The sequence below is a fragment of the Dendrobates tinctorius genome, unplaced genomic scaffold, assembly GCF_039654945.1.
Source record: "Dendrobates tinctorius isolate UK_male_01 unplaced genomic scaffold, ASM3965494v1 ptg000004l, whole genome shotgun sequence".
In the NCBI taxonomy this organism is placed as follows: domain Eukaryota; kingdom Metazoa; phylum Chordata; class Amphibia; order Anura; family Dendrobatidae; genus Dendrobates; species Dendrobates tinctorius.
This window is the reverse complement of record NW_027361672.1, coordinates 43,468,220-43,612,398: the sequence shown is the minus strand read 5'-3', so window position 1 is coordinate 43,612,398 and position 144,179 is coordinate 43,468,220. Positions and strand designations below refer to the sequence as shown.

The following is a 144,179-nucleotide window of genomic DNA, read 5'->3' as shown; positions in this document are numbered from 1 at the left end:
CAAACGTGGGGAGTCAGGGGGTATCAAAAGTACTGTTTATGTGACACTAAATTGAATGATATCTTTACATCATATCACAAAAAATGGGTGACAGATTCCTTTTAACTGATGACAGACCTGAGTGGGGACTATATTTGTGGATTGAGTTGAAGCTTTAATTGGGAACATTTTACACAACGTTTGTGATCACATTTATCCGAAGCTCTACTCTGAGCACAAATTTGGGGTTTCCATCTAAGTCTCCGAGCTACGTGACAGAGGAAACCCCTGAGGGATCCATTCACTTAAATGAGGCAGCAGAGTTACTCTGGTCTCCGTCTGGCCTCTATTCAGCATCATCCTTCCCTTCAGAGTTGTACAAAACTATGGTGGACGGCTTTTTTATGCCTGACAAAAAAGATGGACACCACTTGATCACAGGTCCTACAGTTGTGGCCAAAAGTATTGACACCCCTGCAATTCTGTAAGATAATACTTAGTTTCTTCCTGAAAATGATTGCAAACACAAATTCTTTGGTATTATTATCTTCATTTAATTTGTCTTAAGTGAAAAAACACAAAAAGAATTGTCCTAAAGCCAAATTGGATATAATTCCACACCAAACACAAAAAAGAGGGTGGACAAAAGTATTGGCACTGTTCGAAAAATCACGTGATGCTTCTCTAATTTGTGTAATTAACAGCACCTGTAACTTACCTGTGGCACCTAACAGGTGTTGGCAATAACTAAATCACACTTGCAGCCAGTTGACATGGATTAAAGTTGACTCAACCTCTGTCCTGTGTCCTTGTGTGTACCACATTGAGCATGGAGAAAAGAAAGAAGACCAAAGAACTGTCTGAGGACTTGCGAAACCAAATTGTGAGGAAGCATGAGCAATCTCAAGGCTACAAGTCCATCTCCAAAGACCTGAATGTTCCTGTGTCTACCGTGCGCAGTGTCATCAAGAAGTTTAAAGCCCATGGCACTGTGGCTAACCTCCCTAGATGTGGACGGAAAAGAAAAATTGACAAGAGATTTCAATGCAAGATTGTGCGGATGTTAGATAAAGAACCTCGACTAACATCCAAACAAGTTCAAGCTGCCCTGCAGTCTGAGGGTACAACAGTGTCAACCCGTACTATCCGTCGGTGTCTGAATGAAAAGGACCTGTATGGTAGAAGACCCAGGTAGACCCCACTTCTTACCCCGAGACATAAAAAAGCCAGGCTGGAGTTTGCCAAAACTTACCTGAAAAAGCCTAAAACGTTTTGGAAGAATGTTCTCTGGTCAGATGAGACAAAAGTAGAGCTTTCTTGGGTAAAGGCATCAACATAGAGTTTACAGGAGAAAAAAAGAGGCATTCAAAGAAAAGAACATGGTCCCTACAGTCAAACATTGCGGAGGTTCCCTGATGTTTTGGGGTTGCTTTGCTGCCTCTGGCACTGGACTGTTTAACCGTGTGCATGGCATTATGAAGTCAGAAGACTACCAACAAATTTTGCAGCATAATGTAGGGCCCAGTGTCAGAAAGCTGGGTCTCCCTCAGAGGTCATGGGTCTTCCAGCAAGACAATGACCCAAAACACACTTCAAAAAGCACTAGAAAATGGTTTGAGAGAAAGCACTGGAGACTTCTAAGGTGGCCAGCAATGAGTCCAGACCTGAATCCCATAGAACACCTGTGGAGAGATCTAAAAATGGCAGTTTGGAGAAGGCACCCTTCAAATATCAGGGACCTGGAGCAGTTTGCCAAAGAAGAATTGTCTAAAATTCCAGCAGAGCATTGTAAGAAACTCATTGATGGTTACCGGAATCGGTTGGTCGTAGTTATTTTGGCTAAAGGTTGTGCAACCAAGTATTAGGCTGAGGGTGCCAATACTTTTGTCTGGCCCATTTTTGGATTTTTGTGTGAAATGATCAATGTTTTGCTTTTTGCTTCATTCTCTTTTGTGTTTTTTCATTTAAGACAAATTAAATGAAGATAATAATGCCAAAGAATTTGTGATTGCAATCATTTTCAGGAAGAAACTGAGTATTATCTGACAGAATTGCAGGGGTGTCAATACTTTTGGCCACAACTATATGTCTTTCACAGTGCCTTCATCTGCCTCATTATAGGGAATCTTCCACCAGTGGTTCTGTCTGAGTCATGTATTCAGAAATTTACATGGAAACCCCAATGCAAGCGATTAGCTTAGAGAGCAGGATAAATGTGCGCCAAGCCTTACTTCGCTCTTTGGGAGGCAGAATGAACAAATCCACAGCCGGTGAAGAATTGATGTTATTTATTTTTTACGCCATTCCTCATGCGGTATAAGTGATTAGGTGACTTTTTTCTTCGGGTCGGTGCGATTACAGTGATACCAGATTTATATCCTTGTTTTATGTTTAGCTTCTGTCAAACACAAAAAGACACCCTTTTTGCGAATTTTGCGTCGCCACTCGCCATATTTTGAGAGCTATAATTTTTCCATATTTCGGCCCACAGAGTCATGTGAGGGCTTGTTTTTTGCAGGACAAGCTGACTTTTTTATTGGTACCATTTTGGGGCAAATTACATTTTTTGATCGCTTTCTATATCGATTTTTGTGAACAAAAACCAGCAATTCAGAATTTTCTTTTCTCCGTTCTGTGTGTGGTAAAATTGGTAAGACAGTTTTATTCTTTGGGTCAGTACGATTACAGCAATGCCACATTTATATTTTTTTTTTATGTTTTGGCGGTTTTACACAATAAAAACTTTTATAGAAAAAAATAGTTATTTTTGCATTGCTTTATTATGAGAGCTCTAGCTTTTTTATTTTTCCTCTGATGGAGCTGTTTGGCAGCTTGTTTTTTGCTGATCAAGATGGCGTTTTCATTGATACTATTTTTATTTTCATTCGTCTCTTTGACCGCTTTTTATTCCACTTTTTCCAAGCAGTATGATGATAAAGCATAATTTTTTGTATGTTTTTTTATGGCATTCACTGAAGGGGTTAACTAGTGTGATACTTTTATAGATCGGATTGTTCCAGACGTGGCAATACCAAACATGTACTTTTTTGTTTATTTTTTTTTTTTTTGCAGAAAATGTGTATTTATTAGTGGATTTTTTTAAATTATGGTTATTATTGTACTAGTCCATGAGCCAAGAGCCTATTTTGACGATATCGGTACCACCCGGAGTGACTAATTCTCTTTGGTGTTTTTAGGTAGATGCATGTCTGTAGTTTATGTTTTGATATGATAGCCCTTGCACATCAGTAGCTTAACCCCTTCAGGCCTATTTGTACCCAAATGCCTAGGCCATTTTTTGTAAATCTGACCTGTCACTTCATGCGGTAATAACTTTGGGACGCTATCACCTACCCACGCCATTCTGAGAATGTTTTCTCGTGACATATTGTACTTCATGGTAGTGCTAATTGTCAGTCAATAGATTTTACCTTTCTGCATAAAAAATTACAAAATACACTAAAATTTGGGAAAAATTCGCTATTTTTGAACTTTGAAATACTCTACTTTTTACAAAAATGCTGATACCCCCCATAACAGTTATTAGTTTACATTCTCCACATGTCTACTTCACATTGGAATCATTTTGGAAATGAAATTTTATATTTTTCGGATGTGATAAGGCTCATAGTTTTATACGCAATTTTTAAAGTTTACGACTAAATTTCCAAAACCCATTTTTCCAAGGACCAAGTCAGTTCGGACGTCACTTTATGGGTCTTGTATAACAGAACCCACCCATACATTACCCCATTTTGCAAACTACACCCCTCAAGGTGTCCAAAACGGATTTTCAAAACTTTGTTAACCCCTTAGGTGTTGCACAGGAATTCAAGCAAAATGACAGTGAAATATCAAAATTTCAATTTTTTGGCAGATATTCCATTGTAATCCAATTTTACCTGCAACCCAGCAAGGGTTAACAGCAAACCCAAACCCAAAATTGGTTACCCCAATTCCGCAGTTTATAGAAACACCCCACATGTACACGTAAACTAAATTATGGGCACGCAAGAGGGCTCAGCACAGAAGGAGAGCTAGGCGGTTTTTGGGATAATAGATTACACTGGAAGAAATCCAGTGGGCCATGTCGTATTGGAGAGACCCTGAGGTACCCCCAGAGTGGAAACCCCCAAAAGGTTACCGCATTTTGGAAACTATACCCCCTAAGGAATGTTTTAGGGGGTATAGTAACCACTTTGACCCAACAAGCGCGCCATTGGAGTTTCATGCACTTGGTTGAGGAAATTGAAAAGTACGTTTTTTACCGAAAAATGTCGCTTTAGGCCCACATTTTTCATTTTGAAAAGGGGGACCAGGAAAAAGTACACCCCACTTTTTATTCCCCATTGTCTCCCGAACACGGCAATACCACAAGTGTTGTCTAAAACCACAGTATTGGCGCACGGCAGGCTTCGTAAGCGAAGCTGCGGCAAAATTCACTGTAAGAAATCTATGGGGCCATGTCACATTTGGAGACACCCTGAGGTCCCGCACAGTGGAAACCCGAAAAAAGTGACCCCATTTTTGAAACTACACCCCCTAAGGAATGTTTTAGGAAGTACAGTAACCACTTTGCACCGGTAACCGGCTCCCGACCCGCGGCGATCGCCCGGCATATGATTCGGGTACGATTCGCCGTACCGCTACGGCGGCCGGTGCGAAGGGGTTAATGGTATTTTTCACCTTTTGAATAGATCCTACCTATATTTCCAAAAAATAATGATTAAAGGTCGATTTAGGGGAAATGCCAAAATGTCAATACAATGCATGTAGTATTTGTAACAAAATTTAATCCAAGTTATGTAAATACACACTGAACATGTCATGGGCTTGTCCATACTAATGTGTGTGTGTGTGTGTGTAGTGTGTGTGTGTGTGTGTGTGCCAAAGGTTTTAATGTTTTTCTTTGTGTTTGCAGGTCTTTACTGACATATCTAATGGCATGATGGAAGTACCAGCGAGGAAGAAATCACGGATCGACTGTATCATACACTGCTCTAATGATGACAGTGATGATCTGGCGTCCCTACAGGATTTGGACTCCTGGAAAACATTGCTTAGGGCTGCAGAGATCAGACAGCATGAATCCGTCCTGGAAGCAGCTAAGGGCCTTGAAGAACGAGAAATACCACACATACAATATCACCGTAAATGTCGTAGTCTATTTACAATGAAGAAGTCAATGGATTCTATTCTTGCCAAGGGTGTCACTGTCGAAACAGCAAGCGAAATCCCCAGGAGGAGGCTACCGAGGGGTACCCCCAGTGATAGCAGGGTGTATGCCAAAGTATGTATGTTCTGCGAGAAGTCAAGCAAGTATCTCAAAGGAGAAAAAACAAGGGAGCCAATCGTCCAGTGTGTTGAACTACGAGCAGATGAGACGATCCGCAGAGCAGCGATAAGGAAAGGCACACAGAGAATCCTTGGTTTACTTAGCAGAGACCTTGTTGCTTCAGAGGGGCACTACCACAAGTCGTGCTACAAATTATTCACAAAAGATGATTCCCAAGTGGCCTGTAGGTATGGTGCAGCAGAAAATCAGGAAGAAAGCAAGGAAGTACGCTACGGAGAGGCAGAGAGAGAAGCCCTTGAGGAACTCTTCTTGTATATAAGGACTGAATTGTTCCCAAACCCAGAAGTACTGCCTATGATAAACCTCACATCTAGGCTTCAGAGATGCATGATGTCCCGTGGTATCATCAAACTGAAACCATCGACAAAGAAACATGTTCGCCGAAAACTTGAAACAGAGTTTGGTGAATCACTCCGCTTTCTCTCCGATGAGAAAGGTAAGCTTCTAGTCTATCCATATAGCCTATCAATGGACGACCTTGCCCGGCAAGCACACAGCATGACAAAAGATCTGCAAGAAGCAAGAGCCGCTAACTCTGGAGATGTCGTAACCAAAGCAGCAATGCAGCTGAGGAATGAGATCAAGTAGCAAGATGTGAGTCAGCCATGGCCTCCCGATACAGATCAGAATGTCGTTCCTGCATTAGTCACTCAATTCCTGCAAACCCTGCTTACAGGAGATTGTGAGTGCCAAACTCCTTCTGAAAGAGCTCAACGTCTTGCCACATCCTTCGGCAGTGACTTGGTTTTTGCTGTTACCAATGGAAAGACAAAGCCACCCAAGCACGTACTGCTGTCCTTTGCAATTAAGTCTTTGACCGGCAATACAGAACTGGTTCGAACTCTGAATCGTCTTGGCCACTGTGTGTCATATTCAGCGGCTGGGGAGATCGATACAGCCCTTTGTATCCAGAAGTTGGAATGTTCAACGGATGACATCCCAATGCCAGCAAATATCTACCCTGGTGTGTTCACAACCTTGGCCTGGGATAACATTGACAGACTTGAGGAGACACTAAGTGGAGCAGGTACATCTCATAGAGTCAGTGGCATCGCTGTTCAGTCCAATGTTGCATGCTCTGTGACAAAAGTCCTGCCAGATGTAACCAAGTCGAAGAAAAGAAGCATAATTCCGACAGAATTAATGCTACCAATATACAATGTTGGGCGGCGGGGAGGGCCACCCAGGATTGAGACTGCGAATGTTAACACTACCGAGGAGGTCCAGGATTCAAAAACCAAGAACCATTCCAAGAGCCAGCTTCTGGCTAGAATGTCAGACCATGAGGATCAGACCATTAGCAGTTGGACTGGGTTCAACATCCAAATCCGCAGCGACATTGTAGTGGCCCAGGACACTGTAAGCTACCTGCCCACTATCAATGCTCCTGCAACAGCCATGTCCACTGTGAATGAAGTCTTGGAGCAAACACATGCCATCATGCAGACCCTGAAGGTTAACAGAATTGTGTGCGTGTTTGATCAAGCACTCTATGCCAAAGCTGCCAAGGTTATCTGGAAACAGGAGAAGTTCAAGAACATTATAATTAGAATGGGTGTCTTCCACACAATCTGTAATCTCCTCTCCATCATAGGTAAGAGATTTCAGGATGCAGGCCTTAGAGATCTGTGTGTTGAATCCGGTGTCATCGCTGAAGGATCAGTGTCTGGAGTGATGGACGGCCGGAGGTACAACAGAGCAGTGAGACTACACAAGCTGGTCTATGAAGCACTTATGAGGCTTGCATGGAAAAACTTCCTTCCATAGCTAGAAGAAAACCATGCAAGCAACCTTCACCATCTGGATGAAACACTGAAGAACATCACAAACTTTCGCATCAGTGTGTCGCAGGGATCCTTCGAAAAGTTCTTGGATAATGAATCTTGCACACTTACCCTGAAGCTCTTTCAAGTTTATCTTGAGACCTTCAGAAATGAACAACTCTCAGCATTCTGGATGTCATACTTGGACATTGGTTGAGACCATGCTGGCCCTGGTTCGAGCTTCAAGAGAAGGCAACTGGATGCTTCACCTAGGAGCAATCCGACAGATGATACCGTGGTGTTTTGCCTATGACAAGGTCAACTATGCCCGATACCTAACCTATTACTATGCTACAATGTCTCGGCTGCCCATAGACCACCCAGAGGTCCATGAATACTTCATGAAAGGTGGCTTTTTGGTCCAGATCGGTAGCAAGAATCCTTTTGGACGGATTCCTGTGGACCAGACCATCGAAGAAACAATCAACAAAGACACCCAGACACCAGGGGGCACAAAAGGCTTCAGCCTCAAAGTTGGAGCTGTCGCCAGATTCTACCTGACATCGGAGTACCGCAGCATGTACTTGAGGCAGCTGAGGGCCCTAGTAGGCCAACAATATACTGACTTCAGTCATTCAGACCTACAGGTGTCCAGGATTAGAAGAGATGAAGCCGATGTCCGATCTTTTGTTGAACTGCTGGAGACTGGTTGGTTGAACCCCTTCAACAAAGAGCATAATGGTGAACTTATCAGTTTATCAACAGCGACTGCAGCACCACCAGATGTAGCCAAAGACCTTCTAGGGGCATACAGTATAGGAGAGGATGCATATCACACATTCAAGGATGAGCGTTTGGGTACCGATACGCCAACTACACTGTTTCATGACAAGATGACGAAGAACAATCTTAAAACATTCTCTAACATCAGAATGAAGACACACAGACAAGGCCTTGGCAAGGAGGTAATTTTGAAGGCTGACAGGAACCTATTTGGCCAGATGATACTTGTAGCTGAGAACAGAAAGCTACAAATGAGTGATGTCTTGACTCATCCCCTGGGGCCATTGCCATGGGCACTTGCCAACAGTGATGGGTCTATCCGCAAGACCAACAAGGCTGCCCTAGCAAGGGAGTTGGAGAGGAATGCTCCTCCTGCAGAGGTGATCCCTGAGCCCTCTGCAACCATCATTGATGGGATGAGCCTGGTTCAGAAACTGAAGGGAAACAATGCAACATTTGCCCAGCTAGCAGGCACAGCAATGAGTCGCGCTATCCATGAGGGTGCTAAGAGCAAGCGCATTGATATTGTCTTTGACGTCTACAAGGAGACATCCATCAAAGATACAGAAAGAGTCTACAGATATGAAGGCACAGGGATCCATTTCAAGAACATTCAACATGGGCACAACATCCAGCAGTGGAGAAAGCTACTAAGTAATTCCTCCAACAAGGCAAGTCTCATAAAGTTTCTGGTAGAAGAATGGAAGGCGAAACACCACAGGGAGAAGCTTGAGGAGAAGGAGATGTATGTCACATGTGAGCAGCTCTGCTTTAAGATCACCAAAGAACAGTGGGAAGAGGCTGCTGACCTTAAGTCAAGTCAAGAAGAAGCAGACACACACCTCCTTCTCCATGCTCTTCATGCAGCAGAATCTGGTTACAAGTCTGTCATCATCACTTCAGAGGATACTGATGTCATGGTCCTGTGTCTGGGCATGTGCCACAAAATCCCATCCCACCTGTTCCAGAAATGCGGTACACAGAACCGGACAAGATTCCTGGATATCACCACTCTGAGCAGAACATTGGGAGGCAGCGTGTGTGATTCATTGATTGGTATGCATGCATTTACAGGCTGTGACACAGTCAGTGCATTTGCTGGCCGTGGGAAGATGACGACACTCAAGCAGTTGAAGATGAACAAGACATACCAGGATGCCTTTCAGGAAGTTGGTCGTTCATGGGAAGTGTCTCCCTAACTCTTTGAGAAGTTACAGGAAATCACCTGCCACATGTACCTGCCAACTACCCAAACAACTGAGGTAAACAGGCTCCGGTATCAGCTGTTCTGTGCCAGACGTGGAGTGGTAGAGTCAAGTCAACTCCCTCCTTGCCAAGACTGCCTTTTCATGCATGCACTGCGTGCAAACTACCAGGCTGCGATCTGGAGGAGAAGTCTGCAGAGCCAGCCATTTGTTGCAAACCCAACAGACTGCGGTTGGATGATAGATAATGACGGAAAGCTTGTTGTCTGATGTTGAAGATATTATGGAGTAACGTTATATAATTATACATACACACACAATATATATATATATATATATATATATATATATATATATATATATATACACACACACACCTACACACACACACACATTAGTATGGACAAGCCCATGACATGTTCAGTGTGTATTTACATAACTTGGATTAAATTTTGTTACAAATACTACATGCATTGTATTGACATTTTGGCATTTCCCCTAAATCGACCTTTAATCATTATTTTTTGGAAATATAGGTAGGATCTATTCAAAAGGTGAAAAATACCATTAACCCCTTCGCACCGGCCGCCGTAGCGGTACGGCGAATCGAACCCGGATCATATGCCGGGCGATCGCCGCGGGTCGGGAGCCGGTTACCGGTGCAAAGTGGTTACTGTACCTCCTAAAACATTCCTTAGGGGGTGTAGTTTCAAAAATGGGGTCACTTTTTTGGGGATTCCACTGTGCGGGACCTCAGGGTGTCTCCAAATGTGACATGGCCCCATAGATTTCTTACAGTGAATTTTGCCGCAGCTTCGCTTACAAAGCCTGCCGGTGCCAATACTGTGGTTTTAGACAACAATTGTGGTATTGCCGTGTTCGGGAGACAATGGGGAATAAAAAGTGGGGTGTACTTTTTCCTGGTCCCCCTTTTCAAAATGAAAAATGTGGGCCTAAAGCGTCATTTTTCGGTAAAAAACGTACTTTTCAATTTCCTCAACCAAGTGCATGAAACTCCAATGGAGCGCTTGTTGGGTCAAAGTGGTTACTATACCCCCTAAAACATTCCTTAGGGGGTGTAGTTTCCAAAATGCGGTAACTTTTGGGGGTTTCCACTCTGGGGGTACCTCAGGGTCTCTCCAATACGACATGGCCCACTGGATTTCTTCCAGTGTAATCTATTATCCCAAAAACCGCCTAGCGCTCCTTCTGTGCTAAGCCCTCTTGCGCGCCCATAATTTAGTTTACGTGTACATGTGGGGTGTTTCTATAAACTGCGGAATTGGGGTAACTAATTTTGGGTTTGGGTTTGCTGTTAACCCTTGCTGGGTTGCAGGTAAAATTGGATTACAATGGAATATCTGCCAAAAAATTGAAATTTTGATATTTCACTGTCATTTTGCTTGAATTCCTGTGCAACACCTAAGGGATTAACAAAGTTTTGAAAATCCGTTTTGGACACCTTGAGGGGTGTAGTTTGCAAAATGGGGTAATGTATGGGTGGGTTATGTTATACAAGACCCATAAAGTGACGTCCGAACTGACTTGGTCCTTGGAAAAATGGGTTTTGGAAATTTAGTCGTAAACTTTAAAAATTGCGTATAAAACTATGAGCCTTATCACATCCGAAAAATATAAAATTTCATTTCCAAAATGATGCCAATGTGAAGTAGACATGTGGAGAATGTAAACTAATAACTGTTATGGGGGGTATCAGCGTTTTTGTAAAAAGTAGAGAATTTCAAAGTTCAAAAATAGCGAATTTTTCCCAAATTTTCGTGTATTTTGTAATTTTTTTATGCAGAAAGGTAAAATCTATTGACTCACAATTAGCACTACCATGAAGTACAATATGTCATGAGAAAACATTCTCAGAATGGCGTGGGTAGGTGATAGCGTCCCAAAGTTATTACCGCATGAAGTGACAGGTCAGATTTACAAAAAATGGCCTAGGTATTTGGGTACAAATAGGCCTGAAGGGGTTAAGCTACTGATGTGCAAGGGCTATCATATCAAAACATAAACTACAGACATGCATCTACCTAAAAACACCAAAGAGAATTAGTCACTCCGGGTAGTACCGATATCTGGCCCGGCTCATGGACTATACAGGAAAGATGTAAATCTTTGTACCGTGTTAGCCAGTAGATAGAAAAATATTCAGAATTGAGAGTCCTCAGTAGTTGATACCTTTTAACGGCTAACTGAAAAGATGGTAACACATTGCAAGCTTTCGAGACTACTCAGGTCTCTTCATTAGGCATCGACTAATACAAAATCTGAAGAATCACATATTTATACACAACACAGCACAGAAAAAATTTAATAGATAAGACAAGTGACATGAAGCATAACTATCATTGTGGGAGAGGGAGAAACATAAATATTGGACCAGTTCATAGATAAGGAGTCTGGATGTTTTATTGTCCTCTGACTGGGTGATGCCCCCACAAGGTCTTAGGAGCAAATTCCTTAATTGATGTAAAAAGACATAAATCCTTGCGACACATTCATTCCAGCATTGAAAGTATCAAAGGTCATCATGAGCTTGAACTCCCAGACTCTTCTCTCTCTCTCTGGGATGTGAAGTTACTTTTCAATACCAATAACTTCATATCCATGGTGTTATGATCAGGCATACAAAAATGTTTTGCCACAGGTAGATCCATTCTTTTTTCTCTTATTGTGTGACAATGAGAATTCATCCTTGTTCTCAGTTTTTGCCCTGCCTCCCCCACATACAGACCCCCAGTTGGACATTTAGTACAAATAATCAAGTACACCACATTAGATGTAATGCAGGTGAAAGTACCTGGGATCTTGTAGTCCTGATGTGAGTTGGGGATCTTTATCTTGTCCGTGGTCATTATAAATGGACAGGTTTTACATTTTTTCTGGTTGCAAGGTAAGGTTCCTGCAGCTGTTGGAGAGGACAGGGAGCTTCTGACAATGATGCTTCTTAGATTTGGGGGCTGCCTAAAGCACAGTAGTGGGGGGTCTGGAAAAATGGATTGTAATCAGGCATCTTTTTGTAGTAAAGGTTGTAATTTCCGTGCAGCTCCCCTTAGTACTTCCAGATTTGGGTTGTAGGTGACCACTAGAGGCACCCGGTTATTTTCTTCTTTAGTTTTGTAATGTAGCAGGTGATTCCTTGATATTCTGGTGGCCCTTGTAATTTGGTTTTCACTTGTTCTTGGATGGTAGTCCTGATTCAAAAAGGTCTTTTTGAGGCGACCAAGGTGTTTGTCTCTATCCATGGGGTTGGAACATATACGATTGTATCCAAAATCATAGACACTAACAGGAGACAAGCATCCAACATCAGTGCCCATGATAGAAAGGCCATATAGTCTTTCAAATGGGGGTGAGTTGAACTTATGTTTTTTCTATTTTTTTTTTCCATTTCACTGAATCTATTAGTACCCTTAGAGAACTTGAACCTGCAATCATCTGATCGCTTGTGCTATACACAGCAATAACACAAATCACGGTGTCCTTTGAAGCCCAGCTTTAGACCGATTTCACACGTCCTGATATTTCCGGTATATGCTTGTGTGTCCATTTGTCACAACATCCGTGTGCTATCCGTGTGTCTGTGTGTACCATCCGTGTGTGATCCGTGTGCTGTCCGTGTGGATACATACCAGAGCCTAGTATTCGAGTATTGAAACAATTTGTTTCAATTTTAACCTTATGACTTTAAAAACGCACACGGATGGCACATGAACGCCACCCGTGTTCAGTACGTGTTTACATGGACCCATTGACTTGTATGGGGCCGTGTGATCCGTGCAGATGCACAAAAAAGGACATGTCAACGTATAGTGCACAGGGACACACAGTACATGAGAAAACATAGATACAGTATGTGCACAGACCCACTCATTTGAATGGGTCTACGTGTGTCAGTGTCTCCGGTACGTGAGAGAACTGTCACCACACATACTGGAGACACTGATGTGTGAAAGAGGTCTTAGGCTAGATTTCAAGGGAGCACTGTAATAACAGGCATGGAGGTCTACAACAGACTCCCAGCTATCATAGCAACCCATCAGCACCTCACAATTGCATCACAGGGGCACCGATGGGAGCATAGAATGACGTGCCACCATGCAGAGGTGCTGTTAATGCCACTGTCAGAATTTGACAGTGGCACTTAACAGGTTAACATTCGCAGGCAGAGCTCTTCTCCCCCGGAAACTGTTAGGCTATGTTCTCACAATGAGTTTTTGGTGCGTTTTTGACACTTTGTTCTTTTTCTGCATAAAAAATGCAGTGTCTTACAAATCCAGCAAAGTTGATGGGATTTACAGAAATCTCTTGCCCACTGCTTCTTTGTTTTACTGGCCTGTGGTGCTTGTTTCAAATCCACAGCATGTCAATTTCTCTTGCGGGTACGCTGAGTTATCTGAGCAGATTTTCCCCATAGGCCGGGGTCACACGCGTGTGCAATGCGAGAAACTCGCACGAGTCTCTCGCATCAATACCCGACACTGCCGCAATAGTAACACATGCAGCCGCACACTCCGGTCCAAGTGCCGCCGGCAGTGTCAGGTATTGATGCGAGATACTCATGCAAGTTTCTCGCATTGCACGCGTAAGTGTGACCCCGGCCATAGAATTGCATTAGATGCGGAAAATCTGTAGGTAAAAAACGCACATGCCTTTTTAGTATGTTTCCAAGGTGGAACTTATCAAGAACACATGTATTGGCACCTAAGCATGTCAATACATTTTTGACAAAGCCAAATACCAAAAAGTATAAAAAAAATGACAGACAGGAAATGCAGAGTCAAAACTGTAATGAAAACAAGTTAAAAAAAACTCACAAAAAAACAATGAAGAAACACAAGTAACCTAATTTTAATGATAGGTGTAGAAATTCTGCAGCGTCCAAAGCTCACCAAAAGCTCATCCTGGGAATGACTTGGCTGTAACACAAAGCCATTACATACCAAACATGGGGTGAGCTCAATTTGTGAGCCTGCTCCATACACCTGCTACCGACCTGCAATGTATACAGTGGCTTACAAAAGTATTTGCCCCCTTGATTTTTGACCTATTTTGTTACATTATAACTTGTTTAAATATTTTTGTAATCAGATTTGTGTGTGATGCATGAGCAATAAATAGTCTAATTGGTAGTGAGGAAAATACAGGCAGAAATTAAGTCTATGGGATCAAATAACTAAAAATTGGCATGTGCATATACATTCACCCCTTTTGCGGTGAAGCCCTTAAAATTGTATTGCAAGCAATTAGAGTACCTTCATAAGTCACATGCTTAATGAAAACAAGTCCATCTGTGTGCAATCTGAGTGTTACATGTTCTGTCAGTATATACACACCTTTTCTGAGTTTGCCAAAAGACATGTGTGAAACTCCTCAAATGTATGGGGAAAGGTACTGTGGTCAGATGAGAACAGAATTGAACTTTTTGGCCACCAAGGTAAATGCTATGTTTGGCACAAAACCAACACAGCTCATCACTTCAAGAACACCATCCCCACAGTGAAACATGGTGGTGACAGCATCATGCTGTGGGGATTTTTTTTCTGTGTAGGGACAGCGAAAAAGGTCTGAGTCAAAAGGAAGATGGATGGTGTGAAACACAGGGATATTCTTGAGCAAAACCTGTTTCAGTCTGTCAGTGATTTGAGTCTGGGACAGAGGTTTCCCTTCAAAACAAGAAAATGACCCAAAGCATACTGCTAAAGCAACACTCCAGTGTTTTAAGGGGAAACGTGTTAATGTTTTGGAGTGGCCTAATCAAAAACCAGACTTTAATCCATTTGAGAATATGTGGTCAGACTTGAAGATTGCTGTTCACCAGAGGAAACCATCGAACTTGAAGTAGCTGGAGCAGATTTGCCTTGATGAATGGGTAAAAATCCCAGTGGCAAGATGTGGAAAGCTCAGAGACTTATCCAAAGCAACTTACAGCAGTAATTGCCACAAAAGGAGGCTCTACAAAGTACTGACTTTAGGGGGGTGAATAGTTATGCACACTGAAGTTTTCACTTTTGCCCGATTTTTTGTTTTCTTCACACAAAAATGAAAAACAAATGTTTATAGTTGTAGGCATGTTCTTCACATGAACTGTTGCAAACTATCCAAAAAAACAATAAAATTCCAATGCAGATGATTGATTTAGTATTAGAATCAATTAAATTTATACATTTCATGTAAAAAAATTAATTTTTCTAGCATTTGATTTATTTAAAAAATATATATATTTTAATAGCTGTGTGTTTTATGCAATAACTTTTATCGGTGCTAATGTTATCATTATGACAGGCCTGCCACCCAGTGGACAGAAAGAGGTAGCAAAGTAATTATATGATAATTTTGATTGATGAAAAATATGCAGACAAATACTGCCACAGTCAGAGATGAGCAGATCAATCCTCAGTGGATCGAGTTTGAGGCCATGTTCACACTAGGAGTGGGCCAATCAGTGGAAAAGTATAATAGAAACACGTCACCACTTCTGTATTTATCATCCACTCCTAGTTTTGGCTTACAAAATACTGATGTAAATTACTGACCAAATACTGAACATGTGAGTACAAAACAGTACCCGAACCCCATTCAGATGATAGGGGGGTCCGAACATCCATTGTTTTCCACGCTGTCATCTGCATGACAGCGCAGCAAACACTGGCTCTTACGGGAGGTAAGATCATTACCTTTGCCCAACTGATCCAGACCATCATGAGCTGAAGGAGCTGCGATGTCAGGTGACGCAGCAGCTGCAGCAGTTGTCGGGGTTCTGGGTCTCGGCTCAGGCGCAGCCTCAACCAGAACCCAAAATTTCTCTTTTTTAAGGAAGCTTGTAAATTATACTTCAGGCTCCGCCCTTGTTCATCAGTGATTGAGGAACAGCGTATGATTCCCTTCTTAAGGATGATCCTCAATCCTGGACCTTCTCACTGCCGACTGATTCACCATCTTTGCGGTTGGTGGACGAGTTTTCAGCGGCATTAGCACTGGTATATGGGGATCCTGATGGCGTCTCCCTGGCGGAATCCCGACTCTGTAAAATCAAGCAGGTGGGCTCGTCGGCTAAAGAGTACTGCTCAGAGTTCAGGAGGTGGGTCACTGACACACAGTGGAATGACCCTATCCGTAGGAGCCATTTGTATCAGGGTATGTCTCCAAGGCTACAGGAAATTCTTGTCCAGTTCGCTGCTCCCAGGTCATTGGAGGGCACCATGTTCCTTGCTATCAGGGTGGATAGATGCCTCAGGGAGAGGCATACACCAAATCTGCCCCTGTTGTCCTTGCTAGGGAGGAGGACACACCGGTGCTGACGGACGAACCCATGCAGGTGGGGGGAGTTTCTTCTCAAACGGGGTTGCCTGCGGTTTGCCGTGGTGTGGGGGCATGTTTTTACTGTGGGCAGACCGGTCATTTTATCAATGTCTGCCTAGCTTGCACCAAAGTATCTGCACGTTCTAAAAAGCCACGTCCCCCTGGTCGTTTGGAGGGAGGCGACCACGTGTGTATATTTCCTCCATCTTCTCATCTCAGGGCATCATACCTGCTGAAGTGGTGGTTGGCGGAGTGACTGAGACTATACCAGTGCTTGTGGACAGTGGAACGGGAGTCAATTTGGTGGATGCTCACTTTGTCCAGACCCATGGCCTGAGGAGTAGGATGCTAGCGAGACTCCTAAGTGTCCAGTACATTGACTCTGTCCCACTCAGCCAGGGAAGGGTGACCCAAGTCATAGATGATTTACACCTGCGTATAGGGACTCGTCATGAAATGTCCCTATCATGCTATGTCATTGAGGGAATACCAACTCCCATTGTTTTAGGCCTCGCTTGGTTAAAGAAACACAACCCGGTCATAGATTGGCAATCCAAGGAAGTAGTCAGCTGGGACCAGTCGTTTAAGGACTGCTGCCCGGGAGCTACAATATCTGCCATCCTTCTACATCCTATCACTTCTTCTCTGGTGGGGGCAGCAAAGGTGCTGCCAGGGAGTAAGGGCAAGACTTAACCCTCACCACAAGCTAACCCTGAATGTCAGAGTCCTCTTTGGAGGAGGGGTCAGGGGAGGGTGGTGGTTCCCTCTGTGCATAGTGGGGGTGTGAGTGTGGTGGATGCCTCTGTTGTCGGTACCTAAAATAGTTCACCATCTTGTGGAAAACGTATGCGTGGCAATAAACATTCAGGTCCGGACCTGTGTGTGAAGAAGTACGTGTGGGTGTTCCCCAAAAGCATCAGATGGAAGGGTGTTTCTGGGACCTGGAATTCTAGGGTGATCGGGTCATATTGGGTGTCGGCCATTCTCGGCCCGGGGACTTTTCAGCTGGAGCTACCCCTAGTAATGCACGCACACAACTCATTCCACAGGTCGGTGCTCTGGAGATTTGTGGCACCTCCTGAGTTTACGTTATTGTCATCTCCATCATGCTGCATTCGCCGTAAACCTGAGGATCAGGTGATGGCAGAGGTGAAATCTGGAGGTTCGAGGCATCCTCACCATATGTTGTTTTCTGGTGAGGTCCGGAGTTGATGGTCGAGAGGCCCCTCTTTGAAAGGAGGGTACTGTTATGATCCTTTTTTGGATTTGTGGCAGCTCTGGTTACTCTCAGTTACAATTTTTTTCCTTTTGGACCATCGGGGGTTAATGTCAGTTTTTTTCCCTGCTGGCAATCTGGTGTAATTGCATTGCTGCTGGGTCAGCTGATGTGGGTGGTGACCACTCCCACCATCCTTTAAAAGGTCACCTGATGAATCAGCTGAATGTTGGTGATACAGGTCCTTTCTGGAGACCAGCCAAGCAGAAGAAGTTCTCTGGTGTCAGCCACGTATGGCATTTGAAGTCCAGTTGCTGTTATTATCTGCGGTGGAGCTTAGCAGCGGTGTACATAAGCTAAGTCTGGTGTTTTGTTACCTTGTCCCTTTGGAGTCTGTCTCTTCCCCCTGTGTTTATTATCTACAGAGGTGAGGCTAGTGCTCCTTGCCGGCCAGTGCACTAGCCTGGGAAGTTAGGTGACAAATAGGAGCGAGGTATCCTGATGGAGGTGGGGGGAAGGACTCGCATAGGGCGTTAGGTGAGTGCAGGAACAGGCTCAGGTTGGAGCTCAGGTGGTGAACATCCCTTATTTCCTATCGCTATGGCCTTCCTCTCACCTTTATCACCCCGTTGTATGTGAGTTGTGCCGTTAGTTGACCGACCACCCGTTGGGTCATGTCACTCCGTGACAAGGGGCTTATCTACAGCATTATTGAATTCTGTAGATAAGCCCTGAAAGGCAGTGGCTGCATCTTATAGCAGCCAAAACAAGAGACAGGTTCCCTTTAAGGTGAGTACCTTTTTTTAAATAAAAAAGTAAAATGGTGTGTATTTTTTTATTTCAAATAAAGGACTTTATTCTGGCTGTGTGTTTATTTACAATCTGATGCCTTCCCATTACTAATCCATGGGCTTGAAGTCAGAGACCATAAAACAGCTAACATCAACCCCACAAATATTAACCCCACTTGCAATCACCACAGGCCAAGTGGGAAGAGCCAAGTAAAGCAACATAATCGGCGCATCTAATAGATGCGCCTTTTTGGGAACAGCTGTGGGCTGCTATTTTTAGACTGGAGTGCCAATATCAATGGCCTCCTACAAGTCTGAGAATACCAGCCCCAGCTGTCTGCTTTAGCTTGGCTGGTTGTCAAAAATAGGGGGTCTCATGCCATTTTTTAAAATTATTTATTTAAATAAAAAAAATGATGTGGGGTCCCCTCTTTTCTTGATAACCGTCCATGATAAAGACAGCTGAGGGTTGTAGCCCGCATGTGTCAGTTTTGCCATGCATCTATCAAAAATAGAAGAGAGCCCACACGCTGGTTGATGAATACTCCCATCTATTATCAGAAACAGCCGGTGTAGGATGATGTGAGTAGTACTATCCCATCAGCTGACGCCTGTGACCGGAGGTAAATGTTTTAACGCCGGTCACAGCTGCTGGCTCACACTGTCATATGACAGAGAGGGAGCAGAAGCGCTCTGACCGGTGGTAATAATCTTACCGCCAATCAGACCCACCGATGTTTTTTGCACTGTCATGCAGATGACAGTGTGGAAAACACTCAATGTTCGGGGTGCCGTACCTGAACAGTAACACGAACTTCCTGGAGAAGTCCGTATTTGAGGTCCGTGCCTTTCCTGCAGTGTGTAAGCTTTCATGGTCAGATGGGTCCTCACTCTCACTTTCTCCAGTAGAGAGCAAGCTCTTATGGTTAATGATATTTAACCTTTAAGTGAAAATGGACGTACTAGTACATCCACCCTGAAGTTCACATGTTGCACCGCCAACATCTATCAATAACAGTGGTGACTGATACTTGCTCCTATCGATCATTTAGATGCAGTGGCATAGTAAAGGAACAGACACCAATACACAATAGTTCAACTCCTATTGGCCCAAAGCAACGCAATGGCAGAGTACCGACGCAGTTGGGGGCCTGCTAGAAGTCCCTCTGGCTGCCATAAGATTTACGGTCTATATTATAATATAGTGTATATTATAGTAATATACTGCAGTATATAGAACAAGCGATCAAAGGATCACATGTTTAAATACTAGAAATAAAGTAAATAAATTAAAAACACACACAAATTTTAATCTCTACCCTTTAAGGCTAGTTTCACACTTGCTTTTTTTTCCAGCGCGTTTTTCCCGCAAAAAAACGCATTGAAAAAACGCATACATAAGCATACAACTGCTGCGTTTTTTTCAAGCATTTTTATGAGCATGCATGAAAAAAACGCAGCGTTTTTATGCGTTTGTATGCGTTTTTAGCGCGTTTTTACCGCGTTTGCGTTTTTTTCCAACATTTTTAGGTGGCCCCTCACACTACCCAAACCATGACTTTACTAACCCTAACCCTGACCCTAACCCTAACCCTAACCCTGACCCTAACCCTTAACCAAATCATACTTAACCCTAACCCAAACCCTAAACCCTAACTAACCCTAACCCTAACCCTGACCCTAACCCTAACCCTGACCCTAACCCTGACCCTAACCCTAACCCTAACCCTAACCCTAACCCTGACCCTAACCCTAACCCTAACCCTGACCCTAACCCTTAACAAAACCATACTTAACCCTAACCCTGACCCTAACCCTAACCCTAACCCTAATCCTGACCCTAACCCTGACCCTAACCCTAACCCTAACCCTGACCCTAACCCTTAACCAAACCATACTTAACCCTAATCCTGACCCTAACCCTGACCCTAATCCTTAACAAAACCATACTTAACCCTAACCCTGACCCTAACCCTAACCCTGACCCTAACCCTAACCCTAACCCTGACCCTAACCCTAACCCTAACCCTGACCCTAACCCTTAACAAAACCATACTTAACCCTAATCCTGACCCTAACCCTGACCCTAATCCTTAACAAAACCATACTTAACCCTAACCCTGACCCTAACCCTAACCCTGACCCTAACCCTAACCCTAACCCTGACCCTAACCCTAACCCTAACCCTGACCCTGACCCTAACCCTTAACAAAACCATACTTAACCCTAATCCTGACCCTAACCCTGACCCTAACCCTTAACCAAACCATACTAAACCCTAACCCTGACCCAAAACCCAACCCTAACCCTGACCCTGACCCTAACCCTAACCCTAAACCCCCTTAACTAACCCTAACTCTAACTCAAACCCCTAAATTCCATGGTTAAAAAAAAAAAACGCATATGCAAAAAAACGCTTACATGAGCATGCCAGTGCGCACATATGCGCATCCATAGGCTATAATGGCCATTTTTAGCGCAAAACGTGCGCATATGTGCGCATGCGCTTTTTTGCAGGGCCAAAAAATGCAACATGATGCGTCTGGAAAATCCAATCGCACACCCCAAAAAAACGCAGCGCATGAAAATCGCATACATGCGCTTACAAGCGCGCAGGTATGCGCACCCATGTTAAATATAGGGGAAAAAACGCATGCGCAGGTTAGCGTTTTTTTCCAGCGCTAAAAAACGCAAATGTGAAACCAGCCTTACCTAGTTAAAAATAAATAAAACCAAAAAGCAAAGACTATCAAAATATAACATTAATTTACCCATATAATAAACGCCATAAAGATGAAAAATAATAAAAACATCAGAATTGTGTTCTTTTTTTTGTTTCCACACCTATCTAAAAATATACAGTACAAACTGTTCAAAATGTTGCATGTACTCCAGATTGGTATCAATAAAACTGTAAGGTCACCTCAATAAAACGCATTCTGACTCTTGGAAAATGGAGACACAAGTCAAAAACATTTATTTATTTTTATAAATTTCCATTCTTATTCACATAAATTGAAAACATTTTTTACCATATATACTCAATTATAAGCCGACCCGAGTATAAGCTGAGGCACCTAATTTTGCCACGAAAAACTGGGTAAGCTTATTGACTCGAGTATAAGCCGGGTATGCATTGTCCCCTCATCCCTGTCCTGCTATGCGTAGCTCGCCATCCCTATCCTTGTAAGCATGGCTTCCCCTGTCAATGTCCTGGTATGCATGGCTCCCCCCTCCTGTCCTGATATGCATGGCTCTCCCCTCCTGTCCTTGTATGCATGGCTCCTGTTACAAAAAAAACATCCTACTCACCTCCCTGGCGCTCTGCATCTCGTTGGTTCTGGCATCCAGCAGCTCTTCCTCTGATGAGCGATCAAGTGGCCCCCCGTTCATTAAGGTATTTAATATGCACGCATCTCTGCGCCTATGCGGGTGGAGAGACATGCATGTTCATTACCTTAATGAGCGGGGCCACGTGATCTCTCGGCACAGGAAGAGCTGCTGGAAGCTGGAATCAATTAGATGCAGAGCGCCAGGTAGGTGAATAGGATGTCTTCTGGAAGCCGGCGGCCGTGGGTGTCACTGTGCGTGCTATAAGAGAAATGAATTTTAATTTCTCTTTAGCTGCGGGCACAGTTACAGTCGCAGCCGCCGACTCCTGCCTCTGTCACCCGCTGCTCCGCTGGGACAAATGACTGGTGTATAAGCTGAAGGTGGCGTTTTCAGCACAAAAAAAATGTGCTGAAAAACTTGGCTTATACACGAGTATATACGGTATGCCACTTGGTATTGTCATAATCCAACTAACCTGCAGAATGTTCAGTTCATTTTTACCAGACAATGAACATCATAAAAACAAAACTCCCAAAACAATGGCAGTTATTTTTTTTCACCATTTGATCCAACAATTTTTTTTTCTGCTTGCCAGTACATTATATGGTAAAAAGAATGATGTAATTCAAAACTAGCGAACATAGAAAAATTCAGAAAAACATACCATAGAAAAATAGCCTTACCAAAACCATGTCAAATGACAAATGCACTAGCAGGATGCAGCAGACCCCCACTGGTAAAGGTAGGGGCAGCACAGGTGCAAGCTACTGATACAAACATCCACCCACTCACCTGGCAAATTATGGAGGGGTTGGCTGCCTAGTAGCAAAAATGCACACAAATAGGGCTTGCATAGAATGCCAGTAACACAGGTAAGTGTGATGCAAAGTGTCTGGATAAAAGCCTATTGATCACGCCCATAGTATTAGCAGGCGGGCTGCCCAGCACTATGTGTGCACCACACAATTACAGGAGCCCCAGTACACCAAGCCAACATAAACTAGCATCCTGCAAGTGCATTTGTCATTTGACAAGGTTTTGGTGAGGCTATTTTTCTATTGTATGTTTTTCTGTAATTCAAAACTACAACCCATCTCACTAAGAATAAACCTTCATATCTTATGCTGATAGAAAGATAAAAAGTTATTGTTCCTAGAAGAAGGCGAGGAAAAAAATAAAAAAGCAAAAAGGTTAAAAAAAAAAATCGCCCAGCACTTAAGGGGTTAATAGAAGTAGGTTTTCTAGCCATGTTGCCATAAAAGAACAAAACAGCCCATATTTGTCAAACTACATGCTGTAACAACTATTTCAACTTCCTTACTCATGCACTTAGTCCAGAACGCCAATGCAGTTCAGTAACAGGATGAATGTCCAAGGAGATGAAAATCCAATAATCCAGCAGACAGAGGATACAATGGGTCCATATGCTTCCCCTCCTCTCTGACGTACTGTCTTCACACGATTATCACCACACAAAGTCTGACTTGAACAGCTCCTGTTCTCCCCAGCCCCTCCTTATATTCAGGGGTAGTCAGACAGGTTGGGGCGGTTTTCAGACCTCCCAGACTGGACAAAGGTGCCTTGGGGATTAAGGCACTACAGGGGATTCAGCAAGAGGCATAGATACAGTCAGGCTGCAGACAGTAAGTGAGCTAATTCAATTATCAGACTTTTGGAAGGTAATTGAGACTCTAGACAATATGGGGAATACAAAGAATGATACAGGGTAACAAGAGAACACTATGGAAATATAAATATACACAAAATGATACCCACATAACATATCACACCATCACAACCTCTCCCCCCTCATAATAAGTGAGCATGCCATGAGGTCTACACAGACCTCTGGCCTGCTCACTTTAGTCCACATTGCTCAATCGATTATAGTTCCTTGTACAGTGGCAGGGGTAGGTCAGCCTGGGGAGCCTATGGTTCTTCTTGTTGAGACAGTCCATCGGCTTTCTGGTGTTGGCTTCCCCGCTTGTATTGGATGAAGAAGCTGTAGGGTTGTAAGGACAAGCTCCACCGCAGCAATCTTCCATTGTCCCCCGATAAGCGGTTCAGCCATGTGAGGGGGTTGTGTTCTGTAACAATTGTAAAGTCTCTGCCATACAAGTATGGCTGCAATTTTTTTAGCGTCCATACGATGGCAAGGCACTCTTTTTCCATAGTGGCATAGGCAACTTCCCGATCCAGTAGTTTCCGACTGACAAAAGCAACAGGATGTTCTTCTCCGGCAGCATTCACTTGGCCCCAATCTGTGGATGCATCTGTCTGCACGAGGAGCCTGCGCTTATAATCAGAGGCAGCCAAGACAGGAGCAGTGATGAGGGCAGTCTTTAATGCTGAAAAGGCATCCTTGCATGCAGTTGTCCATGTCACATTCCTAGGCATGTTCTTGCGGGTCAGGTCGGTTAGGGGCTTGGTCAAGGTGCTGAAATTAGAAACAAATTTTTGATAGTAACCAGCAGTTCCTAAAAATGCAAGTACCTGCTTTTTAGTCTGGGGTCTACACCAGTTGCTAATGGCTTCCACCTTGGCAGGCTCAGGCCTTAGGGTCCCACCCCCTACTCTATGCCCGAGGTACTGCACCTCAGCCATCCCTATTTGGCACTTATCAGGGCGATTGGTCAGTCCTGCAGTAAGGATACAGTCTAGCACTATGCCCAAGTGTTTAATATGTTCCCCCCAGGTTGTGCTAAAAATGGCAATGTCATCCAAGTAAGCACAGGCAAAGTCCTGACATTGTTCTAACAGTCGATCTACCAGTCTCTGGAAAGTAGCAGGGGCAGTTTTCATCCCAAAGGGCATTCCCAGGAACTCAAAAAGCCCAAATGGAGTAATGAAGGCCGAGCGCTCCCGAGCATCCTCCGTTAGGGGTATCTGCCAGTACCCCTTGCTCAAGTCTAACGTGGTCACAAATTGGGCACTGGCCAGACGATCCAATAGATCATCAATCCTGGGCATGGGGTAAGCATCACTCTTGGTGGCATCATTTAATCGTCTGTAATCAAAGCAGAATCGTGTTGTACCATCCGTCTGGGGGACCAGGACGACAGGAGAGGCCTAAGAACTGTGAGATGGCTGAACAACTCCCAGTTGTTTCATCTCCTCCAGTTCGTTCTTTTTCATGCCTTGAACAGCCTCTGGAACCCGGTAGGCAGCCTGCTGGATGGCGCGTTGTCCGGGGGTTTCCACATGGTGGCTGGTGAGAGTAGTCTTCCCCGGCTTTGAGGAGAAAGCAGCAGCTCTCGGCCTTAGTATGGCGAAAATATTGTCCTTTTGTATATTCAATAAATGGGAACCCAGGGGCACTTGGCAAGACATTGTTCTATAAGGAACGCCTGTATAACATCTTCCACAGTAAAGGTGTTTTCTGCTTCCAGCCATCTCCGACATGCTTGGGTCATCTTATGTACATACATCCTAAACGATACCCCTGTGGTGCCTGGGAGGTCTCGGAACTTGGCCCTATATGAGTCTGGGGTGATAGCATGGTAATCCAGAATAGTCCGCTTTACAGTGTTATAATTCTGATTCCGCTGTGAGTCAATGGTACGGTAAGCCTCCGCCATGCTTCCGTTCAGGAGTCCCACTAACAAACACATCCAGCCAGAGAGGGGCACCTCCATCACAGCACACTGCTGCTCAAAGTCCTTGAAGAACCCCTCCACATCTCCAGAAGCCTCATCAAATGGCTTAGACTCTGTCCGGGTGATCCGTACAGGCTCCTGGATCGTTGGGTTTACACTCCACATTGCAATACTCCCTCTTTCAAGCTCCATTGCCTCTTGTCTCCGCTGTGCCCAGCAGGCAGCCTCTTCCTTGTACTCCTGAGAGGCGCCATCTCTTCTTCATACCACACCAACCACTGGCTTTTTGGGGTGGGGATCCCTGTCTCCAGTGCTTGTCCTTCAGATATCTGGGAGGAGGTGGGCGGGCTAGCACCCACCAGTAGGTCAATTAAGGCTTCTTTAGTCAGTCCCTCGTAGTTCCGGCCCAGGACTCTGGCTCTCTCCTGTAAACTGGATACAGTCCAATTTCTGTAGTCACTCTGTGTGTGGTTTTCCATTGTGTTAGACTCTGTTGATCCTACTGCTGCCACCAGTTGTTACGGGGTCTTTCTCTGATACTACACAATCAACAGAGCGAGGGAAGTGTGAACAATCCCAAGACCTTTATTATAGGCAAAACTAAAAGGTCCATAAACAATCCACCACACTGAGGATACAACAGTCCAGAACACGAATGCAGTTCAGTAACAGGATGAATATCCAAGGAGATGAGAGTCCAATAATCCAGCAGACAGAGGATACAATGGGTCCATATGCTTCCCCTCCTCTCTGATGTGCTGTCTTCACACTATCATCACCACACAAGGTCTGACTTGTACAGCTCCAGTCCTCCCCAGCCCCCTCCTTATGTCCAGGGGTAGTCAGACAGGTTGGGGTGGTTTTCAGGCCTCCCAGACCTGACAAAGTTGCCTTGGGGATTAAGGCACTACAGGGGTTTCAGCAAGAGTCATAGATACAGTCAGGCTGCAGACAGTAAGTAAGCTAATTCAATTATCAGACTTTTGGAAGGTAATTGAGAATCTAGACAATATGAGGAATACACAGAACGATGCAGGGCAACAAGAGAACACAATGGAAATCCGTAAAATATAAATATACACAAAATGCTACCCACATAACATATCACACCATCACAAGGTCTATCAAGTATTCATACTCCTGTATGACCATCTCTGTTTCCTTCTCCCAGGGTCAGAGACTATTTACAAATACTCTCCTTGCCTGAGCATGGGTGAGGCTAGCTGAGATGTTCACATCGTGTACGGAAATTTGTTAGACCTATAGTTCAAAACAGAGTGAAGTTTAGGAGAAAATGAAGCAAGGTAAGGTAATACAGCATATTACATAAATTCATATCTTTGCAAAGACTGGTCAATCATTACATTTATAAAAAGAGTAGTTACTCTTTAAGAAGTACTAAAGGTACAGAACTGGGAGCTAAAGTTCTCACATCATAGCACCATGTGTAAAGTTAAGGAATATTGTACAGTAGACATGAGTAGACTTGTGTCTGTTACAGTACATTGGCATATACAGAGACAGGCATCAGAAGATGCAGAAGGCCAGGGAAGTGGGTTAATTCACAATGAAAAGAGGCAAGATTTTCTTTGCATCATTGCAGAAAAATGGCTTTATCAGTATAGCTGGGTTTTATAGTTAAACATGCCTTTAAATGAGCAGTGCAGTGGCTCAGTGGTTAGCACTGTAACCTTGCAGTCCTGGAGTCCTGGACTCAAATCCCACCAAGGACATAATGTAAGGAGTTTGTTCTATGTTCTCCCTGTGTTTGTGTGGGTTTCCTCCCCTCCCATATTCTAAAGATATACTGATAGTAAATCAAGATTATGATCCCCAATGGGGACAAGAATGGTGCTAAATAAGTGAATAAAAAATAAGTCCCACTATTTAAAAAAGAATTATAATAAGGTCATCTTTTGCTGTTTCTTACTACAGCCTCATTTTAATGGCAACAGCAAATGAGAGATTTTAACTTTTCGTTATTATTATTATTATTATTATTGTAATACTCAAAATAAAAAACAAATGCAGTGAAAAAAAAGAGTTTTGAGTTCCAAGAGATCCAAGGCACAAGATATAACTTTTAGGTCATATTTGGCCTTTTTAAGCCAGAAATACAAGAGTAAAAATATAGCTAGATGTATTTTTACTATTGTATTTCTGGATTGAAAAGGGCCAAATATGGCCCAAACTTTGCCTTGTCTACCTTGTCCTTTTATTTTTCTTATGTAACTTTTGTTTTTCATAAGCTAGTTTATTTATTAATTGAAATCAGCATATAGTTACATCATTTCTAAATACAACCAAAGAGGTAGTTTTCATTATAGTGGTACAAACCATAATGATATTGTCAAAAGGTTTAAAAAATATCAAGATAATATCTCAATGTCAAATCACATATCAGAATACTCCTTTTTTTGTAACAAAAGTATGACATATTAACAAATTGATCATTAACTTCATGCAATCAAGTTGGGCTTTGTCAAGCCTGACAAAGGAAATAAAAGAAGTTTTAGTAGAAAATTATAACAAAATGGAAAAGTCAAGAGATCCAAGATAATCGTGTTTTGTCATAAGCCTTGAGCTCAGCTTTGACATACCGTATTTTACGACGTATAAGACGACCGGGCGTATAAGACGACCCCCCAACTTTTCCAGTGAAAATAGAAAATCTTCTTAAAAGTCGGGGGGTCTTCTTATACGCCGTTTGTCATTTTATACGCCGGGTGCGGAGCAATCTGCATATAGTGGGGGAGTGGTCCCAATGACGAAGGGAGGGGGCGTCTCACAGGGAAGATGTAACTGGAGTTATCATCCCCTTTTACCTCATTGGTGGCAGCGGTGCTATATGCGGCTCTGTGCTGGGGGTCGGCGGCGGCTCCTCTTTGTGCAGCTGGGGGACGGCGGCGGCTCTATGTCCTGCGTCGGGGCTCCGCCGGCATATGCCCAAATAATAATAATAATAATAATCTTTATTTATATAGCGCCAACATATTCCGCAGCGCTTTACAGTTGAACAGTTTCAAACACAACAGTCATAAGTAACAACGTTAACAATACAATAATTAAAGCGAAATAAGACAACCCTGCTTGTGGAGCTTACAATCTACAATGAGGTGGGGGAGATACAAAGCATAGGTTTGTATTTACAATGATGTATTTACAATGACGGACCAGCCATCTTCAGGGGGTGGGGGTTAGATGGAGATAGTGAATGGGCTACACACACAAACATAACATGACTTTGATTACTGAATGTGATAGGCCGCTCTGAACAAATGCGTTTTGAGCGAGCGCCTAAAACTATGCAAATTGTGGATGATCCTAATATCTTGGGGTAGAGCATTCCAGAGGATTGGCGCAGCATGGGAGAAGTCTTGGAGTCGGGAGTGGGAGGTACGGATTAGGGCAGAGGTTAGTCGAAAGTCATTTGCAGAGCGCAACGGTCGGTTAGGCCGATAGACAGAAATGAGGGAGGAGATGTAAGGGGGTGCCGCACTGTGGAGAGCTTTGTGGGTGAGAACAAGTACTTTGAATTGTACCCTGTAATGAATTGGCAGCCAGTGTAACGACTGGCGAAGAGCGGACGCGTCTGAGTAACGATTAGCCAGATGGACAACCCTGGCTGCTGCATTAAGGATAGACTGGAGAGGGGAGAGTCGAGTGAGAGGGAGGCCAATTAATAGAGCATTACAGTAGTCCAGGCGGGAGTGGATCAGGGCGACAGTGAGAGTTTTTGTTGTTTCCATGATGAGAAAAGGGCGGATTCTAGAGATGTTCTTTAGGTGTAAGCGGCATGAGCGGGCGTTTTAGTAGAAAATTATAACAAAATGGAAAAATCAAGAGATCCAAGATAATCGTGTTTTGTCATAAGCCTTGAGCTCAGCTTTGACATACCGTATTTTACGGCATATAAGACGACCGGGCGTATAAGACGACCCCCCAACTTTTCCAGTGAAAATAGAAAATCTTCTTAAAAGTCGGGGGGTCTTCTTATACGCCGTTTGTCATTTTATACGCCGGGTGCGGAGCAATCTGCATATAGTGGGGGAGTGGTCCCAATGACGAAGGGAGGGGGCGTCTCACAGGGAAGATGTAACTGGAGTTATCCTTCCCTTTTTACCTCACTGGTGGCAGCTGTGCTATATGCGGCTCTGTGCTGGGGGTCGGCAGCGGTTCCTCTTGTGTAGCATGGGGGCTCTGTGCTGGGGGTCGGCGGCGGCTCCTCTTTGTGCAGCTGGGGGACGGCGGCGGCTCTATGTCCTGCGTCGGGGCTCCGCCGGCATATGCCCAAATAATAATAATAATAATAATATGTAACTTTTGTTTTTCATAAGCTAGTTTATTTATTAATTGAAATCAGCATATAGTTACATCATTTCTAAATACAACCAAAGAGGTAGTTTTCATTATAGTGGTACAAACCATAATGATATTGTCAAAAGGTTTAAAAAATATCAAGATAATATCTCAATGTCAAATCACATATCAGAATACTCCTTTTTTTGTAACAAAAGTATGACATATTAACAAATTGATCATTAACTTCATGCAATCAAGTTGGGCTTTGTCAAGCCTGACAAAGGAAATAAAAGAAGTTTTAGTAGAAAATTATAACAAAATGGAAAAGTCAAGAGATCCAAGATAATCGTGTTTTGTCATAAGCCTTGAGCTCAGCTTTGACATACCGTATTTTACGGCGTATAAGACGACCGGGCGTATAAGACGACCCCCCAACTTTTCCAGTGAAAATAGAAAATCTTCTTAAAAGTCGGGGGGTCTTCTTATACGCCGTTTGTCATTTTATACGCCGGGTGCGGAGCAATCTGCATATAGTGGGGGAGTGGTCCCAATGACGAAGGGAGGGGGCGTCTCACAGGGAAGATGTAACTGGAGTTATCATCCCCTTTTACCTCATTGGTGGCAGCGGTGCTATATGCGGCTCTGTGCTGGGGGTCGGCAGCGGTTCCTCTTGTGTAGCATGGGGGCTCTGTGCTGGGGGTCGGCGGCGGCTCCTCTTTGTGCAGCTGGGGGACGGCGGCGGCGGCTCTATGTCCTGCGTCGGGGCTCCGCCGGCATATGCCCAAAGCCCGGAGGCCCCCGGCAGCTCCATTGCTGCGATGCGGTGGCCTCCGGGAAAATGGCCGCTGGAGCCGGCGCGAGCTCAGATTCAAATCTCATCTCCTGAGATCTTGGGACCAGATGTGAGATGCCCCCTCCCTTCGTCATCGGGACTACTCCCCCACTATATGCAGAGATTGGTCTGCACCCGGCGCATAAGACGACTCCCAACTTTTAAGAAGATTTTCAGGGGTTAAAAAGTCGTCTTATACATCAGAAAATATGGTAACTGAGCAAAGGCTCATGATTCAGATGGAAGAGCTGGGACAAGTCTGAGAGCATTGGACCCAAAATATTTCATAGAACCATTGCACCAATGGAAAGGAAAGAACCCCTTTAACAAATGTGCCTCCTCCTGTGGGATATTGATGTTCAAAATCTCTGACTTAGAAAGATTTACCTTGAAATTTTTTAGTCGACTATATGTCTCAAATTCTTTCAGACTAGAGGTCAGTGATGCTTTAGGATTAGTGATGTACAATAGGAGGTCATCTGCATACAGCTCCAATTTATGAGATTTGTGCCTGACTGGGATTGCTTGAATGTTGGAGTTTTTCCTGAAGGCCATTACCAGATGTTCCCACACAATAACGTACAATAACAGAGAGAGTGGACACCCCTGTCTTGTTCCATTCGACGTCCAAAAGACTCTGAATAGGTGCCATTACAGCGGACCTTGGCAGAGGGGTCTTGATATAAAGCCAGTATTTTGTTGAGAATGTTGGGACTTAAACTGATTTGTTTAAGAGCACTATGTAGAAATGGCCAGTTAACCCAGTCAAATGCTTTTTCAGCTTCAACCGATATAATGCATGCTGGAATCTTTTTCAATTTCATATAGGACATAAGTAGCCTAGTTTTAATCGTGTTGTCTCTTGCATCCCTCTGGGGCACAAATCCTACTTGATCGTTGTGCATGATATGAGGCAACAGGGGGGCTAATCTGATCACCATGATTTTAGAGAAAAGTTTAACATCAATGTTATTTAAGGATATTGGCCTGTAACTTGAGCATAATGTTTGGTCTTTCCCAGGTTTCGGTATCACCGAAATATGGGCTTCCAGAGTTTGTGCAAAGGGTTTGAAGTCGAAACTGAATTAAATACTTTGGTTAAGAATGGTGTTAATTGTGTAGAAAATGTTTTATAAAATTTGGCAGAGTAACCATCTGGACCTGGGCATTTATTAGATGGGGAGCTTTTGATGACCTAAAGTACCTCCTCTTCTTCAAATGATTGCTCTAGGGATGCCTTTGTGTCATCCGGTATTGAGGGCAGAGCTGTGTCTTTCATGTAGTGATCAATTTTCAAATGAAGTTGAGTTGGCGGCATATCTACATATTGGCCCTCAATATTGTACAGGGAGCTATAATATCCTTTGAATGCCTCAGCAAGTTGTTTGGATTCATTGATTATGGATCCTGTAGCATCCTGTATAGATTGGATAAATGTCATTGAGGCTTTAGGATGGATGCTTCTAGCTAGAGGGCCACCACATTTAATTGCAAATTCATTAAATAACTGCTGTAACCTATCCTTATGTTTTGAGTAACTTTGGTCTAGAAGTCCCTACAGGTCATCTTTTTGCTTGTTCAAGTTAATCTATTTACTTCAAAAGATTTTCTATCACATGAGTTTTTGCTTTCTTAAGTCTAGTGCCTTCTTTGATTAGGACACCCCTAATTCCGCATTTTAGAGCTTTCCATTGGATGGGGAGGGGGGTATCATCCGTTCCGTGATGATGAAAAAACTCAGAGATGGCTTGTTCTACAGTATTTTTGGTGTTAATGTCTTCAAGAAGGTTTGGGTTTAAACACCAATGCTATGGTCGTGGTACAGAGGTGGGTGACTGGAAAGTAAAGAAGATGGAAGCATGGTCTGACCAGATCATTGTGCCCACAGAAGCGGAGGGAACCCAGCTAAGCAAATAATGACTAACCAAAAAGTAGTCGATTCTACTATATGAGTTGTGAACTGATGAGTAGTGGGTACAATCTCGATCTTTAGGATGTAAGACATGCCACACATCCACTGCCTAAAATTTGAAGAGATTGTTTTTCCAGGAGGATAATTGCATAGGGGGCATCGTAGACGTACCCACTGATGAGTCTCACATCTTATCCATCATCAGGTTAAGGTCTCCCCCAAAAATCAAGAGGCTTTCCATAAAACCCTCCAGTCGCCTCAGGTATCTGCCTCACCTGCTCTATGTTTGGAAGATAAAAGTTAGCTAGTGTGTAGATCTGATTAAAAAAAGAGATCTTCAAAAACAAAAAACGTTATCATCAGCTCCAAGCCCTAATAGGGTGAAGGGGAAATTTTTGTGAATAGCAATGCTAACCCCTTCAGATTTAGTAATCGGATTCGAACTATGATACCAGGTTGTGTATTACCGGTTCTTCATTTCTGGGAAGTGATTATTTTTAAAATGTGTCTCCTGTAAGAAAAGAATTTGCACTCCCATTTTATGCATCACGTATAGAATTTGAGAAAGTTTTCGCAGGACATTAAACCCTCTAACATTTAGAAAAGCTACCTTAATTGATGCTATGTCTGGTATTACAAATTTCAACTTAGTTTAGGTGGATGAACAAGGAAGAAATGACAGATATAGAGAATATATAGGTAAAGAATAAAGATAGACGAGGTTGAAATAAGCCTATATAGAGAATAGGCCAAATCCTCGATCCTAGGCCGAGGATGTAAAGAAGGGAAGAGGAAACCCTGTGGTAGTGGAGTCCTTCCCAAGTAAACTTGTATAAAACAAGTCACCTTAATTGGGGAGAGACTTTCAAGGCAACATTGAATAACTCCTGGGAATCTTGGCCCAGGCAAAATAAAGATTGTAAGAAGCATATAAAAACGCTTACAAAAACAAGAACTCTATGTTCGAACTATCCCAAGGATCATGCCCATTTAAAGATGCATAACACTAGGCAACCTGTAAGGAAGGGAAAATGCAGTAATTAACCCTATTAGAACACATCCCAGTGTTCATTCTAGACCATTAGGTGTTTCTGAAAGTTGTGTTAGTCTATCATACTAACTACAGGTATCAACTTGTATGTTCAGAAATCTTCTCACATTCACATGATGTAGATCACATATTTGTGTTAAATTATTAGTCTAAGGGCTTAGTAGAATCTCCTTCAAAGGCAAGGTATTTCAAATGACATCACCCTCTGATATCCACGGTAGGGATCACATTATAGAAAATAGTCTCTTATGAATCTAACAGGTCCAGTTACACCTAAGTCCACAATATAAACACTAAAAAAAGGAACTTGGTGAGTGATATATAATATTCAATAGACAAGCTTTCATTGAATCTCCTAGAATGAAACATAAACAACTAGAGATATCATTGTTCAACTGGACAAGAATGCGAGGATGGTCGTCTTCTAGGTCTTTGGGATTGTTGTATTTGTCGACGATTCACACAGGAGTCCAGAGGAGTCAATGGGTTTGTGGGTCAATCAGAGATAGTAATTTCTGGCAGATCCAGGTCCTCTAGGAATGACTGCAATCCATGTGGGTTCCTCAGAAAGAAAGTTCCATGCTGATTGCACACTTGTAATTGGAAGGGAAAACCTCACAAGCAGGGGACATTTCTTTCTTTGAGAAATTCCAACAGTGGGTGCAGAGCCCTAAGTTTTGCTAAGGTTGACCTAGATAAGTCCGCCATAAAATGTAAATCAAAATCCATAGGTCCTCATAATTTCTTCTTTGGTTTTAAAATAATGAATTCGACAAATTACATCTCCGGGGATGTCTGAGTCATTGTTGCGGGGTCTTAAAGCTCGGTGTGCTCTGTCAATAAGTATTTCTACCATAGGTGGCCTTTCCAGGAGCATATTAAAGATGCCGCAAAGGGTGGGAATAGGATTGACTGTGCCAGTTGCTTCAGGTAAACCCTGTATGCGAATATTATTGTGGCGGTTTTGATTTTCGAGGTCCTCTAAATACCAAATAATGAGTCAGTCTGTGTAGAATGGTGTTCTATTATTTGACTTTGCACCATTTGTTCTGCGGCAGCTGTGGCAGAGGAAGATTCCAACTGGGTCACGCTATCAGCGACTTGTGAGATTAATGCATTCAGACCTTGTATCTCAGACTTCTGTAGATTTTCCAAGCGGGTAATATAACCTTAGATATCAGTTTTGGTAAGAATATTCCCCATTTGAGGACAGAGATCTTTGATTTCTTCCATCATCAATGCCAAATTCTGAGACGGTGTCACCGCAGGGGCATTAACACAACTTGGTGAAAGTAAAGAAGAGGTGTTGGAGTGGGTGTCTCTCCTTCCTGCGTCTTCTTGCATATTTTATCTGGAGAGATCCTTTTGCGAAGAAGGGGAGGCAGTGCAAGAAGGAGCATCAGATTACATATTAGAATCTTGATCTGGGGCAGAGCCTGGCTTGTCTTTGTATGCTGTCTGATTTGGAAGACGTTGAGGCTAATGATGTGGACGGCTTCCTGCATTTCTTGTCCATATCCCACACACACTGGTCTTCCAGACTGAGGAGCCACAGTGTCTTTAGGGCACATTGTTTAGTTTCACTTCTTAATCCCTCAGTGACACAGGATCCAGTTAACTCTTAGCTATAAAGAGCCCAGCGGATTTTACATATACACTTCCCTCAGTTCTATAATTAAATAAATGTCACTGTCAAATTTGTAAAAAATGCAAAATTTGCTCTTTGGACACATCCGCCTTCAATTAAAAATGGGATAGAAAGCAATTGCAAAATTGTATGTACACCAAAATGGTATCAATGAAAACAACTGCTCACTCCCAAGCCACACAGCCATACAGCTCTATCTAAACAAAAGTTAAAAAAATGACAAATCTCTGAATATGTGAATACAAATCTTTTGACCCCAGGAGGTATTTTCGTTTTTGCGTTTTCATTTTTCGCTCCCCTTCTTCCCAGAGCCATAACTTTTTTATTTTTCCATCAATATGGCCATGTGAGGGCTTATTTTGTGCGGGACGAGTTGTACTTTTGCACGACACCATTGGTTTTACCATGTCATGTACTAGAAAACAGGAAAAAAATTCCTACTGCGGTGAAATTGCAAAAAAAGTGAAATCCCACACTTGTTTTTGGTTTGGCTTTTTTGCAAGGTTCACTAAATGCAAAAACAGACCTGCCATTATGATTTTCCAGGGCATTACGAGTTCAGAGACCCCCAAACATGTCTAGGTTCTTTTTTATCTAAGTGGTGAAAAAAATTCCAATCTTTGATAAAAAAAAAATGCGCCATTTTCCAATACCCGTAGCGTCTCCATTTTTCGTGATCTCGGATTGGGTGAGGGCTAATTTTTTTGTGTGCCGAGATGACATTTGAACCCCTTTCTGCCATATGACGTACTATCCTGTCCATATGCCCTGGGACTTAATTCCCAAGGACGGGGTAGTACGTCATAGCGATCAGCTGCGCCCCCGGGGGGAGCGTGGCTGATCGTGGCTGGGTGTCAGCTGATTATCACAGCTGACACCCGGCACTTTTTGTCAGGGGCGGTGATGGACCGCCCCCAACACATTAACCCCTGGCACACTGCGATCAAACATGATCGCAGTGTACCAGGGGTATAGGAGAGAAGCGCGCAGGGAAGGGGCTCCCTCTGTGCTTCCCTGCGACCCCCGGAGCAGCGCTGCTCCAAGGGTCCTCCTTCCTGCATGCCCCGTGATCCAATATGGCCGCAGGGTCCTTCGGGGGCCTGCAGGGAGCCGGCTTCCTCACTGCCTGCTGAAAGCAGGCATGAGGAAGCCTTGTGCAGTGCCTGTCAGATCGCCGATCTGGCAGAGTGCTGTCTAAGCTGTCAGATCAGTGATCTGACATCTTATAGTGATGTCCCCCCCCAGGACAGTGTAATAAGTGTAATAAAGTTAAAAAAAAGGTGTAAAAATAATTTATAAAAAAAATCGCAAAATAAATTTAAAAAAAAAATATTCTCCAATAAATTCATTTTTTTGGAAATAAAAAAAAAAACAAAACAATAAAAGTACACATATTTAGTATCGCCGTGTCCCTAACGACCCGCCCTATAAAACTGTCCCACTAGTTAACCCGTTAAGTTAAACCCTTAAAAAAATAAAAAAGAAGCAAGAAACAATTCTTTACCATCATACCGCCGAACAAAAAGTGCAATAGCGCGCGATCAAAAAGACGGATATAAATAACCATGGTACCGCTGAAAACATCATCTTGTCCCGCAAAAAACGAGCCACCATACAGCATCATCAGCAAAAAAATAAAAAACTTATAGCTCGCAGAATAAAGCGATGCAAAAATAATTATTTTTTTTATATAAAATAGTTTTCATTGCATAAAAGCATCAAAACATAAAAAAAGACAAAAATGAGGTATCGCTGTAATCGTACTGACCCGAAGAATAAAACCGCTAAATCAATTTTACCACACGCGGAACGGTGTAAACGCACCCCCCAAAAGAAATTCATGAAATGCTGGTTTTTGTTCATTCTGCGTCCCAAAAATCTGAATTAAAAGTGATCAAAAAATGTCACGTGCCCGAAAATGGCACCAATAAAAACATCAACCCGTCCTGCAAAAAGTAAGATCTCACCTGACTCAGTGGGTCAAAATATGAAAAAATTATAGCTCAAAATGTGGTGATGCAAAAACTATTTTTACAATAAAAAGCGTCTTTTAGCATGCGACAGCTGTCAAACATAAAAACCTGCTATAAATAGTAAATCAAACCCCCCGTTATCACCCCCATAGTTAGGGAAAAATAATAAAATTTTAAAAATGCATTTATTTCCATTTTCCCATTAGGGCTAGGGTTAGGGTTAGGGCTAGGATTAGAGCTAGGGTTAGGGCTGAGATTAGGGTTAGGGGTGTGTTGGGGTTAGGGTTGGAGTTAGAATTGGGGGGTTTCCACTGTTTTGGCACATCAGGGGCTTTCCAAACGCAACATGGCGTCCGATCTCAATTCCAGCCAAAAAAGTCAAACGGTGCTGCTTCCCTTCCGAGCTCTGCCATGCCCCCAAATAGTTATTTACACCCACATATGGGGTATCAGCATACTCAGGACAAATTGCACAATAACTTTTGGGGTCCCGTTACCTTTGGGAAAATAAAAATTGGGGTGAAAAGATCATTTTTGTGGAAAAAATATGATTTTTTAATTGTAGGCTGTACGTTATAAACTTCTGTGAAGCCCTTGGGGGTTCAAAGTTCTCACCACATATCTTGATAAGTTCCTTGGGGGGGTCTAGTTTACAAAATGGGGTCATTTGTGGGGGCATTTCCACTGTTTAGGCACATCAAGGGCTCTCCAAACGTGATATGACGTCCGATCTGAATTCTAGCCAATTTTGCATTGAAAAAGTCAAACGGCGCTCCTTCCCTTCTGAGCTCTGCCATACACCAAAACAGTGCTTCCCCCCACATATCAGATATCAACGTACTCAGGACAAATTGCAAAATAACTTTTGCCGTCCAATTTCTCCTGTTACCCTTGGTGAAATAAAAAAATTTGGACCGGAAGTAATTATTTTGTGAAAAAAAGTTAAATGTTCATTTTTTGTAAAGCATTCAAAAAATTCCTGTGAAGCACCTGAAGGGTTAATAAACTTCTTGAATGTGATTTTGAGCACCTTGAGGGGTGCAGTTTTTAGAATGGTGTCACTTTTGGGCATTTTCTATCATACAGACCCCTCAAAGTGACTTCAAATGTGATGTGGTCCGTAAAAATAAAACGGTGTTGCAAAAATGAGAAATTGCTGGTCAACTTTTAACCCTTATAACTTCCTAACAAAAAAAAATTTTGGTTCCAAAATTGTGCTGATGTAAAGTAAACATGTGGGAAATGCTATTTATTAAGTTTTTTGTGTGCCATATATCTGTGATTTAAGGGCATAAAAATTCAAAGTTGGAAACTTGCAAAATTTTCAAAATTTTTGCCAAATTTCCATTTTTTCACAAATAACCGCAAGTCATATCAATGAAATTTTACCACTATCATGAAGTACAATATGTCACGAGTAAACAATGTCAGAATCACCAGGATCCATGGAAGCGTTCCAGAGTTATGACCTCATAAATGGACAGTGGCCAGAATTGTAAAAATTGGCCTGGTCATGAACGTGCAAACCACCCTTGGGGGTAAAGAGGTTAAATAATACGATTTTGGCGCAGATACGATCTTTTGATCGCACGTTATTGCATTTTAATGCAATGTCTCAGTGACCAAAAAACGTAATTCTGGCGTTTTGATTTTTTTTACGCGACGCCGTTTAGTAATCAGGTTAATCCTTTTTTTATTGCTAGATCATGCGATTTTGAATGTGGCGATACCAAATATGTGTATGGGTGATTTTTCTTATTGTTTTGTTTTGAATGGGGTGAAAGGGGGGTGATTTGAACTTTTATATTTTTTTTATTTATATTTTTAAAAACTTTTTTTTTTACTTTTGGCATGCTTTAATAGTCTCCATGGGAAACTAGAAGCTGCCATAAACCGATCGGTTCTGCTACCTACAGGCGATGATCAGATCGCCTGTATGTGTTAGGAACGGCGGAACGCACTTAATAAAATAAATAATAACGTGCGTTCGCTGCTCAGGGTCCACCATGCAGAAGGTGTTATAACTGCTGCTGAGTAATGGCAGACGTGCTATATGGCAGTATAATGCGCACGGGGTTAAACGTCACCCAGGTGCGCAGAGCAATCACTGTTTAATCACAGAGATGCCAGTAGGGGTAAACACAAAAAGGCTGAGTCTGTTAGCATCACAGGTCTCAGATATATGCACACACGGTATCAGGTCACAGGTGCAGGACCAAAGGCAGAAGGAACTGCGTCTGTCTAGACCTACCGTGTGTGTGGCATCCCTACTGCGAGCGCCAAAGAGAGCTGCAACTGCAGTGCGGCGTAGGACACTGCCGTGAGACGATAGTGCCGTGAGGAGTAGCACAATCGGACGCTAGTGTAGAGGCGAGGTGTGCACAGTGGCCTAAGGCTTGCCACTGACTGGCGCTGACTACTGCACTAATTCCCTATCCACATGCGTAATATCAGAGGGAAGGGGATTCAAATGAGTCAGTCACCAGAATCATACATCCGTCACCCTTCACACATCTAGCAAGTAATGTCTATACTAGCGCATGGCCGAACGGCCATGCGGTCCTTTTAAAGCCGTGCGCTGCCGGGACCTTCCAGATCTCTGAGATGGACCAATCAGATCAGGGGAAGGACCTGAGCACGTGGCTCCCGAGCTCCAATGGCAGATCGGCTCATGAGCATGCTCAGTGGAGCGGCAGCGGGACTTAGCCTCAGGAATGACTTGCTGCGAAGCAGTATGTGAGGCTCTGGACTCCTGTTGTGTAGCTACAGGAATCCGATGCCTAACAGTATGTAGTATAATTACTTACTTGCTATGAGCACCGACCACTGGGTGGAGCTCACAGCAAGCCAGCAGTGACAACCATAGAGGTCTCCAGGAGACCCCCAGTTGTCATGCCAACCCACCAGTGACCGACGATTACATGACGTGGGTCACCGGTGGGCAGATTCCCAGCACGATTGCCGGAAGCGCTTGTTAAATGCCGCTGTCAGAGTTTGACAGCGGCATTAAATGGGTTAATAGCCACGGGTGGATCGCAATTCCACCTGCGGCTGTTACGGACATAGGGAGGTAGTCTGACATCAGAGTAAATGTACGCTCGATGTTGGAAAGGGGTTAAGAAAGTTTCATTTTTTTATTGTAGTGAGCATTATACTGCCATATTCATACTAGCCTGCAGAATGAAGACAACATGCAATTTTTTTTAACTCACAGTGAATAAAATACTTCAATTAAAATAATCAAAAAGGCACAATTGCTGTTTTTTTCCATTTCACCCCCAAACATATTTTTCCCATTATTCAGTACATTATATATTAAATAAAAGGTGGCATTCAAAACTGCTAGTCGTCAAAAGCACTTACAGTACATGGCAGTCTTGATAGAAAATAACAAAGGATAGGAGATGAACAAACGTACAGTCAATGATAAAAACACTAAAAAAAATGTCCGTTGCAAGAAGGGTTCAACATACATGTTTTGTGTCATATATGGGACTTTGGGGGTTTCCGTAATTGTTGCAAAGGTTTTTATTAGCTATTAAGAAATATCTAAAACTAGAAATAAATGGCAACCAGACAAGCCTCTCATTTAAGTAAATTTACAGTAAATTCTACATAATTGTTGATATATAAGATATTCTGTAGCAAGACAGCTATTGATTTGGTTTGGTTTTATCACGAGGTGAAACTTCAGACAACAAGGGAATTTCTGCAGCAAAAAAAGTGACATTTACCTAAAATGGGATTGGTTTAAGGGTAAAACCCAAGCAGTCTGTGTCGTCAGATGTCTCATTAGGCTCATTAGGAATCAGCTGAGATAGCTACTTAAAGGGGTTTAGCACCATTTTAATATTAATGACTTATTCTTAGGTTAGGTCATGAATACTTGATTGTGAGTTTCCAGCACCTGGCATCTCCAGCAATCAGCTGTATGCAGTACCAACAGTGGCCAGATGTAAACAGAGCACTAGTGGCCTCTGCCGGATCTACAGAACAACTCTGATCTCTGAACTTTGTTTACATCTGACCTCTGCTACCACTGCAAACAGCTGATTGGTGGGAGTGCCAGGTGTTTAACCTCCTACCGATCTCTGCTACTGATGATCTATCTAGTGAGTAGGTCATCATTATCAAAATGGTGGAACATCCATTTAAAAAAGTTTCAGCAGTTCACAAATCCAGGCTCTGTGGATGTTGTGTATCTGAGCTTATAAAATGTGTTTGATAGTGTTACATACAAAAAGTTGGTACTCAAAATGAGAGAAATGGGATAATGATAAAATATGTGTAACTGGGGTAACAACTGGCCCAGTGATAGAAAACAGAAGATGGAAATGAAATACATGGATAGAGACAGAGGGGTACCTTAGAGGTCAGTATTAAGCCCTCTTCTTTTTAACATGTCTTTTATTATTATTATTATTATTATTTATTATTATTACAGCACCATTTATTCCATGGCGCTTTACATGTGAGGAGGGGTATACATAATAAAAACAAGTACAGTAATCTTAAAAAATACAAGTCATTATTGGTACAGAAGGAGAGAGGACCCTCCCTGCAAGGGCTCACAATCTACAAGGGATGGGTGAGGATACAGTAGGTGAGGGCAGAGCTGGTCGTGCAGTGGTTTGGTCGATCGGTGGTTACTGCAGGGTATAGGCTTGTCAGAAGTGGTAGGTCTTCAGGTTCTTTTTGAAGGTTTCCACAGAAGGTGAGAGTCTGATATGTAGGGGTAGAGAGTTCCAGAGTAGGGGTGATGCATGGCAGAAAACTTGTATGCAATGGTGAGCAGAGGACATAATAGGGGAGTCGAGAAGGAGATCTTGTGAGGATCGGAGGTTGCATGCAGGTAAGTACAAGAAGACAAGGTCACAGATGTATGGAGGATACAGGTTGTGGATGGCTTTGCATGCCATGGTTAGGGTTTTGAACATAATTCTTTGTGTAACTGGGGGCCTGTGCAGGGATTGACAAAGGGGAGAGGCTGGGGAATAGTGGGGGGACAGGTGGATTAGTTGGACAGCAGAATTTAAAATAGATTGGTTGGGTGCAAGAGTGTTAGAGGGGAGGAGACAGAGCAGGAGGTTGCAGTAGTCGATGCAGGAGATGATGAGGGCATGGACTAGGGTTTTTGCAGATTCGTGGTTGAGGAACGTACGGATCTGGGAAATGTTTTTGAGTTGAAGTCGGCAGGAAGTGGAATGGGCTTGGATATGTGGCTTGAAGAAGACATCAGTGTCAAGGATTTTGCCAAGGCAGTGAGCTTATGGAACTGGGAAGAGTGGACAGCAATTTACTTTAATGGATAGGTCCATTTGGGGGATCAAGTGAGATGGGGGAAAGATGATGAATTCTGTTTTGACCATATTAAGTTTTAGAAATCTAGCGGAGAAGGATGAAATAGCAGACAGATATTGTGGGATTCTGGTTAGTAGGGAGGTGATATCTGGTCCAGAGATGTTGATCTGTGTTTCATCAGTATAGAGATGATACTGAAAGCCGTGAGATTCCATGAGCTGTCCGAGGCCGAAGGTGTAAATGGAGAAGAGCAGGGGCCTTAGGACTGAACCTTGCGGGACTCCAACAGATAGGGGCTAAGTGAGGAAGTGGAGTGCTAGTGGGAGATGCTGAATGCCTGGTCTTTTAGGTATGACCATGTTAATGACCGTGTGGAGAGCATACAAAGTAGAATTGCAATATTTGCAGATGTACTTAAGGTAATCAGCGCAGAAATGCAGAAGAGGATATGCTACAGTGGGCTTTATGTAAGCTGGAGGCTTGGGCTGAGAAATGGCAATTGAAGTTTAAGGTAGATAACTAAAGGCCCTTTTACATTTAGCGATGCACCAGCGATCCAACCAGCGATCCGACCCGGTCAGGATCGCTGGTGCATCGCTAAATGATCGCTAGTGAGCTTTCATACAGAAAGATCTCACAGGATGCAGCAGCGACGCAGCGCACGATACTTACCATTCACACACAGCGATCCTGCGTCCTCCGGCCCGCCTCCACGCGTCGCTGGACGTCACAGCAGGAAGTCTCAGCAGGAAGCGCCCGACGAGAAATGGAGCCGGACATTCTCGCGCGATCAGCGACGGACAGCTGGGGAGCCGGTCGGAGGTAAGTATCACACATAGCGATATCGCTAGCAATATCGCTATAACGTCACAAAACCAGTGACGTTTTAGCGATATTGCTAGCGATATTGCTTAGTGTAAAACCCCCTTAAGTCGTGTGCTTATTTAATTATGTACTAAATTGTAGAACACTCGGTAACATTTTCACTGTAAAAGACTTGGGCGTATGGGTGGACATCAAACTCGGCTTTAGTGAACAGTGCAAGGCAGCTGCTGCCAAGGCAAATAAAATCATGGAGTGCATGTCAAAAACATACCATATTTTTCAGATTATAAGACGCACTTTTCTTCCCCCAAATTTGGAAGGACAATGAGGGTGCTTCTTATAATTGGAAGGTAGCTTACTGGGAGAGGTCACAGGAGGCAGGATCGCTGCTTCAGGATGCAGGTGGCAGCAGGAGTGGGGCAATGCTGTGGGCCCCAGGCTAATAGGAGGGGATGTCCCCGTGCTACGAGGCTGCGGGGCCTGGGCATTCCTACCATATCTGCACTGAGTGGAGTCCTCCTTTCCATTGAATTCTCTTCAGTGAGAAATCATCAAGCACTAAAAGGTCAGATCAAGGACATAATAAGAATGTAAGCAGGTGGTCAAAATGAAAGCCGAGATCATAAAACGGATTAAATCAGGTGACACAACAGGAGCAAGAACTAGGGCTATCGATCAGGTAAGCAGAACGTTTTGTCGAGCAGAGGAAGTTAGAGGCCCAGGGTTTAAATAACAACCAGCCCTACACACAGCTCTCAGAAAAGAGTAATCAAATCCAAACAACAATTACCCAAGGTTATAGGATGAACTCAATGGACTTGTGTCAACCTTAGAACTACTTATGAAACTATGAGAGTGGGTCGCCCTCCCAGGGCTGTGGGGGTACTCGGTACCGGGCCCGATGAGCTTCAATGGGAGATGTCACGGCAGCTGGGACCCTGCTCGTGGCCCTGGGCGACCATTGTAAAAGGGGAGTTGTTTCAGTGTGCTTGTGGTGGTGAAAGTTTATAAGTGATTCGTGACGCCACCTGTGGTGTTCGGCAATGGAGATGTAAGACGACGCTGCAGACAGATCCTCTGGGACAGATGGTGTGGTGCAGCAATGATGTTATAGCCCTCCACAGGCAGGGCTGTAGTCCCAGGGCAGTGTGTTATGAATGAGTCACCGTAGGAGGCAAAAGCAGAAATACAAGCTAAGTCCAGAAAACCAGAGAAGTTGGCAACTATCAGATTGCAGACCCCTGAACCTATCAACACAACTAGCAGTAGCCGTGGGGGGTTCCTACGATGCCCTAGACCCCTCGATCACAGCCGGAGAATTACATAGGCCTAAAGAAAGAAAGGGGAAATCTAAACTGCCCCAGAGCAGACCCCAAAGCAATAGGCAGCCCCCAACATATAATGACGGTGAACCAGGATGAAAATACTAACACAGACAGAAAGATAGACTGAGCAAAGACGGGGCCCAAAACTACCTAGATAGGAAAGGACAGGAAGGCTGCTGTCTGCAATCTGCCAAAACCCTATCAAAGACATAAGCCAACAAGCTGATATGAAAAAGGCCCTGAAGCAGCTAGGCTTCAAAAACTAAATCAGCACTCAGGTATTTTCAGAAGACAGAGCTAAATGAATTCAGCACACCCCAGCAGGGAATGGCAGAAATCCAGAAAAACAAAGCAAAACAAAGTCAAAGCACCAAAGCAAAAGGCCGAGCAGCAAACTTAGCTTTAGAGGAGCAGGAATTCAGACTGGTCTCCAAGGATCCCACAGAGAAATCACCCGCAGGGCAGAAGGGCGTCGGCAGCCTTATATCCAGTCAGTAACTCCACTCAGCCAGTCATCATCATCAGCCTCAGGTGTTTGATAATCAGACTCACTACCTTTCTTTACCAGAAGAGGGAGTTCCTCGGGCTTCAGTAATGAAGGGGAAAATGAACTCACAACAGTACCTCCCCCTTGAGGAGGGGTCACCAAACCCTCAACTACGCCACCAGGGCGATCAGGGTGAGCCCGATGAAAGGCACGCACCAATCTTTTGGCATGAATATCAGAGGCAGAGACCCAGGAATTATCCTCCTGACCATAACCCTTCCACTTAACCAAATACTGGAGTCTCCGTCTAGCCAGACGGGAATCCAGTACTTTCTATACCTCATATTCCATGTTACCTTCAACCAATACAGGGTCTGGAGGTGCCACCCCCGGAACAACAGGTTCAACAAACCTCTTCAACAAAGATTTATGGAACATATTATTGATTTTAAATGTGACAGGAAGAGCCAAACGAAAAGAGACCGGATTAATAATCTCCACAATCTTGTAAGGTCCAATAAATCTAGGCTTAAACTTAGGAGAAGCCACCTTCATAGCAATATTTTTTGATGATAACCACACCATATCACCAACCTTAAACTGGGGACCAATGGTCCTATGTCGGTTGGAAAACCGCTGGGCCTTTTCCTGGGAGAGAGATAACTTATCCACCACTTGGTCCCAGATCTGGTGCATTCTCTCCACCACAGTGTCAACACCTGGGCAGGCAGAGGGCTCCACCTGCCCTGAAGAAAATCGAGGATGAAACCCAAAGTTACAAAAAAAAGGTGACATCAAAGTGGCAGAACTAGCTCTATTATTTAAACAAATTCGGCCAAGGGCAAAAATGAAACCCAATCATCCTGATCAGCAGAAATAAAACATCTCAAATATGACTCCAAGGTCTGGTTTGTTCTCTCTGTCTGCCCATTGGTCTGAGGGTGAAAAGCAGAGGAGAAGGACAACTGAATTCCCAGCCTGGAACAGAAAGTTCTCCAAAATCTAGACACAAACTGGACTCCTCTGTCAGATGCAATGTTCTCAGGAATCCCGTGCAAACGAACCACCTGTTGTAAAAACAGGGGCACCAACTCAGAGGAAGACGGCAACTTAGGGAGTGGTACAAGATGAACCATCTTAGAGAACCTATCAAAAATCACCCAAATAACAGTCATCCGCTGAGAGACAGGCATATCAGAGATGAAATCCATTGAAATATGAGTCCATGGCCTCTTGGGGACAGGCAAAGGCATCAACAACCCACTAGAGCGAGAACACGATTTAGACCGGGAGCACGTCCCACAGGACTGCACAAAATTCCTGACATCACGAGACAAGGAGGGCCACCAAAAAAAACGACTCACCAGATCTCTAGTACCAAAAATACCTGGATGACCAGCCAAAGCAGAGCAATGAACTTCAGACATCACTCTCTATCTCCACTGGTCAGGAACATACAACTTTCCACTGGAACAACGCTCAGGTTTGTCCTCCTGGAACTCTTCCAGAGCTCGTCTCAAATCGGGCGAGATGGCAGAAAGAACTACCCCTTCGCCTAAGATGGTAGCAAGCTTGGTCACCACAGGAGAATCAGCAAAGAAGCTCCTAGAGAGGGCGTCTGCCTTGACATTCTTTGTTCCAGGAAGAAAAGAAACCACAAAATCAAAACGTGTAAAAAACAAGGCCCACCTAGCCTGTCTAGGGTTCAAGCGCTTAGCCGACTCTAGGTAAATCAAATTCTTGTGGTCAGTGAGGACCACGACTTGATGCTTAGCTCCCTCCAACCAATGTCTCCACTCCTCAAATGCCCATTTCATGGCCAACAGTTCCCTATTCCCCACATCATAGTTACGTTCAGATGGAGAGAACTTTCGGGAAAAGAAAGCACAGGGATTCATTTTAGATGTTACAGGATCCTTTTGGGACAAAACAGCTCCTGCATCAATCTCAGAAGCATCCACCTCTACCTGGAATGGAAGTGAGACATCAGGTTGCCGCAAAACCGGGGCGGAGGTGAATCTTCGCTTCAGCTCCCGAAAGGAAGAAACAGCCTCCGGAGACCAATTTAACACATCAGCACCCTTCTTAGTCAAATCAGTCAATGGCTTGGCAATACTAGAAAATTTTGCTATAAATTTCTGATAAAATTAGCAAAACCCAAAAACTTCTGGAGGGCCTTCAAAGAAGTGGGCTGAACCCAATCGTGAATGGCCTGTACCTTGGCCAGGTCCATTTCAATAGTTGACGGGGACAAAATAAATCCCAAAAAAGAAATCCTCTGTACACCAAAAAGGCATTTAGATCCTTTGACATACAGGGAATTCTCCCTCAAGATCCGGAACACAGTCCGAATATGTTCCACATGAGAATCCCAATCCTTGGAGAAGATCAAAATATCATCCAGATAGATAATCAAAAATGTATCGACAAAATCTCGAAAAATATCGTTCATGAAGCACTGGAAGACAGAAGGGGCATTAGTGAGCCCAAAAGGCATCACTAGGTGCTCAAAATGTCCCTCCGGAGTATTAAACGCCGGCTTCCATTCATCCCCATGCTTAATGCGAATAAGATTATACGCCCCCCTGAAGTCAAGCTTGGTAAACCAGCAAGCACCTTTAACTCTGGAGAATAGATCAGAAATCAGGGGTAACGGATACTGATATTTAACAGTAATTTTGTTGAGGGCACGATAATCAATACAAGGTCTTAATGATCCATCCTTTTTGGCTACAAAAAAAAAACCGGCACCTAAGGGTGACGAGGATGGTCTAATATGACCCTTCTCCAACGCCTCCTTAATATAGGATCGCATAGCCTCGTGCTCAGGTACAGATAAATTGAAGAGCCGACCCTTGGGAAATTTACACCCCGGGCTCAGTTCAATTGCACAGTCATAACTCCTATGAGGAGGCAGAGACGCAGACTCATTCTCACCAAATACATCATAAAAGTCCGCCAAATAATCAGGAACATCATGCGACTGAGGAGAGGTGGAAAACACCGGAGCCTCACTAAAGGTACACCGACAACCCCAACTCACCACAGACACAGATTTCCAATCCAAAACTGGATTATGAATCTGTAACCAGGGAAACCCCAGAACAATAGTATCATGCAGATTATGCAACACCAAAAATCTGCAATTTTCTTGATGGTCTGGGGCGACCACCTGGGTCCAAAACTGGGGTTTATTTTTAGCCAAAGGAGTAGCATCAATCCCCCTCAAAGGGATAGGCGTCTGCAGAGGTGTCATCGGAAATCCACAACGTTTAGCAAAATCCAAGTCCATTAGGTTTAGGGCTGCTCCCGAATACACAAAAGACTTGGCGGAAAATGTGGACAGGGAGCAGATCAGAGTAATAGCCAGAAGAGACTTAGGTTGAACACCCCCAACAGAAAACGTGTCTGCAAAGCGTTTCTCTCGTTTAGGACAGACAGAAATAATATGCGAGGCATCGCCACAGAAAAAACACAACTTATTACGCCTTCTGAACTCCTGACGCTGCTCTCTAGAAAAAACTCTATCACATTGCATAGGTTCAGACATTTGTTCAACAGGTGGCAACACCTCTCGTGCAGCTTTGCGTTCGCGCAAACGCCAATCAACCTGAATGGCTAATGACATAGAATCGTCAAGACCAGAGGGAACAGGAAATCCCACCATAGTATCTTTTACGGCTTCTGACAACCCCTTCCGAAAGAGAGCAGCCAAGGCATTATCATTCCAGGCAGTAAGTACTGCCCACTTTCGGAATTTTTGACAGTACAATTCTGCAGAATCACGACCCTGGCTCAATGCCAGCAGGGTCTTTTCAGCCTGATCAATGGCATTAGGTTCGTCATACAACAACCCCAAAGCTTGAAAGAATGCGTTCACATTAGTCAGAATAGGATCATCTGGTTTCAAAGAAAACGCCCAATCCTGGGGATCGCCACGCAGCAAAGAGATGACAATTTTAACCTGCTGTGTGGAGCTCCCTGACGAGTTAGGCTTCAAGGCAAAAAATAATTTACAATTATTTTTGAAATTCAAAAATTTAGACCGATCCCCAAAAAATACATCAGGTGTAGGAATCTTTGGTTCAGCAGCATGTGAATGAGCAAGGTAGGCGGAAATTCCCCGCACTTCCGCAGCGAGCTGCTCCACACGATCAGACAATTGCTTTATCTCCATTGAGAGAAAAAAAATTCCCCCTACGGCCTCAGAGATATAGAGGAAAAAATATACACACTTTTTTTTTTTTTTTTTTTACAATTCTTTCCTGCTATTGAGTACCCTAGGATCTGCGGTATGGCGGGTGATTCTGTTATGAATTAGTCACCGTAGGAGGCAAAAGCAGAAATACAAGCTAAGTCCAGAAAACCAGAGAAGTTGGCAACTATCAGATTGCAGACCCCTGAACCTATCAACACAAATAGCAGTAGCCGTGGGGGGTTCCTTCCTACGATGCCCTAGACCCCTCAATCACAGCCGGAGAATTACATAGGCCTAAAGAAAGAAAGGGGAAATCTAAACTGCCCCAGAGCAGACCCCAAAGCAATAGGCAGCCCCCAACATATAATGACGGTGAAGCAAGATGAAAATACTAACACAGACAGAAAGATAGACTGAGCAAAGACGGGGCCCAAAACTACCTAGATAGGAAAGGACAGGAAGGCTGCTGTCTGCAATCTGCCAAAACCCTATCAAAGACATAAGCCAACAAGCTGATATGAAAAAGGCCATGAAGCAGCTAGGCTTCAAAAACTAAATCAGCACTCAGGTATTTTCAGAAGACAGAGCTAAATGATTTCAGCACACCCCAGCAGGGAATGGCAGAAATCCAGAAAAACAAAGCAAAACAAAGTCAAAGCACCAAAGCAAAAGGCCGAGCAGCAAACTTAGCTTTAGAGGAGCAGGAATTCAGACTGGTCTCCAAGGATCCCACAGAGAAATCACCCGCAGGGCAGAAGGGCGTCGGCAGCCTTATATCCAGTCAGTAACTCCACTCAGCCAGTCATCATCATCAGCCTCAGGTGTTTGATAATCAGGCTCACTACCTTTCTTTACCAGAAGAGGGAGTTCCTCGGGCCTCTGTAATGAAGGGGAAAATGAACTCACAACAGCAGTGTAGGTGAAGTGACACGTAGATGGTATAGTGTCAGGCGCAGAGGGGGTAGCAGTGCTGGGCAGGTTGGCGCAGCGAATAAGTGGAGGACACCAGGTGCATGTAGTTCCAAAGCTTTACCCACAGTCTGTTGTACAAACAGGTGCCTGCCTCCATGCCATGTCCTTCGTGTCAGGGACTCAGTTAACCTCCAGGCCAGATGGAATACTCCTTTACAACATTCCGCCAACATGTGCCTTTCTGAACGTCTCCTCTTATAGCGCCTTTAAATGAAATACTCCTAGTACTGAGTTACACTGGAGTTCCTCCTGTCCGATGTTCTTATGAACTCTACTTGTACGGCAGACAGCTGTAGCCTGCTTCGGGGACTCCTTGCTACTAAGTCCCGGCTCACTATCCAGTTGCTGTTGTGCCCCCAAGTCTGGTGTGGGAATAAAGTGGTCACTACTTCTATTCCTCCGGTGTCTGCTGCAGGACCATTAGTATCCACACAACCTCGGGGACCGGGCCCTGGCCTTGCACTTAGAACTTCTAGGAAGGGTTCTCTTCTAACCCACGTCCTCTGTTCTCTTTTACTCCTCACGTTCCGTACTAATCTTTCTTTCTATGGAGAGTCAGGCTTTCAATCTATGTTGCTCTTTCTCTCTTCTTTCCTGTGCCAGCAGACCCAGGTCACTGGGATCTGCTGCAGCACTTCCATCCATCTATTCCTCTCTCCGGGAATCTTCTTCTCTCCAACTCTCTAACCAACTGACTTCCTCCACAACTGACCTCTCTGCTCAACTCTTCCCTCTCTTTTAGTGTAAACTAAACTCCACCCACCTCCCAGCACGTTTCGTGTTCCAAGCAGGGAGCCACCAAGGGGTGCTATGCTATACTCCAAGCAGGGAGCTGCCGAAAGTGCTTTGCTACACTACTTTGTGGTGTGGGGTGCAGGTGTTGGAGTGTGGTCAGGTGTCTCCACTTTACCTGGATGGTGGGATACCACACCTCAGGAGGAGGTTGCAGTACCTCTGTGGCGACTGAGCCTCAGGGGCGCCACAAGGGTACATTTCCATGTTCAGGAAATGGCAGCGCTTTGGACGGATGTGGTGATTCCGCAATCCACATGTGTTAATTGAACACATGCGGAATCACCGCATCCTATACATTAGACTGTGTTATTTATCTTGCGGACACTGAGCATCTCCGCAAGATAAATAGACATGCTGCAGTCTAGAAATACGTGCCGCTTGTCCGGTTACGCAGGTCTGCCACCTGCATCTTTAAACGCAGAGTGGAGATGGGATTTCATAAAATCCCCTCCATTATGCTGTAACATCTGGCCGCTGCAGATTGAATGTTGCGGCTGTGCGCACAGTCCAATCCGCAGAAAATACTGGAAGCATACCCTGATAGTTTTGAGGCGGTAGGTAGTAGGCATTTTGTGGGAAGAATATGCCACTTTAGTAGCTACTCTGCTACATTAAAAAAAATGTACAAATGCAAATTGGTAAAGCGTAAGATGCAATCAATGATCTACAAAGCATTTATCTAATGCAAGAAATTACTATTTTACTGCTAGCTGTCTTTTGTGTTTCCAGTGATTAACTGCCTTCATAAAACCAAGCTAAATTCAATTATTTATTTTACTTTTACTGTGATTAGTGGATTTTGCTCATAAGAATGAATTCATGTAATTATTTTCATTACACTGTGGTAGGGGCCCAGATTGGGGGGTGGTCCACTGCTTACCTCGACCAGACGACACAGACACCAGACGGAGGCGGATTTTGGTTGCAACAGGTCCAAGTTTATTGGCCGTCCTCCTGACGACCGTAGCCATACACCGCAGCTCCTTTATAGCTCTCCGTATTCAGGCCCGGGTACCTTCACCTTCCTTCAGTCGTAGTGACGTTCCTCGTGGATCTTTCGCTGGGGCTGCCCTAGGCCTATCTACCGCTAGCGCTTCACCAGTCCGAGGTCGTCGTCCAATCTGTACCCCCGGGGCCTCGTCTCTCCTGCGGTTCTTTGTGTCAGGGCCACCCCCCTGACTGTCTCTTCCTATCAGTCCCCTGGTCGAGCTCTCCACCGTTGTCAGTTCTCCATACTGATTCTTTTCCTCCTGAGCTCCTCCCGGGACTAGCACCCTCTGGAACCCACTCCTGTTCTATTTATCCCCCTCGTCGGGAATTTCCCTCCTGGGTTCCTATCTCCCCGCCCCCATGACTAAGCGGTTTCTAAAGCCCTAAGCTGCTGTCAAGTCCTGAACTACACTCCCCCCTGCCATCTTGTGGTCAAATCTAGGTACTGCACTCCTTTTCCATCTTCCCCAGCTGTTTCCCTTCCGTCATTACAAACATCCGTCTACAGTGCACAAACCGTCCCTTCTCCCTTCAGTCAAGTCCGTCCATCAAGTCACCTTCCCCATAACACTACAAAATATCTTTAAACAATGAGAATGGATATCCATAAGAAGTCATTTTTGTGCATTGCTATCTTATTTAGCGTGACAACAATAACAATATCAGTTGATTATGATTAGCTTCCATAATTCTTTCCTATGATAATAAAGTTTCTTTAATTAATTACATAACTAATTATGATTTACTGATGATCTAGAACTAAAACAGATTTTTTTTCATATAGAGATTAACAAGCATTACTGTGTTAGTGTCTCATATTGAACTTTTAATGAGTTTAAATAATTTTGGATATACTGCAACATCCTATATCTAATATATTGTACATATACATCAACTGAGAGAACCTGTACACAGCACCACCTATCACTTGTGGTCCATTCTGAAAAACATTGGGTTTATCAGATCAGCCTAAATGTTATCTCATGAACATTAGTAGGAACTTTTATTTTAAAAACCTGACAGGAAGATTTTACTACTTTAATTAGTAGTATCACTGTATAGGTCCTAATACAACAATAAAAATGGCTTTGTAGTAATCTAGTATACCATAGCTGAGAAATCAAGGTTTGAAGCCACATGTAAATCAGCCCAGCTTGCCTTATGGGTGGGCACTAGGGTGACCGCATAAAATCGATGTCGGAATTTTGTCCGTCTGGACCCCACAAAACGATTCCCCTTTCCAGATATTGAGATAGCCAAAATTTGAGCTCGATCAAACGACGTTAACCCGTGCAGCTCGTCGCTCAAAGTTTGAAAAAATCCAAATTGAGGTATTTTAAGATTTAGGTATTTTGCATAGTCTGTTAGACTATAAAGAATGTGACAACAACATTGCAGAAATAGCCCTGACCAAATTTTCGAACCATTTGTGGTATTTGAATGCAGAGTTGGTGGGATTATCGTTTTTTGTTCCCACCATTACAGACAATGAAAAGTTGTTAATGGCTAATAAATTGCTCAGTAGCACAGATGAACCATCAGAGCACGCTAGGGTTGTAAATCCAAAAGTTAGGAAAGAAAAATTAAAAGAGGTAGGAAGTAACCGACTTTAACGACCTTCTGACAAAAGATGAAGAACAAAAGCAATATGTCCTGCAAGTTGTAAGCAAATGCCGAGCATTATATTCTGACGTTTCAAAAACTACTTTAACAAAAGCTCTAGAATAGATTAGATAACTATGTAAAATTATCAACTCATGTAGGTTAGCGTGCTCTGATGGTTCATCTGTGCTACTGAGCAATTTATTAGCCATTAACAACTTTTCATTGTCTGTAATGGTGGGAACAAAAAACGATAATCCCACCAACTCTGCATTCAAATACCACAAATGGTTCGGAAATTTGGTCAGGGCTATTTCTGCCATGTTGTTGTCACATTCTTTATAGTCTAACAGACTATGCAAAATACCTAAATCTTAAAATACCTCAATTTGGATTTTTTCAAACTTTGAGCGACGAGCGGCACGGGTTAACGTCGTTTGATCGAGCTCAAATTTTGGCTCTCTCAATATCTGGAAAGGGGAATCGTTTTGTGGGGTCCAGACGAACAAGATTCTGACATTTTTTCCCCCCCATATGAGATCCGGTCACCCTAGTGGGCACTTTCAGGCTAACTTTGTATGGGGCTACAAACTTGATTTCTCAGCTATGGCATATCAAATTATTACAAAGATATTATTTTTTATATTTATATATACAGCCATAGCCGAAGTTTCACGGGTAACATCATCCTGACCAGTTACTCTTAAATCTGATAAGTGTTTTACCCTGTGAATTAAATCATTAAAAGATTTACTGAATAGAGATTAATAAAGTTAGGGTAATACGACTAAACATGTACTCAGTGCTGTACCTAGAGTCAGCAGCCCCGATACCTAAGTGTTGGTCTGATGTACAGGGAGTTGTAGCTTTCTAGATCCTATAAAGACATATGTGTTTCACGCTCCACATAATAATGTTCCCATCCTGGCCCCTTCTTGCAATAATGTTCCTATCCTGAACCCCCTTTCTGTAATAATGTCTCCCATCCTGGACCCCTTCCTGGTATAATGTCTCCCATCCTGGACCCCTTCCAGGAATGTTCCCTGTTCTGCCACTCTTCTCCAACACATTTATAAATAAAATAAACAGTTGCACGCTCCCCCATCATACAGTATGTCATTTTCTTCCATAGCTGCCACAGACACCGGTCGATGGCAATTGTCGTTCCTGCCACAGGTAGGACATGACATAACTGCCATGCGCCGACCGAGATGGTCGCGACTACCGAGATGGGCACGCCGACATCAGCTATCAGCCTCTGATTAGTTGATGGTTTGTATTTCAGTACAGGCAGCCAGCAGGTGTCTGTGCCTGCTATGCTGGGTGATGGTGTAATGACCTACTGCTAGCCAGCAAGAGCAGTGTGTGGGTCACACTTGGCCCTAGTCGTCGCTCTGCCATGCACCCAGAAGGCCGGGTATACTCTTCATCTACCTCCCTGTCCTGGCAAGAGGGAACTTTAACAGAACCCTTCCCAGGTGGCAAGCAGCTCAGCAGCTGGTGGCTGGACACACAAACAGCAGACAGGGCAAACACACCAGAAACAAAAAAAAACACAGTGCAACTGCATGATCTAAGGTGAACAATGATAAACCAAACACAGACACCAAGGCATGAACCTCCTCAGAAGCACAGAGACATTGACCTTATCTACCCAACAGAACTGGGAATAATCAGCAACAAATGGAGGAAATATCAGGTTTAAATCTGTCTCCCAGCAGTCACTTGAACACTGCTAAGAGTGCATCTCATAGAATGCCATATCTGGACTGAGCGAGCACCTCGCAGGCTCCACTCCCCGGAGGTGACACTCAACCCCTCATGGCCAGTAAAGGGCAACCGCGTCCCGCCGGAGAGCGAGAGCCCACCCTGGAGCACGAGCTACCATTCCTGACAGTGCTGCAATACATTTCAGTGGTTTGTGTGTCCTCGGATGCACATCCAGATGGAATAGTCGCTGGCATGGGTGGTGGGCCCCCCCTTGCACCAATCCCATCACACTCTGTCCACTTCCATGCTCTGAAGGACTGCTCAGGTATCACTTTTGTGATGACAGTACAACCCACAAATGTTTCAGCCACATTCATTAACCCCTTCGTGACATGCGTTGTACTACTACTGCTCTGTGGGAGGTGCAATTGTGGCCAGAGCAGTACAAGTACTGTGCCGCGATTGCGCGGCCTCATGCTGAGCACCGCTGCGATCGGGTGTGGGTGTCTGTCAGCTGTATGTGACAGCTGACACCCCGCAGCAATGCCCATGATCGGTGCTATCACTGATGTGGGCATTTAACCCCTTTGATACTCTGCTGTGCAGTGTCAGATCAGCGATCTGAGGTAAAATAGTAAGGTCCCATACTGGGACAATGTAATAAAGTTAAAAAATATATATATTATAATGTGTAAAAAAAAATTTTTTAAAAAATCCCCAAATAAAGAAAAAAAAAATATTTTACCAATAAATAAATTTATTTTGGTAAATAAAAAAAACAATAAAAGTACACATATTTGGTATTGTGGTGTCCGTAACGACCCTGTCTATAAAACTGTCCCACTAGTTAACACCTTCAGCAAACACCGTAAAAAAAACAAGGCAAAAAACAATGCTTTATCATCATACCGCAAAACAAAAAGTGCAATAAATGCAATCAAAAGGACAGATGTAAATAAAAATGGTACTGTAGAAAACGGCATCTTGTCCTGCAAAAAGCAAGCCACCATACAGCTCTATCAGCAGAAAAATATAAAAGCTATAGCTCTCAGAATAAAGTGATGCAAAAATAATTATTTATTTCTATAAAATAATTTTTATTGTGTGAAAGAGCCAAAACATAAAAAAAACTATATAAATGAGGTATCGCTGTAATCGTACTGACCCGAAGAATAAATCTGTTTTACCAATTTTACCACTCGCGGAATGGTATATAAAAAAAAAATCCTGAATTGCTGGTTTTTGTTCATTCTGTCTTCCAAAAATCAGAATAAAAAGAGATCAAAAATATGACGTGCCCAAAAATTGTACCACTAGAAACATCAGTCCCGCAAAAACCAAGCCCTCACATAACTCTGTCGGCTGAAATATAAAAAAATTATAGCTCTCAAAATATGGTGGCACACAAACTAGTTTTTGCGATAAAAAGCGCCTTTTAGTGTGTGACAGCAGCCAAACATAAAAACCCAATAGCGCATGTCATAATTGGCATGCATTAGCGATGTGCCGTCATGCTGTGACAGACCCTCGGACGCAATCTGCAGCGTTCAAGGGTCCGTCACTGCTAGCACAGATGGAACATCTGCGCTAACACGATCGCATAATGCGATCAAAAAAAGGAGTAGCGTTAGCACAATCCGTTTAACGCATACGTTGAACAGACTGCTCTAACGCAATATGAACCTAGCCTAAGGCTCGGCGCACATTTATCCTGCGCTCTGCACTGAGCGCTTACACCGGAGTTTCTGTGTAAATCTCTGAAATACATGATTCAGACAGAACCCCTGGTGGAAAATTCCTTATAATGAGGCAGATGGAGGCACTGTGGATGCCATAGCACCTGTGATCCGGGGGTGTCCGTCTTTTTAAGATTACATAAAAGTGCCGTCGGCCACAATTTTGTGCACTTCTGAAAGAGGGAAACCATGGAACAGAGGCCAGACAGAGTCCAGAGTAACTCTGCTGCCTCACTATAGTGAATGAATCCATCAGGGGTTTCATCTGAATCATGTCACTCAGAGATTTAGTTGGAAACCACAAAGTAAGTGGTCAGCGTAGAGCGCCGGATAATTGTGATCCCAAACATTATGTAAAATATTCCCAATAAAAGTTCCCACTCAATCCACAAAAAAAGCAAATCCCCACTCAGATCTGTCATCTGTTAATGGAAATATAGGGGCTTCCATGTTACTGGTAGCACAAAGGCTCAGGAAAAGTGAAATGGCTTCTCATCCTCCAAAAGAAATTTAGCAAATTCTCTGCTCTGAAATCCAAATCCCCCTCCTTTCTGAGCCCCAGTGTGCCTAAACAACATTTAGCACCCATATGTTTGGCATTTCTGTAGTGATGAGAGCCTGCCTAATTTACAGGTGCGTGTCTCCAGAAGCATGGGGCTGGGCATAATATACTCGTGACTGCAACATACTGGTCACTACAGCGGCAGTTTGCAATTGTCACTCAGCAACATCCACTGCTGCCTGTTGACACCCATGGAGTCAAAATAGCCACTACATCTGTACATAAATTCCCAAAGGGTTTTAATTTCCTAAATGTGGTCACTTCAGGGGGATTCTGCTTTTCTAGCACTTAGGCTAGTTTCACACTTGCGTTTTTTTGCGCTGTCTTTTAGCGCAAAAAAAGCATGCGTTTTTCCCCCTATCCTTTACATGGGTGCGCATAGGTGCGCATACACATGCGTTTGTACGCGCATGCGCTTTTTTGTAGTGTGCGCTCGGGCGCACAAAATGCGTCCTGTTGCATTTTTTGTGCGTCCGACTTGCCCCAAAAAACTCATGCGCACGCAATGCATTTTTTTACAGCAAAACACCCATTATAGTCTATGGGTGCGCATTGTAATGTGCAAAAAACGCATGCGTTTTTTTTAAAAAACACACACAAACGCATGATGCGTTTTTTTCAGGCGTCTGTGTGCGCAAAAAACGCGCAGCAAAAAAACGCAAGTGTGAAAGTAGCCTTAGGGGCTCTTTATATGGAATCCACAAACTAGTCTAGGAAAATCTGCGCTAGAGGAGGCAAATAGAACTCTGTCCCTCCCGAGGCACTCCGTATGGCAAAGTAGTACTGTACAACCACATATGGGGTATTTCTACATTCAGCAGAAATTGTAGGACAAATTCTGGTGCCTTTTTTTACCCATTTCCCAGTGTGAAAATGTAAAACTTGGGGCTAACACACAATCTTGGTGATTAAAATGTAAATTATTTTTTCTTCACTGCCCAATAGTATAAAAGTTTGCGACACACCTATGGTGTCAATAGAATCACTGCACTCCTAGATGAATTCATTGAAAGTTTTAATTGGTAAAATAGGGTAACTTATGGGGGGTTCTGCTGTTCTGGCACCTCAGGGGCTCTGTCAATGTAACATGGCACCCTCAAACAAGTGCAGCAAAATTTGCACTGTAATATGGCGCTACTTCCCTTCTGAGCTTTGCACTATGCCTCAAAAGTAGTTTTCGACCACATATGGGTAATCGATAATGTCAGGAGAAATTGCATAGCAAACTTGGGGGTACATTTTCTTCTTTTGGCCTCATGTAAAAAAAAAACAAAATTTGTAGCTAAAAAAGATTTTTGTGGGAAAAAAAATGTGTTTTTTTATTTTCATGGCTTAAAGTTATAAACGTCTGTGAAGCACTTTGGGGGTTCAAGGTGCTAAATACATATCTAGATAAGGTCTCAAAGGGGTCTAGTTTCCAAAATGGTGTCACTGGTTAGGGGTTTCCACTGTTTAGGAACATCAGGGGCTCTTCAAATGCAACATGGAGTCCACTAATTATTACGAGTACATCAAATTTTGCATTTAAAATTCAAATTGCGCTAATTCCCTTCCAAGCCCTGCAGTACACCCAAACAGTAGAACTCCAGCACATATGGGGTATTGGCATACTTAGGAGAAATTGCACAACAAATTGTATCAAGCAATTTCTCCTGTTACCCTAATGAAAATGCAAGATATGGAGCTAAAAGATTTATTGGGGAAAAATGTGATTTTTTTTATTTCCACGGCTCTAAGCTATAAACTTCTGTGATGCACCTGTGGGTTCAAGGTGCTCAATACACATCTAGATAAGTTCAATAAGGGGTCTAATTTCCAAAATTGTGGGGGGGTTTCCGCTGTTTAAGCACATTAGGGGCTCATCAAATGCGACATGGCGTCCGCTAATTATTCCATCAAATTTTGCATTCAAAAAGTCAAATGGCGCTCCTTCCCTTCCAAGCCCTGCCGTGTGCCCAAACAGTTGTTCTCCTCTACATATTGGGTATTGGCGTACTCAGGAGAAATTGCACAACAAATTGTATGGTGCAATTTCTCCTTTTACCCTTATGTAAATGCAAAATTTGGAGCTAAAAAGATTTATTTTGGAAAAGTGTGATTTTTATATTTTCACGGCTTAATGATATAAACTTCTGTGAAGCACCTGTGGATTCAAGGTGCTCAATACACATCTAGATAAGTTTCCTAAGGGGTCTAGTTTCCAAAATGGTGTCACTTGTTGGGGGTTTCCACTGTTTAGGTACATCAGGGGATCTTCAAATGCGACATGGCAACCACTAATTATTCCAGCATATTTTACATTCAAAAAGTCAAATGGCCCTCCTTCCTTTCTGAGCCCTGCAGTGTGCCCAAACAGTAGATTTCCCCCACATATGAGGTATTTCCACGGCTCTACGCTATAAACTTCTGTGATGCACCTGTGGGTTCAAGGTGCTCAATACACATCTAGATAAGTTCAATAAGGGGTCTAATTTCCAAAATTGTGGGGGGGTTTCCACTGTTTAAGCACATTAGGGGATCATCAAATGCGACATGGCGTCCGCTAATTATTCCATCAAATTTTGCATTCAAAAAGTCAAATGGCGCTCCTTCCCTTCCAAGCCCTGCCGTGCGCCCAAAAAGTTGTTCTCCTCTACATATTGGGTATTGGCGTACTCAGGAGAAATTGCACAACAAATTGGTGCAATTTCTCCTTTTACCTTTATGTAAATGCAAAATTTGGAGCTAAAAAAGATTTATTTTGGAAAAGTGTGATTTTTATATTTTCATGGCTTAATGATATAAACTTCTGTGAAGCACCTGTGGATTCAAGGTGCTCAATACACATCTAGATAAGTTTCCTAAGGGGTCTAGTTTCCAAAATGGTGTCACTTGTTGGGGGTTTCCACTGTTTAGGTACATCAGGGGATCTTCAAACGTGACATGGCAACCACTAATTATTCCAGCATATTTTACATTCAAAAAGTCAAATGGCCCTCCTTCCTTTCTGAGCCCTGCCGTGTGCCTAAACAATAGATTTCCCCCACATATGGGGTATTGCCATGCTCAGGAGAGATTGCACAACAAAATGTATGGTCCATTTTTTCCTGTTACCCTTGGTAAAGTAAAAAAAATGAGGTCTAAAGAAAATTTTTGTGAAAAAAAAGTAAATGTTTATATTTTCCTTCCACATTCCAAAAATTCCTGTGAGGCACCTGAAGGGTTAATAAGCTTCTTGAATGTGGTTTTGAGTGCCTTGAGGGGTGAAGTTTTTAGAATGGTGTCATTTTTGGGTATTTTCTATCATATAGGACCCTCAAAGTCACTTCAAATGTGAGGTGGTCCCTAAAAAAATGGTTTTGCAAATTTTGTTGTAAAAATGAGAAATCACTGGTCAACATTTAACCCTTATAAACGTCCTAACAAAAAAAAATTATGTTTCCAAGAATGTGCAGTAGACATGTGGGAAACGTTATTTATTAACTATTTTGTGTGATATGAATCTCTGATTTAAGGGTATAAAAATTAAAAGTTTGAAAATTGCGAAATTTTTGCCAAATTTCCATTTTTTCTCAAATAAACGCAAGTTATATGGAAGAAATTTTATCAGTATCATAAAGTACAATTTATCACGAGAAAAACAGACTCAGAATCACCAGGATACATTGAAGCTTTCCAGAGTTATGACCTCATAAAGTGACAGTGGTCAGAATTTAAAAAATTGGCCTGGTCATTAAGGTGAAAACAAGCTTAATCTCAAAGGGGTTAAAATCACAGGTATAATGTAAATGGATGTAAAGAGGTGTTGGGGATCCTCATGTGCCTCCTATCCCCTAGTGGCTGCTCGCAGGATTGCTTGCTGCACCTCATTGCTTATTAATGTAATGTACGGTTTCTTAATGTTATTGTCATGTACTATAATGTGGTGCATTTGTTATGTATTGTGCTTAAGCTTAGGAATAGTATAGGACCATAGGGGATTAAAATAGAGGGGGCATCATAGAGATAAGATAGCATAGAATAGATGGAAGTGTTAGTAAGGTACATGCAACATAAGGGTTAAGCAGCTGTTAGAAGCCAGAGACCAGGGCAGAGCCACAGGGATATAGGAGAAGGACTTTCTGATTAGAGGCAGTAGCTCGGGTATCCTTGCCCACGGCCAGGCTTGTGAAAAGCAGTGGAGCAGATAATTGCAGGCCGTGGCGATAATGCTGCTACGGCAGAAAGGGGCCTCGGGCTGGAGAATAGTGCAGTCAGGCACCAGCTCAACAGTATCATCCTCAGGATGGATCCGGAGTCTAAGAGATTGCTTTCCTGGCACCTTTCCCAATTGGAACTGGACAACGGGCTGACAGGGAGCTGGTGAAATGCAAGGTACAGATGGGGCACGGACTGTCCAAAGAGGCTGCCCAGATGGCAGGTAAATGGAAGGCACAGACTGGACACGGATTGTCCAAAGAGATGGCAGGAATTGCCGGGAGAAAAGAGAGAACGATTACAGTAGGAATGGAGTCTTCCCAGAAGGCAGGGAAAGCGCAAGATATGTGGCTCTGTATGAATCGTGCTGCTAAAGTGATGAGTGCCATTTGTATTAGCAAAGTTGAACTGTTTGAAAAGGACTGTGACTCTGAAATGTTTTGTGAGAACTGTGACAGACGACAAGAGGACTTCAGCGATATTACACACACAGCAGGAGAGATATTCGAGTTCATCTGTGGGGCACCAGGGTGTGGAAACACTACAGCTTGTTGACACATCTACCACTCTGGCCGCCTTACAGAACTGTAAATATGCTTTTAAAAAAAATTTCCTAACAGTTTTATACTGAGAGGTGCCGCCATGGTTGGGGATGACCATATTTTAAGAGGGAGGAGTGTAAGGAGGTGGCAGGGACCCTCACGTGCCTCCTCTCCCCTACTCAAGTGGCTGCTCGCAGGATTGCGTGCGGCACTGTAAGCAGGTTGCGGGATGCAGTGACGCAAGAAAGGCAGAGCAAGGGTTAACAATTTAGCAGTAAATATACTCTTCACAGGGAGATGAACAGCTAAAGGGGCAAATTATAGGGAAGTAGACAACCACAATGTGATAACAGTCCACTTATCGTTTTCGTAGTTTCCTCGGCCACGGATGATCCGATGAGGGCTGTAATCCCAACAATGGCCGGTGCAGTGTCCTCAGAGGAAATTCCACAGTTCATGGTATATCTTTTGGTGGCAAAGGGTGGTCTCTGGTTTTTACCCATTGTGCCAATTAGTCCATAAACCAGCCAAAGTCAAGGGAATTGTGTGCAATCTATTAGCAAGGGGGGTCTGTGGCGTGCTGTCTGGCAAAGAGGGCCACAATGAACAATCTTGACCACGGCCCCCGTTCCTGTGCTCGCGTGCGGCACCCAGCTCAATGGAGCCCACTGCTCTTCCTCTGCTGCTGGTCTCAACGGTGTGCTCGTGTGAAGCCGCCTGTGGTACATTGCAGTGCTGCTGCACACTAAGCTGAGCACACTGCACACACCACTGCTCTGTCACCGGTGGTGGGAAACTGCTCGTCGCTTTGCGCGCTTTCCTTTTTATCACACCCCCTGCTTCCGGGTCACTAGGTCTGTCCGGTCCCCTATTCTTCCCCCCAGACAACATGGGATGCAGCCTCGACAGTTCCAGGACCCGGAGCAGTACCCGGCGCTGCCCAGTCTTCCTCCTTACACTCCTCATCACCTTTAGCTCGTTATTCCACAAGGCAAGAGTTCCTGTATTAAACATTGACATTCTTCCATCTGTTGAACAATTTGCTGCCATATAAATTGGTCTTGTTCATATCGAGTGGGGGGTATTCCAGCTGTCGTTTGCTCGGTACGATGTAACTCGGGTTGAGTGGTAGAACCGGGTTGGGGTGTGGAGGACGGGGGTTCACCTGAGTTCTCTGGAGCAGCCATCTCTGGAGTTTCAGGCCAATGTACTTCCTCTGGACTGACGGGCACTGAGCCATCCCTCTCAGGTAATGAAACAACTGTGTTGTCTTCATTGCAATCAGCAACCGTAGGGGTGAGTGTTGCAGGAACACTTGGTACTCTTGGTACTCTCTCTCCTGCGTTGGGGTCTCGAGACAGGCAAGGATGCAACATACTTTGGTGGACTATTCGGGGTTGATGCCCCCTCTTCCCCTTCGGGTTGAACTTCATAGATGGGACCATTGGACCTAACGCGGCATTTCACCCGATAAGTAGTCTCCCGACGGTGTTATGACTTTCCTCAAGGTTGCTTATCCCAGACCAACACACTGTCTCTAGCCTTGAGAGCTGTCCCTCGAAGAGCTGCCATTTCATGATGCTCAAGTTCTTGAAACCTGGTCTGCACCAGCCGATGCAACCGGTGCCGATGTTGTCGGACCCAGGAAGACATCCCTAGCCATGGGTAGTCTTCTGCTGAATCCAATTCCAGCTCCGCAATCTCCCGTCCTTTTTGCCCAAACAGCAGGGTAAATGGGGTGTATCCAGTTTTGCTGTGCACCCGATTGTTGTACACCAGACCTGCTCAGCCACATACTCAGGCCAGTGGACTTTCCTGTCTTCTTCCAACATTCTCAACATTTGGATCAGTGTCCGGTTGAAGTGCTCACAGACTCCACTCCCTTGGGGATGACAGGGCGTCATCCTGGACTTCTCAATCTGGCCTGGTACAGACAGTGCAGCTCTTCCATTACTTGGCCTTGAAAACAGGCGCCCTGATCAGAATGAATCCACTTCGGACAGCTGACTCAGCAGTCTGATCTCGAGTGGGAGTCACCACAGCAAATTTGGTAAAGTGGTCGGTCATCACTAAGCAATGTTCATATCCCAGATTAGCTGGGCCCACAATCAAGTAGTCAATCATCAGTAACTCTAAGGGAGCAGACATCACGATGTTCTGTGTGGGGGCTCTCAGTTATGGAGGTTTAACCAGCTTGCAGCTCCGACATTGCTGGCAGGCTTCTTCTACCGCAGTCTTCAATCGGGGGTGGTAGACCAACTTCTGTAACCACTGGAATGTCTTCTCTGGGTCAAAGTGAGCCCCTCTCTCATGAACCTCTGTAACTACCATGCTGATCAACTTCTCCGGGAGTACTACTTGCCAGGTAACCCCCAACTCCCGTACCAACTTCACTTTCCAATACAGCAAGCCGTCTTCCAACTGAAGCCTCTCCCACTGCCTGAGAATCTGCAGCGTTCCTGGGGACAGAGCATCTCTTTCACTTCGGCGAGAGAGTCATTTCAATGCCACCCACTGTCTCAACTGGGCAAGTTCCCTATCTTCCTGCTGGAGCTGCACCCAGTCATCTCAAGGTCGTCCCAGCACTTGTTCTTCCGACACCTCTCTGATCTGTCCCTGCGTTGCTACCAAAGTCCTGGCAAGGCCCCGGAACCCAGGAATCTCTTCGGCCTCTAGCTCTTCATCTCGGTCATGTCCAGGTTGGTCAAGAGTCACTCTCGACAGAGCATCAGCATGTGTTATCAGCCCCCTTTCGGCACGCAATTTTATACCGGTACTTTGCCATGTGGGCCACACATCTCTGCTCCAAGACCGCCAATTTCGCATTTGCTACGTGGGCCAGAGGGTTGTTGTTGGTGCGCACCAAGACCTCAGACCCTGACAGGTATTCAGCAAATTTCTCAGTCATCGCTCACACCAGTGCCAGCAATTCTAGCTTGAAAGAGCTGTAGTTATCAGGGTTTTGTTGTGAATCATGAAGGGATCGGCTTGCGTAGGCAATTATTCGCTCCTTCTCATCCTGCATTTGTGACAGGACAGCTCCAGTCCTAAGTCATGTAGACTTCCATCAGTGTGAAGGATGAAGGGCTGGGAGAAATCCGCATAGGCTAATATTGGGGCCTCAGTCAGGGCCATCTTCAATGCTCGGAAGGCTTCTTCCTGGCTATCACCCCACTGGATGGTCCAATTCTTTGCACCAGACTGCACTCCCTTTAGAAACTCCAGCAGCAGATTAGCAATTCGGGTGAAATTCTTCACAAACCATTGGTAGTACCCAGTGAGTCCCAGGAAGGCTCGAACGTCCTTGACTGTCTTCGAAGTGGGCCAGTCCTGCACTGCCGCTATTTTCACTCATGCTGTTCTCACTCCATCAGCGGATACGACATGTCCCAAGTATTCAATTTGTTTGCAAAAAAGGTGACACTTTTGAGGCTTAACTTTTAGGCCGTGCTTCTATAAATTACTTACTCCAACCGTAGGAGATGCTCTTCAAAGGTGGCTGCATAGACAATGATGTCATCCAGATAGATGAGAATAGCTTAAAAGTTCAGATCTCCCAAGCATCTTTCCATTAATCGCTGAAACGTGCCAAGAGCATTAGTCAGGCTGAAAGGCATTCGATTGAATTCAAATAATCCCATGGGCAGTACAAACGCTGTCTTTGGCTGGTCATGCTCAGCCATGGGCACCTGCCAATATCCACTGTCCAGATCTAGGGATGAGAAGTGTTTCACTTTTCCCAAGGTGGACAATAATTCCTCAATTCGATGGGGCCCAAACTAACTAGACAGGACAGGAAAGGAAAGACACTGTCTGCAATCACGCAAAAAACCCTGCAAAAAATGCCCAACACGTCTGATAGAAAAAATACTGAAGTCACTAGACTTCGCCCACTATATCAGCACTCTGGTATATTCTGAAAGCAGAGCAAAGAGAGGCCAATCTAGTAAGGGACAAAAACAAACTGGCACAAACAGTAACATAAGGATGGAAATTCAGCACAGCCCCAGCCGGGTCTGGCTGACCACACAAAACTGAAATAGACAGAACCAAATCAAATGTGAACAATAGCAAAAGAACACTTAGCTTGAGCATGCAGGGAATGAGCTGGAAACTAAGACCTCAGGAGGCAGGAAAAAATCACCAGCAAGGATAGAGGGAGTCAGCTGTTGTAAATCCAGTCAGAAACTCCAAATGTCCAATCGTCCTCCTCATTATCAGGTGGCAGGCCTCTGTTAATTAGATCAGTTCCATTACCTCCTGTAACCACCAGAGGGAGCCCGGAAAGAGAACTCGCGACCCCTCCGTCAATACAACCAGCTCCATTACCTTCACTAGTAACCAGAGGCAGGCCAGAAAGTGAATTCACAACAGTCGGGGCTAGTTCTGCCTTTGGGTGGATTCGGAGCCACAGGGGGGCTTTGATGAGGTTGGAACACTCTTCCTGCAGCTCTTGTATCTCCTTCCGGATCTCTTTGACCCATCCTGGTTCAGCTATGAGTGAATCAAGCACTTCCCCGCTCAAAATCTTCCCTGCCGAGGCTGCCGTCCCTAGCTCCTGCTCCCACACGCTCGCTTCCAGCCCAATCTCTAAGAAAGACATGCGCAGATTAACTAGCAAGCGCTCCCGCAGAGCCTGTTTAAGTTAAGCAGTTAACTTCTGAGACCGGCTTCGAGGTGGTCTCTCAGAATCACGTCAGGGGCCACATGCTCACATCGTCTCGCTTGGTTGTGGCCACGTGAATCTCCTTCAAGGCATTCATATATTCGGTCACGGACTCCCCCTCACCCTGAATGCAGCTAAACAAGTGCATGCACAATTCTCCGACATTCGTGGGGTCCCCATGCATCTCCTCCAAAATTTGTAACACCTTAGTGAAACTGTTCCACTCATGCGGGGGCCAAAATATGTCAGAACATCGGGCTTCCCTGTCGAAGGCCATCACAGCAATCTTTGCCTGCATAGCGGGTGTCATAGAGTGCATCCTCAGCTTTCCCTTGACCCTCTCAGTCCAGTCCCATAGCAGCGAGTTGCTCCCTGTAAACTTTGGGAGATTGCTGAGCATGACCCCAGCGGTAAATTGGCCCTTGGGGCACCCATGACCACCTGGTCTGCCACTTCTGCGCTTGTGGACTGCATCCTGCCGACTACACCAAGTATAAGCAGGTTGCGGGATGCAGTGTTGCAAGAAAGCCAGAGCAAGGGTTAACAATTTAGTTTAACAGTAAAGATACTCCTCACAGGGAGATGAACAGTTAAAGGGGAAAATGATAGAGAGATAGACAACCACAATGTGATAACAGTCCACACAATCAACTTATTGTGTTCGTAGCTTCCATGGCCACGGATGATCCGATGAGGGCTGTAATCCCAGCAGTGTCCGCAGAGGAAATGCCACAGCTCATGGTATATCATCTGGTGGCAACGAATGGTCTCCAATTTTTATCAGATGAGCCAATTAGTCCAAAAACTTGTGCTGCCAAAGTCAAGGGAACTGCATGCAATCTATTAACAAGGGGGTTCTGCGGCGTGCTGTATGGCAAGGAGGGCCACAAAGAACAGTCCTGAATCTGGCCCCGATTCTTGTGCCTGCGCGCAGCACTCAGCTTAATGGAGCCTAAGGCTGTTCCTCTGCTGCTGGTCTCAACAGCGTGCTCATGTGAAGCCGCCCATGGTATGTTGCGGTGCTGCTGCACACTAAGCGGAGCACGCTCTGCACACCTCTGCTCTGCACCACTCTCCCCCGCTTTCCCCCACCCCTGGGATGCAGCCTCGACAGTTCCAGACCTGGCGCAGTTCAAGTGCCTGCAACCCGGTCTTCCTCTTTATAGCATCTCATTGCTTATTAATGTAATGTGCGCTTTCTTCATGTTATTGTCATGTACTGTAATGTGGTGCATTTGTTATGTATTGTGCTTAAGCTTATGGATAGTATAGGACCATAGGGGATTAGAATAGAGGGGGGCATCATAGAGATAGGATAGCATAGAATAGATGGAAGTGTTAGTAAGGTACAGGCAGCATAAGGGTTAAGCAGCTGTGAGGAGTCAGAGAGCAGGGCAGAGATACAGGGATATAGGAGAAGGACTTCCTGGTTAGAGGCAGAAGCCAGGGCACCTTTGCCCAGGGCCGGGCGTGTGAGAAGCAGTGGAGCAGATACAGTTGTGGCCAAAAGTATTGACACCTCTGCAAATTCTGTCAGATAATACTCAGTTTCTTCCTGAAAATGACTGCAAACACAAATTCTTTGGTATTATTATCTTCATTTAATTTGTCTTAAATGAAAAAACACAAAAAGAATTGTCCTAAAGCCAAATTGGATATAATTCCACACCAAACATAAAAAAGAGGGTGGACAAAAGTATTGGCACTGTTCCAAAAATCATGTGATGCTTCTCTACTTTGTGTAATTAACAGCACCTGTAACTTACATGTGGCACCTAACAGGTGTTGGCAATAACTAATCACACTTGTAGCCAGTTGACATGGATTAAAGTTGACTCAACCTCTGTCCTGTGTCCTTGTGTGTACCACATTGAGCATGGAGAAAAGAAAGAAGACCAAAGAACTGTCTGCGGACTTGAGAAACCAAATTGTGAGAAAGCATGAGCAATCTCAAGGCTACAAGTCCATCTCCAAAGACCTGAATGTTCCTGTGTCTACCGTGCGCAGTGTCATCAAGAAGTTTAAAGCCCATGGCACTGTGGCTAACCTCCCTAGATGTGGATGGAAAAGAAAAATTGACAAAAGATTTCAACGCAAGATTGTGCGGATGTTGGATAAAGAACCTCGACTAACATCCAAACAAGTTCAAGCTGCACTGCAGTCCGAGGGTACAACAGTGTCAACCCATACTATCCGTCGGTGTCTGAATGAAAACGGATTGTATGGTAGGAGACCCAGTAAGACCCCACTTCTTACCCTGAGACATAAAAAAGCCAGGCTGGAGTTTGCCAAAACTTACCTGAAAAAGCCTAAAACGTTTTGGAAGAATGTTCTCTGGTCAGATGAGACAAAAATAGAGCTTTTTGGGCAAAGGCATCAACATAGAGTTTACAGGAGAAAAAAAGAGGCATTCAAAGAAAAGAACATGGTCCCTACAGTCAAACATGGCGGAGGTTCCCTGATGTTTTGGGGTTGCTTTGCTGCCTCTGGCACTGGACTGCTTGACCGTGTGCATGGCATTATGAAGTCAGTAGACTACCAACAAATTTTGCAGCATAATGTAGGGCCCAGTGTAAGAAAGATGGGTCTCCCTCAGAGGTCATGGGTCTTCCAGCAGGACAATGACCCAAAACACACTTCAAAAAGCACTAGAAAATGGTTTGAGAGAAAGCACTGGAGACTTCTAAGGTGGCCAGCAATGAGTCCAGACCTGAATCCCATAGAACACCTGTGGAGAGATCTAAAAATGGCAGTTTGGAGAAGGCACCCTTCAAATATCAGGGACCTGGAGCAGTTTGCCAAAGAAGAATGGTTTAAAATTCCAGCAGAGCATTGTAAGAAACTCATTGATGGTTACCGGAAGCGGTTGGTCGCAGTTATTTTCGCTAAAGGTTGTGCAACCAAGTATTAGGCTGAGGGTGCCAATACTTTTGCCTGGCCCATTTTTGGAGTTTTGTGTGAAATGATCAATGTTTTGCTTTTTGCTTCATTCTCTTTTGTGTTCTTTTGTTTAAGACAAATTAAATGAAGATAATAATACCAAAGAATTTGTGTTTGCAATCATTTTCAGGAAGAAACTGAGTATTATCTGACAGAATTGCAGGGGTGTCAATACTTTAGGCCACAACTGTAGTTGCAGGCCATGGGGATAAAGCTGCTACTGCAGGAAAGGGTGCCAGGCTGGAGAATAGTGCATTCGGGCACCAGCTCAACAAAATCATCCTCAGGACGGATCCCAAGTCTCAGCTAATAATAGTTACAATAAACTACATCTTTCCATAGCACTGCTATCACTCTTGCAGTATCATACAGTAAAACTACATAGAATAAAATAAAGTATATGTCATGTCAAAGACAATATTCTCAATTATAAATACATCAATGTGCGCAATAGACAATTGTTAAGCTGGTAGCTGTCAGTTTATCACGCTGCTAGTCGTCAGCCTTTGATCAATACCTTACTTATGGCTGAAAACATCCTTTTGGTAATAAATGTCTTCCACTGATTGATTTTCCTGTCCACCTAATACCACACACTAGGCAGATTCAATATTCTATCTTTGAGTGGCATAATTCTTTTTCTTTCAAGCTTCGAATACAAGGTTCAGTGATTTTTTTGTAAATGGGTTTGTATATAGATCAATGAACTTTAAAAATTTTTTACCAGAGAGATTATTTTCTCAGATAGATAGTGCTGTAAAATCACTTATTTCCAAGGTCTTATGAACCAGCAACGTTAACAGTATTGAATGTCAAAGAAACAATCATTTACTCAATTTACTTAATTTTTGTGTGTTGTTTCTTTGTATTTTTGCATTCTGTGCAAGTTGGGGTGTGTCCTCACCCTCTTGAGCTGTAAACTACATTCAAAAGCCTCCCCAGGCTGGTGGCCTTAGGTCGAGACCCATTCCTTTTTGTTTGCCCTTATTCACACACTGAGGTGAACTTTGACACATGGTAAGGTTTTTAATATTAGACAGTGTAGGACCGTCTTGATCAGGGTCACCTTGGTGACAGTGAGATGGCTTTCATGCTATTTTTGATCAAAAATCGTATTACTAAGATCCCTGTGTTATTTAAACGCACTTTTGCTTTGTACCTATTTATTTATAGCAGGGTTTATGTTTATTTTGCTTCTTGTAGGTTTTTTCAATGTTTTATGGCCAAAGTGAACATGCGTTTATATGCTGCATGTATTAACTAAGCTCAATTTTTGTGTTTTTTCTATATATGACTATGGGGTGCATTATACATTGTAACGCAGCACTCACTGCACGTGCTGGGGAACACTTGCTTGGCAGCAGATTAACATAGTCAGGCATGGGTTTTTCACACAAAACAGTCCATACACTTTATTTAAGCGCCATAAACCGTGCCTTAAGCCAGGTTGCACATCACCGGCTTACACATAGTCCATTACTTTATCACATAAGCTTTACCAAGCATTCACTAGTCACGCCTGACTTTCTCTAGTCACAGGGTGACCGCACAGTTCAATAACTGACCTGTAGGAGGAGAGGCCTCCGCCGAGCACCCAGACCGGAATCGAGGGGACCATCTTCTAGGTTCCTGGGGTATCTGTTTCCAGGGAGCAGAGCTAGGGGATGGACCGCTGAGACTGACAGGGCAGTTGGGGGAGGAGTCCAGAGAAGAGGGGCGGAGAGGGCCAGACTGGGTGAGTCGGCAGAACGGGCGAGAAAGAGGTGGAGACTTGGTGAGGGTCAGAGAGCGAAATCCACAAGCAGCTACCAGAGAGGAGGACAGCAACAGGAGGGAGACTCTTGGTGGACCGCAGGGAGACAGCGCCGAGCTTACCGATAAAAGAAGACTGCTGCCTCACTCCAGCTCGCGGCTGTGGCATCCTCTCTGCCGCCCGCAGCTGCCACCGCCCCGCTCCAGTCCGTGGTAGAGACTGGGCCTGTGCCCGCTGCAGATCCTCCAGTGCAGCCGCAGACTGCACCTGTGGCCTATCAACCGCCACTTATCACCGCCGCTGCCAGTCCCTGTCAGGGAGTTGCAAAACAGAAGCCGCGGAGACACCATCACATGTTTCTCAACGCAAGCAATGACCAGCCAGGTCTTTCCCCGGGAAGGAACAACCACGGGAAGGGCAGTCTCCAATGAAGGAAACCACCTATGCCAAAACATGGTATCCATCCACAGACAGCTGTTTCGGGGTATTGCCCCTCATCAGTGTGGAGTAGGCATTGCTCCTACCAGCCAGTTTCCTGTGGTTGTTCCTTCCCGGGGAAAGACCTGGCTGGTCATTGCTTGCGTTGAGAAACATGTGATGGTGTCTCCGCGGCTTCTGTTTTGCATGTTTTGCATATTTCCCATAAGGGATGGGGGCAGTGCTCTAGAATCACTGCGTTGAGAAACACGTGATGGTGTCTCCGCAGTGTTGGATTTTGATCTCCATGAGTTCATTCATCCTCATTTCTCCCTGTCAGGGAGTTGCGACCTCCACTCTCCCACTCCCAGGCGATATCCCGCTGCCTCCGCTGGGGGACATCCCGCCAAAGAACTCTCTGTGGGCCTGTTGTGCTCTGTCATGCTCGCCATGTCTGTTATGTTCGCCATGTCTGTTTTACCTCATGACCCCTGGAGCGGTGTGCACGCGCATCTCATGTATGCTATCCTGCTTGTTCCCTAGAGCAGTGTGCACACTTACCTCATGTCTGCTGAGCTGCAAGATGTCTGCGTTTCTGCTTTGCCTTCTGTGATCTTCGCGTCATGTCTAGAATCCCTGATCATGTGTCTTTCCTAGGATCCTGCACTGTCTGGTTCTGCAATCATCTTGTCATGTCTGAAACCTTGATCATGTGATGTTTCCTAAGATCCTGCACTGTCTGGATCGGTGATCATCTCGTCATGTCTGAAACCCTGATCATGTGACTGCGCTCTGTGATCCTGGAGAATCTGAACTAGGAAGTTCTCCCCTGGTCCTGACCCGGAAGAGGAGGTGCTGTGCCCTATATTAGACAGCCTCTTCCTGTGCTCAGGGCCTGAGTATTGTGTGGTGTCCCTGCATGGCTGCTTGGTCTGTGGGGCGCTCCCTCTATTCTGTGCCCTTGCACTCTGCTCTGTAGTGCATCTCTGCACCCGCTCCGTGCTCGTACTCCGTCTCTTGTCTCGTGCCGTGTCTAGTGTTTGTCCTTTGTGCCATGTTTTGTCTCTGCTCTGCTTGGCCTTGTAGTCCTTCCTTGCTCTGATTCCGTTCTGTGTTCCAGTCTAGCTTCCGTACCTTGCCTTGCTCTGCCTGGTGTTCCTCCCTATGGTCTCTGCCTTTGCTTGCTCTGCCTCTCTCTCTCCTATGGTGCTCTGTAGTGCTCCCTGGCACACGCACCATTCCTCCTCTCTTTCCTTTTGTGCTCTTTTCCATGTCTAATCCCAAGGCTCTGCCTTGGCCCGGCTCTGGGCTTCGCCTACTCTCCGCTGCTAGACTCTTTCCTATTGTGCTCTCTTGCACGTTTCCAGGCTAGTCCCAAGGTTCTCCCTTGGCCCGGCTCTGGGCTTCGGCCTACGCTCCGCTGCTAGCTCTGTTCTTGCTCTGTTCTTGCTTCGTGTTTCTGCCTATGCTTCCACTCCTGATTCCGTACTCTGCCTAAGCTCTGCCTGGTTTCTTGTCTTCCCTTGCTCTGTTTCTTCGTGTGCCCTTTGCATGCGCCTGACGTTCCTAGCCTCCTGTTTGTGCCTCAGCCGTGCCGCCCTAGCCGTGCCCGCCTGCTTGTGCCTCAGCCGTGCTCGTCGGTCAGTGACAGCTGTGTCTCCTGCCATGCCTCAGCCGGGTTCGCTGGAGTCTTGCCCGGCTGTCAGTGCCGCAGCCCGATCAGCTAGCCAGTGCCCCAGCCGTGCTCTCTGTGCTCCCTTGTACCTCACGCTGTTTCCGCACTGTGCTCTGCGTGCTCTCTAAAGCACGCGCAGGCCCTCGCCTGCCCATGGCATACCTCCCCGTGCTTCTGTAAAAGTACGCTCAGGCTTTGCCATGTCCCCTGTCGTGCCCTCTTGCACGCACAGGCCCTAACCCTGTCCTGGAACCCTGACCCTGATGTGCTTCTCTGAACACGCAGGACTCTGCATCGCCTGACCCTGGCGTGCCCCTTTGCACGCGCAGGACTCTGTCTAGTATCTTGTGCCTTGGCGTGTCTCTACACACGCACTCTCTTACCTTGTGCTTTGGCGTGTCTCCAAGCACGCACCCTGCCTTGAACCCTGGCGTGTCTCCAAGCACGCACCCTGCCTTGAACCCTGGCATGTCTCCAAGCACGCACCCTGCCTTGAACCCTGCCGTGGCTCCAAGCACGCACCCTGCCTCGAACTTGGCTTGCCTGCCGGATTCCCGAAACCTGCCGACTGTTGCCAGAGGTCCGGAACCAGATGACTGCGGCCTGATGTCCGGAGCTGATGTCCGCAGCCTGTTGCCTGGAACCTGTCGGTCGTTGCCAGTAGTCCGGAGTCCGATGCCATCGCACCCCGTCTTGGATCCTGGCGTGTCCTAGCACACATCCCTTCTAGGAACTCTTGTGTGATCCCTATCACGTATCCTGTCCTGGACCCTGGTATGTTTTCGTGCACGTGTTATGCCTGGAACATTTGGCGTGCCCTTGCACGCATCCTGCCGTGTTTCACTGTTTGTGCCCTGCACCTGATTCCCTGTTATGCCTTGCACCCGAATAAAGTGTTAATCCACGTTTGAGGAAGAAACTGTGTGACTTCGCTTTATGTTTGGTATCCTGTCCGTCCTGTTGTCAGACACTCAATAGTGTCTCCTTGAGCCGGCCGTGTGGTCCAGCTATCGTGGTGGCTCACCCCCTTGGTCTTGCCCCTGACACTCCCTGTACAGGGGGTGGGTTCTCACTAGGTCAGCTCGCCCTAAGTGGGTGGGTGCCACGGCCCAGAGGGTCCACTCTAAAAAGGAATAGGCTCAGCAGAAGCTGAGTCCGTCACATGCTCCTGCTTCTCCTGGGCGTCGGAACGCCCGAAGACTACGCCAGATCTTCAGTGGCTGGGCCCAGTGGCTGCGACGCAGACACACTGTGGAACAGAATGCCGAGGGATGTCAGGACGGATAAGTGATACATAGTGACTAAGGACCCATAGTGGGCCATTCCGCGGCCCTATATTGACCAGTCTTTGCCGGATTAGTATTGTTCTCCCAAATCCTTGTTTATGTGTATTGGCTCCCTGCGAGGACAACTACTGTTATTCTGTTGGTTGCGTAACAATAGCCCTAACAGCATTTATCTATAAAAGTTAACGTTTAAAGTCATATCTGTCTCGCGTCTCGTCACTGCATCCTGCGCACCTGCTATTACCAAAGACCTTTGCCAGTGCACACAGTTCTTTCCCCATGCCCGGGGTTACCTCTTAGGAGCTACCATCTAGTATATCACAGGAGCTACTGTCCAGGTCTGTCAGTTTCATACTGAGAGTAGAACTGCCACTTGCAGATTCTCGACGTTCTTGTCTTGCTGAAAGTCTTCGGCTACTTGCCATTTCATTATTTGGAGTATCCCTTCTGGTCCTTATACCTTGGGTAGAAGGCAGCCACAACCTGATGTTCTGCATTCGTTTATTAATCTGCAGTCGGTCCAGTCTTAACTGCTCTATCTCCTTCAGGTTCGTTACCCGATATTCCAGGAGCATTCGGATGTTCCTAAGGCTTTCCACAGAGCCAACAATAATTGGAACCATGCCATCTTCACCAGCTACCTGGACTTATTCACCATCTCCTGCATCGCTTTTCCAAGCCTTTCAATGACTTTCGCCACCAGATGTTTGGGTACTGGAATTACGTCCTCCACAAAGCCCAGCCGATTTTTACTCACCTCGCAAGCTCCAGATGTCGAGCGGCTTTCATATTACCAACATGATTATCTGTTTCATGCGGAGACATTTTAGATGCATATCCTTCAGGACAGCCACCCGCTTCTCTATGACTTCCCTATCCGCCAGTATCACCAACTGGTTCATCTCTGGTGCCCAGTTCACACTACATGTTTTTACTGCCTTTTTAAAGGCCTCATGCACACCTACACTGGCACACGCTTCTCGCATGTCTTCGGGTACCTCCATCACGCACTTGAAGAGCGAAGCCTCACTCTCTTCATGGACAGATGGCTCCTGGCTTACCTCAGACACTTCCCTCAAGACATCTGCCACAACCGGGTGACTGTCTTGTTCAGCTCTTAGCTCAAAATCTTTCTGAAGTTTACACTCTTCAAGACCCCTCGCTAAGATGGGACCCTTATGTCTCTCTGGGGCTGGTACTGGCCCTTTAAGAGGTTGCACACTCTGGACCGCTGACGTCCTTATGGCACCTCACCAGCTCTTACTGGCACTGCCACAGCTCCTGCTGTAGCCACAAACTGCCAGCACCTCCGGCTGCCGCTCACAAGCCGCTGCTGCTGCCACTGCAGCTCCTGCTGCTGCAGAACCTCTTGCTCCAACTTGCAACTGCAGCTCCCGCTGCCACAAGACCCACTCACACGTGCTTCCTGGACCGATGCCCACAGTCTAGCACCATATGTAACGTAGCACTCACTGCACGTGTTGGGGAACACTCGCTTGGCAGCGGATTAAAGTAGTCAGGCATGGGTTTTTCACACAAAACAGTCCTTATGGTTTACTTAAGCACCATAAACCGTGCCGTAAGCCAGGTTGCACATCACCGGCTTACACATAGTCCATTACTTTATCACATAAGCTTTACCAAGCATTCACTAGTCATGCCTGACTTTCTCAAGTCACCGGGTGACCGCACAGTTCAATAACTGACCTTTGCCAGTGCACACAGTTCTTTCCTCATGCCCATGGTTACCTCTCAGGAGCTCCTGCTCCACAGACTGACCTCCTGTCAATCCTGGTTCCTGGGGAAGATGCCGAACTGGGATCACCATCCTTGTGTCCAGTGCACTACCGACAGTCCAGATCCTCAGACGGAAGGTAGCTCCCCTCAAACGCAATGCCTTCACAGACTCCGCAAACACACCTGGCCTGTGCTATTCAAGACATTCGTCCAACACCCAGTCCACCAGGTCCAGGGCCTCACTGGGTGCGATTCAGGGCTCCGATCCTACTCCCAGGATCTCCCAACACACTGGCCTCCAGGTCCAAGGTCTCACCACATGCTCCAGGAATCCGATCCTACTCCCAGGATCTTCCATGCTGTAACAGTGGTCACTGCGTCACATCTATATATGACTATGGGGTGCATTATACTTCTGTATATGACTATGTTGTGCATTATACAACTATTTATGATTATGGGGGTGCATTATACTACTATATATGGTTATGGGGTGCATTATACTGCTATATATGACTATGGGATGCATTATCCTACTATATATGACTATGAGGGTGGTACATTATACTACTATATATGACTATGGATGTGCGTTATACAGCCAAAAATGAAGAAAAATGCAGCACTCGTGGAATCCGTTAAAAAACCATAGTCCTTTATTAAATTAGTTGGACAAGGTCAGCATGAGGGCTAGGTGTGTGAGCAACATGCAGGGAAAAATACACTTTTTCCACAAGGTACACTCCCTACACATTACTCTTCGGCCGGCCAGGATGAGAGATTACAGAGTTGGAGCTGGACCCAGAGGAGAACTACCCATGGACGGGGGTGTCTACCTGGGACTGAACACATCACCATTGACTACAGATGCTACATCATCTGGTGCAGACCAGGTTTCAAGAGCTTGAACATCCCGAGACAATTCCTCTGCGAGGGACAGCTCTGCAGGCTGCTGTCCGGGTGTTGGTACAAGATAAACGTCCTCGAGACAAACTGGAGCGTCGATTAAAGAAAACACCGTACCGTGTGAAGCGACAAATTGACTCTGAAGGACCCGTCTATGAAGTTCAGCCTAAAGGAGAAGAATATGCCCCTACTCGTGTTGTACATCGAAACATGCTACGTCCCTGTATGTCAAGAAACTCTGTATAAGAAGAAGAAAAACCCAGTATTCCTGAGAATCTTCCTTCAGTCACTGTCAATTGTGAAAAAGAATGTCATTAACCGCCACTAGTGAGCCCAGAAGAGCAAATACTCGAGGCCCCAGGGGTTCCTGAGATTCCTGAAATGGCTGTTTCAGCAATACTGGGGGCGTCCCCGCCCCCGTCAGTCCAACCTGACTCAACTACTCAACTTGAATCGACAACTACTTCTGATTTACGATGCTCTGAGTGTTCGATAGCAGGAACACCTCCTAACCATTATGATCAAGATCACTTTGTTTGACAAATCGTTCAAGGAATAGGAGAATGTCAACGCATACTACAAGATCTCTCACCTGTGGAATGGCGAGCACAAAGAGAGGTTGGAATGTAAGGAGAAGGACCAGACCAGGCGTACATATTCCATGACAAACCTGGAACTGTCAGAGCTGTCTCCCATGTTGCACAGGGAAAAGCTTAAAACCCCGGTCCGACCTTTGCACTCAATGATGGGGGCGCGGCTAAGCTTAAAAAGCCGTAGCGCGAGGGAAACAGAGCAGACTTGGCAGGAACGCGCGGCACGCAGGAGGACAGTGTTGGTGCTCCTGTGGCACCCCTGAGGATTCAGTCACCACAGAGGTACTGCACCTCAGCTAGAGGTGCGGTACTCCACTCTCAGGTAAGGAGGGGGCACTACCCAGAACCCATACACTTACATCCAACACTGTACCTCTCAGGGCCTGGGAGGAGCTAGGTAGAGGGTGTGGGTGGAGAAAGTAGTAGGGGAGGAGTCAGAGTTGTCATGATAACAAGAGACGGAGGGAAGTAGACAGCTAGTGCTGGGGCCTGAAGGAGAGGAGCACGTCCCCAGACTAGCGCAGCGTGAGAGAAAAGAGGAGAGAAAGAAGGTGTCCACCTGTGGCGCCTGAATCCACGCCGACTGTAGTCAGGTGGAGGGACTAGGTCACAGCAGGGGACCGGCCCCAGACTAGTGGAGATACTGAGGACTCAGCTAGCTAACCGGAGGCTGAAATATCTGCATGTGCTGTAGCCACACCCGCTGAAAAGGCAGCCATATAGGATCAAGGGAACGTCGCCCAACAGGATCTGGGACTGCTGGCTCAGGACACTGTGTGTGAAGGCACAGGGAAGGAGGGGGGGGAGCCAGCGCAGCAAGACGGCCAGGGAAGGAATATCTGAAGGGGGTTCTAACATGGTGTACCCCAAATTACTTGAGAGCTGGCTGGACCACCTATCCGAAGGAAACAGCACCCCAGCTGGGGAATGTATCTGGAGAACTGTGAGTAAAAGAGTGGAAACTGCACTCTGTTGTGTCCATGGATTTATTTACTGCGTCACATGCCTTGCACCACAACGACGATCATCATCTTGGAATCCTATAACTGCCCTGGGGCCTAGCTCTGCCCGTGGAGAGCTGTAACAACTCTGCTGCTGTTAGGCATCGGATTTCTGTCGCTGCACAGCGAGAATCCCGAGCCTTACTTCCAGCGGTCTTCATTTCCTCTCCAGCCACAGAGGAGGTTGCTCAGCAAACTCGTCGGTCCAGGCGCTCTGACCAGACCAGCTCCATGGGTTTGCTTGCTGCTGCCACCTCTGGCACAGCTATGTCAATACATGCCGCTCAGCAGCAAGATTCTCCAGGGACTAAGTCCCCATGTCGGGCCACTGAGCATGCCTGTGAAGTGATCTCCCATTGGAGATCGAAGGTCACGTGCTCAGGTCCTGCTCCTGTTCGGATTGGCCCATCCGAGAAGCCAGGAAGGTCCCGGACGCTCGCGGCTATAAAAGGTTCGCATGGCCGCTCGGCCATGCGCTAGGATAAGACTGTGTTTACAGACTATGTGGAGTGAGTTATGTATGCACATATGAATGTCTCAGGTGAATGACTCATTAAGAAACCCCTACGCTTGGTACGCATGTGTTGTGCAGCCTAGCCTGCTAGCGCCCAGGCTTAGGTGTAGGTAGGACAGAGGTTTAGTCAGGCATCAGTCCTCACCAGGGACTCGGCACGCCTCAGTGCACGTGCTCCACTTCATAGCCAGCGTCTATAGCAGCATTCGTGGCAGCGACGCCGCGCGCTCAGTGGGCCTAGAGGGACTCTAACCCCGTGTCTTGGGGTAGAGTTCTGTGGCCGTACACTGTGCACTCTTTTGGCCGGGCTCTGTGAGCTAAATAGGCTCCGGTATTTACATTCAGCGGTTGTGCGACTCTGTGCATTAACAGAGTTCGCACCTGTTCACATTGGGTGACGTAACCTATGTGTGACTGTTTTTACGCCGCTCTATTCTTCCGCCATTACTTAGCAGCAGTGTACCACCAATGCAAGGTGGACCCCGGGCTGTGAACGCACCTACTATTATTTTATAATTTGGTGCGTTCCACCAGCCCTAACATTATCCTAGCGCCAGGGTCTGGCTAGTAATGGCAGACGAACAGCGACTGCTGCAGTACATCCAGCAGCTGCAGGGCAGGTTGGCGGCTCTCGAGCGTCCAGCCTCAGCTGCGGATGTTACTGTGGTCGCTGTTCAGGCAGCCACAGAGGCTGTCTCCCGTGTGACCACTGCCATCCCTGCCCCGACTTTGTCCCGCCTCCAACTGCCCGAGAAGTTCTCGGGTGATAGTGCCTCTTGTAGGGGTTTCGTGAGCCAGTGCTCGATGCAGCTGGAGCTGCTGGCAGCACGATTCCCCTTCGAGCGGGCCAAAGTGGGATTTATTATTTCCCTCTTGTCGGGCAGGGCTTTGGAGTGGGCCACACTGTTGTGGGAGCGTGGTGATTATGTGGTGCAGTGCCTCTCGGTTCCTGGACACTCTGAAGCATGTCTTCCTGGGACCACGAGTTACCTATGACACCGCGCTCCGGCTGCTGGCATTGTCACAGGGTTCGTCCATGGTCAGCCACTTTGCCATCCAGTTCCGGACGCTGGCCTCGGAGTTAGAGTGGCCAGATGAGGTCCTCATTCTGGCATTCTGGAGAGGTTTGGCTGGCCATGTGAAGGACGCTCTGGCCACCAGGGAGATTCCTGCTACACTGGAGGAGCTTATCACCGTCTCCACCCGTATAGACCTTCGCTTTGCCGAGCGAAGGTTGGAGCGGACCCAGTGTAGGCAGAGATTTAGGTTGGCACCCAGTTTTGCTAAACCTCTGGAATCTCCCGATCGGGTGTCCGAGCGTCAGGGGGCTTCCCGCGAGGGATCCAGGCCCCGGCCCGCTCGAGCTCCTGTGATCTGTCATGGTTGCCGGCAGTCCGGTCACTTTGCCAACCAGTGCCCTCAGCGGCTGGGAAGACGCTCGCCCCTAGTGGCCATAGGAGGCGGCTCACTTGAATCAGCGGCGTTTTCCCCCAAGTTGTCCATTAAGGGGACACTTGGGTTTGGTTCTTCCACTCTGGCGGTGGAGGTTTGCGTGGATTCCGGAGCGGAGGGCAATTTTATGTCATCTGTCTTCGCTCAACGGCACGCTATACCCCTGGTTATGATGACTACACCAGTCACCGTCAGAGTAGTGAATGGCGCGACTTTGCCCTCACAGATTACCCACCAAACTGCTTCATTATTACTCTCGGTGTCTTCATCTCATCAGGAGACGATATCCCTCCTCGTCATGCCCGAAGGTATCGACCAGGTCCTTCTAGGGGTCCCCTGGTTGCGGTATCACTCTCCCAATATAGTGTGGTCCTCGGGGAGAATTCTTGGTTGGAGTAAGTCATCTGAGAGTAGATGTCTGAGGGAATGCATCCAGGTTGCCTCCATCGAGGTCCCCGCAGATCTTTCCTCGCTTCCCAAACACTATCGACAGTATGCGGACGTGTTCTCCAAAAAGGCGGCAGAGACACTTCCACCGCATCACCCCTATGACTGTCCTTTTGACCTCTTGCCTGGTGCTGAGCCTCCTCGGGGTCGAGTCTATCCCCTATCTCTCCCGGAGACAGAGGCCATGTCTTAATACGTCAGGGAGAATCTGGCAAGAGGATTCATTAGGAGGTCAGTGTCACCAGCGGGGGCGGGATTCTTCTTCGTCCAGAAGAAGAGTGGGGAACTACGTCCTTGAATCGATTACAGGGGTCTTAACGCCTTCACCGTTAAGAATAAGTATCCTCTACCACTGATATCGGAGTTGTTTGATAGGCTACGGGGAGCGAGAGTGTTTACCAAACTTGATCTGCGGGGGCTTACAACCTGATTCGCATCCGTGATGGGGACGAATGGAAGACGGCATTTAACACCAGAGATGGGCACTATGAATATCTGGTGATGCCCTTCGGGCTCTGTAATGCCCCAGCCGTCTTCCAAGACTTTGTGAACGATATCTTCCGGGATATGCTTACCACCTCGGTAGTAGTCTATCTGGATGATATTCTCATCTACTCTCCAGATATTGACTCCCACCGGAGAGATGTTTGCAAAGTTTTAGACCTCCTGCGGGCAAACTCCCTCTATGCCAAGTTGGAGAAGTGTGTGTTTGAGCAGGAGTCCTTGCCTTTCTTGGGCTATATCATCTCAGCCCAGGGTTTGGCCATGGATCCTGCCAAGCTACAGGCGGTGATGGATTGGCAGGAACCCCATTCTCTCAAAGCGGTGCAGCGCTTTATGGAGTTCATAAATTACTATCGCCAATTCATTCCCCACTTCTCAACTTTGGTAGCGCCCTTGGTAGTCCTCACCAAGAAGGGTGCAAACCCCAAGTTGTGGTCAGAACCTGTCTCCAAGGCCTTCTCCTCTATTAAATCCCATTTCGCTAGCGCTCCCATTCTACATCACCCCGATGTGGATAAACCCTTCATTCTGGTGGTGGATGCCTCTTCTGTCGGTGCTGGAGCGGTCCTGTTCCAGAAGGACTCGCAAGGTTGGAAGCACCCATGCTTCTTCTTCTCCAAGACCTTCACACTGGCGAGGTGGAAGTATTCCATCGGGGACCAGGAGTTGCTAGCAATGAAGTTGGCCTTTTCAGAGTGGAGACACCTCCTGGAGGGGGCTCGCCACCCTTTCCAGGTGTTCACCGACCACAAGAATTTGGTCTATTTACAAACAGCCCAGCGGCTGAATTCTCGCCAGGCCAGATGGTCCTTGTTCTTCTCCCGTTTCCACTTCACCCTGCATTTTCTCTCCGGGGAGAAGAACGTCCGGCCGATGCTCTCTCCCGCTCCGTGGTGTCATCGGAGGAGGAGGCGCCTCAGCTGATAGTCCCGTCTGAGAGCCTGAGGACCGAGCCTCCGGTCGCCCTCGAGTCTGTACCTCCGGGCAAGACTTTTGTCCCTGCCCATCTGCGACCGGAGGTCCTCTCTTGGGCTCATTCGTCCAGGCAGGGTGGATATTTTGGGACCAAACGGACCTCTGAGCTTCTGGCGAGGACGTACTGGTGGCCGCATATGGCCCGTGACGTCAGGGACTATATACGGGCGTGCGTCTCTTGCGCCCAGAATCGGCCCCCTCGGCAGCGGCCCGCTGGGTTACTCTACCCTCTGCTGGTTGCTGACAGGTCCTGGGAGATGGTCGGTATGGACTTTGTGGTGGGTCTGCCCATGTCCAGTGGCAGCACCGTCATTTGGGTGGTCACCGATCATTTCTCCAACATGGTGCATCTGGTACCACTCTCTCGGCTACCTTCAGCACGGTGCCTGGCAGCGTTGTTTATTAAACATGTTTTCCGCCTGCACAGCATGCCGGATAAGATTGTCAGCGACCGGGGTCCTCAGTTTGCGTCTCGGTTCTGGAGAGAGCTCTGTTCTCTGCTCAGCATAGAGCTAAATCTCTCCTCGGCCTATCATCCCGAGACGAACGTGTTGGTTGAGAGAGCCAACCAGACCCTGGTGACATATCTGCGACATTTTGTCTCAGCCAGGCAAGATGATTGGGCAACCTTGCTGCCGTGGACGGAGTTCGCCTTGAGCAACGCTGTGGCCGACTCCACCGGTCAGACCCCATTCCTCTTAAATTACGGCCAGCATCCGCGCATCCCCGTGTCCGTGTCATCCACCGACTCTAGGGTGTCAGACTGGGCGGTGGAGGCACGTGACATTTGGGATCGCACGCAGGATGCTATCCGGGCCTCCAAGGAGAGAATGAGGTCCTCCGCTGACACTCGCCGGTGCCCGGCTCTGACCTTCGCTCCTGGCGACTTAGTGTGGCTCTCCGCTCGAAACATCAGGCTGCGGGTGGAATCCACTAAGTTTGCACCATGCTTATTGGCCATTTCAAGGTCCTCGAGCAGATCAACCCTGTGGTCTACTGCCTGGCTCTTCCACCACACTTGGCTATCTCGGACACATTTCATGTGTCTCTCCTTAAGCCGGTGCACATGTCCCGGTTTTCTGAGCCATCTGCCGGAACATCAGACCTGTCGTCAGACGAGTTTGCGGTCAATGCCATCGTGGGATGCAAGATGATGTGGGGCAAAAAGTTTTACTTGGTGGATTGGAAGGGTCATGGTCCAGAGGCTCGGACCTGGGAGCCGGTGGAGAACATCCACGCTCTTCTCATTTTGGAATTTGAGCAGAGTGAGGCTCAGAGAGGGGGGGCCCTGGGGGGGTAATGTTAGGTGTCGGATTTCTGTCGCTGCACAGCGAGAATCCTGAGCCTTACTTCCAGCGGTCTCCCATTCCTCTCCAGCCACAGAGGAGGTTGCTCAGCAAACTCTTCAGTCCAGGCGCTCTGCCCAGACCAGCTCCATGGGTTTGCTTGCTGCTGCCACCTCTGGCACAGCTATGTCAATACATGCCGCTCAGCAGCAAGATTCTTCAGGGACTAAGTCCCCATGTCGGGCCACTGAGCATGCCTGTGTAGTGATCTCCCATTGGAGATCGAAGGTCACGTGCTCAGGTCCCGTTCGGATTGGCCCATCCGAGAAGCTAGGAAGGTCCCGGACGCTCGCGGCTATAAAAGGTTCGCATGGCCGCTCGGCCATGCACTAGGATAAGACTGTGTTTACAGACTATGTGGAGTGAGTGATGTATGCACGTATGAATGTCTCAGGTGAATGACTCATTAAGAAACCCCTACCCTTGGTACCCATGTGTTGTGCAGCTTAGCCTGCTAGCGCCCAGGCTTAGGTGTAGGTAGGACAGAGGTTGAGTCAGGCATCAGTCCTCACCAGGGACTCGGCACGCCTCAGTGCACGTGCTCCACTTCATAGCCAGCGTCTATAGCGGCGTTCACGGCGTCGACGCCACGCGCTCAGTGGACCTAGAGGGACTCTAACCCCATGTCCTTGGGTAGAGTTCTGTGGCCGTACACTGTGCGCTCTTTTGGCCGGGCTCTGTGAGCTAAATAGGCTCCGGCATTTACGTTCAGCGGTTGTGCGACTCTGTGCGCAATAGATCTGACAGGCACACACTAATTAGTTTCACTTCTCTCTCCTTGCCCACTTATCAGAAAACCCCACCCCTCCTAGTTATCTCCTGACTCTACAGGCTCTGTGAAACCTGATATCACAGTGACTCAGCAGACCTTCTAGTGAGCAGATATCAACACTTTGGCTTCTCAGGCACATTGCGCCTGATTTCAACACAAATTGAAAGGTTAGTATTTTCTTTTTTTATTCATCACGATTGTGTATTTAGCTTGTTTTATGAAGGATTAATGCTAAGTTAGTGTACATAAGTACTGTTTTCTTAGACAAAAGGAGGGTGGCTTCTAAGGCACATTGCGCCCTAACACATACTCTTTCCCTCTTGCTTCAGATTTTCTGCTGCAATGGCCAGAAAACAGTATGATTCATCTAAACCCCTTCATTTAGAAGAAATGAAGATTTTTTTGTTAGAAGATGATGAGGAAGAACCAGCAGTAACTGAGGATTTAGAGGAATCTAGTGACATTTCATCTGAAGATGAGGTAGCAGAATGTAACACTGATTCTGGAACAGAGCAGGATGGTGATGACACTGATGCAGAGGAAACAGACACAGATCTAGCTTATTATTTGGGCAAAGCTAAAAATACAAAGGACGTCCCAAGGACGTTCCAGAACAAACACCGACTCTACCACCTTCTAAAAGACGCAGTTGTACTACCTGCTCATTTGTATCTGGTTTCAGAAGGCTTTCTAAATATGACTGCAAAATATGTAAAGAATCAATCTGCCTTTCCCATGCAACTTTCGTCTGCCAGCCTTGCTTTTCTAAGTGTACCTGTGCTGCTTCTGCTGCAATTGAAACCACTGAAGATGAGTAGAAAATAATTAAGTAACATCTAAGTGCAATATCCTTTAAGTTTTTTTCCATAATTTTATATTTAAGCAATAGTTAAGTAAAGATAACTGGAGCCTATTTGGCGGTACTACCGAAAAGTGGTACTTTTAGTTTTAATAAGTTTATGGTTAATAAATGTTTTTTTTTGCATCTGATTTGGTGTAATCTCTTTTAATACATTCCTATGAAGGTCACTGACTACTTCTATAGTCCTGAAATTGAAATATGTAGCTACTATAGGTGGTTTTCTGACCTGTCAGGCACATTGCGCATGAACTGAGGAGAATCTATATTGCGCCTGACGGAGGGTTAACAGAGTTCGCACCTGTTCACATTGGGTGACGTAACCCACGTGTGACTGTTTTTACGCCGCTCTATTCTTCCGCCATTACTTAGCAGCAGTGTACCACCTCTGCACGGTGGACCCCGGGCTGCGAACGCACCAACTATTATTTTATAATTTGGTGCGTTCCACCAGCCCTAACATTATCCTAGCGCCAGGGTCTGGCTAGTAATGGCAGACGAACAGCGACTGCTGCAGTACATTCGGCAGCTGCAGGGCAGGTTGGCGGCTCTCGAGCGTCCAGCCTCAGCTGCGGATGTTACTGCGGTCGCTGTTCAGGCAGCCACAGAGGCTGTCTCCCGTGTGACCACTGCCATCCCTGCCCCGACTTTGTCCCGCCTCCCACTGCCCGAGAAGTTCTCGGGTGATAGTGCCTCTTGTAGGGATTTCGTGAGCCAGTGCTCGATACAGCTGGAGCTGCTGGCAGCACAATTCCCCTTCGAGCGGGCCAAAGTGGGATTTATTATTTCCCTCTTGTCGGGCAGGGCTTTGGAGTGGGCCACACCGCTGTGGGATCGTGGTGATTATGTGGTGCAGAGTGCCTCTCGATTCCTGGACACTCTGAAGCATGTCTTCGTGGGACCGCGAGTTACCCATGACACCGCGCTCTGGCTGCTGGCATTGTCACAGGGTTCGTCCATGGTCAGCCACTTTGCCATCCAGTTCCGGACGCTGGCCTTGGAGTTAATGCATCAACAGAGTTCGCACCTGTTCACATTGGGTGACGTAACCCACGTGTGACTGTTTTTACGCCGCTCTATTCTTCCGCCATTACTTAGCCACAGTGTACCACCTCTGCACGGTGGACCCCGGGCTGCGAACGCACCTACTATTATTTTATAATTTGGTGCATTCCGCCAGCCCTAACAGGTGCATCACCAACAGCCCCAGCGGTCTCTTTTGCAGCGTCGGCTATCACCTTCATTGCCAAACACAACGGGTGGCATCACAAATATATTTCCCCATAAACTACTACCTCCATCTTTTATTTACATTGCACGCCCTGGGTCCCGGACCAGGTCAACGCTGCTGTGACATATCCCTATTTTGCATAATCTCTTGCAAGCCTGTTTTACTCTACCATTTCCCTGCGTGGAGTATTCCCTGTTAAAGCAAATCACACATTAACCCTTGCTCTGCCTCCGTTACTGCATCTTGCAACCTGCTCACATTGGCACCCCATGGCCTCTGCTAAAGGAACCCACAATCTGTTCAAACTGAATCTGAACTCCAAAAGCCAAGTAGTGCTTCCAGTCCGATCCCTGCATTGTGCTCAAACAGTAGTGTGCAACCAGATATGGGGTACTGCCATATTCAGTAAGCATTGCATAAACTACAGGGTCCATTTTCCCCTATTACCTCTCATGTTAATTATACATTTGGCACTAAAACAGTATTTTAGTGGAAAAATGTAATTTTTTGTTTTCACATATAAATGTTAGAAAGTTTTGTGAATCAGGTGTAGGTTAAAAATGCCCAGTACACCACTAGATGAATTTCTTGAAGGATGCAGTTTCCAAAATGGGGTCACTTGACAGAGGGTTATGCTATTTTGGCCTGTCGGGGGCTCTGCAAATGCAACCTGGCATTCCCAATCTATTCCAGACAAATTTATGCTCCAAAAATCAAATGGCACTCTTGCCTTTTTGAGCCCAGTTTTTGACCACATATGGGGTAGTATCACATTCAAGTGAAATTGCATATCAACTTATGGGGTCCGTTTTCTCCTATTTATTGTCCATTGTGAAAATTACAAATTTGGTGCTAAAACAACATTTTTGCAGAAATAAATAATTTTTATTTTCGCATCTACATTTTAAAAAGTTCTGTGAAGCATTTACGGGTTCAACGTTCTCAACATAGCCCTAGATGAATTCCTTAAGGGGTCCAGTTTCCAAAATGGGGTCACTCGGGGGGTTTTCTGCTGTTTTAGTAACCTCAGGGGCTCTGCAAATAAGACATGGTGTCTGCGATCTATTCTTGCCATATTTACATTACAAATACCAAATATCGCTTCTTCCCTTCGTGTATCTAAACAGAACTTTTTGACTTTATGTGGAGTATTGCTGTGCTCAGAAGAAAGTGGGTAACAAACTGAAGAATCTACTTTTTCATGTTTCCTCTTGCAAAAGTGAAAAATTTGGGAATAAAGCAACATTTTTGTGAAAAAATAGAAATGACTCAATATGACGACTTAATGTTATGAAATGCTGTGCAGTACCTGTGGGTTCAAAATGCTAATTATACCCCTGGATAAAATCCTTGAGGGGTGTAGTTTCCAAAATGTTACTTGTTGGGGATTTCTGTTGTTTAGGCCTCTTAAGAGCCCTGCAAATGCGACACGGCGCCCCAAATCTATTTCAGCCAAATTTTTGCTCCTAAATTCAAATGATGCTCCTTCCCTTACCTTATGTGGGGTATCACTAAGCTCAGAAGAAAGTGGGCAACACATACAGCTCTGGCAAAAATGAAGAGACCACTTTCAAATGTTCAGTTTGTCTGATTTTTCTCTTTATAGGTTTATTTTTGAGTAAAATGTAAATTGTTCTTTTAGTCTACAAACTTCTGACAACATGTCTCCGAATTTCCAAGCAATATTTTTTTTTTTTTTCTGAAAAGGAGAAATGGTCAAAATAAAAAAAAAAATGCTTTCAGACTTCAAATAATGCAAAGAAAACAAGTTAATAATCATTTAGAAACAACAATACTAATGTTTTAACTCGGGAAGAGTTCTGAAATCAATATTTTGTGAAATAGCCATGATTTTAAATAACAGCGTTCATGAGCCTTGGCATGCTTGCCACCAGTCTTTCACACTGCTTCTGGCCCATTAAATTTAAGCAGTTCTTCTGTTTGATGGCTTGTGACTATCCATCATCCTCTTGATTACATCCCAGAGGTTTTCAATGGGGTTCAGGTCTGGAGAATGGGCTGCCCATGAAAGGGTATTGATGTGGTGGTCTCTTAATTTTTGCCAAAGCTGTATATCTCCCCTCAAGTATGTTACTAGTGGCCTTCTCACAGTGGCCACGTAGCCTAAGTTATAAAACTTATATTATGAAAGATGAAATTTATACTAAACTCTCAAATAGATTATTTTCTAAAAGTGCACCCCTTACACCTGGTCAGCAGTAGTAGCATATTGCCTGAACATGCTATCTCATACTTTTTCGGAAGGGTCCAACTGCTGTGACCAATACAGATCTTCATTATGAAGGGGTTGCTCATTAAGGTGTTGTTCCTTCACAGTATTTCCCTGCACTTGTATTTTATGCCACTCGGAATTTTCCTTTTGCCTTTCAGCTGACATTCATCTAATGTGTATACGGGCCTATAGAGCAACAGAGATGTTTCTATCAATTTGTTTCCTTTACCAGATAACCAAGAATGTCTTACTCTCACTCTATGAAAACGGAAATGAATTAATGAAATGAAAGCTTATTTACTGAATGACTTTCTCAGTTTATTTATTCATTTACACATTTTCTGTACATATTACATTTTCCTTTTCCCTTAAAAGACCTGTACTGATGAAATGTTAACAATACATTTATATATATTGGATAGCTCGGTTAATAAGATCCATTTAGCTTGGTCAGGCCTCCATAACATTTTGTGGATCTTGAAATCTGAAAGCATTTTGAGTATGCAAACGTCTGTGCCAAATATGTCTTATTATAGGATAATAGATAAAAGGTTATACCACAATTGTTTTACGTCAGTCTATGTGTCCTAACTTGGTAAAGATTATGATTACCCTATTAACACTACATCTGTTTATTTCCCTCTAACATGTAATTGTGTCTCACCTTTTCCAAGAATTTTGGAAAACAAGTTGCAGAATAACTGCAGAATTTATTTACTAATACCATATACTCTAGTATAAGCCGACCCCAGTATAAGCAGAGGCCCATAATTTTGCCATGGAAAACTGGGTAAGCCTATTGACTCGAGTATAAGCCGGGCATGAATTGTCCCCTCATCCCTGTCCTGGTATGTGTGGCTCTCCCCCTCCCAGTATGTATGGTTCGGCTCCATGTCCTCCTCAGTGCACCCCCCGTCCTCCTCCGTGCACCCCTCATCCTCCTCAGTGCACCCCCATCCTCCTCCGTGCACCCCCCATTCTGCTCTGTCATACTCACCCTCCTGTGCAATCGCTGAACGTCCCCTGCATCCTCCGTTGTCCCAGGGCTGGCAGCTTCTTCCTGCATTGAGCGGTCACGTGATACCGCTAACTAAGATTCATGAATATGGATGCCACACCTATGGGAGTGGAGTCACGCCCATATTCATGACCTCAATGAGCGGTACCATGTGACCGCTCAATGCAGGAAGAAGCTATCAGCCCTGGGACAACGGAGGATGCAGGGGACGTTCAGCGATTGCACAGGAGGGTGAGTATGATGTCCCAGCTACCTGCTCCTGCCTCCACTCCTCCTTCCCCACTCGTTTCTGCACAATAACTCAAGGGGGCATTTTCAGCCCAAAAAAATGTGCTGAAAATCTCGGCTTATACACGAGTATATTTTGCAATTTCAAGAAAACAAATAGATTGTCAGATAGTGAGTAAAGCTATCATGATGCACGGCTGGTGGTTTTGTGCCCCACTCCCTGATGCCCTGATGGTGTTTATACAATGGGCACCATATTTAAAGCTAAAGTGAAGTCTTTCCAAAACCCTACCCAGGTCCAACATTGAGCCCAGACCTGCCCTGCTCCCCACTTTCAATAAACCTATAAAGAAACAATAAAAATCAAAACTTTACCACTTTTTTACCTCTTCTTTCCATATTCCTTTAAAACCAGACTTAAAAACTAATTTTATTGATGGAATAATCTTAAATAACCCAGATGCACTTTCAACCTTATGGTAACTGTAACGAATGGAAGCGGAGGCAGAGATGGTGAAGTTCACATTCGTTTTTATTTTTTAAGTGGAACCTCTGGACCACGGTCCGGGGGGCTCCGAAGGGGGCGTGACTCGTGAGCCCCGGGCACCCGTAGTAAAGCCCCTCAGGCAGGGCTAGAATGGAATACCCGGAGGACACAGGTGCTACCTCCAGTTAGACCCCGAACACGTGGCAGCTGTCCCAGCAGGACCAAAAGGGATGACAAATGTTACAGCAGAGTCCGTAATGCGCTGGGTCCTGGATCCAGTTAGTTGGTAAGGAGTCGGTTCCAGTGACCTTCATACAGTCCTTGGACTCGGATGGCTGTAGGTGGAACGGGATGGCTTAGGCCCAGATGGTTGCTGATATAACCAGGTAACACAGGATACTGATATGTTGTGGAAACAGAGAGCATTAGACAATGCACAGAGACTGCAGATGCAGCGCAGACAGGTTAACATGAGAACCGGATGTAGCAATGATAGATACTCGTTGCTCTGGCGCTCTCACTATGGAGGAGAGGACAGAAATAGCAGCCAGTGAGCTGCCATTGGTTATTTGTATTTTTTGAATAATGCACGCCGCCCCTTTAAGAAGGCAAGAGAGCGGGCGGGCATGCCCTAATAGTCTTAGCTACAGATCTCCTCACAGGGCGCCAGGAGGAGGAGGCAGGAGGGAGGATAGAATGCTGAGCAGCAGCCTGAGAGGCTCGAGGTGAGTGCCCAGAACGGAAAGCAGTGGCAGGCCTGGACGCAGCGCCAGGATGGGGGCCAGGTGTAACAGCGACAGACCTGGGCGCAGCGCCAGGATGGGGACCGGGAGTAACAGTAACCCATTTAATTATTTGTATATGTGGCACCCCTGAGGGTCCGGTCGCCTCAGGTAAGGAGGGATCACCACCCAAGACTCCTAACACTGCACTCAACACACACACTAGCTAGTCAGGGCACCTGGGCGTACCCTTCGGGAGGATGGCCTCATCCCAGACTGGCTAGGAAAGGGGTGGGGGGTTAGTGTAGAAGGTAGGTAGAGTGGGAGGAGCTTAGGTAGTGGAGTGATAGTTAGGCATCCAATCAAAGTGAGAAAGGTGACAGTTGGTGGGAGGAGCTTGTTCTGAGGTAAAGAGATCCTTCCAGAAACTAGTCAGTCGGTGACAGGACCAGCGAAAGAGCAGGATTGCTGTAGAGGACTGTGGGTGGCAAAGAGAGAAACATCTTAACCACGCTCCTGGACTGGAAAGAAGGGGTCCTAGGGGCACAGGTAGTGCGACTGGCCACCCGTGGTGCCCGCATCCTAGAAGGGAAGGACCAGGCCAGAGCGAGGGAGCCAGCCCCTGAAACTATTGGAGGACTACAGGACTCAGCTGGGAAGCCGGAGGCTGAGGTAACGTTAAGTGCCTCAGCCACAAGCACCCTCCAAAAGGCAGCGGTATGAGTAACGGATCTCGCGGGCCTGACCCACGTCGCCTGAGGAGATCCGTGGCTGCCAGCTGGGGGCACTACTTGTGAAGGCACAGGGCAAGGAAAGTAAGGAGAATTCAGCGCAGAGACATGGCCTTGAGAGAGACACAAGGAGGAGTCCTGAAAGGTGTACCCAATCTGCCTGGGAGTTTGCCGAACCCTCCCTCGGAGGACGCAGCACTAAGTGGACCAACGTGTACACGAAACTTGTGAGTAAAAACCCAGAAACTGCACCCAACCGTGTCCTTTGAGTTATTTTACAACTGCCTGCCTCACACTGCAAACACTACCATCAGTCACCGGCTCAACTGTCCTGGGACACAGCTCTACCCGTGGAGAGCTTCACCATCTTAGCTGCTAAATCATCATCCCAGAGGGTCTGCATCGCAGCATCGGCTATCCTAGCCGAGTACCATGGGTGGTGTCACGATTCCCCTTTTCCTAATTCATTTTCCTACCATCTTCCCCTTTCATCTGAACTTCCATCATCTACACTGGACACCCAAGGCCACGGACCGGGTCACTATCACCATCGTGACACACTTCTCCTTTGAAAGAGCCTGACCGACCCGGTACCGAGTACCCCCGGCCCTGGGGGGCGCTCCATATATCCTATACTTAACTCTACTCCCCCTAACATTCCCCTCTTTTTCTTTCTTATTTACCCCCACCTTCCAGTTTTCAGTGTTCCAAACACCTTGTACTAAATCATTGAGCTCCTCCTTTAGAACTTAATGACGGGCGTGCTGGTGTAACAGCTACCTACTGTAATTCGTTAGGAGCTGCACGCCACTTAATTAAATTGGTGCGTCTTACAACTAGCGTGCACCTCCGCTAGAAATATTAGTCCGCTACAGAGACTGGAGTAATATTTCTGGCCTAAAGGAAGCCACAACTTTCCATGGATTCGTTGGGTGCACTTTTCTGTGCCCTATCCCAGCTCCGCTTACTTAGCTAACAAATTTTGTAACATTGGAAGATGTTTTACGCCAGAAAACTGTCAAACACCATCAAGAATCAGGCCCATAGTGTTCAAGTTGCATTTCAGATGAGTTTATTATCTACTATATCAAATTCCCATGAAGCTGATGCTCCTGGGATTCCTGGTTTCGGCCAAATCATGACATAACTTCAAAGTCCCAATGTCAAAATAAAGAGAAATTTAAAAAAAGGTCTTTTACCAGATGCTTTTCTATCAGCCCTATTTGGACACGGACGGAACCTAAGTCAAGGATGTACATGTGGGGCAAGCACTCTGTGATGCTGATTACTGCTGATGGACAGATCCATATCGACAAATCGTATATGAGGAGAAGCTAAATGGTTTACTTTTTTGGGTCATGTGTCTGCACTCTGCATTATATAGTAGTATGTGGATGCGACTTTTTGGGGCTTATGACTGAAAATGTACAGCACATGGTGGCATGTTGCATGGATTTTGTTTGGTGATTCACATGTCAAGACTCTGTATAGTGTGGCATGGGGTGGTATTTGTATGTTCGTATAGTGACACAGGAATACATAATGGCAGGCACTTTGGTGGATCTGAAATCGCATAGAAAGGAAAGGTACAAAATGTGTCTATGTTTTCTCTATGTGGGGTACAGTAAAGATTTATTTATCTAGACATCAATTCAACTTAAATGAACAGCCTGGTTAATTTCCTTCTGAACATTACAGCCGATAACTATATAGAAGTAGGTTTACTTGTTTACAGAGTTAAACAGGTGAAATAGATTGCTTAATGTAATAGAACATTTTGCTTCACAGCATATTGAAAGCAATCTGTGTACGTCAGCTAATATGATATGAGCTATTTGGCAGATGCAGGCTTTTATGAAGTTTTGTGGTGTTAGGGCTCCAAAGGCTTTTTACTAAAGTAAGAAATAAAACGTTTTGGTAAATCTGGCAGATTGATAGCTAACAGAAGGAAAGTTACAACTCAGTAGTTTAACAATAGCCTTTGTGCATGAGCTTCAGAGTTTGGGCAGGCTTTTGTTCTTTAATTCATAATGCATTATTATTATTAACCCTTTAGTGAAATACGTGATATACCAGTAGTCCCCAAAGTGTCTTACTCTGAAAGATTCATTGCTAAAATAAAAGCCAAAGCCATTACTATGTCACAGCATAAGGTCGGGGTCACACTGGCGAGGAATACGGACGAGTGAGAGGCGTTAAAAGCACGCATTACACGCGGACCAATGATTCTCTATGGGGCAGCTCCCATCAGCCGTATATTTCTCGTCCGTATTCTACGGTCCGTGCCAATCGCAGCATGCTGCGATTGTCAGCGTACTACGCCCGTAGTACGCCAATGCAAGTCTATGGGTGCGCTAAAAATACACATTACACACGGACCAGATGTGTGACTTGCGAGAAATACGCACCCAGTGTCCTTTAGAAAAGCCGGCAATTCAGTGTGTGATACAGTAAAATCACACTGACAGGTTTAATAACGAAAGAATAGATATAGACACATATAATACATATATATATATATATATACATGTCATTGAGACACATATATATATATTTATATTTCACAGAGTTCTTCATAGCAGAATAGCCGCTAATTCAATTGCCGGCTTTTGTCAAATCATTCCCCAAGCCGACATGAAATGACACATGGTTTACATACAGTAAACCATTTCATTTCATGTTTTTTTGTATGTCTTTCATTAGTAATTAGATGAGGGTTGATGGGTAAAATTTGGGAGGTGTAGGTGTTAATTTAAGGGGTTAATTAGTTGTTAAAAAATGTGTGGGCTCCCGCATTGACAAATTACCAACGGGAGCCCACACATTTTTTTACAATGAATTAACCCCTTAAATTAACACCTACACCTCCCAAATTTCACACATCAACCCTCATCTAATTACTAATGGAAGACATACAAAACAAAACATGAAATGAAATGCTTTACTGTATGTAAACCATGTGTCATTTCATGTCGGCTTGGGGAATGATTTGACAAAAGCCGGCAATTGAATTAGCGGCTATTCTGCTATGAAGAACTCTGTGAAATATATATATATATGTGTGTCTCAATGACATGTATATATATATATATATATATATATATATACCGGGTGAGTCATAAAGGACGGACGTTTTTAAACTAATCATAAAATCGTTAAATATTTATTAAATATAAATGTATTCACAGATTTGGTTACGTATACTAATAGCATTTGACAAATTCAAGTGTGGAAAACAACATCTGCCATGTGGTGGCCATTATCAGTGATGCATTTCCAAAGGCGTTCTTGGAAGTTGGCATCAACACGTTCCAACACAACTCTGTCGATTTGGGCAACTTCCACTCGAATAGCTTCCTTCAGTTCTTGTAATGATCGAGGCTTAAGCTTGTATACACGTGATTTGAGGTGACCCCATAAGTAATAATCGCACATGGACAGGTCTGGGGACCTAGGAGGCCAATTAATATCGCCAAACCTGGAAATGATGCGACCAGGGAAGAGAGGGCGAAGAACGTTCATTGTTGCTCCGGCTGTGTGGGCCGTTGCCCCATCTTGTTGAAACCACACACTAGAGATGGGGATATGTTGCCGTCGTAACTCAGGAACAAAGAAGTTATTTATCATGGCGATATAACGTTGTGAGTTCACGGTAACAGTATTGCCATTATCGCCTTCGAAAAAGTACGGACCGATCACGCCATATTTGCCCATAGCGCACCACACCGTTACCTTAGGACTGTGCAGCGGTCGTTCATGTAATTCTTTCGGATTTTCATAGGCCCAATAACGGCAGTTCTGCTGATTAACCATGCCATTGACATGGAAATGAGCTTCATCACTCATGAATAAAATAAGGTTGTCGTTTTGCTCAATAATTGCTTCCATCTCATGTGCGAACTTCAGTCGCGCTGCGTAATCCCCGCGCTCCAACTGTTGCACAATGGCCAATTTATAGGGGTGGAAATGCAGGTCTAAATGCAAAATACGCCTTACTGTACGATTACTGAGGGCAAGTTCTAAAGAATGTTTCCGAGCAGATCGACTCGGACTACGCAGCATGGCTTGCCTGACGCGTTCCACATTTTCAGGGGTACGTGCCGTTCGTGGAGCCCCCGGTGGTCGTTTGTTCATTAGTGTACCTCGTGTACGGAGTGCTTCAACCCAACGTAGGATAGTGTTACGAGCGGGAACAGCTTGATTTCTGTGAATATTGAAATGACGCCGAAACTCACGCTGAACGGCTGTGATACACTCATTATTCTTGACAAAACTGTCGTACGCAAAAACGCGATGTTCTATCGTCCACGGCACCATAGCTTAAACTGAAACTAAAATAAAAACAATGCTTTCACCTCACAAACATAACCCCGCCTCCCGCACATCTCTACCTCCACCTGGTGGTGAGTTATAGCCACTTCAAATACATCCGTCCTTTATATTTAACGATTTTATGATTAGTTTAAAAACGTCCGTCCTTTATGACTCACCCGGTATATATGTATTCTATGTGTCTATATCTATTCTTTCGTTTGTGTTAGAAAACCTGTCATAGGGCTCCATTATATGTCCATTTTGCAAGCCGGCGAGAAAATCTCAGCATACGGATTACATACGGATGCTTACATGCGCAAAATACGCAACCTCACCTTGCTTACGGATGACATACGGAGCACTATTTAGAGGTCATTCATCCGTATTACACCTGTAAACTACGGACCGTATTTTGCGTCGGTTAGTGTGACCCCGGCCTAATGTCATTAAGAGCATTGCGGTGCAACTCACAAGTTACTGTGAAATGCAAGTCCGAAAAAAAAACAAACTCATTAGGATTTTTTACAATTTCACATTGCAAATTGTAAAAAAAATCAAATTACACGACACATTCGCTTCTTACAATATCCTGCGATGTAGCAGCAGCATGCGCAATGTTTACATACATAGAGTATGTTGTGACCTAAGTCGCCCCATCCTTGGGTATCTTTCAGACAAGCATATTTCCTTCTCTATTTTTGGATCAGAACTTTGTACTTTGTAATATATCTTATCAAAGTCATCTGCTCCTTTCTCCTCCTGGACAGATCATTCACTCTTAATTCAATCTGTATTGAGTGAAGATAAATGTTTTTATTACTGAAATAGGAGATGTCCGTTACTCATAAGACTCTATGGAGAGCGCAGGAGCGAGGAGCTAGAGGCAAACACTGACATCTTTCTGCAAGTTCTCCTGAAATGATAGTTACATTTTAGGCTAAGTTCACACTAGGCGTTTTTGTTATGCTTTGTTTATGCAAAGTTTCAGCTGCGTTTTACATTACCTGAAAAATCTATGAGATTTCAGAAATCTCATGCACACAGTTTGTTTTTTTTGTCATCAGAATTTTGTGCTTTGCGTGTTTTTTTTGCACAATGGAGCCTGTCACTTTTTTCAGGTTTTTTTCAGAGTTTTTCATCCATTGAAATGAATGGGTGGTGAAAAAACAAAGGTGTCATGTTTAGCAGCAGTTTTTCTACCAAAACTTCATTCTTTGGAATAGGACTTTTTTTCAACACTAAACTTTATCAGCATGCACAAGAAACAAATCTAGAATGCAAAAACTGAAGCAAAAAAAATGCACAAAAAATGCAGCGAAAAACGCAAGAAAAAACAAAGAAAATATGCTTTTACTGCAGCTTCTTTCCCGTCAAGAGATCAAGTTTTGCTGCTGAAAAAAAAACTCTGAAAAATAAAATCCACAACTTATATTCTAATCTTGTAAACCTTTTGAACTAATTATCAAAGTTATTATATCACCAAAATGGGTATGTCAGGGTTTCGTGAGCCATGTGTGGCTCATGAGTCATGGGTTGGGGATACGCCAGAATACTCGCATAAAAGCTGTGAAAAGTTGCAAACGTTTTGTCAGGAAGGAATCTCCACACCCTGTCCCACCAATGCTTCGTTCATTTTTGCAACTTTTTAAAGTGTTTTACGTCAGAAATTTGGCAATAAATGTTTTGACTAATGGTAACCTTAGTTTTCCATTGCTCTTTTTAGACTTGATGGTCACACAAAGAGGGGAAATACTCTTCGCATTTTTAGAATTTTCTCTTATGTAAAGATCTGATCTTTTTATTATACAAACACATATGATAAAGTAGCTTAACCAAATGTGATGTTAGCGGAGCATCTGGCTCAGGGTACAGGATTGCTAGGTAATACGGACCTAGTCAATTCTACACTAGATCTGATAATAAGACACTTATAATGTGGCTATACTTTAATGCTTATTTTGCAGACGCAATACCCAAACTTACCTACAGTGGTTCTACTGACCTGAACTGAGATCTTCATACAGTAGGTGTATATGATGATAAAAGTTCAGAGTACTGTAGCAGAACTACAGAAGGTTTAGAGAATGACATTAAAGGGGCTGTTTGGGACTTTAAAGGGGATGTCTAGGAGTTCTGCCCTCAAGGAATATTAATGAGCAACAACCGATCAGCAACCACGGATTTGCTGAAGCACTCACGTGACAGAACAAAGTACAGTGAGCTCCAGAAGACCCGCGCTGACATCACTGGACAGTGCCAGTGTTGGAGGTGAGCATAAGCTTCTATTATTTTGTTATTTTATTTAGGGAACACGGGAATTTAAGAAGGGGTTGTCCAAGTAGTGTACAACCCCTTTAAGCATAAATAATTAGGACACGTAATTTCATTCTGGTCACAAACATATTTCCCAACTTACTTTGATGGATTTGTATTGGATTACCTCCAGTTAACATGTTCAGTTCCTAAGGGGAGCACCATGACATATGAATCCAGAAATTACTTACGTTTATGTTCACACTGAGTTTTTTGTATGGTTTTTAGTACAAAATCCACACAAAAATACTGTACACACGGTCTTTAAATAGTCCCTGAGGTTTTCCTAGGCAAAGTTGCTTCAGGAAAAATTCAGCGTTTTTGTTGTCTCTTTTTGTGGCTGCTTGGCCATCAGCATCTTGTCATTATACTTTCAACTATTAAGAGTGGAGAATGAACATATTACCTCTTTTAAATGTATTTGATGCATTTTAGCCAAAACAAAAAGTAGATCATAAATACAAGAAAAGGATAAAAAGTGTAGATCTTGGCTACAAACTAATGCTTACAAAAATACACAGTGTATATCAGGCCAAATTGTTAGTTGTTATAGATCAGGGAAAAAATCAACATAGTTAAATGTTTGCATGCTGTAAAAAAATTATTCATTTAAAAATGTGTGACATTTACTTATGTAGTATGGCAAAACCTGGTGACTTTTTTTTAACTAGAAAAAAAGCAAATTGCTTTAAAAGCTTTTCAGCATATCTGGTATGAAAATGATCACGTTATCCGAGAAAAGTTAACTCATCACTACTGGGTTGAGTTAAAGTTCTGCAGTCACATACAGAGGCCAAATCCTGACCTGAGCACTATGCATAGTGTCAGGATTCTCTTCTATTGCCAGATAGAGTGGGCAGTATGTGATTTGCCTGCTAAATTCTCATAGCCTTCTCTCAATGTACAGACACAAGAACAATTGATCACTGGGAACCGGCATGCTGCAACTTCTCTGAACTGGCTGTCAGCTTCACAGCCTGCTCAGAGATCTGCCAACTCCCAGTCCGTGAGGCAGCAAAATGCAGCTGCTTGGGAGACAGTTCAGACCTCCACATTAGACGGCCCGACTGCACCCCCCGCTCTTTACGCCTGTGGTATATGCCCCGATCCCCCACCCCAATAAATGCAACTCTGCCCTGATACGACACTGGCTCTCCGATGCTACTCCAACTCTGTATTGATAGGATGCTGTGGTAATGTAATGACTCAGATCCCGTGACATCTACAGTCAATCAACTGAGCTCAGTGGCATGTGCCATCTGCATTGGCAGGGCCATTGCACCTTTTGACTGGGTGTAGTGCTCTAGTTGTAACATAGTAACATAGGTAGCAAGGCCGAAAAAAGACATTTGTCCATCCAGTTCAGCCTATATTCTGTCAGAATAAATCCCCAGATCTATGTCCTTTTAAAGAACCTAATAACTGTAAGATAAAATATTATTACGCTCCAGGAAGACATCCAGGCCTCTCTTGAACCCCTTGTAGGGATTCGACTTGCTCAGGTGCAGCGTGAGACAATCAGGAGGCAAGTTCTTCCAAAATTCAAGAGTTTTATTTGCGTCATAAACCAAAGCCAAAAGAAAACAGCCTTCAGCTCAAAAGGAAAAATATAAATGTCTGTTTTTCAGGCTCAGTCCTGGAGCCTCAGCACACATACACAAGAGGCTTGTCCCTCCTTGTATACAGCTGCCTGGTTCAGGAGCAGGCCTCATTATAAGGGTGTAGCCACACCCACAAACCCAGCAGCTGACTGGTCCCGTGACTGTGACCTCACCACAGGTCCTTGCAAAACAACAATAATACAGCAATATCTGTTATGCCTTACATTATGGAGACAAGCCATCTATGAGACACATATCTCCCATCGATTATACAACCCTTAGCCACGCTACATACCTCCCCCCTCTGCCTAAAGCCGTGGGGCTTGGCACTTACACCTACCAGGCAAGGGACTCTTGAGAGGGCATTGGCATTCCCATGTAGCTTCCCGGCCCTATGCTCTACATGGAAGCTGAAGTCTTGCAGGGCTAAGAACCAGCAGGTGACCCTAGCATTCTTACCCTCTGTTTCCCTCATCCATCTGAGTGGGGCATGGTCAGATATTAATCTAAACTTCCGTCCCACCAGGTAGTACCGTAATGTATCCACTGCCCATTTTATGGCCAAACACTCCTTCTCTACAAATGAGTAATTTTTCGCACAAGAAGACAACTTCCTACTCAAGTAGAGAACAGGATGCTCCTCCCCACGTATCTCTTGGGAAAGGACTGCTCCTACCCCGACATCTGAGGCATCTGTCTGGAGGACAAATTCTTGTTTAAAGTCTGGGGCCACCGAAATGGATTGCTTACATAGAGCTCCCTTCATTTCTTAGAAGGCTGACTCTGCCTCTTCGGACCATCTGACCATCACTGACTTTGTCCCCTTAAGCAGATCAGTTAGAGGTTCAGCCATTGTGGCGAAGTTTGGGATGAACCTCCTGTAATATCCCACGATCCCCAGGAAGGCTTTAACTTGCTTCTTTGACAGAGGCCTCAGCCATGTTTGAATTGCCTCCACTTTATTGATTTGGGGTTTGATCTCGCCACGCCCCACTACATATCCGAGGTACTTGGCTTCCTCCTTACCCAAGGCACACTTCTTTGGGTTTATTGTAAACCCCGCCTCCCTTAGAGCATCAAACACTGCGTGGACCTTTTCCAGGTGAGACTCCCAGTCCGGGGTAAAGATGACGATATCCAGGTATGCTCTTGGATTCCTCAATGACCCCGAGCTTCAACATACGCTGCACCTCCTTGGAGATTACCTCTCGACGGGCCTCAGGAATTCGATAAGGCTTCACGTTCACCCGCACATGTGGCTCGGTCAGAACTTCATGCTCCACAACCTTCGTGCGCCCCGGCAACTCTGAAAACCGGTCCCTGTTTTTTTGGAGTAACTCCCGGCACTATTGTTTCTGGGCCTTCAATAGCGTCTCTGCTATGGTAACCGCTCCAACCTCCCCTTCTAGGTTGCCCAGCAGGCACGGAGTTACCACTGGCTCTCTATCTTGCCACGGCTTAATGAGGTTGACATGGTAAACCTGGTATGGCTTCCGTCTTCCGGGTTGGAGGATCTTGTAGTTTAAATCTCCAAGCTTCTCCACCACCTCATACGGCCCTTGCCACTTGGCCAAGAACTTACTCTCCACAGTCGGGATTAGCACGAGAACTCGGTCCCCCGGATTGAACTGCCTCACTCTTGCTGACCGGTTGTAGACCCTGGCCTGAGCCTCTTGTGCCTGGCGGAGATGTTCTTTAACAATGGGCATCACCTTCGCAACCCTCTGATGTATCAGTGCCACATGCTCAATGACGCTTCTGTGGGGCGTGACTTCAGCTTCCCAGGTCTCCTTGGCTATATCTAGGAGACCTCGCGGATGTCGGCCGTACTACAGAAGCTCGAAGGGCGAGAACCCTGTGGAGGCCTGGGTGACTTCACGGATAGAAATCAGCAGATACGGTAAGAGACAATCCCATCTTTCTCTATGACTTTTCTCAGCATGCTCTTCAGTGTCTTGTTAAACCTCTCAACAAGGCCATCTGACTGCGGATGGTACACTGAAGTCCTCAACTGGGAGATTTGCAGGACTCTGCACAATTCCCTCATCACCTTGCTCATAAAAGGTGTCCCCTTGTCGGTCAGGATTTTCTTCTGCAAACCCATTCGGGAAAACACATGGACCAGCTCGCGGGCTATACTCTTCGCGGAGGAGTTACTCAGGGAAATGACCTCAGGATAGCGTGTGGCATAGTCCAGGATGACTAATATATACTGATGGCCCTGAGCTGATTTAACTAAGGGACCGACCGAGTCCATGGCCAGTCTCTCAAATGGCACCTCAATAATGGGCAGTGGCACAAGGGGGTTCCGAAAATGAGTTGTGGGGGCAGTTAACTGACATGTCGGGCAGGACCTGCAATAGTTTGCTATTTTCCGGTGACACCCAGGCCAATAGAACCTCCGTACAATCCGTTCCTGCGTTTTTTCCACCCCCAGGTGTCCCCCCAAGATGTGTGAATGGGCCATGTCCAACACTTTCCGTCTATAGGGGCCTGTTACAATTAACTGCTCTACCACCTTCTCCCTTATTTTCGTGACCCGGTATAACAATTCCCCACTCAACATAAAATAGGGAAACCTTGTGTCTGCTCCCGACTCTTGTGCAACCCCATTAATGACGGTGACATTGTTGAAGGCTTCCCTCAGCGTGGGGTCCCTATGTTGGGCAGTCCCAAAATTCTCCCTGGCCACCCCTAACTCCGGGATGTCAGATACAGGGGACCCTTCCTCCTCATCACCAACAAGGACACATAAAGGGTTCATGGGTTCCCTGCTCTTGCTAGCAATCTCAGAACCCTTACCCCACAGATCCCAAAACAGACAGAAATCCCGGCCTATAATTATCGGATGCAACAAGTCCCGAACGACGCCAACTTCATAGGACTCAGTGCCATGCGCCGTTTCAATGTTCACACTGGCCATAGGGTAGTCTTTTGCATTGCCATGTATGCACCGGACGCCAACCCTTTTACCCGGGAGTAGGTTGAGAGGAAAACTGGCCCTTACAGGGGTCACCAAGCTCCCGGAATCCAGAAGCGCCATTGCTGCTCGACCGTTCACCTTCATGGGACACGCTTGTGGCCCCTCGTTAGGTGGCGAGTTCACACTGTAAGCTGGATATGCATAGTATGAACTACGGCATCTCATGCTGCAGTCCATCTGCTCAGTGGTCTGGGGACAACGGGCAGCTATATATCCTGGCCCATGGCACTTCCAGCAAATAATATCACCCGTGGGGACCTTGGGCACCGCCTCCCCCACCCCTTTTGACCTTGGACGCGCCACCACTTTTTGGGACACCGCCCCCTGCTGGGACCCCCAATACGGAATGGGCTGCTTCCCCAAGGAACCTTCCATCCCCTGGTATCTCTCGACCAGCCCAACCAGTTCATCGGCATTTTGGGGATCACCCTGGGCAACCCAAGTCTGTAGGGGTCTCGGCATGGAATGCACAAACCGATCCATCACCGCTCGCTCTACCATCTGCGCAGGCATAGAAGACTTGGGCTGCAACCATTTCTGGACCAGGGGCAACAGGTCGAACATTTGGGAGTGAGGTGGTTTGTCCCGGTGATAAGTCCAGCGGTGAACTCGCTGTGCCCTGACAGTCATTGTCACCCCCAACCGTGCGAGAATCTCGGCTTTTGTTTGGGATATTCCTTGGCATCTTGCAAAGTCAAATCATAGTACGCCTTCTGGGGCTCCCCCATCAGGTATGGGGCCAGTACCTCTGCCCACTGCTCTGGCTGAAGTTTTTCCCTCTCAGCCACCCTATCAAACACTGTCAGGAAGACCTCCACATCATCATTAGGAGTCATTTTTTTCAGTGCGCGTCTTACCGCCTTCCTGACGTGGGTGTCATCAGCCAGACCTGGGGTTGGGGCGCTCGTCCTGCCCTCCTGGATGGTGGTTGCCAGAAGCTGCATCTGCTGCCGTTGCTCCTGCTGGCTCTGCTGGATCTGTTGTAACAACAGTCTGTTGGTCTCCTGTTGTTGTGACTGTGCCTGGGCCAGGAGTTTCAGCAGGTCCTCCATTTTTCCAGGCAATGCTTGCTGTCTTGTTGCAAACTTGACCCAGGACATGCAGTAACAGTCTCACAGTTCTGCTGGGATCGCTGCCCGCATGTCTAGCACCAATTATAGGGATTCGACTAGCTCAGGTGCAGTGGGAGACAATCAGGAGGCAAGTTCTTCCAAAATTCAAGAGGTTTATTTGCGTCATAAACCAAAGCAGCAGGTCACCAAAAGAAAACAGCCTTCAGCTCAAAAGGAAAAATATAAATGTCCGTTTTTCAGGCTCAGTCCTGGAGCCTCAGCACACACACAGGAGGCTTGACCCTCCTTGTATACAGCTGCCTGGTTCAGGAGCAGGCCTCCTTATAAGGGTGTAGCCACACCCACAAACCCAGCAGCTGACTGGACCCGTGACTGTGACCTCACCACAGGTCCTTGCAAAACAACAATAATACAGCAATATCTGTTATGCCTTACATTATGGAGACAAGCAGGGCCGGACTGGGACTAAAATTCAGCCCTGGCATTTGAAGTTACACAGGCCCACTAGTCACATGGTGACTATATAATATCTTTGTACACTTGTAGGTTACAAGAAGTGAGAGGAGATTAACATGACTATATAACATGTAGTCACAGCTGTGCCCAGTATTTCAGCTCAGTTCTATTTATTGCTTTTAGGTACAGTACTCCTCCCAAAGCTCTGTCCCCTTTTGTACGCACGGTGACAGAATTCCTGGCAGAACTGCTATCCATTGGGCAACCAGACCCCCTGGTCATAGCCGCCCCTATCATACCTCCCAACTTTTGAAGAAGGGAAAGAGGGAGAAAAATTTTAGGCCACGCCCCGGCCACATCCATTTTGCAACTAGTCACACCCCTGTCCACGCCCAGCTGCACCCATTTAGCATTGCTGATCACACTGACTGGTACTGAGGGCACAGTGGCTGGCATTATGGGCACACTGACTGGCACTAAGGAAGAGAGAAAACAGAGAGAGAGAGAAAGAAAGGAGAGTGAGAAAGAAGAAAGAACAGAGAGAAAGAAAGAGGGGAAAGAACGAACAGAGAGAGACAGAGAGAGAAAGAAAGAAGTAAAGAAAAGAAAGAAAGAGAGGAAAGAAAAAGGAAGAAAGAGGGGAAAGAAAGAACAGAGAGAGAGAGAAAGAAAAAAGAAAGATTAGAGAGAGAAAGAAAGAACAGAGAGAGAAAGAAAGTGAGGGAAAGACAGAACAGAGAATGAGAAAGAAAGAACAGAGAAAGAAAGATAAAGTGAGAAAGAAAGAAAAAGAGAGAAAGAAATAAAGAAAGAAAGATTCTATAAAGATACTATAGCAGCCCGGCTCCCATTGTAGTGCCCACCTGAGCCTCCCGATGCAGGACATATCATGATCCGCTCACATGTCCGGCATCCCCGATTCCAAGGTGATCCCGCTGTCCGCGCTTTCAGAGGAGGACATGGTGATGGATCTAAAGCATTCTTAGTTCCGTCACAATCTCCTCATGAAATTATCTCATTTCCGGTAAGCTTCCGGCATATCACTTCCGGTGGAACGTCATGTGTGAGTTTTAAAATGCTCCTCCGTACATCCCGTACACATATGGCTCCACTCCGTACACACACGGCTACGCTCCGTATACCCCATACACACGCGGCTCCGCTCCGTACACCTCGTACACACACGGCTCCGGTCCGAACACCTCGTACACACGCGGCTCCTCTCAGTACACCTCGTACACACGCGGCTCCGCTCCGTACACCTCGTACACACACGGCTTCTCTCCGTACACCTCGTACAAACACGGCTTCTCTCCGTACACTTCGTACACACGCGACTTCTCTCCGTACACCTCGTACACACGCGGCTTCTCTCCGTACACCTCATACACACACGGCTTCTCTCCGTACACCTCGCACACACACGGCTTCTCTCCTTACACCTCGTACACACGCGGCTTCTCTCCGTACACCTCGTACACACGCGGCTTCTCTCCGTACACCTCGTACACACACGGCTCCGCTCCGTACACCAAGTACACACACGACTCCTCTCCGTACACCTCATACACACATGGCTCCTCTCCGTACACGCACGGCTCCGCTCCGTACACCTCGTACACACACGGCTCCTCTCCGTACACCTCGTACATGCGCAGCTCCTCTCCGTACACCTCATACACTCGCGGCTCCTCTCCGTACACCTCATACACGCGCGGCTCCTCTCCGTACACCTCGTACATGCGCGGCTCCTCTCCGTACACCTCGCACACATCCAGCTCCACTCCGTACATCTCGTACACGCACGGCTCCTATCCGTACACATCCAGCTCCACTCCGTACACCTCGTACACACACGGCTCCTCTCCGTACACATCCAGCTCCGCTCCGTACACCTCGTACACACGCGGCTCCTCTCCGTACACCCCGTACACACATGGCTCCTCTCCGTACACCCCGTACACACACGGCTCCTCTCCGTACACCTCGTACACATCCAGCTCTGCTCTGTACACCTCGTACACACATGGCTCCGCTCCATGCACCTCGTACACACGCGGCTCCTCTCCGTACACCTCGTACACACGCGGCTCCGTTCTGTACACCCCGTACACACACGTCTCCTCTCCATCCACCCCGTACACACACGGCTCCTCTCTGTACACCTCGCACACACATGGCTCCTCTCTGTACACCTCGTACACATTCAGCTCCGCTCCGTACACCTCGTACACACACGGCTCCGCTCCGTACGCGCGCAGCTCCTCTCCGTACACCCCGTACACACACGGCTCCTCTCCGTATACCCCGTACACACACGGCTCCTCGCCGTACACCCCATACACACACGGCTCCTCTCCGTACACCCCGTACACACATGGCTCCTCTCCGTACACCTCGTACACATCCAGCTCCGCTCCGTACACCTAGTACACACGCGGGTCCTCTCCAGACACCTCGTACACACACGGCTCCGCTCCGTACACCTCGTACACACGCGGCTCCTCTCTGTACACCCCGTACACACATGGCTCCTCTCCGTACACCCTGTACACACACGGCTCCTCTCCGTACACACACGGCTCTGCTCCGTACACCTCGTACACACGCGGCTCCTCTCCGTACACCTCGTACACACGCGGCTCCGTTCTGTACACCTTATACACACACACGGCTCCTCTCCATACACCTCATACACATCCAGCTCTGCTCCGTACACCTCGTACACACGCGGCTCCGCTCCGTACACCTCATACACACACAGCTCTGCTACATCTACCCTGTAAACCCCTCCTGACCCCACACATACTTACCTCATCCAGCACCATGACAACCAGCACAGCAGAGTCTGCCAGACACCAAGAGGCAGGGCAGTGCGCACAGGACCTGTGATGAGGTCACAGGAGGGGCGGAGTCAGGGGTCACGTGATCAGGGCTCTGGACAAAGGCTCCTAATCATGTGACCCCTGACTCCTCCCCTCCTGTGACCTCATCACAGGTCCTGTTTACAGAGAAGAGAGCAGGCAAGCGACGCTGTGAGTGGCTGCGGGGGGGAGACTCAAGCTAGGGCGAGGATGGGGTGCGTGACAGCTTATCTCACTGTAGTGCGGGATAGAAAAAGCCGGTGGCAGGAACAACAGCCAGGCCAGTGGCCGCATCAGCTGGCAAGCGGCCAGATGAGCGGGCGCTGCCGCCCGTGGCCCACATGACAGCGGCCCAGCGGGAAAATGCCCGGTTGGTTATATTACCAATCCGGGCCTGGAGACAAGCCATCTATGTGACACATATCTCCCATCGACCCTTATGTTGTGTGCACACGCTGCGGATCTGCAGCAGATTTGGCCGCTGCGGATCCGCAGCAGTTTCTGTTGCGTTGTACAGTACCATTATTCCCTATGGGAAATGGAAACCGCTGTGCAGACGCTACTGAATTTTCCACTCAGATTATCTGCGGTTTCTAAACCGCAGAAAGAATTGACATGTCAATTCTTTCTGCGGATTCCGCAGAGGTTTCCTATCTCCACCATTGTGGAGATGGTGAAACCGCAGGGCCAAACCGCAGGATAATCCGCAGATAAACCGCAGGTCTTTTGACCTGCGGATTTATCTGCGGATTTTGCAAAATCCACGCGGATGAATCCACAGCAGATTCCGCAGCGTGTGCACGTACCCTTAGCCATGCCACACCCTCGACTAAGTTCGCCATCACCACCTCCTAAGGCAAGGAATTCCAAATTCTCACTGCCCTAACAGTAAAGAACCCTCTTCTATGTTGGTGGAAAAACCTTCTCTCCTCCAGACGGAGAGAATGCCCCCTTGTGACCGTCACCTTCCTTGGAATAAACAGATCCTCGGAGAGATATATGTATTGTCCCCTTATATACTTATATATGGTTATTAGATCGCCCCTCAGTTGTCTTTTTTCTAGACTAAATAATCCTAATTTTGTTAATCTCTCTGGGTATTGTAGTTCTCCCATCCCCTTTATTAATTTTGTTGCCCTGGCCTTCTTTGTACTCGCCCTAGTTCCATTACATCCTTCTTGAGCACCAGTGCCCAAAACTGTACGGAGTACTCCATGTGCGGTCTAACCAGGGATTTGTACAGAGGCAGTATAATGCTCTCATCATGTGTATCCAGACCTCTTTTAATGCACCCCATGATCCTGTTTGCCTTGGCATCCGACGCCTGGCACTGGTTGCTCCAGGTAAGTTTATCATTAACTAGGATCCCCAAGTCCTTCTCCATGTCAGGTTTACCCAGTGGTTTCCCATTCAGTGTGTAATAGTGATTTTGATTCCTTCTTCCCATGTGTATAATCTTAACTTTATCATTGTTAAACCGCATCTGCCACCTTTCGGCCCAAGTTTTCAACTTATCCAGATCCATCTGTAGCAGAATGCTATCTTCTCTTGTATTGACTGCTTTACATAGCTTTGTATCATCTGCAAATATTGATATTTTACCATGTAAACCTTCTATCAGATTGTTAATATGTTGACAAGAATAGGTCTCAACATCGACCCCTGCAGTACCCCACTGGTCACAGTGACCCAGTTAGTGACTTCTGACATCACTGCAACCTGTTAACAAAGACTGGAGCAGCAGCGGAAAGTCGGTGCTGGAGCAGGGGTTGGTAACTATGTACAAGCCATCCTGCCACGTCAAGGCAACCCTTGTGGGACAGTTAGGATGGCTTGTACATTCTTTTGATCAAAATTATGTTTACTAAATACATGCATTTTTTTGCAGTTTATTTTAGGATATTTGTGTTTTGTGCCTTGTTTTTGGTTTCCTCTGTGTAATGGAATGGTCATGTGTTAATATGCATTTACATTCTGATACAAGAAAGAAGTACAGTCATATGTAAAAGTTTGTGCACCCCTATTAATGTTAACCTTTTTTCTTTATAACAATTTTGGTTTTTGCAACAGCTATTTCAGTTTCATATATCTAATAACTTATGGACTCAGTTATGTTTCTGGATTCAAATGAGGTTTATAGTACTAACAGAAAATGTGCAATCTGCATTTTAATAAAATTTGACCGGTGCAAAAGTATGGGCACCTCAACATAAAAGTGACATTAATATTTTGTAGATCCTCCTTTTGCAAAAATAACAGCCTCTAGTCGCTTCCTGTAGCTATTAATGAGTTCCTGGATCCTGGATGAAGGAATTTGTGACCATTCCTGTTTACAAAACAATTCCAGTTCAGTTAAGTTTGATGATCGCCGAGCATGGACAGCCCGCTTCAAATCATCCCTCAGATGTTCAATGATATTCAGGTCTGGGGACTGGGATGGCCATTCCAGAACATTGTAATTGTTCCTCTGCATGAATGCCTGAGTAGATTTGGAGCGGTGTTTTGGATCATTGTCTTACTGAAATATCCATCCCCTGCGTAACTTCAACTTCGTCACTGATTCTTGCACATTATTGTCAAGAATCTGCTGATACTGAGTTGAATCCATGCGACCCTCAACTTTAACAAGATTCCCGGTGCCGGCATTGGCCACACAGCCCCAAAGCATGATGGAACCTCCACCTAATTTTACTGTGGGTAGCAAGTGTTTTTTTGGAATGCTGTGTTTTTTAGCCTCCATGCATAACGCCTTTTTGTATGACCCAACAACTCAATCTTTGTTTCATCAGTCCACAGGACCTTCTTCCAAAATGTAACTGGCTTGTCCAAATGTGCTTTTGCATACCTCAGGCGACTCTGTTTGTGGCGTGCTTGCAGAAACGGCTTCTTTCGCATCACTCTCCCATACAGCTTCTCCTTGTGCAAAGTGCGCTGTATTGTTGACCGATGCACAGTGACACCATCTGCAGCAAGATGATGCTGCAGGTCTTTGGAGGTGGTCTGTGGATTGTCCTTGACTGTTCTCACCATTCTTCTTCTCTGCCTTTCTGATATTTTTCTTTGCCTGCCACTTCTGGGCTTAACAAGAACTGTACCTGTGTTCTTCCATTTCCTTACTATGTTCCTCACAGTGGAAACTGACAGGTTAAATTTCTGAGACAACTTTTTGTATCCTTCCCCTGAAAAGCTATGTTGAATAATCTTTGTTTTCAGATCATTTGAGAGTTGTTTTGAGGAGCCCATGATGCCACTCTTCATAGGAGAATCAAATAGGAGAACTACTTGCAAGTGGCCACCTTAAATACCTTTTCTCATGATTTGATACACCTGGCTATGAAGTTCAAAGCTCAATGAGGTTACAAAACCAATTTAGTGCTTCAGGAAGTCAGTAAAAAGTAGTTAGGAGTGTTCAAATCAAGAAAATGATAAGGGTGCCCCTACTTTTGCACCGGTCAAATTTTGTTTAAATGCAGATTTAAATGCAGATTTTGTTTAAATGCAGATTAAATCAGGTCTCTTCATCAGGCATAGACTAACACAAAATACATTCTGCATACACATTAACTTACTTTTTCAGCTCAGACCCTAGTTTTTTATTCAGTTCAATGTGCATCCTGTGCATATAAGGGTGTGACCGTCCTGTTTCTGAGCTGGGAAATCCATCCTGTCTGGTCTATGCTTTTACTGGTGGTTCAGTCCCTCGGTCCTTGTTCACATTTACGTCACTTGACAAGTGGAAAGGTTTTAATACAAGAGTTAGGACTGTCCCACAAGGGTTGCCTTGACGTGGCGGGATGGCTTGTACATTTTTTTGATCAAAATTATGTTTACTAAATACCCTTATTATTATTACTACCTTCATGCATTTTTTGCAGTTTATTTTTTTATTTTAGGATATTTGTGTTTTGTGCCTTGTTTTGGGTTTTCTACTATAACACTAGCTCAAGAGTCGTTTTCTGCCCAGTTCATACTATTCTAAAGCTGGGTATACAGTCATTAGCGTTGGGTATACAGTCATTAGCGTTGAATTATTCATTGAACTCATTTCTTGGTGTTCAGTAATACCAGTCCCTAGATGTACTCTATCTTGAGATACTGTATCTGTAGCATATCCACAGCCAAATGGGGAGAATGTGTGTTGCTTGAAGGTGATTACTCTAGTTTAGTGGCCACAGTCTCTAATATGCAGTGATTTGGGGAACAATGCTCTGGTGCTCAGACCTATGTAATACCATCGTCGGGGGGTGGACACTTCATCACAATCTGTACTTACAGTGCTGGCAGCTGCTTCTTCCCTGGGGATCAAAGGATGGGAGGCAGAGCCCAGAATAATTTCAAACAGTTCAGCTTTATTATCTTCCGGACACAGAACTTCCAATACACCATTTGCACACTCGACACGGTACCAGCAATACATCTTCTACAGCTTCTCTTAGCTTCCTCAGCTATACCAGAATGGACCACAAAGTAACAGCGGAACGAGGAGCCCGGTGAAAACGACACTTCGACCTCTCTCCCTGGAATCGACTTCAGCCCACGGAAATACTAGATCGTCCACCCCCTTTTAGTTATCCTGTTCGTGCACTTGCTGGTGGCCCACTAGACTACTTCATCAGCACCCAGACTTTGGCTGATGCTTCCACAGTGACTCATCCACTGGCTTCTCTACTTCATCAGAGCCCAGACTCAGGCTGACATCTCCTCAGTGACTTCATCCACAGGCTTCCTCTCTGCTGCAGATACGATATACTCCTTTTCTGCTATGCACAATTCTCCCACATCTAGTCTAGATGTCCAGGGATTTACCTCACACTTTGTGTGGCAGTTACACAGCTCAGGAACAGAGACCAAGCAGCACAAAGGTCCACCCCCTCTGACTCTAATCAGGAAATCTCTCCCACTAGTTCCCGACTACCACTCCCACAATTAACCCTGAAGTGATCTACAATTGTGCTCTATTCTTAAGTGTGCTCAGTGCCCCCATCTTGTGTCCTTTCTTGCTAACTACACTGTCCCTTAAGGCCCCTTTACATTTAGCGATGCACCAGCTATCCCGACCACGATACGACCCGGTCAGGATCGCTGGTGCGTTGCTAAATGGTCGCTAGTGAGCTGCCACACAGGCAGATCTCACAGCGATGCAGCAGCGATACTGCGGTCGTTACTTACCTTTCAGATGAGGCGATCCTGACATCCTCCCGTCCGCGTCCACGCGTTGCTCGCCGGCGCCAACAGGAAGCGCCCAACGAGAAATGGAGGTGCGCGATCAGCGACAGACAGCGGGGGAGCCGGTCGGAGGTAAGTAAAACACATAGCGATATCGCTGCTGCGTCACCAAATCGGTGATGCTTTATTGATAGTGCTAGTGATATCGCTATGTGTAAAACCCCTTTACTTATAATAATATAGCAATAAACACATATATATAGAACAAATACATAAATCCAAGACATTCAAATATGGCAAACGTGTTCAAGCAAACAGTAGTATAAACTTCTACTGGGCTAGGCCCTGATCCTCTTACACCTAGATAAATAAGTGAAATTATACAGGATTATATATTAGACATCCAGTGGAGTAATTATTATAGGTATCCTTCACTGTACTAGCACATGGACCCTATGCTGTGTTACTTATAAAGTCTATGAAAATGTAATTTTAAGTTTTGTGTCTCTTTAATTTTACAAAGTTAGCAATCATTTTGACCTTTATTCTAGTATTCTCTTACTACCCTGGGGTTGGGTGTGGTGTCCTATTTACTTTCCAACCCAGTCACTAACGATAACCTACTTCATTTTCATTTAACAGCTCTTTGGTCTGCACCATAGTGGGAGTTTGGAGTGGGACTGTTTGAGGTTGTGGACAGGTGTTTTTTATACTGATAACGAGTTCAAACAGGTGCCATTACTACAGGTAATGAGTGGAGGACAGAGAAGCCTCTTAAAGAAGAAGTTACAGGTCTGTGAGAGCCAGAAGTCTTGCATGTTTTTAGGTGACGAAATACTTATTTTCCACCATAATTTGCCAAATAAATCTTGCCAAATCAGACAAGGTGATTTTCTGGATTTGTTTTCTCATTTTGACTCTCATAGTTGTGGTCTACCTATGATGTCAATTACAGGCCTCTCTCACCTTTTTAAGTGGGAGAAATTGCACAATTTTCATCATCAGCGTCCCGCTGGCCAGCATGCATTGCTGTGTTTGACGCCGACGAGCGTCCTCATTGGCGACGCAGAATTCAGGGACGCCAGCTGGAATCGTTCAGAATAGCTGCTGTGTGACAACGCACCAGCAATCCTTACCAGGCCGCATCGGTATCGGGATCGCTGGTGCGTCATTGAAGAGATCTGCCTGTTTGGCAGCTTACTAGCAACCATGTAGCGATGCACCAGCGATCCCTACCAGGTCGTATCGTTGTCGGGATCGCTGGAGCGTCGCTATGTGAAACGGGACCCTAAGTCTCTGTAGGTTACGTGCCAATTTGCAACTCTGAACTGATAACGGTCTTGATTTTACAGGTGCTGAAGTGGTGTGATGTTTGATAATGGACCCAGTGGAATACAGAGTAGTCATCAAGTTCCTTTACTCAAAATGCCGCTCATCAAAGGAGATGTTCGATGAGATGAAAGAGGTTTATGGTGATGATTCCCCATCATATGATGTAGTCAAGAATTGGCATCATCAATTCAACTGTCGTCAGACTTCAGAGCAAACAGCTCATGGTGTCTATAGATCCTCTTTACCTTTTACTCTATAGACACCATGAGTTAAAGCCTTTGCAACATGGTCTCTCTTTAGCCCCCACTTTCCCCTTTTGATCGTTATTTTTTTTTTTTTTAAATGTATTTTTTTTTTCATTAAACTGTTTCCTATCCTTGTATATTCATCTTGGTACCTGATATTAGCATTAACTCTCAATTGAGGAAACTTGTCTGTCCTTTGTAATAAAAAGAAGAAACTTTTTTTCTGTCAGCTTTATTTTCATTTTTGGGATGCCCATTAACCCTTTGGTGACAGAGCCAATTTTATACTTAATGACCAAGCCAATTTTTACAATTCTGACCACTATCACTTTATGAGGTTACTAGCTGAAGAGCCCGGCGTTGCCTGGGCATAGTAACCAACTGTGGTTAGTTATAACAGATTATAATGATTATATTGCACATATAAACCGTGCATCTAATCCTATTCTGTGTGATACTGTCTGCTGAGCCGTGTATCTAATACTATTCTGTGTGATACTGTGTGCTGAGCTGCGTATCTAATCCTATCCTGTGTGATACTGTCTGCTGAGCCGTGTATCTATTCCTATCCTGTGTGATACTGATTGCTGAACTGTGTATCTAATCCTATCCAGTGTGATACTGACTGCTAAGCTGTGTATCTAATCTTATCCTGTGTGATACTGCCTGCTGAGCCATGTGTCTAATCCTCTCCTGTGTGATACTGACTGCTGAACCGTGTATCTAATCCTGTCCTGTGTGATACTGACTGCTGAGCCGTGTATCTAATCCTATCCTGTGTGATACTGGGCTCCCCCTGCTGTCTGTGTCAGAGGGTGGTCTGTGTTGGCACGGTAATAAATTGTGTTATTTCCAGCTTTACAGAACATAGTAACATAGTAACATAGTAACATAGTTATTAAGGTTGAAGGGAGACTTTAAGTCCATCTAGTTCAACCCATATCCTATCCTAACTTGCCCTAACATGTTGATCCAGAGGAAGGCAACAAAAACCCATGTGGCAACAGTAAGCTTCACATTGGGGAAAAAAATTCCTTCCCGACTCCACATACGGCAATCAGACTAGCTCCCTGGATCAACGCAATATTAAGGAGACTAGTGTATATACCCTGTAATATTATACTTTTCAAGAAAGGCATCCAGTCCCCTCTTAAATTTTAGTAGTGAATCACTCATTACAACATCATATGGCAGAGAGTTCCATAGTCTCACTGCTCTTACAGTAAAGAATCCGCGTCTGTGAGTATGCTTAAACCTTCTTTCCTCCAGACGTAGAGGATGCCCCCTTGTCCCCGTCACAGGTCTAAGAGTAAAAAGATCATTAGAAAGGTCTTTGTATTGTCCCCGCATATATTTATATATTGTAATAAGATCACCCCTAAGCCTTCGATTCTCCAAACTAAATAACCCCAAGTGTAATAACCTGTCTTGGTATTGCAGACCCCCTAGTTCCCTAATAACCTTGGTCGCTCTTCTCTGCACCAGCTCCAGTTCAGCTATGTCTTTCTTATACACCGGAGACCAGAACTGTACACAGTATTCTAAGTGTGGTCGCACTAGTGACTTATATAGAGGTAAAACTATGTTCTCCTCATGAGCATCTATGCCTCTTTTAATGCATCCCATTATTTTATTTGCCTTTGCAGCAGCTGCTTGACTCTGGCCACTAAATGTGAGTTTGTCGTCCACCCATACACCCAGGTCTTTTTCAGTGACTGTTTTGCCCAGTGTTTTACAATTAAGCACATAATTATACAACTTGTTCGTTCTACCCAAGTGCATGACCTTACATTTTTCCCAATTAAAGCTCATTTGCCATTTATCAGCCCAAGCTTCTAGTTTCCATAAATCCTCCTGTAATATAAAATTGTCCTCCTCTGTATTAATTACCCTGCAGAGTTTAGTGTCATCTGCAAATATTGAAATTCTACTCTCTATGCCCCCTACAAGGTCATTAATAAATATGTTAAAAAGAAGCGGGCCCAAAACTGACCCTTGTGGTACCCCACTGCTAACCGTGACCCAGTCCGAGTGTGCTCCATTAATAACCACCCTTTGTTTCCTATCCCTGAGCCAGCTCTTAACCCACCTACACATATTTTCCCCTATCCCCATTGTTCTCATTTTATGTATCAACCTTTTGTGTGGCACCGTATCAAAAGCTTTTGAAAAGTCCATGTACACCACGTCCACTGCATTCCCTTGGTCCAGTCCGGAACTTACCTCTTCATAAAAGCTTATCAGATTAGTCTGACAGGAACGGTCTCTTGTAAACCCATGTTGATATTGGGTCATAAGGTTATTCTTCTCCAGATACTCCAGTATAGTATCTCTTAGAAAACCCTCCAGGATTTTACCCACAGTTGAGGTTAAACTTACTGGCCTATAATTTCCAAGTTCAGTTTTTGTCTCCTTTTTGAATATTGGCACCACATTTGCTATACGCCAGTCCTGTGGTACAGACCCTGTTATTATGGAATCTTTAAAGATTAAAAATAGTGGTCTATCTATGACTGTGCTTAATTCCTGCAGTACTCGGGGGTGTATCCCATCCGGGCCCGGGGATTTGTCAATTTTAGTGATTTGTAGACGCCGCCGTACTTCCTGCTGGGTTAAGCAGGTGACATTTAATGGAGAATTTTTATCCCTGATCATGTTATCCGTCATGGGATTTTCTTGTGTAAATACTGTTGAAAAAAAGTCATTTAGCAAATTGGCTTTTTCCTCATCCTCATCCACCATTTCACCCAGACTATTTTTAAGGGGACCAACACTATCATTTTTTAGCTTCTTACTATTTATGTAGTTAAAGAATATTTTGGGATTATTTTTACTTTCTCTGGCAATGAGTCTCTCTGTCTCAATCTTTGCTGTCTTGATTTGCTTTTTACAGAATTTATTTAATCTTCTGTATTTATTTAATGCCTCATCACTACCTACTTGCTTTAATTCTCTAAATGCTTTATTTTTATCTCTTATTGCGCCCCTTACAGCTCTATTTAGCCATAGTGGTTTCCTCCTATTTCTCGCATGTTTATTCCCATACGGTATATATTGTGCACAGGTCCTATTCAGGATGCTAATAAACGTCTCCCATTTTCTTTGTGTATTTTTATGTCTCAGGATATCGTCCCAGTTAATTGCACCAAGATCATCTCTCATCCGGTGGAAATTTGCCTTCCTGAAGTTTAGTGTCCTTGTAACCCCTCTACTACACATCTTATTAAAGGATACATGAAAACTTATTATTTTGTGATCACTATTACCCAAGTGACCCTCAACCCTTACATTTGATATGCGGTCTGGCCTGTTGGTTAATATTAGGTCTAGCAGTGCCCCCCCTCTTGTTGGGTCCTGAACCAGTTGTGAAAGGTAATTGTCTCTCATCGTTGTCAGAAACCTATTACCTTTGCTGGAACTGCAGGTTTCGGTTCCCCAATGTATTTCAGGGTAGTTGAAGTCCCCCATAATAATGACTTCTCCTTGAGTCGCTGCTTCATCTATTTGCTTTATGAGGATATTCTCTGTAGCTTCCATTATTTTTGGAGATTTATAACAAACCCCTATCAGTAATTTATTATTTTTTCCCCCTCCCCTTATCTCTACCCACAGGGACTCTACATTTTCATTAGATTCATATATATTATCACGAAGGATGGGTTTTAAGGATGATTTTACATATAAACACACGCCTCCCCCTCGCTTATTTGTACGGTCATTTCTGAACAGACTATAGCCCTGTAAATTAACCGCCCAGTCATGGCTCTCGTCCAGCTCAGATATCCCCACCATGTCATAATTATGTTCCAACAACATTAACTCCAATTCCTCCATCTTGTTGGCGAGACTTCTGGCATTAGTATACATGCACTTTATGTATCTCTCTGTACCTCTATTCTTTCTTAAATTATTAACTGTTCTAACCCCACCCCCCATGCCACCTCCACCCCCAATGTCATTATTTGTGCCCAGGTCTCTATCTGCACTGTCTTCCCCTCCTATAAAAGGAATACCCTCCCCCCCGTCCCTAGTTTAAACACTCCTCCAACCTTCTAGCCATTTTCTCCCCCAGCACCGCTGCACCGTCCCCATTGAGGTGCAGCCAGGCCCTAGCGTAGAACCTGTAGCCCACTGAGAAGTCGGCCCAGTTCTGCAGGAACCCAAACCCCTCCTTCCTACACCAATTCCTGAGCCACTTATTAACCTCCCTAATCTCCCGTTGCCTCTCTGGCGTGGCACGTGGTACAGGAAGTATTTCCGAAAATACCACCTTGGAGGTCCTTGCTTTAAGCTTACAGCCTAATTCCCTGAAATCATCTTTAAGGACCTTCCACCTACCTCTAACTTTGTCATTTGTGCCAATGTGCACCATGACCGCTGGATCCTCTCCAGCTCCTCCCAGTAATCTGTCAACCCGATCAGCGATGTGTCGGACTCGAGCGCCAGGTAGGCAGCACACCGTTCGACGATCCCTGTCTTTGTGACAGATGGCCCTATCTGTTCCCCTAATAATTGAGTCTCCCACTACCAGAACCTGTCTGGCCTGCCCTGCTCTCCTATTTCCCCCTTTACTGGAGCAGACACTCCTCCGGCTTTCAGAGGACATGTCTTGCTGCAGCAGTGCTACTCCTGCACTAACACTCCCCTCATCTGCCAACTTAGCAAACTTATTGGGGTGTGCCAGATCAGGACTAGCCCCCCTGGTGCTCTTCCCTCTACCCCGCCTTCTAACTGTCACCCAGCTAGCTGCTTCATTGTCCTGCAGCTCCAACCTAGCATCCCCCCCCTCATCTATCCCATTGAGCGTCTGCTCAGTGAGCAGAAGACTCCTTTCCATATTGTCTATGGATCTCAGTGTTGCCAGCTGCACATTTAGATCCAGTATCTGGGCTTCCAAATGCACAACGTGCTCACATCTTGCACAGCAGTATGCACCCTCGACCGGCTGTTCAAGGATTTCATACATGCGGCAAGACGTGCACTGGATGGCATTGGCAATAGTGGAGCACATCCTAATGGGGATTGCACCAGACAATAAGATAAGCAAAAATAAATTAAAAAAAAAAAAAAAAGTATTAATATAACAGCAATTCAGTAAGACCTCCCTTGGAAACTCCCTGAATCTAAAGTCACTGAATTTCAAGTCACACACTTACCACAGTTCGCACTTACACTCAGGTCACACTCAGCTCGTTCACACTCGCTCAGACAGAAGATTCAAAAGGTTTTTTTTGTTTTTTTTTTTCCCCTTTTACCAGCACACCACCTTGCTGCTCAATGCACTTCCAAAAGCAAGGACGATAACACCATAGAAATGATAAGAATAATAGGCCTCAGTTACCACAACTGTCTACAAAGAAAACTGTTGCTGATAGCAACCAATCACAGCTCATTTTTCATCTTTTAAACAGCTCTGGGACAGCGTGGCGAGTTTTGAGTGGCGACTTTTGTGTTTCGACTTTTATGTGGCGAGGTTGGTGTATGTGTGGTGAAATGTGTGCTGAGGGTGGTATATGTGTTGAAGCACGTGGTAGTGTGTGGCGCATTGTGTGTGTTCATATCCCCGTGTGTGGTGAGTATCCCATGTCAGGGCCCCACCTTAGCAACTGTAGGGTATATACTCTTTGGCGCCATCGCTCTCATTCTTTAAGTCCCCCTTGTTCACATCTGGCAGCTGTCAATTTGCCTCTAACACTTTTACTTTCACTTTTTCCCCATTATGTAGATAGGGGCAAAATTGTTTGGTGAATTGGAACGCGCGGGGTTAAAATTTCGTCTCACAACATAGCCTATGACGCTCTCGGGGTCCAGACGTGTGACTGTGCAAAATTTTGTGGCTGTAGGTTCGACGGTGCAGATGCCAATACATACACTTTTCCCCATTATGTAGATAGGGGCAAAATTGTTTGGTGAATTGGAACGCGCAGGGTTAAAATTTCACCTCACAACATAGCTTATGACGCTCTCGGGGTCCAGACGTGTGACTGTGCCAAATTAATGTACAGCCGCAGCATCCAATCCGCAATGTCCAGATTTTACAACATAGTGGAGGGGATTTTATGAAATCCCATATCCACTATGCGTGCACGGCCGGCGACCCTGCGGCGCGTCTTTATAGACCACAGCATGTCTATTTATCTTGCGGAAACGCTCCGTCTCCGCAAGATAAATAACCAAGTCTATGAATAGGATGCGGTGATTCCGCATGTGTTCAATAAACACATGCGGAATCACTGTGCGTACAAAAGGGGGCAGAACTTTGGGCGGAGCCGGGTTTCCACTGCATTCAAAGCGCTGCATATCCGGACCGTGGACACATACCCTAATATCGCACAATATAGTTAATAAATAACATTTCCCACATGTCTACTTTACATCAACACAATTTTGGAAGCATAATTTTTTTATGTTAGGACGTTATAAAGGTTAAAAGTTGACCAGTGGTTTCTCATTTTTCCAGCTACATTTACAAAACCATTTTTTTAGGGGCCACCTCACATTTGAAGAGATTTTGGGGGGTCAATATGACAGAAAAAAAACAAAAGTGACACCATTCTAAAAACTGCACCCCACAAGGTACGCACAACCACATTCAAGAAGTTTATTAACCCTTCAGGTGCTTCACGAGAACTAAAGGAATGTGGAAGGAAAAAATAAACATTTTACTTTTTTTCACAAAAAAATTACTTTAAACGCAAACTTTTTTTATTTTCACAAGGGTAATAAGAGAAAGTGGACCAAAAAAATTGTTGTGCAATTTCTCCTGAGTACACCGATACTCCATATGTGGGGGAAAGCCACTGTTTGGGCACATGGCAGGGCTCAGAAGGGAGGGAGCACCGTTTGACTTTTGTAACACAAAATTGGCTGGAATCAATGGCAGGCGCCGTGTCACATTTGGAGACCGCCTGATGTACCTAAACAGTGGAAGCCCCACAATTCTAACTCCAACCCTAACCCCAACACACCCCAACCCTAATCCCAACCCTAACCGTAAACCCAACCCAACCCTAACCATAATCTCAACCCTAACCACAACCCTAACCCCAACACCACCCTAACCCCAACACCACAACCCTAAAAGCAGCACACTAACCCCAACCCTAGCCGCAATCCTAATCCTAGCCCAACCCTAACCCTAGCTCCCAGGGGGGTTTGATTTACTATGTTTTTGTTCTGATCACTGTGATAGACTCTATCACAGTGACCAAAATGAGCCAATAGGAAAAATCTCCTATTGTTGCTGGGTACCGGCCAGCAGATCTCGGTGGGGACACAGCAAATCTGCCCGCCATTTTCTTCCAGGAAGAAGACACCGGGGGCCGGGGGACAGAGTCGGAGGGTCCAGGGACACCAGAGGTACCGGGGGGGCTTGGGAGACCCCTTTTCTCTCTCCTCTGGTATGCTCGATCAGTGGTCCCCAACCTTTTTTGCACCAGGGACCGGTTTCAAGCAAGACCATTCTTCCATGGCCTGGCAGGGCGGGGATGGAGCTGTGGCATGGGCGGGGCTTTGGTCATAAGGGGGCGGGGCTATGGACGCGGTTGTAGTTTAGCAGTGCATACTTATCATTTAATTATAACATTTATAATGTGACTCAACTCACCACAGGTTTTGAATGAGTGGGAGCACCTGGCTTGTTTCTCTGTTTCAGTGGAAGCACTGGGCTACTTCTACTGATGACCGTCACTGCTAAAGATGATTGCAACCTACAAGGAAATGGAACATTGAGCACTTAGAAAAAATTGTACTGGAGTACTGTACATGCTGATTATTTTCTAATCATCAGAAAATGTATGTGTGGTTCCCCCGTCCTGTCCAGCTCTGTGTGGCTCCCCCTGTTGTATGCATGGCTCCCCTGTCCCATCCTTGTATACATGGCTCTGCTCACATGCTCCCATCCTTGTATACATGGCTCCGCTCCCACCCTCCCATCCTGTATACATGGCTCCGCTCCCACTCTCCCATCCTGTATACATGGCTCCACTCTCCCATCCTGTATACATGGCTCCACTCTCCCATCCTGTATACATGGCTCCCACTCTCCATCCCATGTATTTATGGCTCCGCTCCCACTCTCCCTCCCTTATTTATGACTCCGCTCCCACTCTCCATCCCATGTATTTATGGCTCCGCTCCCACTCTCCCTCCCTTATTTATGGCTCCGCTCCCACGCTCCATCCCATGTATATATGGCTCCACTCGACTCCCCCATCCTCCCCCATCATACTTACCCCTCACGTCGCTGTTGCTGAACTTCCTTCCCGTCGCTGCACGTCCCTGCATCTCGTGGCGCTTCAGCTTCTTCCTGTTGCGAAGCGGTCATGTGCTACCGCTCATTAAGGTCCATGAATATGGACGCCACGCCTACTGGAGATGAGTGGAATCAATATTCATGACCTTAAATGAGCGGTAGCACGTGACCGCTCAGCGCTGGATGAAGCCGCCGCCGACAGGGACCACGGCCAGTGGCGTAGCAACTGTTTGTGGCGCCCGGGGCGGTCGAAAAATTTGCTGCCCCTTTGGTCGTTGATAATCCGGAAGCATCCGAAGAGCACCCATCATTGCCTGCTCCGTCACCCCATCACTCCCATCATTGCCTGCTCCATCACCCTATCACTGCCTTCTCCCCATCACTCCCATCATTGCCTGCTCCATCACCCCATCACTCCCATCATTGCCTTCTCCCCATCACTCCCATCATTGCCTGCTCCATCACCCCCATCCTTGCCTGCTCCATCACCCCATCATTGCCTTCACCCCATCACTCCCTTCTCCCCATCATTGCCTTCTCCATCACCCCATCACTGCCGCCTCTCCATCACTCCCATCATTACCTTCTCCCCATCACTCCCATGATCCCATCAATGCCTTCTCTCCATCACCCCCATCATGACCTTCTCCCATCACCCCCTCATGGCCTTCTCCCATCACCCCAGGCATCATGGCCTTCTCTCCCCATCACGGTCTTCTCCTCATGTCCCCATCTCCTCCAGGGCCAGGCTAACCTACACAAACATAGACAAACACACATACATACACACATATATACACACACACACAGACAGACATACATACACACACACACACAGACATACATACACACATTATATATATACACACACACAGACACCACCTCTCTCCTCACACCTGTCCCCAGCATTGCCAGCGCTTCCTCGCTCTGACACATCAGCGGCTGCTGAATGATGACGTCATTCAACGGCGCTCTCCTCTCTGTGTCAGAGACAGGAAGCGCGGGCGGCGGGCAGGAAGCTGGATGGGTCCTTGCAGCTCCGCTCCTGCTATTCCCTCTTGCAGGCAGCGGAGCTGCTTGGATCGCTCCCTGGCTGCCGCTACACATGAGGGCAATCTAGGAATTGATGCGCGCCGCCCCTACACACGTGCCACCTGGGGCGGACCGCCCCCCACGCTACGCCACTGACCGCGGCTAGGAGAATCAGCTGCTGCACCGCCCCTGGCTCCCCTTGTGTCCGCGGACCGGCAAGGGTACTGCAGCGGCCCGGTGCTGGGCCGCGGACTGGCCGTTGGGGACCCCTATGCTAGATCATATCAGAGGAGCGAGATATAAGTGGGAAATCAGACTTTTTTGGGGGGCGACCGCCGTTATTCCGTGAATAATGGTGATCACGAGACTGAGGATGGTAAAAACTGACCCGAATCATGTTCTTTGGGGTCTCAGCTACCCCCCGGTAGCTGAGACCCCAGAGATTTTCCAATGCTGGGGGGGGCTATAACCTTCTTTCTCAGCACCATTAAAAAGCAGCGTTGAGGAAAAAGTACCCTTAAGTGCCGCCGTTAAAAGGCGTATCGGCGTTTCTTAAGGGGTTAATATTTCCGTTCTTTTAAGTAATATATCATCTTTTTTGTTCTCTTTCCCACAGTGCTTATTCACTTCAAGTTGGAAAATGGGTCTAATTCAGTATATCCCTATAAATCAGATAAACCAGATATAGCTTTTGTATCCAAATATTATTTTTACTGTTATTTTTGTTATCCTTCACTTTATATAGTTATACCAGAGTTCATTATTCTTTTCTGTTGTTACAATATTGTTATTTAAGAATTTATTATTTATTTTTTATATAGATAACATTTATAAAAGCCTGTAGGCTGAAACGTTGGTCTTGAATTCTGTCTCACGATAAATGCATCATTTTCAGCAAGATTAAATGTTGTGCCAAAGGTTTTCTCTTACAATTCCTTTACATAACTCTCCTAGACAAATTAGCTTCAGCAGAGCCTGTTGCCGATTCGATGAGGCACTCCTGCAGATCTTCTAGCTTCCAGCTGATGTGGACATCGACTATGGAGGATGAGGATTAGCAGGAGTGGTACAAGAACTGCTATAGGAGGTGGAGGAAACCCTGATAGAAGTAGGGCCAGCAATTCTTGGTGTCGGGAGCACTTGCACCGTTCCAGGGTGTGACTCAGCCCCAGCCTCCACAATGTTCAACCAGTGTGCTGTGAGGGAAATGTAGCGTCATGGGCCACAAGCGCTTGTACATGTGTCGGATGTTAAGTGGACAATGCCAGTAATTGGGTTGGTAAGGGCACGGGCGATGTTCCTGGACATTTGATGGTACAAGGTGGGGACACCACACGGGGAGGAAAAGTGGCTGCTGGGGACCGAGTACCGAGGGACAGCTTCAGCCATGAGTCGGCAGAAATCCTCCATGTCTTTCTTTTTCATTCAAAGGCCTGGGGTAGGGACAGATGAATGCTGGGACAAGGATTTGGAAGTGCTTGATGATGGTAAGTCAGAATGTACAAGGAAAGGTGGAGGGCAGGAGGCATCTGTGCCAGTGTTTTGAACAGGGGATTGGGAAGCACCTAGCACAGGGGAAGAGGCAGTGGTGTCACTCAATGGCATTAATCATGGACCCAGGCATTCAGACATCCAAGTCGGATGCTTAGATGACATGTGACTGATCATGCTGGTGGTTGTTAGATTCTTAGTAGTCAGGCCCCTGCTCATCTTTGCATGGTACAGGTTGCAAATGACCATTTTAAAAATGTCCCAAAATTGGAAGCACCTAACTCTTTGACGGAGAAATTCAGGAGTGTTGGTGCTCTGCAGAACAGTTGCTCGCCTTCTCCCTCTGGTCACCCCACTGCCTCTTCCTGTCTGTTTCAATGCTGCTGATATCTCCCCCTCAGTGCTGCTGGCCTTGCTCTATATGCGAGCTTCCCATGTTGGGTCGGTGACTTCGTTATCCACCACCTCGTCATCCACCACCGCACCCTGGATCTCCTGACTTTGTGACTTAACAACAACAAGCAACTGTGTCTCATGATCATTTTCCTCATCCTAAATTTGCCATTTCGCACCAACATGTTCTTGTGGCCAGGGCTGCTCTAAGGTTTGTGCATCAGTAAACAGCATGTCCTCCAGTCCCTCTTGGTGCATGCAGGTTGAGAGGCCACAATCAAGAAATGATGTTGTAAAGAGCTACTTGGGAGTGTTCTAGTGTGTGATCAATAGTTTTCTGGGACTCAAAATCGTGGGAGGAAGAAAGATCAGGGTGAGTATTAAGTGATCCAGACTTTAGGCTGGTGATACTTGACAATGTGGAAGGCTGTGTGGTGCTGCCAAGCCTGCTGGAAGCATTATCTGCTATGCAATCCACCCCCCTGCTTGAATTGCTCTTGCTTCAGAAGTGGTTACCATGCCTCCCTGCAAAGTGGGACAGGTACCTTTGTCTCATGGATGGGTATGTTTCTTGTGCTCCAGCAACAGGTATAGTCACACCTGCCCCACGTCCTCTGCATCTGCATGATCCATCATCAGCACTTCCACTTCCCAGTCCCTTAATTCACCCTTTACGCATTTTGTAATTGCTAGGTCTCTTGAAACCAAGTTTATTTTAAATAAAAGAAAAAAAATGGTTACCTGCAACAATCAAAGTGGTTTTTGTGAGTTTACTCCACCATAATGTAACAGAAATTACTCAAAAGTGTATGGATGACAATTAAAATCAATCCAGAAAAATATTTCAATGCTTTTTCTCAGTTTTAGAGATCACAGAAATGTTCACAGATCACGTAAAACTGTATGTCTGAATAATGGAAGCCTACAACATTTTTAAAAGTTTTTGTTCACTTTTAGAGATCACAGAAATGTTCACAGACCACGTAACACTGTAGGTCTGAGAAATGGAAACCGATGTTCAATTTTTTCAACTACAACAAAAATAACTTATATATTTGCGAATGGACTGCACAGGCTTAATCCCTGTCTATAGAATGGATTCTGACATTCTGCCTGCTCTTACGACTCTCTCTTCCTTCCTAGGCTAAATGCAGATTGTATGTGCGGCACATGATTAGTCCTCAGAAGGGCTGTTAGTATCATGGCTCAGCTTCAGCACCAGTATCAACGCTACAGACCTCTGATTCATTATACTGTACACACAAGCCTAGACAAGCACTCTCTCCTTCCAATACGAATTGTCACAGAGCTGTGTAATGACTTCAATGTGCCGAGACAGGGGGGGCCTATACTATTATAAGCCCTAATGATGTCACATGGCCAGTCGATCACAGTAACGGCACAACCAAGATGGCTACAAAATTACAGTGATACACAGGCAATACCCGCATGCTTATTGGCTGTGTAACAAGCGCCAAAAATGCGCATTGAGGGTTTTTTGGAATAAATCGCGATAAAAAAGGCTATAGATAAACATGGTACAGCTGAAAATGACATCTTGTCTTGCAAAAAACAAGCTGCCATACAGCTCCATCAGTTGAAAAATAAAAAAGTTATAGCTCTCAGAATAAAGCGATGCAAAAATAATTACCGTATAAACTCGCGTATAAGCCGAGATTTTCAGCCCATTTTTTTGAGCTGAAAGTCCCCCTTTCGGCTTATACGCGAGTCATATAGGCCAGGGGGTCGGCGGGGGAGGGGGAGAAGGGTGTCAGATTATACTGACCCCCCTGGCGCGTCTCTGCAGCCCCCCTGCTTGTCCCACGGTCTCCTTTCCTTCAGCGGTCATGTGGTACCGCTCATTAAAGTCATGCATATGTGCATATTCATGCCTTTAATAAGCGGTACCACATGACCGTGAAGGAAGGGAGACCGTGAGAGAAGCGGGGCTGCAGAGACCGCGCCAGGAGACGGTAAGTATATGCAGTATTCACCTGTCCCTGTTCCATCGCTGCTCACCGCTGTCTACTGCATCCTCTGTCAGTGACATTCAGCCAGCAGAGGGCGCGATGACGTAGTTAGTGCATGCCCTCTGCTGCCTAAACGTTACTGACATTGGACGCGGAAGACAGCGTCGAGCAGCGATGGACCGGGGACAGGTGAATATCTAAGGTGCCGGGGCCTGAGCCAACGGTGACATCGGCACCAGTCCTCCACAGCACGCCGGTGTCGCCGCCTGCTCAGGACCCGACACCTGGCCCCCAGCGACGAGAGGTGAGTATGTCATTTTTTTTTTATTTGCAGCAGCAGCATATGGGGGCATAATCTATGGAGCAGCATGTGGGGCATAAGATATAGAGTATCTTATTGGGGCAGCATATGGGGCATAAAATATGGAGCATCTTATGGGGGCATAATATATGGAGCATCTTATGGGGGCAGCATATGGGGCATAATCTATGGAGCATCTTATGGGGGCAGCATAAGGGGGCATAATCTATGGAGCATCTTATGGGAGCAGCATACGGGGGCATAATCTATGGAGCATCTTATGGGAGTAGCTTATGGGGGCATAATCTATGGAGCATCTTATGGGGGTAGCATACGGGGGCATAATCTATGGAGCATCTTATGGGGTCAATTCTATGGAGCATCTTCTGGGGCCATAACCTTTATGGAGCAGCATATGGGGCATATTCTATGGAGCATCTTAGGGGGCCATATCCTTTATGGAGCAGCATATGGGGCATATTCTATAGGGCATCTTATGGGGCCATAATCTTTATGGAGCAGCATATAGGGCATATTTTATGGAGCATCTTATGGGGTCATCAACCTTTATGGAGCGGCATATGGGGCATATTATTCTATGGAGCATCTTATGGGGCCATTATTAACCTTTTGCAGCATTATATGGGGTATATTTTGTATGGAGCATCTTATGGGGCCCATCACGAACAGCATAGAGCATTATATGGGGCTCCTGATTCAATATGGATATTAAAAAACATTTAGCCTACTGATGTCTCAATTAATGTTACTTTTATTGGGATCTATTTTTATTTTTGAAATGTACCAGCAGCTGCTGCATTTTCCACCCTAGGCTTATATGCGAGTCAATAAGTTTTCCCTGTTTTTTGTGGCAAAATTAGGGGGGGGGGGGGGGAGGGGGGGTCGGCTTATACTTGGGTCGTCTTATACACGAGTATATACGGTATTTTTTTCTATAATAGTTTTTATTGTGCAAAAGTGCCAGAAGATAAAAAAAAGAGGTATCGCTGTAATCATACTGACCCGAAGAATAAATCTGCCTTATCAAATTTACCACACGTGGAGTGACATAACCCCCCCCAAAAAAAATGAATTGCTGGTTTTTGTACATTCTGTACAAAAATTGGAGTAGAAAGCGATCAAAAAAGTCACTTGTCTGAAAATAGTACCAATAAAAACGTCAACCCATCCCGCAAAAAACAAGCCAACACATGACTCTGTCAGCCAAAAAATGGAAAAATTATAGCTCTCAAAATATGGTGATGCAAAAAAACTAGTTTTTGCAATATAAGAGTCTTTTCGACAGCAACCAAACATAAAAACCCAAAATAAATCTGGTATTACTGTAATCGCAGCAGCCAGAAGAAAAAAGTCGCCTAATCACTTGCACTGCATGAGGAATGAATCCAATTCTTCACCTGCTGTTGATTTTTTCATTTTGCCTCCCAAGATCGCAGTAAGGCTCGGCGCACTTTAATCTTGAGTGCTTACACTGAGGTTTCCATGTAAATCTCTAAAATACATGATTCAGCCGGAACCTCTGGCAGAAGATTTCCTATATCGAGGGAGATAGAGGCATTGTGGACGCCGTCTGACCTGTGATACGGTGGTGTCCGTCTTTTTAGGATTGCATAAAAGTGCTGTTGGCACAGTTTTGTGCACTTCTGATAAGATGGACATCGCTGAACAGAGGCCAGACGGAGTCCAGAGTAACTCTGTTGCCTCATTAGAGTGAATGGATCCCTCAAGGGTTTCATCTGAAGCACGTTGTAACGGGGTCTACCAAGCTGGGGTACCTCTTTCAGTACCACCCCGTGTTTTCGGTGGTCCGCTCTGCGTTGGCTGGAGTCTGAACGAATGATGCTGGCTGGAATCCCTTGTTTACATGGGCGCATATAAAAGATCACTGCTTCTCCATGTATTTCCAGCCTGACACTTTACTCACAGGACACAGAATATATCACACAGATACACAGGGCCGGCCAATAGAAAAGCAGCAGGCCAGATATGCATTACAAAAGCCGCAGGTGAGCGGAGCCTGCCGATGATTACTGTGGAAATTACAAAGGTGGGGGGAGGGCGGACAAAAGGGGAATGCTGATGCATTAGGGACATGCATCTCACATAGAACCTATTATACATACATATAACTGCACAACATATTCTGGGTGCTAAGTGGTTCTGTAACACGGCTCCCCTTTTCAGCGACGCGATCGGCATACACAGTCTGATCCTTAACGGATCGGTTTGGGGATGACCGAAGTTTATGGGGTTGGTATAAGTTCCGTTTGTCGACTTAGTCCATCGGCGTTACCATTTTGTTTGCCGGGTCTGTGGTGGATGGTGAAGTCCAGGGGTTGTAGGGCTAAATTCCACCGCAGCAATCTGGCGTTGTCTCCGGACACCCGATTAAGCCAGACTAGGGGATTATGGTCCGTTAGGAGGGAAAACTGTTGTCCATACAAATATGGTTGCAACTTCTTGAGTGCTCATACTACCGCCAGGCACTCCTTCTCGATGGCCGCATAGCTTACTTCACGGGGCAGTAGTTTCCGACTCAGGTAAGCTACCGGGTCATGGGGACCCGACCAACATGGAGGAGTTAAGGACCCGGTTGTTCAGTTGTATGCAGGGGGAGGGGGAGACCATCATCCAATATAAAGTATGAATGTCGCGCACGGTGGCTCAGTGGTTAGCGCTGCAACCTTGCAGCGCTGGGGTCCTGGGTTGGAATCCCACCAAGGACACCATCTGCAAGGAGTTTGTATGTTCTCCCCGTGTTTGCGTGGGTTTCCTCCGGGTACTCCGGTTTCCTCCCACATTCTAAAGACATACTAATAGGGAATTTAGATTGTGAGCCCTATCGGGGACAGTGATGGTAATGTGTGCAAACTGTAAAGCGCTGCGGAATATGTTAGCGCTATATAAAAATAAAGATTATTATTATTAATGTCCTCCAAGAGTTGCACACAGCCATTGAACGGAAGGACGGCGTAGGGGTAGGACCTATTGACATTACACTACGCGACTTGTTGGTGACTGGTGTGATGTACAATGCCCGAAGATATGTTTTCTGTTGCAATGTGCTAACAAATCCTCCATCCTAGGACATTGTAAACTGTCAGTAGTAGGAATTCCTTCCCCCCAGGTTTTATCAACCCTGCCACTTCCTCTGGAAGAGCAGGAATGTTAATTAGCTAGACCATCTTCCTCACACCATTTGGCTTCTCTCAGCTGAAAGAGAAAAAAAAGTGCGGGAACTAAACTTCTTTGTTTGAAACGAATAAAACTATGAGAGACTATACCATAAGAACCAAATACCCTAGAGATATGAAAATCATATTTTTATAACCTGAGCGGTCCCAGCTTCGAGACCGCGTATGTTTCGAAGTTCTACCCTGTCCAGAACATGAGATAGGATTTGCGCCCAAATGGACGGTCATATCGCATAGATGTTTGATGTTTTCTTGATGGGCTCATTACGCTGGGAAACATGATACCACTGATGAGTCCATACCAGCTTCTCCCATAAAGTTATAGCTAATCTAAGTTTTGTAGCCAAAACATAACTTGGATAAGAGAGGTGGGATCAACCCAGAATGCACCTCTCTGTGATGTCACATAGGAAAGTCTATAAGGCATTTCCTGGGCAAACCAGCTCAGAACAGCTGCAGAATCCGTGCTGACAAGAACTCAGATGAGCGGAGAAGTGCAGCTCCGCCTCCACCCACCTTAGCCGCATGGTCTGCCTAAGGAACAATATGGAACTGTGAGTGTAATCTCTTTGTTTTCTCCACTTTTATTTTATACCTGTACTGTACATATTTTATGTCTCAATTTTATAGCAACTTTTATCTGTGATCACTGTCCTCTTTCGGAAAATAAATGAAATAATTATTTAGATCTGTCTCCATGCTCTAAGAATCGAACTATACGCCTTTGATAGATAATCGCTACTAATTCAAGGGGTTTGCCACGGACCCTCTTAATTTAACACTGTGAATTAAGTAACCGTGACTGGTGGCAGCGCATTGTGTACGGCTATTACGGCTTGCTGGCAGTACAGAAGGGTCTTATATTGCTGAATAAGGGTCTGCGGCCACAGCATTGATAATTCCCTTACTGCAGAAGCCTAATTGCCGGTTCACAACAGGCAGCCCGTCCGGCGACCAATTATCCTAGGTGCAGTTCCCTGACTGACCTGAGGGTAAGGGGGGCGCCGGAGAGCTGCGAGTTCCAAGGTGGAACTGAGAAAGTGGGATATACACAAATCCCCGCAGTACTTGGAAGATTGATAGCAGTGGTGGGGCATCCAAATTAAACTCCCCCTGCGGCAAATTGTAGAGCGAGATTAGCTTGCTGGATATTTTTGTCACATGGTGCCAGTGGTGGGATAACTAAGATAAGCCCCACTGCGCCTGTGATAGCCGTGTGCCGGCATTGTGTCACGTCCCTCCGTCCGCTGATACACCGGTGTCAGTGGTGGGATTGTGACATAGTGGTGACACAGGGTCCGCTGTCCGTCGCGTTTTGGTGGCAGCGGGACCCCCGTTAGTCGTCGCCCATAAGTGGACGAACGGCCGTGGGCTGTTCGTCACAACTGGTCTGCGGGATCCGTTAATAAAGCAGGCATTACGGGAGCAGGTCAGAGTAAACCCAGGTATGGATTTTGTAGAGGTGGGGAGTCAGGCCCGTGCTCGAGAGCAGGAGCAGGGAATGGCGGTCCCCGTGGGGAAGGTCCGGAGTGTGGAGGCTTCCGTGAATGCAGTCGAGGAGCCTAAATCGGTAGAGCAGATGAAACAGGAGTTGAAGAACATCAAGGGCGAGCTGGCCGAAGTGAAAAGACGCACTGAATCTGGGACTGGACAGTCTAGTTTCAATCCCGGACCCTGGGGGCCCCGCGCTACCCGGTGTGACCGGTCTTCACAGACCCGGTCCTATGAGTGCGGGGAACTGGGCCACTTCGCCCGAGTGTGTCCGTAGTGTCGGAAATACCCACCCCGGCGGCCATTAAACTAAAGGGCTCCGGACTGGGGGGATGCCGCTCGGAGCCAGAAACCACGATCAGTGGTGGTGGAAGTCCCAAAGATTTGGTCGCACAGTGTCCGGTGGTATGGGCAGAAGTCGAGGGCCGGGCCATCCGGTGCCTAGTGGACATGGGGTCCCAAGTAACCACTATGCCTGCAACTTATTTCCGGCAGAGAGTGTGCAGTGTCATACTGCCGCCTGTGACTATGGAGAGTGTGCAGTGCCGTGCTGCCGCCTGTGACTATGGAAAGTGTGCAGTGCCGTGCTGCCGCCTGTGACTATGGAAAGTGTGCAGTGCTGTGCTGCTGCCTGTGACTATGGAAAATGTGCAGTGCTGTGCTGCCGCCTTTGACTATGGAGAGTGTACAGTGCTGTGCTGCCGCCTGTGACTATGGACATTGTACAGCAGGGTGCTGCCACCTGTGACTGGCTGCGGACAGTGTACAGTTTTGTGCTGCCATCTGTGACTGCGGATAGTGTACAGTGCTGTGCTGACAAACGTGACTGCGGAGAGTGTACAGCGTTGCTCCCACATAAGTCAGAATACAATGTACAGCTGTGATTTGGGGACAACTTACAGCGTCATGCTGCCGCATCTGACTATGGAGAGTGTGCAGTGCCATGCTGCTGCCTGTGACTATGGAGAGTGTGCAGTGTCGTGCTGCCGCCTGTGACTATGGAGAGTGTACAGTGCCGTGCTGCCGCCTGTGACTATGGAGAGTGTACTGTGTCGTGCTGCCGCCTGTGACTATGGAGAGTGTTTAGTGCTGTGCTGCCGCCTGTGACTATGGAAAGTGTGCAGTTCTGTGTTGCCGCCTGTAACTATGGAGAGTGTGCAGCGCCGTGCTGCCGCCTTTGACTATGGAGAGTGTGCAGTGCCGTGTTGCCGCCTGTGACTATGGAGACTGTACAATGCAGTGTTGCCGCCTGTGACTATAGTGTGCAGTGCTGTGTTGCCGCCTGTGACTACGAAGTGTGCAGTGCCGTGTTGCCGCCTGTGACTATGGAGAGTGTACAGCGCCGTGTTGCCACCTGTGACTATGGAGAGTGTACAGCGCCGTGCTGCCGCCTGTGACTATGGAGAGTGTACTGTCGTGCTGCCGCCTGTGACTATGGAGAGTGTTTAGTGCTGTGCTGCCGCCTGTGACTATGGAAAGTGTGCAGTGCTGTGCTGCCGCCTGTGACTATGGAAAGTGTGCAGTGCTGTGCTGCCGCCTGTGACTATGGAAAGTGTGCAGTGCTGTGCTGCCGCCTGTGACTATGGAAAGTGTGCAGTGCTGTGCTGCCGCCTGTGACTATGGAAAGTGTGCCGTGCTGTGCTACCGCCTGTGACTATGGAGAGTGTGCAGTGTCATGCTGCCGCCTGTGACTATGGAGAGTGTGCAGTGCTGTGCTGCCGCCTGTGGCTATGGAGAGTGTACAGTGTCGTGCTGCCGCCTGTGACTATGGAAATTGTACAGCAGAGTGCTGCCACCTGTGACTATGGAGAGTGTACAGTGCCGTGCTGCCGCCTGTGACTATGGAGAGTGTGCAGTGTCATGCTGCCGCCTGTGACTATGGAGAGTGTGCAGTGCTGTGCTGCCCCCTGTGGCTATGGAGAGTGTACAGTGCCGTGCTGCCGCCTGTGACTATGGAAATTGTACAGCAATTTGTCATGCTGCCATCTGTGACTGCGGACAGTGTACAATGCTGTGCTGCCAACTGTGACTGCGGAGAGTGTACAGCATTACTCCCACATAAGTCAGAATATAATGTACAGCTGTGATTTGGGGACAGCTTACAGCGTCATGCTGCCGCCTCTGACGATGGACAGCTTACAGCGTCATGCTGCCGCCTCTGACTATGGAGAGTGTACAGTGCAGAGCTGCCGCCTGTGACTATGGAGAGTGTACAGTACCGTGCTGCCGCCTCTGACTATGGAGTGTGTAGTGTTGTGCTGCCGCCTGTGACTATGGAGAGTGTGCAGTGCCGTGCTGCCGCCTCTGACTATGGAGAGTGTGCAGTGCCGTGCCGCCGCCTCTGACTATGGAGAGTGTACAGTGTCGTGCCGCCGCCTCTGACTATGGAGAATGTGCAGTGCCGTGTTGCCGCCTGTGACTATGGAGAATGTGCAGTGCCGTGCTGCCGCCTGTGACTATGGAGAGTGTGCAGTGCTGTGGCCTGTGACTATGGACAGTGTACAGTGCTGTGCTGCCACCTGTGACTATGGACAGTGTACAGTGCTGTGCTGCCGCCTGTGACTATGGACAGTGTACAGTGCTGTGCTGCCGCCTGTGACTATGGACAGTGTACAGTGCTGTGCTGCCGCCTGAGTCAGGTGACAATGTACAACTCTGTGCTGCAGCCTGTGTTGGGGACAGTGTACAGTGCTGTTTATGCTGCTGCCTGTGGCCTGGGACAGTCAATGTATAGCGCCGTGTGGTCGGGAACAGTGAGTGCAGTGCTGCTGCCTGTGGCTGGGGACATTTACTGTACAGTGCCGTGCTGTCGCCTGTGACAATGGAGAGTGTAGTGTCCTGCTGCCGCCTGTGGCCAAGGAGAGTGTGCCGTCCGTGGAGTGTACAGCGCCGTGCTGCCGCCTGTGGCCAAGGAGAGTGTGCCGTCCGTGGAGTGTACAGCGCCGTGCTGCCGCCTGTGGCCAAGGAGAGTGTGCCGTCCGTGGAGTGTACAGCGCCGTGCTGCCGCCTGTGGCCAAGGAGAGTGTGCCGTTCGTGGAGTGTACAGTGCTGTGCTGTCGCCTGTGACAATGGAGAGTGTAGTGTCCTGCTGCCGCCTGTGGCCAAGGAGAGTGTGCCGTCCGTGGAGTGTACAGCGCCGTGCCGCCTGTGGCCAAGGAGAGTGTGCCGTCCGTGGAGTGTACAGCGCCGTGCTGCCGCCTGTGGCCAAGGAGAGTGTGCCGTCCGTGGAGTGTACAGCGCCGTGCTGCCGCCTGTGGCCAAGGAGAGTGTGCCGTCCGTGGAGTGTACAGTGCCGTGCTGTCGCCTGTGACAATGGAGAGTGTAGTGTCCTGCTGCCGCCTGTGGCCAAGGAGAGTGTGCCGTCCGTGGAGTGTACAGCGCCGTGCTGCCGCCTGTGGCCAAGGAGAGTGTGCCGTCCGTGGAGTGTACAGCACCGTGCTGCCGCCTGTGGCCAAGGAGAGTGTGCCATCCGTGGAGTGTACAGCGCCGTGCTGCCGCCTGTGACTATGGAGAGTGTGCAGTGCCGTGCTGCCGCCTGTGACTATGGAGAGTGTACAGCGCCGTGCTGCCGCCTGTGACTATGGAGAGTGTGCAGTGCCGTGCTGCCGCCTGTGACTATGGAGAGTGTACAGCGCCGTGCTGCCGCCTGTGACTATGGAGAGTGTGCAGTGCCGTGCTGCCACCTCTGACTATGGAGAGTGTGCCGTCCGTGGAGTGTACAGTGCCGTGCTGCCACCTCTGACTATGGAGAGTGTGCCATCCGTGGAGTGTACAGCGCCGTGCTGCCGCCTGTGACTATGGAGAGTGTGCAGTGCCGTGCTGCCGCCTGTGACTATGGAGAGTGTACAGCGCCATGCTGCCGCCTGTGACTATGGAGAGTGTACAGTGCCGTGCTGCCGCCTGTGACTATGGAGAGTGTGCAGTGCCGTGCTGCCACCTCTGACTATGGAGAGTGTGCCGTCGGTGGAGTGTACAGTGCCGTGCTGCCACCTCTGATTATGGAGAGTGTGCAGTGCCGTGGAGAGTACAGCGCCGTGCTGCCGCCTGTGACTATGGAGAGTGTGCAGTGCCGTGCTGCCGCCTGTGACTATGGAGAGTGTGCAGTGCCGTGCTGCCGCCTGTGACTATGGAGAGTGTGCAGTGCCGTGCTGCCGCCTGTGACTATGGAGAGTGTACAGTGCCGTGCTGCCGCCTGTGACTATGGAGAGTGTGCAGTGCCGTGCTGCCACCTCTGACTATGGAGAGTATGCCGTCCGTGGAGTGTACAGCGCCGTGCTGCCGCCTGTGGCCAAGGAGAGTGTGCCGTCCGTGGAGTGTACAGTGCCGTGCTGCCACCTCTGATTATGGAGAGTGTGCAGTGCCGTGGAGAGTACAGCGCCGTGCTGCCGCCTGTGACTATGGAGAGTGTGCAGTGCCGTGCTGCCGCCTGTGACTATGGAGAGTGTGCAGTGCCGTGCTGCCGCCTGTGACTATGGAGAGTGTACAGTGCTGTGCTGCCGCCTGTGACTATGGACAGTGTACAGTGCCGTGCTGCCACCTCTGACTATGGAGAGTGTGCCGTCCGTGGAGTGTACAGCGCCGTGCTGCCGCCTGTGGCCAAGGAGAGTGTGCCGTCCGTGGAGTGTACAGTGCCGTGCTGCCACCTCTGATTATGGAGAGTGTGCAGTGCCGTGGAGAGTACAGCGCCATGCTGCCGCCTGTGACTATGGAGAGTGTGCAGTGCCGTGCTGCCGCCTGTGACTATGGAGAGTGTGCAGTGTCGTGCTGCCGCCTGTGACTATGGAGAGTGTACAGTGCCGTGCTGCCGCCTGTGACTATGGAGAGTGTGCAGTGCCGTGCTGCCACCTCTGACTATGGAGAGTGTGCCGTCCGTGGAGTGTACAGCGCCATGCTGCCGCCTGTGGCCAAGGAGAGTGTGCCGTCCGTGGAGTGTACAGTGCCGTGCTGCCACCTCTGATTATGGAGAGTGTGCAGTGCCGTGGAGAGTACAGCGCCGTGCTGCCGCCTGTGACTATGGAGAGTGTGCAGTGCCGTGCTGCCGCCTGTGACTATGGAGAGTGTACAGCGCCGTGCTGCCGCCTGTGACTATGGAGAGTGTGCAGTGCCGTGCTGCCGCCTGTGACTATGGAGAGTGTGCAGTGCCGTGCTGCCGCCTGTGACTATGGAGAGTGTACAGCGCCGTGCTGCCGCCTGTGACTATGGAGAGTGTACAGCGCCGTGCTGCCGCCTGTGACTATGGAGAGTGTGCAGTGCCGTGCTGCCACCTCTGACTATGGAGAGTGTGCCGTCCGTGGAGTGTACAGTGCCGTGCTGCCACCTCTGGCTATGGAGAGTGTGCCGTCCGTGGAGTGTGCAGTGCCGTGCTGCCGCCTGTGACTATGGAGAGTGTGCAGTGCCGTGCTGCCGCCTGTGACTATGGAGAGTATACAGTGCCGTGCTGCCGCCTGTGACTATGGAGAGTGTGCAGTGCCGTGCTGCCACCTCTGACTATGGAGAGTGTGCCGTCCGTGGAGTGTACAGTGCTGTGCTGCCACCTCTGATTATGGAGAGTGTGCAGTGCCGTGGAGAGTACAGTGCCATGCTGCCGCCTGTGACTATGGAGAATGTGCAGTGCCGTGCTGCCGCCTGTGACTATGGAGAGTGTGCAGTGCCGTGCTGCCACCTCTGACTATGGAGAGTGTGCCGTCCGTGGAGTGTATAGCGCCGTGCTGCCGCCTGTGACTATGGAGAGTGTACAGTGCAGTGCTGCCGCCTGTGACTATGGAGAGTGTACAGTGCAGTGCTGCCGCCTGTGACTATGGAGAGTGTGCAGTGCCGTGCTGCCGCCTGTGACTATGGAGAGTGTGCAGTGCCGTGCTGCCGCCTCTGACTATGGAGAGTGTGCCCTCCGTGGAGTGTACAGCGCCGTGCTGCCGCCTGTGACTATGGAGAGTGTGCAGTGCCGTGCTGCCGCCTGTGACTATGGAGAGTGTACAGCGCCGTGCTGCCGCCTGTGACTATGGAGAGTGTACAGTGCCGTGCTGCCGCCTGTGACTATGGAGAGTGTACAGTGCCGTGCTGCCGCCTGTGACTATGGAGAGTGTGCCCTCTCTGGAGTGTACAGCGCCGTGCTGCCGCCTGTGACTATGGAGAGTGTGCAGTGCCGTGCTGCCGCCTGTGACTATGGAGAGTGTACAGTGCCGTGCTGCCGCCTGTGACTATGGAGAGTGTACAGTGCCGTGCTGCCGCCTGTGACTATGGAGAGTGTGCAGTGCCGTGCTGCCGCCTGTGACTATGGAGAGTGTGCCCTCTGTGGAGTGTACAGCGCCGTGCTGCCGCCTGTGACTATGGAGAGTGTGCAGTGCCGTGCTGCCGCCTGTGACTATGGAGAGTGTGCAGTGCCGTGCTGCCGCCTGTGACTATGGAGAGTGTACAGTGCCGTGCTGCCGCCTGTGACTATGGAGAGTGTGCAGTGCCGTGCTGCCGCCTGTGACTATGGAGAGTATACAGTGCCGTGCTGCCGCCTGTGACTATGGAGAGTGTGCAGTGCCGTGCTGCCACCTCTGACTATGGAGAGTGTGCCGTCCGTGGAGTGTACAGTGCTGTGCTGCCACCTCTGATTATGGAGAGTGTGCAGTGCCGTGGAGAGTACAGTGCCATGCTGCCGCCTGTGACTATGGAGAATGTGCAGTGCCGTGCTGCCGCCTGTGACTATGGAGAGTGTGCAGTGCCGTGCTGCCACCTCTGACTATGGAGAGTGTGCCGTCCGTGGAGTGTATAGCGCCGTGCTGCCTCCTGTGACTATGGAGAGTGTACAGTGCAGTGCTGCCGCCTGTGACTATGGAGAGTGTACAGTGCAGTGCTGCCGCCTGTGACTATGGAGAGTGTGCAGTGCCGTGCTGCCGCCTCTGACTATGGAGAGTGTGCAGTGCCGTGCTGCCGCCTCTGACTATGGAGAGTGTGCCCTCCGTGGAGTGTACAGCGCCGTGCTGCCGCCTGTGACTATGGAGAGTGTGCAGTGCCGTGCTGCCGCCTGTGACTATGGAGAGTGTACAGCGCCGTGCTGCCGCCTGTGACTATGGAGAGTGTACAGTGCCGTGCTGCCGCCTGTGACTATGGAGAGTGTGCAGTGCCGTGCTGCCGCCTGTGACTATGGAGAGTGTGCCCTCTGTGGAGTGTACAGCGCCGTGCTGCCGCCTGTGACTATGGAGAGTGTGCAGTGCCGTGCTGCCGCCTGTGACTATGGAGAGTGTACAGTGCCGTGCTGCCGCCTGTGACTATGGAGAGTGTACAGTGCCGTGCTGCCGCCTGTGACTATGGAGAGTGTGCAGTGCCGTGCTGCCGCCTGTGACTATGGAGAGTGTGCCCTCTGTGGAGTGTACAGCACCGTGCTGCCGCCTGTGACTATGGAGAGTGTGCAGTGCCGTGCTGCCGCCTGTGACTATGGAGAGTGTGCAGTGCCGTGCTGCCGCCTGTGACTATGGAGAGTGTACAGTGCCGTGCTGCCGCCTGTGACTATGGAGAGTGTGCAGTGCCGTGCTGCCGCCTGTGACTATGGAGAGTGTGCCCTCTGTGGAGTGTACAGCGCCGTGCTGCCGCCTGTGACTATGGAGAGTGTGCAGTGCCGTGCTGCCGCCTGTGACTATGGAGAGTGTACAGTGCCGTGCTGCCGCCTGTGACTATGGAGAGTGTACAGTGCCGTGCTGCCGCCTGTGACTATGGAGAGTGTGCCCTCTGTGGAGTGTACAGTGCCGTGCTGCCGCCTGTGATTATGGAGAGTGTGCAGTGCCGGGCTGCCGCCTGTGACTATGGAGAGTGTACAGCGCCGTGCTGCCGCCTGTGACTATGGAGAGTGTACAGCGCCGTGCTGCCGCCTGTGACTATGGAGAGTGTACAGTGCCGTGCTGCCGCCTGTGACTATGGAGAGTGTGCAGTGCCGTGCTGCCGCCTGTGACTATGGAGAGTGTGCCCTCTGTGGAGTGTACAGCGCCGTGCTGCCGCCTGTGACTATGGAGAGTGTGCAGTGCCGTGCTGCCGCCTGTGACTATGGAGAGTGTACAGTGCCGTGCTGCCGCCTGTGACTATGGAGAGTGTACAGTGCCGTGCTGCCGCCTGTGACTATGGAGAGTGTGCAGTGCCGTGCTGCCGCCTGTGACTATGGAGAGTGTGCCCTCTGTGGAGTGTACAGCGCCGTGCTGCCGCCTGTGACTATGGAGAGTGTGCAGTGCCGTGCTGCCGCCTGTGACTATGGAGAGTGTGCAGTGCCGTGCTGCCGCCTGTGACTATGGAGAGTGTACAGTGCCGTGCTGCCGCCTGTGACTATGGAGAGTGTGCAGTGCCGTGCTGCCGCCTGTGACTATGGAGAGTGTGCCCTCTGTGGAGTGTACAGCGCCGTGCTGCCGCCTGTGACTATGGAGAGTGTGCAGTGCCGTGCTGCCGCCTGTGACTATGGAGTGTACAGTGCCGTGCTGCCGCCTGTGACTATGGAGAGTGTACAGTGCCGTGCTGCCGCCTGTGACTATGGAGAGTGTGCCCTCTGTGGAGTGTACAGTGCCGTGCTGCCGCCTGTGATTATGGAGAGTGTGCAGTGCCGGGCTGCCGCCTGTGACTATGGAGAGTGTACAGCGCCGTGCTGCCGCCTGTGACTATGGAGAGTGTACAGCGCCGTGCTGCCGCCTGTGACTATGGAGAGTGTACAGCGCCGTGCTGCCGCCTGTGACTATGGAGAGTGTACAGCACCGTGCTGCCGCCTGTGACTATGGAGAGTGTACAGTGCCGTGCTGCCGCCTGTGATTATGGAGAGTGTGCAGTGCCGTGCTGCCGCCTGTGATTATGGAGAGTGTACAGTGCCGTGCTGCCGCCTGTGACTATGGAGAGTGTACAGTGCCGTGCTGCCGCCTGTGACTATGGAGAGTGTGCAGTGCCGTGCTGCCGCCTGTGACTATGGAGAGTGTACAGTGCCGTGCTGCCGCCTGTGATTATGGAGAGTGTGCAGCGCCGTGCTGCCACCTGTGACTATGGAGAGTGTACAGTGCCGTGCTGCCGCCTGTGATTATGGAGAGTGTGCAGTGCCGTGCTGCCGCCTGTGATTATGGAGAGTGTACAGTGCCGTGCTGCCGCCTGTGACTATGGAGAGTGTACAGTGCCGTGCTGCCGCCTGTGACTATGGAGAGTGTGCAGTGCCGTGCTGCCGCCTGTGACTATGGAGAGTGTACAGTGCCGTGCTGCCGCCTGTGATTATGGAGAGTGTGCAGCGCCGTGCTGCCGCCTGTGACTATGGAGAGTGTACAGTGCCGTGCTGCCGCCTGTGACTATGGAGAGTGTGCAGTGCCGTGCTGCCGCCTGTGACTATGGAGAGTGTACAGTGCCGTGCTGCCGCCTGTGACTATGGAGAGTGTACAGTGCCGGGCTGCCGCCTGTGACTATGGAGAGTGTGCAGTGCCGTGCTGCCGCCTGTGACTATGGAGAGTGTACAGTGCCGGGCTGCCGCCTGTGACTATGGAGAGTGTACAGTGCCGGGCTGCCGCCTGTGATTATGGAGAGTGTACAGCGCCGTGCTACCGCCTGTGACTATGGAGAGTGTACAGTGCCGTGCTGCCGCCTGTGGCCGGGGCGGCGCCCGCTGGCCGTCACTGAGGGGCGGGAGAGGGAGGACGCTTCCTGCCTGTTGCTGAGAGGAAGTTTCGCGTCCTCCTCCTCACTACATGCTGCCGTGCACGGAGTGTGTGGCCGGGGGCGGAGCGGCACGGCACGGCAGCCCCGCTGCTCCCCAGCATATAGCACCGTTAGAGCAGCAGTGAGGCCATGGCGGGCTCCTCTCTCCCCCGGGCACTATAACACACACGTGCAGGATGGAGCTGCAGAGCCTGTGCCCGCCGAGTGAGCTGCCCGCTGAGGAGGACATTGCTGCCTACGAGCCGAGTCCTCACACAGGACGCAGCGGGGAAGCCGAGCACCTACCGGGGACGCCACGGGACTGGACTGGGACTATGACCGACCGTGCTTGGGGGGAGGAAGACGGAGCCCTGGCGGAGCCGGAGTCCGGGGAGTGTGACCAGCTCTCTGCACCGACTGTACCCGCGGAGGAGCAGGGGGAGCTGCTGAGGAAGCTGAGCGCCCTGCGCCTGGCGGAGCGGGCAGTGCCAGTCCTGCGGGGCCACAGGTACAGTGAGGAGGGCAGGCTGCGCAGCCACATAGATGCCCGGTACCCGGAGCCCCTGAGCACGGAGGAGTCTCCCCGCAGGAGGGCGCGCTCCCTGCCATGGAACCCCATCCCGGAGGCGGAGGACGAGGACGACTCCCTCCTGTGCTGCTGTAAGCTGAAGAAGAAGGTGCAGTTCGCCGACTCCCTGGGCTTGTGTCTGGCCAGTGTCAAGCACTTTCTGCCCTCCGAGGAGCCGCTGGTGCCCCCGGCTGTGCTGGCCAGGCTGCAGAGCTACCCCCCGGCCGTGCCCGAGCCTGAGCCGGTGGAGGACATGGCCGTGTCCGATCGCCCCGTCCCTGCGGAGCTGCTGGCCAGGCTGGAGGAGCAGGGGGTGTGCCTGGAGCAGGTGTCCGCCTCAGCCTGGGGGGTGGTCGGGTACGTCCTGGTGAAGGAGCCCGGAGAAAGTGCCCAGGTGAAAATCCGCTACACCTTTAATGAGTGGCTGTCTTTCCTGGACTGCCCAGCCTCTGCCCCCCAGCAGAGCACTGCCCCTGGCACCCAGCGCTTCCACTTTAACCTTTGTTACCCCCCTTCTACCTCTCTGATCCACTTTGCCATATGCCTCACTACCAGTCATGGGCAAGAGATCTGGGACAACAACCATGGGGCGAACTACACTGTGAGCTGCCAGCAGAACTGGCGACCTGCGCTCCAGCCCTGCAGCCCGGGCCAGGAGGAGTCTGGGGGTCCCCAGCATTGGTAGCACCCAGCGATGGCACCTGCAGCACCGACAC

At 46.7% G+C, this 144,179-nt stretch overlaps 1 protein-coding gene across 1 annotated transcript in view; it reads left to right on the top strand.

Annotated features, from left to right (window-relative positions):
* Window positions 1-142,917: 142,917 nt before the first annotated feature.
* The window catches only part of PPP1R3G (protein phosphatase 1 regulatory subunit 3G), a 2,301-nt gene continuing 1,039 nt past the window's right edge, over window positions 142,918-144,179 (top strand). The window contains exon 1 of the mRNA XM_073567396.1: window positions 142,918-144,179. This exon is cut by the window's right edge and continues 1,039 nt beyond it. Coding sequence (XP_073423497.1) covers window positions 143,093-144,148 — 1,056 coding nt within the window. The 5' untranslated portion in view covers window positions 142,918-143,092 and the 3' untranslated portion in view covers window positions 144,149-144,179.